The sequence below is a fragment of the Macaca nemestrina genome, chromosome 12 (genome assembly GCF_043159975.1).
Source record: "Macaca nemestrina isolate mMacNem1 chromosome 12, mMacNem.hap1, whole genome shotgun sequence".
Taxonomy (NCBI): domain Eukaryota; kingdom Metazoa; phylum Chordata; class Mammalia; order Primates; family Cercopithecidae; genus Macaca; species Macaca nemestrina.
In genome coordinates, this window is record NC_092136.1 from 21,019,118 (window position 1) to 21,152,416 (window position 133,299).

Here is a 133,299-nt window from a genome sequence, read left to right on the forward strand (position 1 = left end):
CTAGCTATTTTGAAATATACAATACATTATTGTTAACTATAGTCACCCTATTGTGCAAGAGAACGCTAGAACTTATTTCTCCTAACTGTAACTTTGTACCCATTGACCAATCTCTTCTCATTCATCCCTCCTCCCTACCCTCCCCAGCCTCTAATAACCACTATTCTACTCTACTTCTATAAGATCAACTTACTTAGAGTTCGCTTATGAGTGACAATCTCTCTTTCTTAATTCTGCTGCTTCACTGTAATGTGTATACTGGTGGATTTCCTTTTATTTTTAGTGCTTAAAAATTACGGAGTTTTCTGGGTCTAAGGTTGGATGTCTTTTGACAATTCTTGAAAACAGTCAGTTACCATCTCTCCAAATATTACCTCTTCCCCATACTTTCCCCCTTGTCTTTCTAGTATTCTGACTGAACATGTCAGATCTCTATCCTCCACATCTTTTACTTCTCTTTTCTACTTTCCAATTCTTTTTCGCTTTGGACTATATTCAGGATAATTTCTGCAGTTTCGTCTTATATTTTACTAATTCTGTCTTCACAGGTATGTACTCTTATTTGACCCATACTTTGAATTCTGCCATTTCAGTGACTATATTTCCCATTTCTAGAAGTTTCATTTGGCCGGGTGCAGGGGCTCACGCCTGTAATCCCAGCACTTTGGGAGGCCGAGACGGTGGATCACCTGTGGTCAGGATTTTGAGACCAGCCTGGCCAACATGGTGAAACCCCATCTCTACTAAAAATACAAACAAATTAGCCAAGCCTGGTGGCAGGCGCCTGTAATCTCAGCTACTCAGGAGGCTGAGGCTGGAGAATCGCTTGAGCCCTGGAGGCGGAAGTTGCGGTGAGCCAAGATGGTGCCATTGCACTCCAGCCTGGGCAGCAAAAGCAAAACTCCATCTAAAAAAAAAAAAAAATTTCATTTGATTAATTTCCAAATCCATTTTGTTGTGCAGACTCTGGTTACTTGTTCATATTTTCAAGCTTCTCTTATTTTTGAAACATCCTGTATTTTGCATCCAGTTTCAATGTCACTTGTCTTTTCTGGTCTGATTCTCCTGTCTGTTGTTTATACTGACTCTTGTTCGTGGTATTTTGTTTCTTTGTGTGTTTTATAATTTTTCTACTGAGGCCTCCTATTTCCTGGAACATTATCTGTAGGAGTCTTTACAATTACATCCCTCCAGAGAGAGTTTATATTTGAACCTGTGCATCACGTTTGAGCATTACGAACCTAGGGCCACATTAAACTGAAGTCTGTACTGGAAGTTTATTGATGCATATAGGTAGCACCAATTCAGGAGCAAAGGCACATCAGGGCTGGCTTATGCTTCTGCATTCTCATTGTAGACGTTTTTCCTCTTCCACATGATGTCATGCTTAAGATGGATACATTTCCTTGCTTCCCGTCTGTGCAGTGGAGTTAGTTATTCTTTTTTATTTTTAAATGGAGTTTTGCTCTTGTCGCCCAGGCTGGAGTACAATAGCACGATCTCGACTCACTGCAACCTCCCTCCAGGGTTCAAGCAATTCTCCTGCCTCAGCTTCCCGAATAGCTGGGATTACAGGCACCCTCCCACCACACCCAGCCTTTTTTTTTTTTTTTTTGTATATTTAGTAGAGACGGGGTTTCACCTTGTTAATCAGGCTGGTCTCGAACTCCTGACCTCAGGTGATCCACCCACCTCAGCCTCCCAAAGTGCTGGGATTACAGGTGTGAGCCACCACACCTGGCTGGAGTTATTTATTCTTTACCCTTACACTAAGAATTGAGTTCTGTAGGATCCCAACTTCATGAGAAGTTCTCTTATAGACCCTCCACTTTGAGCAAGCCACATAACACTTACTATTATTATTATGTGATTTTTGATGGTGGTGATGTGTGTAGGTGTGGGTTTTGTCAAGCACCTGGCAAGACTAATGTTCTGAGGGACACCCTTGAAGTGTTGGTTCAATGGCACCTGCTGGGGCAGCCTGGGTAATCGTCCATCAGTCAGACAGGGATCTCGGGCAGGGCAGATCACAGCAGACCCTGTTGCCTTCTGATCTCCCTGGAGGAATGGGAGGAAGGTTTTCCCCCTCCCAATGCCAAGCCAACCAACCTTCAGCATTCTGAATCTTGGGGCTCCAGATCCCAGGTGCCAGGGGATAGATGGCCTGGTTCTATTTCAAGGTTGTTCCTGAATAAAACCTCCATCCAGGTATTTATTTGGGAAGAAGAGAGAAGAGCCAGTGTTGGGAGTTGGGACTGAGCCTTTGGCCACACTGAGGAGGGAAAATCCCTGCAACCAAAGTGAGGAGAAGTGCTTAGAATTTCCATGGGCAGCAAGGTCCAAGGCCTACTCCCAAGTGGCCCTCCACACTGCGGGACGGCTGCAGTGATCCCAGGAAATGGGTGTTGACCTCGTAGCTTGACAGCATTGGTGAAAAGTCCTTGTCGTTCAGCTAACACTGACAGCAAAGGACCAGCCATTTAGCTTTGAAATGGACCTTGAGGAATTAGGAGTGAGCGCCCCGCAGGCAACCAAGGCGGACTGAAGGTCCCCTTGTAAGTGGGGCAGGGGTTTGCGGTGCATGGTCTCATTGAAGCCTCACACACGCACACTCACCCCCAGAGGCAGGTCCTATTATCATCCGAGATGAAGCGGAAGGAGATAAAGTCCCTTATCCAGGGTCACCCTGGTGGTGAGGGGAAGAGCCTCAGTGTGCACTGGGGTACGTCTGGTTCAGTCTCCAGGACTATAACTGCTGGAGCTGAGCAGCCTCCAGCTGGGGAAGCATCTGACCAGATCCCACCCACTGAGGAGCCTGGGTGGGGGAGGATCTTCACGTTGGTCCCAGGGCACAGCCCCTCCTCCACCCAGGATGTGTCATCCTCACAGGGGCAGCCAGGGGTGAAGGGTAAGCCGGCTGGGGGCGGGGTGGGACCAGGGAGGGTGACGTCACCGCTGGGCTTAGTAATGCTTTGGCAGAGCCTGAAGCACCCACCTTGGGAGGAAGGGGAAGGAGGAGGGGCAGCGCTGGAGCCAGCATCCAGGAGGCTGCCAAGTCGGCGATCAGAGATGGGCACCCTGCCAGGAGCACCCCAGACCAGGCCTCTTGGGCAGGGGGCCTCTGGGAGAGGAGAGACACTCTTGGTGTGCTGGGAGGGGACCCTGCAAAGCGGTGTCTGTATCGGAGTGAGTGCAGAGTGATCCTCGGACTGTCTGTCCATCTGTCTGGCAAGGCTGGCGGCCAGCCCTCCCCTGATCAATGCCCGACTGTCTGACCGCCTGACCGTTGAGTCCTGTCGCTGGCAGATGGATTGCCTGACTGATTTATGTGACTGACACTTGGAGAAGCCATGAGGGATGGGCCAAATCTCTGTCCACATCCATGAGACCCTGGGCTACCCTCAGAACCTGATGCCACCTCTTATGAACACCCAGGGTCAGGCGAAAGAAGAGAGAAAATGAACATCTCCTGAGGTTTAGCAAATACCCAGCCTTGGGCCAGATGCTGGAGGGACACACCCAAATCTGACAGGGCCCCGCCCTCAGGAGCCCACATTCTAGCAGGGGAGACAGAGTCACAGCCGTAATGACAGAAACCAGTGCATCAGATAAGCAGACTCAGGGGAAAGGGAAAACAACTTTATTCTTGTCACCCAACATTTTTTTTCCCACTTTTCACGGTTCCTTTGCAGGTGGAAGTTCGTCCCCCCGATTTCTGGATGAAAACTCAGGCAGCCCCACAAGTTTTCTGACCCCGGTTAGGCGATAAAAATTCTTAGGTCACTTTAAATTGCAAATACAGAGTCAGGTTGGCATTAAAAGTGTCTGGTCCGAGGTAGTAATCGCATCTTTGAACTTGGTTCAACGCTAACCCACCTTTCTGCCCTTGCTGCCCTCTGCCGGCAGCAAGCTGGAGAAGGGGCTTGGTTCTACTTTGCCCCTGCACATGCCCTTGCTCTGTGCCCCTCTTCCCCCATGTTGCTACAGACTGAGCATCCCTAATTTGAAAATTCAAAATCCGAAATGCTCCCAAATTCAAACCTTTTTGAGTACCCATGACATGACACTACGAGTGTAGAATATTCCACCTAACCTCTGTTTTCTGATGGTTCAATATGCACAAACTTTGTTTCACGTACAAAGTTATTTCAAATAGTCTAGAAATTACCTCCAGACTATGTGTAGAAGATGCATATGAAACACAAATAAATCTTGTGTTTAAGGCTTGGGTCCCATCCCCAAGATATCCCATCATGTATCTGTAAATATTCCCAAATCCAAAAATATCCCAAATCTTGGCCGGGCGCGGTGGCTCATGCCTGTAATTCCAGCACTTTGGGAGGCTGAGGCGGGTGGATCACTTGAGGCTAGGAGTTCAAGACCAGCCTGGCCAACATGGTGAAACCCCATCTTTACTAAAAAATACAAAAATTAGCCGAGCGTGGTGGCATATGCCTGTAATCCCAGCTCCTTGGGAGGCTGAGGCTGGAGAATCGCTTGAACCTGGGAGGTGGAGGTTGCAGTGAGTTGAGAACCTGCCACTGCACTCCAGTCTGGGCAACAATAGCGACACTCTGTATAAAAAAAAATGTCCCAAATCTAAAACACTTCTGGTCCAGACATTTGGGGTAAGGGACACTTACCCTGTATTTGCAGTTCCAGGGGCTGCCAGGGCATAGCCCGGAAGGGAGAGGAGTCGAGAAGGAAAGGTTTTGTCTCACTGGTTCTGTCGTGGGATGGCTTCTGTTCACAGGGCACGGCAGAGGGCAGGGCTGACTCTATGGGTTCTTCTGGATGCCTCCTTCCTGTCCCGGGAGCCTTTGGCTGCACTTCCCACACCGCAGGCCAAGGGCATCCTGCAGGTGGCTGCTGCCCGCTCTAACCCCGGCTTTCCACGTCCACCCCACACTCGTGCTGTGCTGTAACGCTTCCCAGATTTACTTATCCACATAATTCTGAAGAGGAGGAGGAGGAAGAGCTGTGTTTTGTGAAACTTCTTGGTAGACCAGGCCCATGTTTGGACCCCAGAAAATATTCCTGTTTTCTACCCTCTGGTGAACTCTGGGGAATCCCAGCCAGTCCCAACCTCAGATCCATCTCCTGCTTATCCCTAGCAGGCAGCAGCCTTTGCTGGCCGTTTTAGATTTTCCTGGTGGGAGCCAACTTTGTCTAGGCTTCTGCATCCCCAGCTCACTGGCGACACACGTTACCATCCTCTCACAATCCACTGGGAAGCTCTAACCAAGCCATAAGAGGGGCAGGCACTTCCAAAACAGCCCCTCATAGGGGCTAGAAATCTAAGCATCCCCAGATCTCCCTCCAAAGAAATCCTTTTGACAAAACATCTCCTTCTCTCTAGTCACTGGAGCTTTTATACCCCCAACAGTCAGGCCATTAGCCTGTTCTCGGCCCAAACGTCCAACATGGCTCTTATTCCATGATAGGACCCCGCATCTGTCCCCAGCTGCACTCCTTCCCCAGGGTCCCCAAGCCCAGGAAATAAGGCTTCAGCATACTCAGTTGCTCAAGCTGTATCTGTACCTTGCAGTCTAACTCCAGTGCGCCCTTTTGCTATGGACTTGCCCATCTCACACCTCTCAGCCCTGGCACCTGCTGTGTCTCCTGCATTCTCTCTCCTCCAGGGCCTGGCGAATATGGCTCACCTTTGGCTGTCCAGGGTCGCTCTCGGTCTCCTGCCTGCAAATCCTTCCTGTCTCTCAAAACAGCCTGAACTCTTAAGGTTGTGCAAGTGCTGCCGTCTCCGGAGCTCTGGGGAGGCTCCCTGGGTCCTACGGATCTGAGTTACATCTGACAACACATATGTGGACACGCTGGAACTCACCCATTCATTTGCTGAGCACCTACTGCATGCCAGGCACTGTGCTAGGCACTCGGGATACAGTGGTAAAGAATCAATAACATCCCTGTACACACTCAGGAGCCCCGCAGCATACATGTGGACACACGCACACATGCACACAGACATAAACAAACACCCCAGTTTACAACAGCTTTCCTGGGGTCTGGACTTCATGAGGCCTAAGTTCATAGTCAATATCTAACAATAAAATGTCCCTCTTGGCTGGGCACAGTGGCTCACGCCTGTAATCCTAGCACTTTGGGAGGCCGAGGCGGGCAGATCACCTGAGGTCGGGAGTTCAAGACCAGCTTGATCAACATGGAGAAACCTCGTCTCTACTAAAAATACAAAATTAGCTTGGCATGGTGGCGCACGCCTGTAATCTCAGCTACTCGGGATGCTGAGGCAGGAGAATTGCTTGAACTTGGGAAGCGGAGGTTGTGGTGAGCCGAGATGGCGCCATTGCACTGCAGCCTGGGCAACAAGAGCGAAACTCCGTTTCAAATAAATAAATAAATAAATAAATAAATTAATTAATTAATTAATGTCCCTCCGGCTGCCTTCTCTCCTCCCCACCTGTGCTGGGCTGAAAACAGACTAATGGCGTGCCTGTGCTCAGGAGGTGGGAAGCAGTGAGGTGGGCATTTCATGTTCCAAACGTCCTCACCAAGTTCTAGTCCTAATGCCTGCCAGTGACTTCAGACTGGCCACCCCTCCTCCGGACCATGACAGAAATGGGAGATGCTGCCGACCATCACCAATCCCTCTTTCTTCTCTTTTCCCCAGCCCTTCTAGGCTGGGGCAGCTCTCCTTCCAGAGCCTAGGGTGCCACCTCCAGGAAAGTCCCACTGGGCTAATCCCAGGCCTGAGGTTTTGTCCTGACTAGGCCTCCTTTAGAAAGTGCTGCCCCTGATTTCCTCCTAAGTGGAGTGGACACAGGACATCATGCTCAGGGCGTCCTTTCCCCCAGGGGCATCCTGATTCATAGGACCCTGGACTTGTCACACACTGGGACTGCAGCCACCTTCCTCCGACTTCTAGAGGTGGTCATTGTGAGGTTGAAGGCTGGTGCCCCATCCTTTTGGGTCACTGGTGGCAACACCCCTCCACCTTTCCTCTTCCTTCCCTGGAAGACTGGCACCCATCCTCAACACTGCCTCCATGCCTCCTCCTTCAGGAAGCCCACCAGGTCCCTCTCCCTCTGCCTTCTATCTCAGACAGGAGGAACCCCAGGCCCAACCCTCTGAGACACGTAAGCAGTATATTCACTTTTCTCCTCTCCAAGCTTTGCTCTAAGCCAGCATTTCTAAAACTGCCTGTGTATCTGAATCAACCGAGGTACTTTTAAAAGCCCAGATTTCCGGCCAGGTGTGGTGGGTTACGCCTGTAATCCCAGCACTTTGGGAGGCCAAGGTGGGTGGATCACCTGAGGTCAGGAGTTAGAGACCAGCCTGACCAATATGGAGAAACCCCGTCTCTACTAAAAAATACAAATTTAGTCTGGCGTGGTGGTGCATGCCTGTAATCCCAACTACTCAGGAGGCTGAGGCAGGAGAATCCCTTGAACCCGGGAGGCTGAGGTTGCAGTGAGCTGAGACGGCGCCATTGCACTCCAGCTTGGGCAAGAAGAGCGAAACTGTTTCAAACAAACAAACAAACAAACAAAACAAAACAAAACAAAAACCAGCCCCGATTTCCAGAGCCCCCTCCTACCCAAAGAACCAGAATCTCCAGGGGTGGGGCCCGAGAATCTGGATTTCTAGCAGAAGGTGCAGGTGATTATCAGGTCACACAAGTATAAGACCCCACTCTAAAAGAACTTATCATTGCCTGAGTTCTTTTCTGCATCACATTATTTCATTCTGCTACTGACAATGGGGCCCGTTGTATTCATTCATTCATTTATCCAACAAATATGCATTAAATGCTCATTATGTGCCAGGCACACGCTCCAAGCTGGGGACAGGGCAAGGAATGAACCAGAAGCCCTTGAGGAACTTAGGGTTCAGCGGAGAAGACACAGACTTCAATCAGCAATGATAACTATCAGGAGAGCGCCTTTGGGGGCGAAATGCCCATTGGGGCACAGCAAGCTTGCTCCACATCTGCAGAATTTCTTTCTTTTTTGTAATGACTCAAAAAGGCTTCTTTTTTTTTTCTTTAGCTTTCTGAACTAAACACACTGTGCTTGTGCCTTCAACACTTTCCCAACAATTTCCTGCTCCTCCATGAGGAAAGCACATTGCCTCCTTTCCCGGACACATTCAGCACGTGCGGGACCACCTTGGGCCTTGCTGATGTGTTTTCATTTTAGATAACCTCATAAGAACTGTGGGTTCTGCCTGGGCACACGCCACATGCAGATTTCGGTGCCTTTCGGACCGTCTTGGCATAAAAGTAAACAATTCTATTGCCAGGGACTCAGGACGCCGACTTTTGTTGGAGGCTGTATCATAGGAAAGCCTACAATGGTGTGTCACACTCTGGGCCATGCTGAGTGCCTAAACTCTAGACATCTTTAAAAACCTGACAGCTTTTCTAAGCCTGAACCTCTGCTAAATCACTTAGTCCTGGCAACAACCCTATGTGGTTGGGACCATTATTATGCTCATTTCCCAGAGGAGGGTCTAAAAGAGAGGGCAGAGTCTGGATTTGAACCTATGGGCCAGGCATTTGCACAGGGGAGGCCCTCCCCATAGAAAGGGTGGTGGAAGGGCAAGGCCACCTCTGTCACTGGGGCCATGCTCTGGGGAGTTCCCTGAAGGCGGATCTGAGGGAGGAGCAGGAGTTAGGTGGAAGAAATAAGGGAGATTGTTCCAGGAACCAAAGGAGCACAGCTCACTGATGATGGAGATATGGCAGAGGAGTTTAGGGCACTAGGAGACCCCAGCGGCCAGCAACTTCATCCAGGGCATCAAGCAAGCCAGTGTGGAGCATGACCTGACCTGCAGCTGGTGAATTGGGCAGGGTGTCTATACATTTGCAAGTACGACCCACCCTGAGAAGGGAGGCTGGTGGCCAGGAGGCTGAACCCCTGGGCTGGGAGTCAGGGTGACTGAGTCCAAACCTTTTGTGGCCACTCACTCACCCAGACCCTGGGCAAGTTACTTAACCTCACTAAGAATTGAGGTCTTAGGATTGTTGTGGGAATAGCTAAGATCATGTGTGCAAAGTGCTGAACACTTAATTCATGTTGCTGTCTGTGTGGTTATGTGGCTCTGAGAATATTTCTGTTCAGTTTCAAGATGAGGAGACGGAGGTCCAGAGAGGCAGGGTGATTGGTCTAAGGTTTCTCAGCCAGTCAAGGCCTCCAGGGCAGGGATATTTCCAGCACCCAAATTGCCCTAGGGGAAGGCAACTATGTGTGGTTGTGGGACAGTGGGTTGCCTCATTGCCTAGAAGACCCCCAGGCCTCTCAGCCTCTCACCTCTGTGTCCTCCTGTTCCCACACACTGGTGAAGGCTCCGTGCAGTTAGACTCTGGTCAGGACATCTGGGTGGGAGCCTGCTTCCAGTCTGAAGGAGGAACCCTGGGTCGGGGGTGGGCTCTGGGACCCTTGAGAGACCTGTGGCTAAGCCCCACCTCCAGGGAAGTGATGGCCCCGGGAGGAGAAGACAGCCTGGGCAGACTCTCCCTGAATTTCCCATTTGTAAACAGTGCAGCTGGGGAGGTGTAGGGCCCAGTGCCCAGTTTCTGGTGGTGGAAGATGGCAGCGGTCCAGCAGCTAAGCAGAGGGGCGGGTGGGGATGAGCGATGGCTGTGGCTGTCAGCTGCAGACACAAAGGAAGCAGGCTGGAGCCTGTGGCTATTTCTCCTCCCTCCAGGACATGTGACCTCCTGCTGTCCTCCTTGGCCAGCTCACAGCATTACCCAGAGCTTGAGCTTGAGCACCATGCCCAGCCCAGGAGCCAGCCACCTCTGAGAGTCAGTGGACATTTTCCAACAGCCTCACTAGCCTTTTTCCTCTCCACCTTCCAGCCCCTTACCTGCCATACACAGAACCCAGGGGAAGTTTCAAACTCCCTTTTTTAAAAAAGCCACAGCTGTGGTGATAAAGTAAGAAGAGACCCCGCCTGAATTCAGCCAAACCTGGAGTTGAATCTTGTTTTGGTCACTTACTAGTTAAGGGACCTCAAGGTGGCCACTTCGCCTCTCTGGAACCTCAGAGTTTTCTCAGCTGTAAAGTGGGACTAATCCCAACGACCCTCAAGTTGCCATAAAGGCTACATGGGCGGAGTAAGAGCATGCCATAGGGAGCCAGAAAATGTGTCATGAAAGAAAGAACACTCTGAAATAAGCACATAACAGGCCCTCTGTAAATATTTACTGATTAAATAGCAGGTGGAATCAAAGAGAAATAAATTATCCCATCATCTGTGTCTTTTGTCTTTCTCTCCAGAAGCCTATGGGAATTAGAAGCATTGACTAGGGGTGAGAGAAGAACAGGGTGAGACAGGGCATAATTCTTGGGGACGGAAGGCTGAGAACATTCTTAATGATGTCAGCTCCCGTGTGCAGAATACATTACACTCTCTCAAGTGATGCTGATTCTCTCTGACATTAAGGCTCTTCTGGAAGGGAGATTCAGACACCACACCCATGAAGACAGATTTTAGGTTCTCATCTGATCTCTGTCTCTTACTATTCAGCAGGCTTAGACCAGACTTATGTCTCCTCTGAGCCTCTGTTTTCTTATCTATAAAGTGTGCATCCTAATACCAACTCTCAGGGCTATTGTGAGGATTAAATGAGTCAGGGGACTCATGCAATGTATGTCAAGTGCTTAGTGCTGGGCCTGGTGTAAAACAGGCCTTCAGCAAATGGTAGCTGTCATTATGATTACCTATCCTATCAGTTAGCTATTGCTGTATAATAAACTACCCCCAAATTTAGGGCCCAAAACAACCACCATTTGTTTAGCTCATGATTCTGTGTGTCAGCCATTTAGGTTGGGCTCAGCTAGGTGGTTCATCTGGTCTTCTCCTGCGTCTGAAGTTGGCTGCAGGTAGGGTGGTGGTTCTGCTTCTGGGGGTAAGTTGGCTGTTGTCTGGGATGATGGAGTACTGACCCGGTTGCCTCTCATGCTCCAGCAGGCTAACTTGGGCTTCTTCATGAGGCAGTGGCAGGGTTTTGAGAGAGTGAGGCAATGAGACAGAAGAAGTGGAGACAAGTGTGCAAAATTCCTTGAGACTTAGAATTGACACACTATGTTTTCCCCCACATTCCATTAGCCAAAGGAAGTCACACAACCAGCCATCAGAGAGGTGCTAGCTGCATAGTCATGTTGCAGAGAGCATAGATACAGGAAGGGGAATAAGTGTGACTATTTTTGCAAACAATGACCACATGCAACTAATTAGGGAACATCTGAGACAGAACCACGTCCCCTCAACTCCCAGTGCCATGACTTCCACCCTAGCTGCTCACTCTGCCCTGTGACACTGGCAGGAAAGCCGGTTGCTCTCCCACGAGGCTTCCCCACTACATTCTCTATTCCCCAGTCCGAGCCAGACTGCCACCGTCACATTCCTTTTCCGAAGGAGATGGAAACCAGACTCCATATGGGACCAGGCACAGGTATCCTACACATGGAGTCATGGGGGTCTGATGACCTGCGTCCCCCATAGACTGATGCAGGATGGAGTCCCTGCCCTGCTCAGTCCTCAGAGGAAGGAAATACACACAGCCCACCTGGACAACCCCTCCGCCCAGCTGTCTGCTAAATAAACTCATTAAGCAATTCCTGACGAGGCATTTTAGATCATCACAAGCTACAGATAGTTTCTGTTGACCTCTTGGAAAAGGTTTTCCTGACCACATAGACAGGAGGCGCAGATTAGTTCCCCTTGTGGGTAGGGGGTGCCTGGTTCTCATTTGTATTCACACTGTGATTGGTTCCCATGTATCCCCTTGAACTCTGGGCCAGTCAGCCCATGGGACTGGATTCATTCCTCCATGTCCTGGTGGAGTAGCAACCTCCACAATGCCCCGGGCAATGAGGACATCGAGGGACAACCACCAGCCTGGGGACCAGCTTGTCTTACCTTGTGCACTTCCTGGCAGGTAGAGACAGAGCCTTGATCACCTTTGCTGCCCTCTCTGTCCCTGACATGGGGCGCTTTTTCTGCTGTTTGTGTTTTTTCCCTGTGCCTCCCCTACAACTGGACTGTCAGCTCCACAAGCTTGTTTACCTTGGTGACCCCTGATTCCTTTCACAATGCCTGGCATAGAGTGGGTGCCTGATAAATTCTTATTGGATAGATTGATGGAGGAAAAGTTGGGTTTAATGGACTTGTACCTCCTTAGAAAAGGCCCACTCCTCTTCGCTTTTTATGAACCAGGGATCTTCATTCCCACTGGCCTTGAGAACTATTGGAAAGGATACGGAGTCACAGGCCCCAGGGGCCAACCCCAGTTTCTTCAGTCACTGTGACTCTGGATCTGAAGATAGATTTGTGAATCCAATGTGAATGACTCCTGGATTGTGTAGTGGGTCAGGGCTATGGCAAACAGCTTAGCTTTTCCAAGTTACGGTTTCCACACTCTAAAAGGGTGGGGGGAGCAAGTGTGGCTACACTGTTGGGGTGACAGGGTTAAAGCTTAACACTAAATCCATGGTGGCTGCTGTGACGATGATGATTATTTGGAAGGAGATAGGGTCCCATGGCTGCTGGGGTCCACCATGCCCTCTGCAGTGGCTGCCTGCACTCTCCTCTTGCTGCCCTGCTGCCTCTTTGCCTGCTGCGAGTCCCACCTCACCCCAAAGGGTCAGCCCTGCTCATCTTCCTAGCTCCCCCAGCTGGGGTCCTGCTTATAGCATTGTTCTCACTCCCACTCTCTGTTCCTCCCCTTTGTGGGCTCCCTTGGGTTTAGAGCCTGCCCCTCTGGGGAAGGCCTTGATATGGTTTGGCTCTGTGTCCCCACCCAAATTTCATCTCGAATTGTACTCCCATAACTCCCATGTGTTGTGGGAGGGACCCAGTGCGAGACAAGTGAATCATAGGGCGGTTTCTCCCACACTATTCTCGTGGTAGTGAATATGTCTCAGGAGATCTGACGGTTTTATGAGGGGTAACCCCTTTTGCTTGGCTCTCCTTCTGTCTTCTCTCGTCTACCACCATGTGAGATGTGCCTTCTGCCTTCCTCCACGATTATGAGGCCTCTCCAGCTACGTGGAACTCCATTAAAACTCTTTCTTTTGTAAATTGCCCAGTCTTGGGTATGTCTTTATCAGCAGCACGAAAATGGACTAATACAGGCCTCTCTCCTTCCATTTAAGCAGACCCCCACCTACCCACTAAGTGGGTTCCCCGACAGCTTCCCCATGGAAAAAACTCAGACACCACCCCAAGTGCCTGAGTCCTCTATGAACCAGGACCAAGAGGATTGGGTGCTGGGATCACAGGGCCCCGTCACCCTGGAAGCCCCAAGCTGGGCTCACCCAGGTGTGTCATGCAAGGCAGGGCAGAGGATGGACCCCTCCACTCCTATCAGCTGCCATCAGCATCCCCTCCCACCCACACAGTCCTCCAAGAGGCTGCTGGGGACTCTCCAGCTCTCTCCTTCCACTCCCCACCTCCGCACAGCCCCTCTGCACTCCCAGCTGTTCCTGCTGGCCACCCCTCCGCCCCCAGCATCCTGCAGGAAGCCCACTCCTGTCCCAGGGGCTACTGCTTAAGGCATCTGAGGTCACTTGGGGAGAGGCACTTGGCTCTGGGCCTGACATTCCCCTTGCTCAGAAGGCAGGTGCTGGGGAAATGATGTCATAGGGGGCAGCTGGGGGCCGGGGTGCTCACAGCTCAAACGTCCCCTAATGGCCCTCCTACCTGCTCACCCTCCCACTAGGCAAGAGGCTGAGTACAGGTTCTTACCTGCCCCAGCCCCAGCCCCTTGGGCCAATCAACCATCCCTGCCCTGGAGGCACCAAGTCCTCAAGTCCTCCTGTGGGCCTCATTCCTGCTTAGAGAAGGTATCCCCAGGGGATGGGAAACCTCCCCTTGAAGGTGGTGCCAGTCCTGGAATGGGCGGCTTGGGGAACAAGCTCACTGTGTACGTGATAGCATTTGGCTCCCACAGTAGCACTGGGAATGAGGAATAAGAGTCCCCATTTTCCAGATAAGACTAAGAGAGGTGAAGTCGCACAGCCCATCACATCCAGTGGCAGCTGCTCTGATTCTATTTGATTTCAGTTAGGAAGGGGATTGCCAGGGCAATGGCTGATTCCTGTACTGTGGCTGGAGGGGCCGGGGCTGAGTGGTGAACACTTCCTCCCACTTTCCTGTTTGTTCAGCGCACTGTTCACTCTACTTCCTTCCACAGGATGGGGCCTTGGATGGGCCCCAGGGATACCACAGCAACACTCGGCTTAGACTGTGCCGTCAGCAGTCGGCAGTGTGTGCTGGTATGTACCTGAGTACGTGTGGGAGGGTGTACTGTGTGCATGCATGTGCTGTGTGTGCACGTGTGTCCTGGTGCATCAGTCTCTACACTCATCAGAATGCAGGTGCCATGTGGGCAGGGGTTTGTGTGTGTTCACTGCTGTGTTCCTAAGATCCTAGAACTGTGCTTCACAAATAGTCTGTGCCATTAAGTATTCATGGGATGAATGAATGAATAAATGGATAAACCTTAGCCTACAGCCCTAAAGACCCCAGAGAACAGCCAGACATTTGCCCCGAGGCAGCGTGGCAACTTGGGTCTCTGTCCCTCTGCAGAGGAGAAAGGCGATGGGAGCGCTGGCCCAGGAGATGCCTGGTGGCTAGATGCTCCAGCGTCACCAGTGTGCCCCTACATACGGCTCCTCTTAGCCTGCGGGACCTGCTCACCTGGAAGACCCGGGGCAGAGGCTGGAGGCAGCTCTGCTAGGAGACAGGATGGTGGTCAGTGGCAGAGGGGGCTCTGCAGTGTAGGCCCGGGAAGGCCAGGCAGGAAGACACTTGGGTCTCCCTGTTCACTACGGGCCACCCACAGCTTAGTCTCAGGGGAGAAGAGCTGGGGACCGAGCCCTCAGGGGTCTTCAGGGCCTTGAGTGTGTGCGTGTGAGAGACAGAGCGCATGCATGTATGTGCACATGTACCAGGCTGCCATTCAGCAGTACTCACCCAGTCAGCCATGCCAGTTATTATGAATAAAATGGTGAAATATTTCCATGCCAGTTGAAAATCCCCCCACCAGTCCAACCTCTCAGAGCTCCAGCACCTCCTGCCAATCCACATATAAAGATCCTATTCCAGCTCAGGCCTGGCTTCCATTCGCATTGGTCAGTGGCCATGCCAATCAGTGCTCCCCAAAGTCCAGCTTCCTGGACACATCCTAGGCACTGTCTCTAACACCCTTTGCCCCAGCCATTCTTCCTGCCTGCCCCAGGGAGCTGTGGGTGGGCACTGCCAAGGAGCACCCTTGTACCCTCCTCCACACAGTACCCATGTACCAGTCCTCTGGGCCTGGCAGGGCCCTTGGCAGGACAGATGGCAGCCCACAGAGGGCCCAGGGAGGGCAGCTGGAAGGTATTGAAGCCCCAGATGGGCGTGGGTGGATTAGCGGCTGCAGGGACGATTCCAGGTGTTAGATAGACATGGGTCTACGTTCCCTCTCTCCCAAAACCTCGCAGGTCAGAGGTAAGTGGGGTGCTAAAACTGGGTGCTCCCCAGGAGGTTGAAATGAGGAACCTAGCAGGCTCAGAGCTCACAGTGACCAGATTTCACAAAAGTGAGGGTCAGGGCCTCACAACACCACATGTCCTGAGGCTGTTCTGCGACATGAGAGGGCAGGAGCCAGTGGAGCCAGGAGGATGGTCTTTGAAGTCAGATACATGGGGTTCAAATCCTGGCTCCGGCCCCTTCCAGCTGTGAGCTCTGGGCAGGATGGACATGACAGAGGAAGCTTCGCTAACCTCTGACGTTTTCTCAGTCCTCTATTTTGTAAACAGCTTTGAGCCCACCCTCAGCCTGCCAGGCCCTGGGTCGCACAGGAAGATGGAGATGGAGCTGGACTCAAATTCAGGTCCCCTTGCTCCCAGTGAGAAAGCATTTATGAAAAGACACCCAATAGCTCTCTGCTACCCTTCCTGAGGGTGGAGGCTGTGGGGGGCCAGGGAAGTCAGGCCAGGTGGAACCATCAACATTTCCCTCTCCTCCCCCATCCCAGAGGGAGGCGGCCAAGGCTACAGGCGACCCCACTGCTGACACCTCCTCAGCTGCCACATGCTCTGGGAGGTCAGCACGTGGCTTGGGACAGACATTACTCCAGGTCTGAGAATCTTCCGGAATCACCGTGAAGGGGTGCAAATAGGCAGATTCCTTGTCGCCATCCCAGATCTGCAGTGCCAGAATCCTTGAGCCTTGGAATCTGCATTTTCACAAATGCTTCCACTGGAGTGGGATGCCGGCAGGCCCGGGTTTGGTGAGACTGGGAGTAACCACGGAACCTTTGGGCTCTGCCGGGCTCCTAGGCTGAGGCTGCAGCGCCGCCTGGTGGTCCCCGCTGAGACACCACTCTAGCCGCTGCCCCGCCCGGCCCCACTGCAGGGAGACAAGAGTTCTGCTGCCGGCCGGCTCCTCCAGAAATGAGAGGAGAAGGCGGGGCAACTGCCCTCTGGGCTTCATGACGCTGGGCAAAGGGCATGCTGGGGCTCAGTCGTCAGAGCCGTGCACAAGTAAGAACTAGCTTCTTTTTTCTTTTTTCTTTTCTCTCTCTGTCTGTTGTTTCTTTCTTTTTCTTCCTTTCTTTCTTTTTTTGACAGATTCTCGCTCTGTTGCCCAGGCTGAAGTGCAGTGGCACAATCTTGGCTCACTGCAACCTCCATCCCCCGGGTTCAAGCAGTTCTCCTTCCTGAGCCTCCTGAGTAGCTGGGATTACAGGCGTGCACCACCATACTCGGCTAATTTCTGTATTTTTTTGGAGAGATGGGGTTTCACCATGTTGGCCAGGATTGGACTCGAACTCCTGACCTTAAGTGATCCACCTGCCTCAACCTCCCAAAGTCTCACATTTCATCTTAAAAAGTCCCCTGAATTCTGCACATCTTACTCTAACACATTTCTTTAGTATGAAAATGCTTCCTTCCACAAATCTTTGCAAAAATGATGCTCTAGAAAGCGAGACCAAGTTTATCCTGTGGCCCCTGTCCCCCATCACCAGCCCACATTTTGTGTACCTTCTGGGGGCATCCATACCCTAGTTTCAGAAGCGGGAATGGAGAGATACAATCTATACCTCTCTTAGCACCAAATCAAACTCCAGGCACCCCACCGTGCAGGCAGGCCCATCAGAGCCTGGCCCATCACCGTCCTAAGATTCAGGCTGCAGAGGCAGATGCCTGCGGGGAGGGCAGAGCCGTGAAGGGCCCAGCAGTCTCCAGCAGACCCAGCCACTCTGCTCACACCCTCTGCCCTGGGTCCTCCCCTGCCCCAGGAAGCAGCATCCCTACCATTCCAGACTAGACTGTTATAAATCTTCTTTAATAGTCTTAGAATCTTGAGTGTGTTTTACAGAATGGTGCACACAGAGCCCCCTCCCGTCTCCCCCCTACAAGGCACAGCCTCACCCACCCCACTCCCCAGGGGCCAGAGGACAGCTTGCCAAGAAAGGCCAGCCCACCTTCTCCCAGGAGAAGCCATCCTCCTCCTCCCTGTCCCTGGACAGCTCAGGACCCTGGAAAACACAGGGCCAGCTCTGTGCCATGCCCCCAAGGACTCACCTGTCCCTAAGCAGCTCAGGGCCAAGCCAGATCTCGTTACCCAGGCAGACCCCCTCCGACCCAGCTCCCCTAAGCCCTGTCCCCAGGGCATGGCCCAGGCTAATCTGAGCTCTCTAGATGGACCTGCATCAGGCCTGGGGAAGGGGTGCTACCCCTTAATATCAGGTAAAACCCACCCTCTCCCACTGCCTTCAATATAACTGTGAAAAAACAAAGATATAAATGTCATAGTGGAAATAAGTTGACCCGCCCAGTAGGCAGTCTCCTGACAGCCCAGGGTGCCTTATCTAACGCCCCCCCTCCCAATTTTTAATACAGTTGCCCCCTATACAATATACACACACCCTTGAGGGCAGGTAGAAGTCCAGCCCACCTGCGCCAGGGACACTGCGGGGAGCGTTTTTCTCTGAGTTGCTAAGAGAACCCTGATGAGCGGTGAGCAGAGGAACCATAGAACAGCCAGGGCTCAAGGCTGACAGCGGATAGGCCAGGAGAGATTGCCAGGCCCCAGAAAGCCCCCTACTTTCAGTCAGGGTGGGCAAGGGGGTCTTTGCAGTGAGGTGGGAGGCGGGCCTGGAGGAGGGAGCCAGGGAGACCCCTGGGAGCCCTGAGGTCAGGGGCCGGGCAGGGAGATGTGGACAGCAGCTGCCTCAGTACTTGGGGACCTTGCTGTAGTCTTCGGAATGGACGTGCCGGCACAAGCAGATGGACAGGACCATCCCCAGGAGCTGTGGGGAGAGGCGGAGAGTCAGAGGGAGGCTGGGCTGTCCTGGTCTCAGATGCCCCAGCCCCGCCATCCAGGTTTAGATGGGGATTAAGTGGATCCTCAACTTGAGCCTCACAACCACCCTGTGATGCAGGCAGTAGAGGGAGGCCCAGAGAGGTGCAGTGCCTTGTCTGAGGTCACACAGCCAGACAGTGCTCAGGCCAGAGGGCCTCTGGAAGCTGATGGGGTGCTGGGGCCCTTGGCCACCACCTCCCCGAGGAGAAAAGCAGAGCAGAGACAACCCAGGAGGACCAGGGATGGAGAAGGGCTGGGGGAGGGGGCTCAGACCTCAATGACAGCCACGCCCACGCCCACGCCGAGGATGATGCCCAGGTTCTCCTGCAGCCACGCCTGCACCTTCTCCATGCAGCCCTGCAAGGGGAGAACACGGTCACACCACCCCACCCTGCACCATCCCGCCCCACCATGCAGAACCACCGAGAGCCCCCCAGTCCCAGTCTGGAAGGGTTCTGCCTGTTCCTTGAATGAATTACATTAACAAAGAAGTAGATGAAGGTACAAATGACAGGTGAATCAAGGGAAGGAACTAAATGGAGGAAGGAAGAGCTGAGCAGTAGCCCAGACGGCCCCCAACACCCTCAGATCCCAGCCCCCAATCCGCAGCCCCCCGCCCACCGCACACCTCCTGGTACACAGGCCAGTCCTCAGGTTTGTTGCCACTCCGGGTCCTGTTGCCCGCAGTCTCGCAGAAGCCCTTCCTCATGGAAAGGCTGTTGTCCTCTTCCCCTTTTTCGCAGGAACAGGGGTAGGTGACCTCAGAGCGACTCATGAGCTCAGTGTTGTCCGTCCAGTTGTAGAAGCTGGCCCAGCCGCAGCACTTCACCTGGGCGAGGCAGGGGACACACTGCTTATGCTCACTGCCCACCGCAGGCAGGCTGCCCTCCTGGCAGAGGCGGGGCCTCCCCAGGACAGAGACTCAGATATGCCACTTCCAAGCCCCTGGTCCCAGCTGAACCATCACAAACTACAAGTACAGCAGAAAAATCAAAACCAGGATCAGCAGAAATACAAAGCAGAGTAGGAAGGAAGTTCAAGTTGAAGGAGCGCAGCTGTGCAGTGCACAAGGAGAATGGACGGCAGACCGTTCACAGTGCAGGGTTTAAAGTCAGGCTACTGGGTTATAATCCCCGCCCTGCCACCTACCAGCTGAGCAACCTCCGTCAAGGAAATAGCCTCAGTTTCCTCATCTGTAAATGGGGATAATTAAAATTCCCAACTCGCAGGGCTATCACAAGGACTAAATGGGATGAGTCAGGCAAAGTGTGGGGAGGTGTGGGGAGCACAATAAGCTTAGGAACGGCTGTTTGACTTTAGAGCAGGAGTTGAGATTTGCCTCTGAGCTTCCTGGTGAAAAGGAGAAAAAGTGAAAAGTGAAAAAGGATACAACGTCAATTCTGCTTTTTTTTTTTTTTTTTTTTCTTTTTTCTGAGGCAGAGTCTTGCTCTGTCACCCAGGCTGGAGTGCAGCGGCGTGATCTTGGCTCACTGCAACCTCCACCTCCCGGGTTCAAATGATTCTCCTGCTTCAGCCTCCTGAGTAGCTGGGATTACAGGCACTCACCATCCCGCCCGGTTAATGTTTGTATTTTTAGTAGAGATGGGGTTTCACCATGTTGGCCAGGCTGGTCTTGAACTCCTGACCTCAAGTGATCTGCCCGCCTTGGCCTCCCAAAGTGCTGGGATTACAGGTGTGAGCCAGCTCGCCCGACCGGTCAATTCTGCCACTTTAAAGGAGAAAATGCTCTAGTTCTAGAGAGAAGAAAGCCTTTCTGGGCTCTGTGTGCTAAAGGAGGTCTCGGTGTGCAAATCCCCGCAATGCTGGGGGTTCCTGGGAGGATTCAGTGGGATAGCATTGGTCACAGCAGGGGTCAGTTCCTGGACCGCTTCCTTCCTATCTCCCGATGTTGCCCGACCAATAGCCAGTGGACAGCAGGGGGCGTACCAGGCACACCCAGAAATGCTCAGCTCCAGGCCATTTCTAATCCAGCTTTTACAGGCGCTTGTTCCAGCAGGCTGGCTGCCTCCTCTCTCGAACAAAAGGCTGGCACCTCTGAGGGGTGCACAGGTCTGCAAGCTGGGGCCACCCACAGGTCATCCTGCACCAGAGCAAAATAAGGCAGGTCTCCTTGGCCCGTCTATGGCAGAGCCTCCTTCCAAGCAACGCTTTGCCCTGACCCCGGCTGTACCTGTTCCCCAGCAGCACATGCCATCTCCGCCTGTGTCTCCACGGATGTGCATGGTGACTAAAACATCACCACCAACTTAGCACATAATAAATGCTGCCTAAGTGCTGGAGGCTTTAACAATGTATCTCACACGGCATGGGTCAGTAGCCCCATTGCATAAACAAGGAGGCAGGCTCAGCAAAAGTCTAGCGGCTGTGGCAGTGTTAGCACTCCAGGCCTTGGGAGTCTCACTTACTGCCAGCCCAAGCAGCATCTGACAGCATCGAAATCATCTAGAACCAGCCAATGACTTTCCAGGGTAGGATGCTCACCACCTCCCAAGGGACCCACTTCTCCTCCCAGGTCCCTTGTCAGGTGGCGCTGGTTTATGTCATTGGTGACATCAAGACTTTGCTAAAATTAGCAAAATCTCAGCAATTGTGGGTCAAACTACATAGGCGACCAAAACATTTCCCTGTGTGAACCAAGCCTTCCAGCTGCCACGACCCCCACACCTGATCTCCTATGTCAGGGCCAGAGAACATCGCTCTCCCCTTCCTCCGCTCAGAAGATGGCCAAGTCCATGTCGCCCAGATGGAGTGTCCTATCTGCAAACTCTCCTGGTGCCCCAGAGTCAGGCTTTCTCCTGCTGCCCATGCCCCTTATACCCCACAGCCCTCCCCTGAGGCCCTACGTGATCACTGTGTCCTGCGCCCTCACAGGATTGCAGACCAGAGACGGCAGGTTCCAGCCAAGGGCACACACAGCATCCGGGACCACAAGAAAGGAGAGCCAGGTGGTCACTGGATCACTGTGGAGACAGGCTGGGAACCTGGTCAGTCTATCTGTTGGTCAGTCGGGCAGTCCATCCATCCGTCCACCCACCCATCCACCCATCCATCCATCTCTCTCACTGTAACGGAGGTCTAATACACGTGAACTAATGGGCACACCTTCAGCTTGGTGCATTTTTACGTATGTGCACATACTGGTGAAACCAGTATCAAGATTTGGCTAGAATACTCCTTTCACCCTAGAAGGTTCCCTCAACACCTCCCCAGCTAGTGCCCCTCCCGGAGGCAGCCTCCACTGGGACTTCTCACTGCTACTTGGCATCCAGTTTCCTAAAACCCAGGGTGGAGCTCCCAACGCTTCCCAGTGTGGCTTGAGATAAGAGGGCTGACAACTGCCCCCGTGCTCTCTGCCACAAATGGGAGCACCGAGTTATGAAACTGTCTCTGAGTCTCTGGGCCCCCGAGCAGGGAGCTGCGGTGCTAACTGGGGTGCCCTGCCCCCATAGAAGCACACTCTCCTACAAACTGTCAGGCACACACGAGTACTGCAGATGCCAGTCCCAGACACGCGGGTGCACAGAGCCCCAAATTCAGGGCCACCCAGGCGAAAGAGCCTCCCATAGCCACGCCCCACCTCACCTGAGCTTGCACGTAGTCCCAGGCGTCCTGCAGGCTGTCCTCGCGACTGCTGTTGTAGTCTCGAATGAGCTCCATCACGATGCCGCCCATCTCCTGCTTCAGCTGCAGGACAAAGGTCAGGGTCAGATTTCCTGAAACCCGTGCCCACCTGTGGTCACCGCTACTTAAACTGCCTCCCCCCTGTTCCCTTCAGCAACCCTGTGACATGCTCATGGCTCCAACCACTTTCCTGGTGCTCCCAGGGTGCCCGATGCAGGCAGTGCCAACCACTCCTGCCCCACTGTCTCTTCTGCGCTCGGCAGCAGCCTGGCCCTGTAAACATCAATATTCTCATGTCACTGCTGAGAACCCTGTAGGGGCCTCCCACCACCAAGGCAGTTCCCATCATCAGTGTCCTCGTAACAGCCTAGGAGGCCCTATGCCACTTGTCTGTCCTCCCTGGACCTTGTGTCCTCTGTTCTTGCTCCCTCTGCTTCAACTGTGTGGATTTCCAAGCTGTCTTTGTGCCAGGCACACTCCTGCCTCAGGGCCTTTGCACCTGCTGTTCCCACCGCCTGGAATGCTCTTCCCCCAGACATTAACATGGCTCACCCTCTGCTTCCTTCAGGGCTCTGCTCCAATGTCACCTCCTCAGAAAGGCCTTACTAGACCACTCTACAAAATATCAGCCCTTCCCCATTCCCCCTCCCCCCACCAATCAACCCCCCCTCCCCTGGCCTCCCTTATCCCACAAGGGAAAGCATGCTGTATTTTTCTTTAGAGCACTGACGTTACATGCTTGTTAGTTTTCAGGGCTTATCATCTCTCTCCACTAGCACATCAGCTCCATAGGGGCAGGGACCACATCTGGCACGCTCACTACAGGGTCCCCCATGGCCAGCGCCAAGCCTGGCACAGAATAGGTGTGCGGGGTACGTGAATGCTGAATGCACACCTAACCACTGCGGTCTGCCAGGCACCAGAGCCAGACCCATGCAACTTTTTGGTGAATCCTCATGCCTCCCACAGGGCAGCTGCAGGGAGAAGGAGGGACAGGGAGGAGAGCCCAGCTCAGCTTCCTTCTTCCAAGGACCAGAGTGCAGCCTCTCCAAACAGGGTCCCCAAGGGTAGATGCCTGGAGGGGGCCCCAAGACTAGAGGACCTGGGACTTCGGCATCAACTATGTGATCAAAAGATCCTCCCTCTATGCAGGCATGGTGGCGGGTGCCCGTAGTCCCAGCTACTCAGGAGGCCGAGGCAGGAGAATCGCTTGAACCCAGGAGGTGGAGGTTGCAGAGTCTAGATCGCACCACTGCACTCCAGCCTGGGTGACAGAGTAAGAGTCCATCTCAAAACAAAACAAAACAGAAAAGATCCTCCCTCACCCCTTCCCAAGCCCTAAGCCAGCAGCGCCAGCCAGCCGGAGTGTGAGGTCAGTTGCTTTTCTGGCACCTGGCTGCTTGCCCCAGAGCTCCAAAAAAATCTCTTTTTTTTTTTTTTTTTTTAAAGACAGGGTCTCCCTGTCACCCAGGCTGGAGGGCAGTGGCAGGATCTCAGCTCACTGCAACTTCTACCTCCTGGAGTTAAGCAATCCTCTCACTTCAGCCTCCCAGGTAGCTGGAGCTACAGGCGCGTGTCACCACGCCTGGCTCATTTTTGTATTTTTAGTGGAGACAGGGTCTTCCCACGTTGCCCCGGCTGGCCTCGAACTCCTGACCTCAAGTGATCCACCCGCCTCGGCCTCCCAATGTGTTGGGATTACAGGCCTGAGACCCCACGCCTGGCCCAAATCTACATCTTGCCTACACTGATCCTCACCCTGCTCAGGAATTGAGGGTCACTCTCCTTGTGGTGGAGAGCAGCACCTGCTCTCGGCTAACCCCACAGAGAAAACCCTCATGTACAAAGCAGGCAGAAGGGGGGTTTTGAAATAAGTCAGTTGTGCAAAGGGAGGCAAACCCAGAGCCAGCTGAGGGCAGGGCCTCCCTCCGCAATAAGCAGACCTGGGTGGGAGGGGGGCCTCCGAGAGCCAGCCCCTGCCTGGCTCCACCTCGCCTCTCAAACGGACCTTGCCCAGAGGCCTTCCAGGGCACATGCATGGATGGGCTGGTCATGGCAGTGGGAAGCCCCAGGGTGAGGGACTCTAGAAGGCAGGGATGCAAAGGAGAAGGCCACACACCTTCCCACCTTGGTTCCTGAGAAGGAAGAATTGGGAGAAACGGGATAGGTACTTCTAGATGGGGTTTTAGAGCCTGACTCCCAGAGAACCCTGTGGGTGGGGCTTCCTGCAGGTCCCCACAGGCAGCCCTCGAATGAACAGAAAACTCATATCCTGCAGATGGACCTGCAGCCCTGGCTCCTCACTCTTGGCTAAATTAATGCTGGGGCCGGGCATGGTGGCTCATGTCTGTAATCCCAGCACTTTGGGAGGCCGAGGTGGGTGGATCACGAGGTCAGAAGATCGAGACCATCCTGGCTAACATGGTGAAACCCCATCTCTACTAAAAAAAATTACAAAAAATTAGCTGGGCTTGATGGCAAGTGCCTGTAGTCCCAGCTACTTGGGAGGCTGAGACAGAAGAATGGCTTGAACCCGGGAGGTGGAGCTTGCACTGAGCTGAGATTGCACCACTGCACTCCAGCCTGGGTGACAGAGTGAAACTCTATCTCAAAAAAAAAAAAAAAAGAATGCTGAGAAACCAGCCTCCGATGATGCTCCCTGCCCTTCTCTCAATAAAGCTCTCAGCATGATACTTTAAAAAAAAAAAAAAATACCTTATACAGAGTTCTGCAATTTACAAAGCTTTCTTGTCAGTAATTAATCACAACACTAATAGTAGTTAACTTTTATCAAATGTTTGTTACGTACCTGGTGCTGTGGTAAGCACTTTAAATGTATTATCTCAACTGAATCTTCACAGCAGACCTATGGCCTAGGTATTCACCCCATTCCCTCATTATAGAGACATAGAAAACAAACCCAGAGAGGTTAATTAACTTGCCCAAGGTCACACAGCCAACACGTGGAAGAAGTGACGTTTGTACCCAGGCTTGGCTGATTTCAGAACCCAGGTTTTTACCTATTAAGCTTTATTGGCATTTAAACCACATGGCCATACCCAGTTTTAACCAGGGCCCAGAAAAGCTAAGTGGTTTGCCTGCGTCACATAGCCTGGGCTGTCTGCCAGCCAATCTGACATCTCAGGTCCACCTCTCAACCCCAATGGGTGGGTGATCCCCATGGTGTGGAAAGGATGGGTTCTCCAGAAGCATCTGTGCAGAAAGCTGCCTCGCCCACATCCTCCCCACCCACCCAGCTTCCTCACAACATGTTGCACTGAGGCTCTGTTTAAACCCCAGCGTGGCTGTCACAGCAGCCTGGACTTCCCTGTTTCTCCCCCAGGCCCCCTGAAACGAGAAGGTGATGGAAGCTGGGTGGTTTCCACCTAGACAGGTGGTTTCCATGGAAACACCACAACATCTTTCAGTCCAGAATGTGGTTGAGGGACACACCTGGGCCACGAGGACCATGGCCACAGGGGCTGGTTCAGCTTGGAGCTGATGCCCTGGGACCCCAACGCTCAGGAGGCCTGTGCTGGGAGTACAGGGAGGTCACCCTGGCAACCAGGTAGCTACTGAGACCAAAAGGACATGGAGGTAGCAGGAGCAGACATTCATGATCTCCCTCCATCCACCCAGGGACCGCTCCACTGTTTCTGCCTGCCCTGCAGAAACCCACTGCTTGGGTGTAACCACCCTTCTATTTCTCCATGGAGCTGGGGAGGCCCCACTCCCTCAATGCCAGAGGCAGGCAAAAGACCTGGGCTGCCACTCAGTGCCATCCACATCGCAGGCACGGTGAGTGGTTCAGAGATGGGCTTGAGATCCACACTCACACACCTAATCCTCTTTCCATCCATGTGGTAGGATGAGGACCTGGGCTACCCTCAGGCTCCACGGGGGACAGCCTGCCCAAGAAGGGAGCCAACAGAGGAGGGCAGGGCTGAAGGGTGGAGAGGGACAGCAGCAGCCTTTGGGAACCTGGATACAGCTGAGCCTTCTGCTGGCTCTAGCCACTTTCAGTTGAGTCACTGTCACATGCCATAAAGAGTCCTGCCCAGGGTCAGCTGCATAATTTACACCTAGTGCAAAGTGAAAATGGAGAGCCCCTCGTTTAAAAATTATTAAGAATTTCAGCCGGGCGTGGTGGCTCACACCTGTAATCCCAACACTTTGGGACGTTGAGATGAGCAGATCACTTGAGGTCAGGAGTTTGAGACCAGCCTGGCCAACATGGTGAAACTGCATCTCTACTAAAAACACAAAAATTAGCTGGGCATGGTGGTACGTGCCTGTAGTCCCAGCTACTCGGGAGGCTGAAGCAGGAGGATCACCTGAGCCCAGAAAGTGAAGGTTGCAGTGGGCTAAGAACTCCAGCCTGGGCAACAGAGCGAGACTCTATCTCAAAAAGAAAAAAAAAAAAAGAATTTCAATACAGCAACAGCAGAGCATCCTGTGCGATTGCATAGGTTGAATGCCGAGGAAGCCAGCCTTGTCTTCCCTGTCTCCCTCCTCCCCATTTCTCAGAAGAGAAAAGTGAGGCTCAGAATTGGAGCAACTTCCCAAGATCACACAGATAGAAAGCAGCGGAGACATGACCAGATCTTGATCTGTGCAGCTCCAGGGCCCCAGGATCTTAGCCTCGGCAAGCTGCCCGCCGCCTCCCCGTGACCCTGCTGTCCTCTGCGTGGCTCTACTCACGTCCCACCCAAATGCTGCGCTTTGACCTCCCCTTTTAGTGTGAATTTTCACAGTCAGAATTAGGAGAGACCTTTGAATCCAGAAAATCATCCAAATGTAAGAGTCACGCTTTTCTAGGCTCTGCTTAAATGCTCCCTGTGATGGGGAACTCAGTAACTCACACGAGAGCATGTTGCGGAGTTGGGAGGCTCTTGATACAATTTAAGTTCTGCTCAAATGACTTCTACCCACCTGTATTAGTTCACATCCTCCTCCTCTCCCAGCTACCTAAGTCCCAGCTGGGACCACAGGAATAAATCAAATCCCTCTCTTGAAGGACACATCTCATCGAGATACTTGAGACCAGACTACGTCTCCAGGGTAACTTTTCAGGCTTCTGTGCCCACCTGTTGGGGTGCTGTGCAGACCTCTCACCATGCTCTTTAAGGTGTGAAATCACCCCTTATAATGAGGTACCAATGCATGAATTGGACCCACATCTTCCTGTCCTCTCCAGGTTTCCCACAGGAGATGCTGGCAAATGCTTTGCTAGAATACAGATACACCAGCTCAGAGGCTGCATCCCAGTACCCTGATAGGAAATGAGGGCCCTTGGCCATAAAGGGGGTGGTGGGAGCATTTAGTCTTTGTGACCACCTGTATCTTTCCTGCAAGTCCAGCTGCAAGCCCCATAACTAGCTACCCCAGAATTCGGAGCCAGTGACCAGCATGTGCTTCAGAGATTCTAGCCCAAGTGTCTTTCCATAATCCTTTTCCAGAGGAACGGCCTGGACTCCTCCATTCCCTTCTCAACAGGGAAGAGAAAGGTCACCTCTCCCTGTCCCCAGCTCCAGCTGCCCTTCCTCCCTCTGCCCCATCACAAGAGAACCCCAAGCCTGAGAATCAGGAAGTTCTAATTCAGCAAGCAGACAGCTCACAGAGAACCACACTGTCCCCTAGGAACCTGTCTCGCCACCTGCGTCTCACACATGAGAGTATATGCGCACCAGCAATTTGGAGCTTTCAGGGTGAGAGCGAGGAGGACGAGAAGGAAATCACAGTTCCCCTGACCAACATCTCTGGGGAGCTGTCTGACCAGCCACTGCCACTGTCACAGCCCCCACCTCTGGCTCCCAGCCAGGCCAAGTGAGCCCCTTCCCCTCCAATGTCTTCTCCTTAAGCCTGATAGCTCTCAGAGCCTCAGGGGCCTCCCTGGCACAGGTAGGGCCAGCCAAGTGCATCCAGCTCAGCTCCCGCACACCACAGGAAAGGGCAAACTGCATCTGCTTCCTTCTCACCCCTCCCACCCCCACTGTCTAGAGAGAACAAGTCAGAATCCCTGATTGCCTGCACTGGGCATGGCCCAAGAGCTCGCCTGTGGATCAGAGGGGCTGGGTAACTTTTCCAAAGCCACACAGCAATCAGCGGCAGAGCCCACACTAAAACACAGGGCCCCTGAATCCCAGAGCTGGGCTCTGCTCACCAGAGGCTGGATAAACAAGCAGATGAGGATCTTAGTGCCACGCCCAAATCCTGGTTCCCACAGCCCTTGCTCTGCTGACAACGAGGGCAGCAGGAACAGCTGCCACCTATTGAGCCCTTACCAGGCCCTCATGAAGTGAATAATGGCAGCAATAATAATAAACACTGGCAACGATGCCAGCAACATCGGCCTCCGGCTGGGCGCCGCACGACACCCTTCTCGTATGTTAGGGCTCTTCATCTCTCAAGTGCTGCGAGGCAGCCCCTGGGGGCTCCGGCTCCAGACAGGATCAGGTTTTAGAAAGGGCCTGGGGGGACAGATCACACCCGCCAGTGGGGGCTGGGGTAGCAGCCTGCAATGACTCCCATTTCTATTTCCCCAGGGATGCCCTAATGGGGCAGGCAAAGCCCATACACAGCCTTGCTTCTGTTCAGGTTCAATTTTGCCATCAAATCAGTTGCAAATGCTACTTTTGGTTTTTTTCTTTTTTTTTTTTTTTTTGAGACGGAGTCTTGCTCTGTCTCCCAGGCTGGAGTGCAGTGGCGCGATCTCGGCTCACTGCAAGCTCCGCCTCCCGGGTTCACGCCATTCTCCTGCCTCAGCCTCCTGAGTAGCTGGGACTACAGGTGCCCACCACCGTGTCCGGCTAATTTTTTGTATTTTTAGTAGAGACGGGGTTTCACCGTGTTAGCCAGGATGGTCTTGATCTCTTGACCTCGTGATCCGCCCGCCTCGGTCTCCCAAAGTGCTGGGATTACAGGTGTGAGCCACCGCTCCCAGCCTACTTTTGGTTTTCAAAGTGCTTTTCTGGATTTCAGAATTGCAGAGAAGGGACTGTGAGCGGGCCTATATTGTTACTAGTTTGACAAATGAGGAAACTGAGGCACAGGGAGGCTGAGTAGCATGCCCAGAATGTCAGAGCAGTGGTTCCATAGTTGAGACCCTTGGACACCACTCTGCATGTTCATAGAAGTATCACAGTCTGTGTTCACTCCAGCCTGGGTGCTAGGGCAGGGAGAGGCAGGTTTATTCTCGATTTATAGAAGCAGAACCCAAGGCTCCAGAGGTGACATGCCATGCCAAGGTCCCCCACCTCCCCATCGCTGCCCTGAGAACAGTGGCTGCGGGTGGCAGGGGCAGGAAGGAGAAAGGGCAGCCCTGGAGACCACAGCAGGGTCGCTCCCACCCACCTGCACAGGAGCCCTATCTCCTTTCAAAAGGCCTTTCTTCCTTAGGTTCAGGCAAGTCCCACCCCCATGCCGAGCCTTGTCTGCCAGAATAAACACCATCAAAAGTATGTTTAGTCTTCCACTGAGATTTACGACGCGTTGGGAAAGAAGAAAGAAATCGTTCATTCCAACTTGGGCAATACAGTGGCATCAGAACTTCTTCAGCAAAGCCAGAAAATGTCCCCCTGCCTTCCAGAAAAGGTGGTGGTGGACGAAGGTGAGGCAGACTGCGACTAGGGGGTGTGGACTCTGGAGGGGAAGATGGGGGCGGTCGTGCAATGCACAGAGCCTGGCTGGGGTTGGGAAACCCAAATCTCCAAACAAGTCCTGTTCTGGGACTGACAGGACACCTGTGAGTCTAAGCTCATCATCATCAGCCAAGCAGAGTTAACAGCCCACGGGAGGGCAGCACGGTGTACAGGGAGGCATGGGCCTCGGACTCCGAGGGAGCAGGATGGAAATCCCCACTCTGATGCACCAAAGCTGCGTGTGTCAGTGGCCGAAAGTCACTTTGCTTTCCTGGGTCTCAGTTTCTTCAAATGGAAAATGTTTGTAAATTTGAAACGTGTATTTCAGCTCACTTTTCTAGCTCAGCTCCTGGCATGTGGTTGGTGCCAACCCGGTGGGTGCCATCTTTATTACTGAGAGATGGTGAATCACACAGACTGCACGAGATCCCTGTAGAGGCGACCAGCTTCTGAGTCATAGAAGCTGGCTCACTGGGGCCTGATTCTAATCCACCCTGTTTATATCACTAACTGGGTACTAAAGAAGCTCCAGTGCCATAGGGCAAAAATGAAGACCTGACCCCACAACCATTTTTCTGGGAAAGGAATTTCCCTCCCTTAACTGCTGGCTTCCTGTCTCATAGCCAAACAAGCTGCTTTTCATCTACACAATCCACTATTTTCCACTTTTGCCTTGACTGCCAGGAAGCTCAGTGCCCAAGTTAGCCCTTAGTTACCAACAGTATCTTGTCTTGTTGAAGTTCTATTAAGTTCTAAGTTCTATTAAGTGTTCGTTGCTGATGTTGATGTTGGTATAGTGTTTTCTCAGTTACCTTCCAAGAGGGATCTCAGGCAACTTGACCTTCAAGTGGTGACGTGCAGGAGCCCAACTGGCTGCCAGCTCTGCCACCCTCACTGGTGGACAAGAACTGGTGGCACTGGAAGCAGGGACCCCAAGGGTCTGCTAGGCCACAGGCCACGTGCAGCAGGGTCTGGGGACAAGTGAACTCAGGAATCGGAGTCAGGGAGCCTAGGCTGACCTTACTTCTTCATCTGCAGGACGTAGATTCTCCCATGACCTTGAGAGGGTCTAGTGAGGATCAGCAAGAGGACTGTCACGTGGTCAACACTGTACTTGGTATATACTGTGCATGAACTCAACTGGAGGGATGGTGGGGGTTAGAGCCACTGTTATCAATGTTGTTATTGCTCTTCATCTCAGAGCATCTGCTTCTCCATCTGTCAACATAAGACCCTGCAGAGCCATTGTGAGGACAAGATGATGTATGGAAAGCTTCTAGAAGATGCCACGTGCACACAGTAGGTGCTTCTTACACAATAACTGTGACTCACAATTAACTGGCTCACCCAACAGCCATTCTTGGCTCCTTTCTCTCTTGTGCCTCTGTCTTTAGAGTCTGAAAGTTTGATACTCACATTCTCAGCCTCCTTTACAACCAGGGGTGACTTTGTAACCCAGTCTGGGGAAGTCTGTTGGAGGGTTTTGTTTTGTTTTTCAGACAGGGTCTCACTCTGTTGCCCCAGGCTCTGTTTCATGGCTCACTGTAGCCTCAACCTCCTGGCCTCAAGTAGCGGGGACCACATGTGCACACCACCATGCCTAGCATTTTAAAACATTTGTTTGTAGAGATGGGGTCTCACCATGTTGCCCAGGCTGGTCTCAAAGCAATCCTCCCACCTCTGCCTCCCTAAGTGTTGGGATTATAGTCATGAGCCATTGCGCCCAACCAGGGCTTGCTTTTCTGATAAAAGGGATGGCAATGTCTGGCACTGCCCACTTCCCCATCTTCCAGCCACAGCAGCACAGACGCCGCCGTGCCTGGTGCTGTGGCAGCCATCTTGGAACGACGAGGTAAGTGTCATAATGCAGGAAAGCCATCCCAGTGAGGATGCTGAACAGCCAGAACCACGGCCTCTGAGCTTCGAAGCCAGACTTCCGGGCAAGTCAACCACAGATGTCCTTCAAGTTTAAGCCACCGTAAGTCTGATATTCTGTTTCTGAAAGCTGAACATCTCCCCTCGGACACAAGACTGATGTTTTTATTAACAGTCTCCTTCTAAACTTCATTTGTGGGTGAGTGGCATGGATTGAATAGTTGCTAAAGTATCTTCATAATAACAAGAATGACATTTATTGAGTACTTATGGTGCCATGTGTTATGTGTTTCACTCAGATAATCTCGAATAATCTTTGTAACCACTCAGAGAGTTCAGTTTTCTTACTGTTTCCATTTTACAGATGGTGGAACAGGCACATAGACGCAAGCAGCTTGCCCAAGGCCACACAGCTAGAAAGCAGTGTGGTCAGGCTGAGATCCAGGCCTGGCAGGCACTGCCCACACCTGCTGCCTTCTCCTCTAACACTCCCCCATTTGATCACAAAGAATAGTGTCCAGAAGGCTGTCCCTGACACCTACTGAGTCTGTCTGTGACAACTGGGGGGGCTCCATGTCCATCCCCCACACTCAAGGTCAACCCCCCACATGGCTGGTCCAGCCCAGTGAGGGGGAAGGGAGAGAGGGGCTTACCTTGCCCATGTTGAAGTAGAAGAGGGCCCCGGCCGTCACCTGGGCAATGAGGATCAGGAGCAGGAAGGCAAAGTACTGGGGACACAGAGCAGGCACAAAGTCAGCTGTGGGTCCCCGACCAGGTGCACCCAGCCCGCATGCCTCGGGAGACGCTCTCCACCCGGCGTTACGGCCAGCGATGTGCTCAGGCTGCACTCGGCTGGATGAGAGGAAATGGGCATCAGCTGCGGAGGGATCCGTACTCACCAGCCCCAGCAGACAGCGGACCTCATTGACGGCACCAATGCAGCCCAGGAAGCCCATGAGCATGGTGACTGCCCCCACGCCAATGAAGATGTAGGCCCCCATCCTGAGCGAGCTGGAGGAGGTTTCTAGGGGGAAGAAGAAGCACACTCACTAAGTACAAAATCAGTGGGCCCAGCAGGTATGAACACCTGGCCTAACCGCCCAGGTCTGCTGCCCGATCCCCTCTTTGGAGCCAGGGTGTTGGGGTCAGCTGCATTCCCCTGCTGGCTTCTCACTGCCCAACAGGGAACCAGCTCACCCCCATTCCCACCTGTGTCCCTCCCCCAGTAAACTTGCAATCCGCACCCTCATCCAGCCTAAGCCCCTTCCCGGCTTTATTATTTTCTTGGTAACGCTTCTCAGGATTGAACAGACTACATTTCACTGATTCTTCTTGCTCATTGTCTGCTCTCCCCCTCCACCAAGGACCTGAGGTGCATGAGGGCAGAAGCTTCGCTGTATTCCCAGGAAACCCTCAGCTCGAACAGCGCCTCTGGCAGTGAGGTGCTGGGCACAGTGAGGATCTGCGGAATTGACAGACAAGGGGCTGGCTGCTTCTCCAGGGGCCACGGACGTTAAGATTGTAAGCTGATTTTTAACCCGCCTTCCTTCTTGTCCATATAATAACAAACACCAGGCTTTCTTGCCCACTCACTGCGCCTTAGGGGGTTTCTACACGCCGTCTCCAATTCTGACATCACCCTGCCTGGCAGGCACTAGCAGGGCCCTTTCACAGATGAGAAAACTGAGGCTCAGAAAGGCGCATAGGCAAGGGCCTGAGCTGGAATTTGAAAATATGCAAACCTCCAATGCCACACCCTTTCCGTTCATGCACAGGGCACATGTATTGCTACAGGTGTGATGCATGTTCATTCAGCCAACAAATGTTTACTGGGTGCCCACTTCATGCCAGGCACCGTGCCAGTTGCTGGGGATGCAGAAGAGTGACTAACAAGGTCTGACATTTGGGGGTGGGGAGTGGAGACAAAAAGTACACAATACAGGTTTTCTGGTTGTGTTGGTCGCCATGAAGATACCAAAGCTGACTCATTTCCGAGAACTGCCAGTCGGGGAGAGGGTCGGAATGGGTCGAGGAAGGCCAGCCTGAGCCAGTGACATTTGAGCCAAGACGTGAATGAAGAAGTCAGCCAAGCAAAGATCTGTGGGAAAAGCATTCCAGGAAGGGGGCACAGCAGGTGCAAAGGCCTGAGGAAGGAGGAGCTGGGTGTATTTGAAGATTGGAAAGAAGGCGAGAGAATGGACCAGTGAGAGCAAGAAAGGAGCCCGGGAGGAAATGACGCTTAGGAGGTGCAGGAATGGGCCTGATGGCTAAGACCTTCTTTAGAGTCACCTGTGGACAGGCCCATTCCGGGAGGCGGAGGTCAGGAATCCAGCAGGGGCACTTGGCCAACATTTCCTAAGACACCCAACCCATCACACGGGGTAAAGCTCATGTCATCTCTAGCTCACCAGCATGGGTACGCTGTACCCCCAGCAGAGGACACACCTGGAGGGTGAAGATGCTGGCATCTCCAGAAGGCTGGAGAGCAGTGTGGATCAGAGGAGCCTCTTAGGGATGCAGATGCTTGCGTCCGTTACAACCCGACCAAGATGCTCCCAGCAGAAGGCCAAGGACCTGCGTTTTCAACCTGCGCCCCTAAGCACTGAGGCACAGCCAGGACGAACCCCTTGACCATCAGCAGGGAGAATACAGGCCTGGGGCTGGCCATGACTCCCTGGGGATCCTGGAGAGGCTGAGGTCCCCACCTTGGTCCCCAACAGGCGTTATTGCCCTTAAGGAATAACGATCAAGCTGGAGGATGGGAGGGAGTCTGTGGGATTCAGCTCCGCTTCCTGATTACAGACAGAATGTTCTGGAGCTCAGGAAGAGCTCTGGCCAGCCCACCCTACTCTCAGGCTTCCTCCACCCATTTCCTCACAGGAGCCCCCCACCTTCCTCAGGGTGAGTGTGGGGACCTCCTGGCACTGAGCCCCAGCCACCAGCGTGCGCAGGGAGAGGCTGTCAATTCCACTTTTCCTAAACTTCCTGGGTTTGGCTTCCAACAATTTCTCCCAGTGACTACTCCCAGAAAAAAGAAACTGGCACTGCCCAGACAGCCACTGTGTGCCAGCCCCAAACAAGGCCCTTTATCCAAAGCATCCTGCCTAATTTCACCAACCGCCCTCTGAGGCTGTGCTCACATCCTGATTTGTCTGCAAGGACCCCGAGGCTCAGAGAGGCTAGCAGGCTGTAAGCTGCCTGGCAGGCAAGGCCCAGGGCTGAGACCCCAACTCAGATCCTTTCCCTGGGAGACCAGACAAACTGCGAGGTCTCCGTATCTCAGAACATTTCATTGATGCCTTTCCCTGTTCCCCCAGGATCCCAGGCCTACCCCACATCTGAGCAAGCTGACTTAGGAAGTAGGTGACGGTATGTTCTGGGGTAGGCCATCCACAGGGCATGGCAAAAACAAAACAAAACAAAACACCTTTTAGTCTTCCTGGGCCTAGAAGGGACCAGGAAGGTAGAAAGGAGGTGGCCCAAACAGAAAGGGACGAGGGATCAAGAAAAGTAGATTCTAATCCCAGCTCTGCTGCCAACACGCTCTGACCCTGGCAAGCCATTTTCTATTTCTTTCTCTGTAAAATGGGTCTAAAGCCTGCTACTTGAAGATGGCAAAAGGATTAAATTGTATTATAAAATGTAGCTAACCATCACGTATGTAGGGTTTTTCACTGGTGCCTGTCCTAAACTCTTTTCAGATAAAAACGAGAGGCTCATTTAATTTTCTCACAATAACCACAGAAAGTGCACTCTACTACGATCCTCATTTTATAGGTGAGGAGGCACAGAGAGGTGAAGCAATGTGCTGAGGGTCACACAGCTAGTGGACAGCACAGCCGCGAATCAAACCCCAGCAGTCAGGCTCGAGTCTGCTCTTCACTGCAGAGTGCTTCCTCTTACTAAGGTACTAACCAGTGGCATGTGGCTGCAGAGCCATGTGGTCCAGGGGTTCAAGGCACGGGCCCGGAAGCTAGGCTACCTCATCTGCAGCCAGCTCCCCTACCTGCTTGCTGTGTGCAAGTTACGACGCCTCTCTGTGCTTCAGTTTCCTCCTCTGTAAAATGAGGATAGGAACGCCCAGCCCCATGAACTCAGAGCAGGGATTCAACTCGGCAGGGAAAGAGCTATCCCCAGTTCTGCCCCTCAGCTGCTCCATGACTCTTAGCAAGTCATTTTCCCCACCTCTGGCCTCAGTTTACACCAGTGCCTAGTGACCCGGCTAGAGGATCAGTGTTTCTGAACCCTGGCTGCCTGGGGAATCCACCTGGGGAACTTTTTAGAGAACACCAGCGCTCAGGCTCCCACGCACACTGACCGTCAGGTCCCTCGGGGCAGGTGGGGCTCGGGCTGAAGCATTTGTAAAATGCACCCTCTACTGCAGACAGTAGACCTTTAAGATCTGGCCAGCTTGAGATTGTCAGACCCGAACAGGGAGGAGGCCAGAGCTGCAGCAGGAAGCTCTCCCCACCCAGCAAGCTCACCCCCACTGCACCAGCCGTGGGGCAGGGCGCAGAGGGCAGAAATGTGGGTGGGCAGGCTGGGCCTCTAGACTTTGCCCTGGGGTGCAGAGCCTGCTGGGTTGGGCCATGACTCAGGAAGTAGAGAGTTGGCCTCATGGGGCCAAGGAGGGTGTGTCACACAGGCCAGGAGAGTGTGGGGGGCATGGGTCGCCCACCCACCTTAACCCCAGAATGGAGGGCGAAAGGGGGTAAGACTGAGAGCCCCGGGGTGCATCAGATGTGGCTAGAGTGTGGATCATCCTTGCTTTCCATCTCCTGGAGAGGAGGCCTAGCCCCTGGGGCTGGGGGGACAGATGTGGCCTCTCCATCATCACATCCTAGCCAGGTTCCGCTTTATGTAAATCAAGCAGCTGTCACGGGCCACATTCCAAACCAGCTGCCTTGGGCAGCTGCTGGGAGAAGTGAGCCAAGGCCGCACTCAGCGAGGGGAGTGGCACGGCTGTCCCCTGGGGGCTTCTGCTGTACCTCCCTTCCACCACAGGGAGCCCCTGAGAGGTCAGCGCCAGCAGGCCCTGACGGCTTCCTGGAGGAGGCTGAGCAGGCACGGAAGGGCTCTTATTCCTGTAGAAGTGCCTTGGGCCTCTTTTCTTCTGCCTCTAAAGAGTGAGAGAAGGGGTTTCCACACTGTGGCTCACCCTGCCCTGTGCTGCATTTAGGACCAAAGCTCTTGGAGTTCGAGTCCCACACCCACCATTTAGAAGCTGTGTGAACTTCAGCAAGGGACTTAACCTCTCTGAGCCTCTGTTTCTTCATTGGTAAGGTGGGAATAGAAACGTATCTACCTCACAGGGCTGTGGTGGGATTAAGACAGTGTATCGGTACAAACTGCTTGGCACATGAGGAGCATGATAATTGGTGACTGTGCCTGGAACCTTCCTCATCCGTGCACACACCTGACCCACCGAGCTGCTGCCGGGCTCATAGCGAAGCACCACTCACAGCAGGTGCTTCATCAGCCCCCGACTATCTTTCTTACATCTCTATGAAATGGGAGGGACTGTTGTCTACATTCTGCTGGATGGGCAAGTGAAGGAACAGAGAATATAAGAGGCTTTCCTAAGGTCAGGGCCAAGGAAAGGGGCCAGGAAGAGAAAACAAGCCTCCCTCATCTCCAGTGTTCCCCCAGACAACAGCAGCTTTGTTTGGGGAAGAAGAGAAAATTCCTTTTGGAAACCCTTGCAGAGAAGAGCCATGGGCAGTGGTCGGCAGCAGGACTTGGCTACATCCCTGAGGTCAGCGGGAAAAGCAACAGGCATTGAAGCCGAAGCACTGATGGGAACAGCTGTGCCTGCGCCCTGGCCCTCCCTTCTCCAGTGAGCCTGGTTCTGGGGAAGCTGAGGGGTTCTTACGCAGGACAGAGATGAAACTGCTCTTGTCGGCCAGGATCCACACCCCGAAGCCCAGAATCACTGCGCCCAGGATCTGGAAGGAGAATGGAGCTGTTAATGGGGAGCCAAGCCAAGATGGGGTGAGAGCCCTCCCCCGCCAGCTGTCCCTGCAACCCAAGTCAGAGTGGGCAGGGCAGGGGGCCACAGAGGGTACCACCTCTACCCTTCTCCAGCCCAGGGATGTCCAGATGGCCTCAGGTCCCACACCGCAGCAAGCCAGACACCAGGACCCTGGGCAGGGAATCCCTCCTACCTCCCATCTTGCCCCGCTCCACCATGTGTGATTCAGCCGAGCCTCCTGGTGCAGCCTCCTGCCAGGGGCGCCCTTCCTGCCGCATCTCCTGGCCCTTTTCTCAGCTCATCCCCCCCACTCCACCCAGTTCAGGGCCTAGGAGCTTCCCAAAAAAGAAAAGCTCTAAGGAAGACCCTCCGTGGACTTGAACATCAAAGCCCAACTCATCCCCAGGTCTGAACAATGGGGCCACCTGCCACAGGAGCCTTCTCTGACCCCCTCAGGCAAACTCAAGTGCCCCCATTCTGCTGCAACCACTGTCCGGCCCTTCTTAGTCATTCCCACTGGGTCTAACTGCTGTGTTAGTTTATCTGGTTAGACTGAGAGCTCCCTGAGGGCAGGGCTGGTTGGAGACAGCTCTGTATCCTCAGCAGCTCTATAGCACTGGGTGCTAAGCAGCTGGGGGAATGAACGAGCTCATGAACCAAACTGCAAATGCAGGACTAGAAAGGAAAATGAAGGTCAGGCGTGGTGGCTCACGCCTGTAATCCCAACACTTTGTGAGGCCCAGGCAGGAGGATCACTTGAGCCCAGGAGTTTGAGACCAGCCTGGGTAACACAATGAGACCTCGACTCTACAAAAAATTTTAAAAATTAGCCAATGTGGTGGTGCACGCCTGTAGTCCCAGCTACTGGGGAAGCTGAGGAGAGAGGATCACTTGACCCTAGGGAAGTCAAGGCTGCAGTGAACTGTGTTCATGACACGGCACTCCAGCCTGGGTGACAGGGCAAGACCCCCTCCTTCTGCCCCCCCATAAAAGAAAAAATGAATGAGGGGTTACAAAAAAGGATCCCAAGCCCAGGGATTCCCTGTCTCTCTCCCATCTACCAGGGCTGAGCTCATGTCCCCAGGTGGAGTCCCAGCCAAGATCCACCATCCCACAAAGCTGGCGAAGACTGGGCAAGTGCCTGCCATCTGGGCAAAGGTGCAGGTTCCCTTTGGAGGTGGGGGTGGCCCTGTGTCAGTCCACAAGGCTGGCCATTAATGGGGGCCTGGACGGGACCCACCTGGTGGATGACCCATCTTGAAACTCCCACCTGTATCACCAGCCCTGGGTTCCCACCTCAGCCATCATCCCATAATCTCAGGTCTGAGGCCAGCAGCTGCCTTAGAGCCCTGAGCCTGGGGCTGGCCTGGGTGCAGGGTCTCTATCAGTCTCATTCTATCATTATGAAAGACCAGAGCCAGGACCGGCCCAAGGCACAAGGCACCTGCCTCAGGTATAACACATGAGGGAGCATCAAAAACTCAGGAATCAAGAGAAATAATATTTTGCAGCAATCCTTTATTTATTTATTTATTTATTGAGATGGAGTTTCGCTCTTTTTGCCCAGGCTGGAGTGCAATGGCGCGATCTCAGCTCACTGCAACCTCCGCCTCCCGGGTTCAAGCGATTCTCCTGCCTCAGCCTCTTGAGTAGCTGGGATTACAGGCATGCACCAGCATGCCTGGTTAATTTTTGTATTTTTAGTAGAGACGGGGTTTCTCCATGTTGGTCAGGCTGGTCTTGAACTCTCGACCTCAGGTGATCCACCTGCCTCGGCCTCCCAAAGTTCTGGGATTACAGGCGTGAGCCACCACGCCCGGCCATGCAGCAATACTTTAAAAAGAAAATTAAGGGCCAGGTGAGGTGACTCAACCGTAATCCCAGCACGTTGGGAGGCCGAGGCAGGTGGATCACCTGAGGTCAGGAGTTCAAGACCAACCTGGCCAACATGGTGAAACCCCGTCTCTACTAAAAATAAAACAAATTAGCGGGGTGTGGTGGTGGGCGCCTGTAATCCCAGCTACTCAGGAGGCTGAGGCAGGAGAATCACTTGAACTCAGGAAGCGGAGGTTGCAGTGAGCCGAGGTCACCCCATTGCACTCCAGCCTGGGCAACAAGAGTGAGACTCTATCTCACAAAAAAAAAAAAAAAGGCCAAAAATCCATGATTAATGAACTATTAAACTTTTAAATAAAATGTTGACAGTATCAGTATTATTGATGTTTCCTTTTGCCCCAGGGCCCAGGTGGCTCAGTAGGGGTTTGCCTCTCTCCTGTTACCCTTGTACTTGCTGCCTTAAAGACCACTGTGGCTGATGACTACAACCACAAAGGGATAGTGATGACCCCATGTCTGCCCCCCAGTGTCTCCCACCAGAATCATCACTGAGGTATTATATGTCCTCTCCTCTCTCCCAGTGAGACGGGCCTTGTAATTGTCCTCATTTTATACACAGGGAATTTTATATGAGGCCTTGATTTTATCCATCAGGTACTGGAAACCAGATGGTGACAGGTGAGCTGTAGGGATATTTTGGATCCATCCTCGGCCTTCACCCAGAAAGCCAGTCTCGGGACCGAAAAGCCCCTGAGACACTGGGGAGGAGAAGGGTCTGCTGGAAGGTGGGTCCACCTTAATTTGCATAGCTGGGGGAAATGGGGGCTTTCCAGGACCTGGGAGTTTGGTTCCCCAAGACTCCTGCAACCCTACTCAGCCCACCACCACCCCACAGCACAGCGAGGCAGGGGCCAGTGCTCAGGCCCACGTCTGCTCCCTCTGCACCTCAGACCCATGTGGGCAGAGCCCCTGCCCCGTTCCCTCCCGCATTCACAGGGTGGGACAGGAGGGAGGACAGCCCCCACCAAAAGGGAATGGGAGGCAGGACAGAAAATCCCCTCTGGGCACACATAATCCCAGGTAGATCAAAACCCCACACTACTCAGCTGGCTCCTCAGCTTGCCAAGAGGAACCCAGAGAGCAAAGTCCCCAGGGCTACCCGTTCAGTCCCTCTGCAGGTCTGATGACCTCAGCCTGATGGGCAGGTGTGGCTGGATCAGCCACGGGGCTGTGGCAGAGCCAGAGCCTGGCTGGACAGCCTACCAGAATGGGCAAGGCACCATGGCACCCGCTTTTTCTCTGTGAACCAAGACTGGGGCTGTGGGGCAGGCCCCATGTTAATCACTCCCCAGACCTTCTCCAGTCCCCAGATGGGACCCAGCCAGGAGGCAGGACCCTCAGAGCAGAGAGCTTCCTTCCCCAGCATGGCCGCAGCACCAGCGCCTCTGCATTCCCTTGGACCTGAGAAAAGTGGCAATGTGCTGGGGAGTCTGGAGTCTAGAGGAGTGTAGGCAAAGACATATAGGTGCACATGCGCGCAGGCGCGAGCACACATAGCAGCCACGGGGATTTTTCCAAACCACAAATCCAACCACTTAACCCCTCCTGATGTGCATAAAACAAAGAGGCAGGCTGACCCAGTCTGTGCCTGGGGAGGCGCACTCTGCCTTCACTGGCTGCCCCCGCTGCCAGGATCCGCCTCTCCAAAGCCACACCCAGAACCCCAGAAAGCCTTTGCTGACCTCCATGACCAGGCCAAGAGCCTCATCTGCTTTCCAAAGAGCCTATCTGTTCCCAGTACCCCCAACAACTGCAATTTTTCATGCATTTGAGTAGTTATTTGATGGAAGCCCACTGCTCCCTAGGACACAGTCTCCGGAAGTATAGCAATCAGGGCTCTTCCGCCCTGAACATCTGAAGATACTGAGGTGTCACATACACATTTGTTGAGGAGTAAACAAGCCCGTTGTGCCTCCTCCAGCTTTCCTTTTTCACTCTCACCCTCCTGTTATACAAGCTCCTCCTCTCCCCCTCCAGCCTCCTGATGGATCACCCTGGGCCCCAGTACACAGACAGTTAACACCTGACTCCTGCCAGCCCCCTGGAAGAGCCAAAAGGCCACACCCTGGCCAGAGAGCAGCTTTTCCAGTCCCTGGTTCCATAGGGCAGCCTGAGAGCAGGACAGAAAGGGACGCCCTGGCCGAAACCACCAACCTCACTCCGTTTCTCTACTGGGGTCTCCCCAACCCCCACTGCATGAAGGAAAGTTTCTCTATCCCTGAAACCCAAGCTCCGTGACCTAGTACTAGGCCAGAGCCCAGACCCATCTCTCTAGTCCCTAAAGCCCCCAGGAATAGAGCGACAGCGCTCCCCCTCTCCCCGACCCTCCAGTCCTGGCCTATTGGCCTTTATGCTGGGTCTCAGCCCAGACACCAAGTGCTTGCCAGGAAAAGCTTGGCTTTGCCTGCATGGGCAGCTGCTTCCCAAAGTCCTAGGGCAGCCAGGAGGGACCTGACCGCCAAGCTGGGGAAGCCCAAGCCTGGCTTGGGGTGGGTTCCAGGCCCGGCTGCCATGAGCAGAGGGCCAGAGCCACAGTGGGGCCTCACAGGGTCCTCTAGGAGGGAGCTGGGGCCAGGGCCAGGGTGGACAAACAGCAAGGCAGGCAGTACCAGGGCTTCCTGTGTGTGTGCATGCATGTGTGCACACTTGTGTGCAGGTGCCAGGAACACACGTGTACATGTCTGTGCATTGGGTTAAAGTCATGAAGGGGAATTTTTTAATTTTTTTTTTTTTTTTTGTAGAAAAACAGGGTCTTGCTACGTTGCCCAAGCTGATCTAGAACTCCTGGCCTCAAACAATCCTCCTGCCTCAGTCTCCCAAAGCACTGAGATTACAGGCAAGACCTACCATGTCTGGCCTGAAGGGGAATTTAGAATGATTCTTGTTTATTTCCCAAACTTCCCATGAACCATGTAACTTGTAATGTACCCCTCCCCCTAACAAGCAATTCATATCTACCGTAGAAAACTGGGAAAATACAGAGATGCATAAAGAATAAAATAAAAATTCCCAAGAATTCCAACATTAACATTCAGAGGTATTTTCTTCTCCTCTCAAAAATACTCACTTTTTTATGAATATGTACATTTAAAATTTTGGATCATAAGAAACATCCTACTGTACAACCTGATTTTTTTTTTTTAACACTATCGGGTAGACCATCAACATGGAGAAGCCAGCGCCCCCAATGCTACTCCTAGGCTATGAAGTTCTCTCTAGGGCACTGCCCCCTCACGACACACTCTCACACTCACACACACCCCACCATCCCGGCAACTCCAAGGCGAGAAGCGGTCCGTGCCAGGCCAGAGAGGAAAACCGAGGCCCTGGGAAAATCAGCGGTCAATGTCCACAGAGCTGACCTCTGGACGGCCCATCTGCTGGGGTAGGTCTGGGGAAGAAGGTACGTGCCCTTCGCTAGCCCAAAGCCTGGCGTCCTGTTGGTCACTCTATGAGAGCTCAGGGACATACCTTCCCACAACAGGGATGGGGGTGTGATGGGGCAACTGGGGCCTCGAACTGTAACAGGTCAGTTCTTCACATGGGCAGGGTGGGGTCCAGGGCAGGACTAGAGAGATGCTAAGAGGCTTCTTCTAGCAGCTCCTGCTGTTGAGTTAGGGGGATGCCCAGGGGCTCTCCTCTCCCTCCCCATACCCACCTCCAGCCCTGGCCAGCCCAGGCTTTGGGTGCTCTAGGAGAGGGGAAGGCCGGGTCAGGAATCTAGTGCTTTGTCAAAGGACCAGCTGGGAATGCCGGGGAATCTCCTTGCTACCCCCAGCAGGTTCCATTGGAGATAGTTCGTCCTCAGTCCCCACCCACCAAATCCCCCCAGTCCCCGGCCCAGTCGGCTCTGGAAGGAGTCAGGCTGGGATGCCCCTGGGAGGAGAATCTTTTCGGAGGTGGTCAGGGCGGCATGGGACATACTTACAAAGAAGATCAAGTTGAAGAGGAAGAGAAAGTATTTGGTGACTTTGATACAGGCTGAGCCCATCCTGCCAGTCCTGGAGCTTCCTGGGGGAAGAGAGAAGGCAGGCAGGCCAGTGAGGGGATAAGCTCGGTCTGCCCTTGCAGCAACCCCAGGAGATGGGTACTAACTCTGTCCCTGTCTTACAGGATGCAGAGGCCCAGAGAGGTTAGACAACTAGCCCAAAGCCACACAGCTAGGAAATGGGGTCCCACGAGTAGTCTCATGTGCCAGGCACCTGATGCTTGGCAGTTAGGATCTGGGTCAGCCACTGCACTGGGGTTGGGGCTGGTGGGAGCAAAATGACAGAGGGAGACCCTCACCCCTCACCTCCATGACCCAGGCTCTGAAACTTGCACAGATAGACTCTGTTGGAAGACAGGGGGCTAGGAAGTTAGTGATCCATTGACACATACCCTGAGGTGAGACCTGTGCTTGTTCCACAGACTCCCTCTGGGACTAGGGGCTGGGAGTTGTGGGGTCTGCCAAGGTGAGAAGGGGAATTCTGGCTTCTCAGAAAATGGGTGAGTGTCCCGGCTTCTTACTACAAAGGGAATAAACATGCATTGTAGAACACCCAACAAATACAGAAAAAACAGAAATCAAGCAAAATGTATCTCACCCCAGAGATTAAAAACTGGCATCATTTTAACAGCTATAATTCGTGTGTGTGTGTGTGTGTGTGTGTGTGTGTATAACAAATGGTTCTAAACAAAATTGGGCTCATTCTGTATAGTGTTTTGTAGCCTGTTTTTTTCATTCTATGATCTTCACTCTCTGTATGTTGATAAAATGCTCTTCATAGTTTCATATGCTGCATAGGCTTCCATCCTATTAGTACTTATTAACATTTGGGGGCTCACAGAGTCCCCCCAAAAATTCATGTGTAGTTAGCATTTTGTGATGCTAATAATTTCTGGGAGCTCATGGACCTCAGGAAACCCATTCAGGAACCCCAGTGGCCCCAGGTTAAAGTCCCAGATGTGGCCATCCCGTAAAGCATTTAACTGATACTCTAAGATCGGACACACAGGTTGTTTCCAAGTTTTCACAGTCTCCCCGATGACACAAGCTGTGCTTCTGAAATGACACAAACCATGCGTTGGCATGCTGTGCCCCCTCCACTCCAAAAGACCCCAGGCGAGGGGAGGGCCCCGGGAGGAAGAGGGAAGCTAGAAGCTGACTGTCCTCACCCTAACTCAGAGGCCAGAAAACCCAGGAGTGCCAACCGCCAGCCTTCAGACCCTGTGGGGCAAAGGGAGCCAGGACCGCCGGGCAGCTGGGGCCTGGACAGCTGGCCTGGGACAGCTGCATGGGCAAAGCTGGGCTCGGGGGGTGGAGGGGAAGGCACCAGGCCCACTTGTGTTTCCCTGCCTTATGGAGGGGGAAGGGCAGGCCACAGAGCAAAGGGAAAGGAAAGCCAGAGCCTGGGCTTCACTCCTTCTTCCTCCGGCACCGCTTGAAAGTCTTCAATTTCCCCAGCTACACACAGGTTCCCTATTCTTTTCTGGACATGCTAACCATCAACAATCCTCCATCCTCCTTGTCAAGTGGGAGCTCAGCTTCCACTTCACACATCTCCGGTGATGGGGAAGGTGGCTAATGAGGAGGGCTCATGACCTCCCAAGGGGTCCAGTCCAGTTTTCTTTCCTCTAACAGCTTTGTTAGAGGACGGTTTCTTTAAGTGCCTTTCTAAAGGGCAGATTTGGGAGGTATCACCTGAAGCAAAGCTGCCCAAGTTAGGAAAAAGCTGCCTAGGTGGTAGTGAGCTTCCCATCACAAGCGGCATGGAAGCAAGTCTAAAAAAATACTCATGGGGGATTTAAGTGCTACATAGGGAGATTAGACTAAATGGCTCTTCCAGTCTAGGGGGCTCCAAGGCCTGGATCTGAGAATTGCAGAGATGGCAGTGACTCAGGAGCCAGGGCAGTGCAGCCTGGGCAGCTCCCCAGACCTAGAGAGGAGAAAACATGACTGTCCTGTGCCCAGAAAGCCAGCGATCTTCGATGCCCAAACCCCGTCCTGGTCTAGGAAGGCCTCCTGGGGCTCTGCACTACGTCAAGGATAGCTATTGTTTTTCCTCTCTCTCACCTCCCAGCACAGAGCCTGACATACCGCAGGCACTTCACAAACTTCAGGAACAAGACAGCAAGAGAAGAGAGATTCTTTCCCAAAGCCAGGCGGCATCTGTTTTTCTTTCCTACCATGGATCTGCTGTGTTTCAGCCTGACCAGGTCTCCTTCTAGTAAACAACATGGGGCATGCCCTGAGAGACCAACCCAGGTTCAGTGCCCAAGCAGCAGTAGCTAAGCCACCCCTTCACCACAAGAACATCCACTAACTGCAGTCCAGCAACTAACTATGCGTCTCGGCAACGGGGCCATTGGCATCCTTGTGAAATTGGAGAAGTGTGGAAACCGTTCTTTGGCAACCCTGAGTCAGATCCATGGTGTTGCAGTTTCAGAAAGTCCGGGAAAGGGGTTTCTACACTTTCCAGCTCACACGTCCTCTGCTCAGCCCCGCGGGGGGGCATTCAGCAAAGGGCAGCTTTTAGAAAAAGAGTAAGTATAGGCTGGGCACGGTGGCTCACGCCTGTAATCCCAGCACTTTGGGAGGCCAAGGCTGGCAGAACACCTGAGGTCAGGAGTTCGAGACCAGCCTGACCAACATGGTGAAACCCCATCTCTACTAAAAACACAAAATTAGTCGGGCGTCGTGGCGAGTGCCTGTAATCCCAGCTACTTAGGAGGCTGAGGCACAAGAATTGCTTGAACCCAGGAGGCGGAGGTTGCAGTGAGCCAAGATTGCGCCACCGTACTCCAGCCTAGGCAACAGAGCGAGACTGTCTCAAAAACAAAAACAAAAACGAACAAAAATAAGAGTAACTATGACGTCTGTAAGGAGAAGGAGTGGCCGCCAGGGATTAGCAACCACTACAAGTGGCCATTTTCAGACATCATCCCCCATCATCCTCACAACCAGCCCAGGAAGTGAGTATTTCTATCCCTGGCAGACCAGAGGCTCAGACAGGTTCAGTAACTTGTGCAAGTCACACAGCTCATAAGTGGCAGTGGTTTTCAGAGCCCAAGATCTTTCTTCTGTGAAGTGGTCCCTTCTGGGCAGTAGCTGGGATTATAAAGGGATCTCTAGGGATGGCTGGGTTTCCTTTGTCCAGTTAGGTGTAAGGATGAAAGGGCTGCTCAGAGGAGCTCTGCTCGGAGGGCAAGGAGGAAGCTGGGAAACCTCGTCACCAAGGCTGACGTGGCTGGGCTGGTATTCCCATGATATTCCAGATCCCAGGCAAGCTTGGCTGGTCCCTTGGTCACGCACACAAATTGTATCAGGCACTGGGCTAAGCTCTTCAGAACCTCTACGTGCAAATGGAGGCACAGAGGAGAGAAGGAGCCGCCCAAGGTCACAAGTAGGAGGACCGGCAAGGACAGGGCCCAGGCCGCCTGGCCCCTTACACCACCCATGGGCTCCATCCCACACAGGAGGCAGCTGGGTGGGTCTGAATGCTGAAATGAGAGCCAGGCAGCCCAGTCAAGTGGGACAGACCCAGAGGTACCTGGACATCACCCGAGGGAGGAGAAGGTGCTGATAACTGGAACCTGGGATGGGCGGCTCCCAGGCACACTGGCCAAGATCCAGAAGACAAAGTCTTCCTGCCCTGCAAGTGCAGATGCTTCTGCCTTCAAAGTGACAGGGAGCAGAGGGTGAAGAACAGTCTCCACACTCAGCAGGAGATGGGCAATCCCACACAGACAAGGGAGTCAGCTCAGCCCGAGGACTGAGCGGGGACACACCCAGCTCACCCATGATGGGCTGTGGCATCAACTTCAAGGAATCCACAACCACCCCCAAGGTTCAAGGAGCTCCCAAGGTTGAATTCAGAAGGTCAGGGGTTATGCCTGGATCTGCCCTCCCATACTGAGAGCGGAGTCTCAGTTTGCCATCCATGAGACAGAAATAAGGATTGGTGTGGAGCCAGGGTTGGTAAACTGCAGCCTGCAGACCAAATCCAGCCCCACTGCCTGTTTTTTATACAGCTTCTAAGCTAAGAACAGATTTCTCTCTTTTTTTTTTTTTTTGAGACAGTCTTGCTCTGTTGCCCAGGCTGGAGTGCAGTGGCACGATCTCGGCTCACTGCAAGCTCCGCCTCCTTGGTTTATGCCATTCTCCTGCCTCAGCCTCCCGAGTAGCTGGGACTACAGGCACCCACCACCACACTCAGCTAATTTTGTTTTTGCATTTTTAGTAGAGACGGGGTTTCACTGTGTTAGCCAGGATGGTCTTGATCTCCTGACCTTGTGATCCGCCTGCCTTGGCCTCCCAAAGTGCTGGCATTACAGGCATGAGCCACTGTGCCTGGCCCAGATTTCATATTTTTAAACAGTTAAAAGAAAAATAAAAAGATTCTTTAATGCATGAAAATTACATAGAATCTAAATTTCTGCACACAGCCATGCCTACTGGTCTGTCTGGCCCTTTACAGAAAAAGCCTGCCGGCCCCTGGTGTAGGGGATCAAATGGTGCACCCGAAAGTCTCTGTAAGAGGCAGCAAGGGTCGCCGGGCGCGGTGGCTCACTCCTGTAATGCCAGCACTTTGGGAGGCTGAGGTGGGCGGATCACGAGGTCAGGAGATCGAGACCATCTTGGCTAACACGGTGAAACCCCGTCTCTACAAAAATATAAAAATTAGCCGGGCGTGGTGACGGGCGCCTGTAGTCCCAGCTACTCAGGCGGCTGAGGCAGGAGAATGGTGTAAACCCAGGAGGTGGAGCTTGCAGTGAGCCGAGATTGCACCACTACACTTCAGCCTGGGCGACAGTCTCAAAAAAAAAAAAAAAGAGGCAGCAAGGGTCAGGACCACCCTTGGCATGGGAACTTTGGAGAAAGAAAACAGTGGGGTGGCAGGAATTGATTGTGACTTAGAGAGAGAAGACACAGGATCCTTGAACAAGGGTTCAAATCCTGACTCTGCCAATGTGTGGCCACAGAGGAGGGACTTCCTGGGCCTCATTCATCTCCTAGGGGAGTGGAACTCCCAACTGGACTCCCGTCCTGAAGAGGGAGTGAGGTCAGCGCCTGGTACAGTCAGGACTCGGTGACCCGGAGCTGGGGCTGACGTCTGTATCATCATCAGTTGGCTCAGTACTTGCAGGAGAAGCGAGGGATGAAGATTTAATTTACAGATGATCTTAAACCAAAAGAATGTCCTCCAATGTTATGCTTTCTTGTGTATACTTTTGGTAAACACTGCAGAGTCTGCTCAAGCTTTCCTGTGTTAAAAACACCGACAATTCAAGGGAATGAGATGCAAGCACATCTTATGGAAACTTCCAGAACAGTCACAGAGAACCGTGAGCAGCAGGATGTAGGTACTGATCTTTGTTATGGTGGTGGTTGTTGTTTTGAGGCACTCTCGCTCTTGCTCTGTCACCCAGGCTGGAGTGCAGTGGCACAATCTTGGCTCATGGCAATCTCTGTCTCCTAGGGTCAAGTGATTCTCCTGCTTCAGCCTCCAGAGTAGCTGGGATTACAGGTGTGTGCCATCATACCCGGCTAACTTTTGTGTATTTAGCAGAGACGGTTTTGCCGTGTTGGCCAGGCTGGTCTTGAACTCTTGACCTCAGGTGATACACCTGCCTAGGCCTCCCAAAGTGCTGGGATTATAGGTGTGAGCCACTGTGCCTGGTGAGGTGCTGATCTTATGTTATACTTGACACCAGGTAAATTGACCATTTCTGAGCAACTACAATTTTAATTGACCAAATATATCATTTTATGCCAGATCAGTTTGTATAATAAAATTATTATATTCATATTTTGCCAACTTCTACTCATCGTTTAACACTCATCTCCGAAATCACCACCTCCAGGAAACTTCCTACTCCAGCCAGCTTTGTCATCACTACCACTGCCAACCCCTGACCCCCAAGACACATGCTGGTTAGACGCACTCCCTCTCTCCTTCCTTCCAGTGGCACTGGAGACCAGAGCAGCTCCATGAACAGGCTCTGGCATCAGGCTGCCTTGGATTTGAATGCAGTTCTAATGCCTCCTAGCTGTGTGACCATGGACAAGTGACTTAACCTCTCTGAGCCTCACTTTACTCATCTGTGAAGTGACAAAGATAAAACCTATTTTGCAGCCTGGGTGTGGTGGCTGAAGTCTGTCACCCCAGCACTTTGGGAGGTCGTGGCAGGCGGATCACGAGGTCAGGAGTTCGAGACCAGCCTGGCCAACATGGTGAAACCCCTGTTCACTAAAAATACAAAAATTAGCTGGGCATGGTGGCGGGTGCCTGCAGTCCCAGCTACTCGGGAGGCTGAGGCAGAGGAATCGCTTGAACCCAGGAGGTGGAGGTTGCAGTGAGCCGAGATCGCACCACTGCACTCCAGCCTGGGTGACAGAGCAAGACTCCATCGCAAAAAACAACAACAACAACAAAAAACCCAAACCCTACTTTGAAGATTTGTCCAGACGTTAGATTAGATCATATGGGCAAAATGCCTGCCACACGGTCGGCTGTGGATAAACGGCAGTTCCTATAATGAAGTGCTGCACAGTCACTTTCTACCTGCCTGTCCATTTCCCCTGAGGACTGTGATACCTTGAAGGGGAGACTATGTTATTTATGAGAACAAGGCAGACTTCCAACAAACGTTGCCGAATGAAAGACTGGGTGGATGCAGGGATGGATGGGTAGGTAAGTGGACGAACGGATGGACAGACAGATGGAGAGACTGCCACAAAGAACACCAAGGCCTTCAAGTTCTCGGCCACTTGAAGGTAGTCTAAGATCCACTGCCCCTGAGTCTGCAGGGACTGTTCTCAGGCCTCTTCTGTCCTTGCCCACAGGGCAGGTTGGGGGTGTGTGAGGTGCTCAACCCTGGGATAGCTCTGAATGCCAGGACCTGCTGCCGAGCCTCCCCAGGGACCAGCACTCCAGGACTCTAAATGCTGTAGGAGTCAGAGAGGGGGAAGAAATGGTCCCTCCGTCCACCAGGTGGCTCACACTGAACACCTGAGGGCCACGCTCGGTCTCCGCCTTCCTTGCCCCACAGCCCAAGCGTGTCCCCTCCAACCCACCACTCCTCTCGGCCCAGGACTTACCTTCCACGAAACCAGTGCAGCTGGTCACAGGACCCACGTCTGCCCGTGCCCACGTGTCGTCCACACAGCAGCAGGGAGGACTCTGAAAAACACGGCCCAGATCTTGTCACTCCTGTCTGTGACTCTCCAAAGGTAATGTGGCTGAAGACATATTCACTATAAATCCAGGCTCCCTGTGTGGCCGGTGGGGCCCCGCCAGGGTTGCCACTCCTCTGTCCTCTTCCCCCTACAGGCTCACGTGGCCTCTTTCCTGTTGTCCTGGTATATCAGGCCCTTATGCCCACCTGAGGGCCTTTACAAAAGGGTTTCTCTGCCAGAATTACTCTTTTCCCATATTTCCCCACAGGCCTTGGCTCGGAAGGCTGACATCCCTCCTCCCAAAGGCCCCCCTAAACACCCAATCTATTCAGAAGGCCTCAACTCCAGCTGCTCATTACAATCAACATAGGCCATGCCCAGGCCCCCTGCCCCAACCAAGTCATCAGGATCTCTAGGGGTAGGGCTGGGCTCCCCAGGAGACCCAAAGGAGCAGCCCGGGTTGACATCTGGGTTGTTACACGGCACCCTCACTGCAGTAGCCTATTTGTTCACTAGTGATTTCTGCATCCGCCACTAGAATATGGGCTCAAGGGGAGGGGCTGCCCCTGTCCCACTCACCCTGTGTCCCGGAGCCCAGAACAGTGCCTTGTGTATAAGAAGCTCTCAGTGTGTGTTTTTAGGAAGCAGGAGAAAAAAGGGAGGTCTAGAGAGATCGGGAAAGATTTCTTAGACCAGAATTGATCCTGCAGCTGGAGGTTTCTGATCCTTAGAATGATATCGCTGGATTGGGGTAGAGATGGGTTGCTTCCCCCTAAGATAGGAATTTTTTTTTTTTTAGATGGAGTCTCGCTCTGTCGCCCAGGCTGGAGTGCAGTGGCGCCATCTTGGCTCACTGCAAGCTCTGCCTCCCGGGTTCATGCCATTTTCCTGCCTCAGCCTCCCGAGTAGCTGGGACTACAGGCGCCCACCACCATGCCTGGTTAATTTTTTGTATTTTTAGTAGACGGGGTTTTACTGTGTTAGCCAGGATGGTCTCAATCTCCTGACCTCGTGATCCACCCGCCTCGGCCTCCCAAAGTGTTGGGATTACAGGCGTTAGCCACTGCACCCAGCCAGGATTTTTAAATATATATGTATTTGTTGAGACAGGACCTCACTCTGCTCTGTTGCCAAGGCTGGAGTGCAATGGTGTAAACACAGCTCACTGCAGCCTAAACCTCCTGGGCTTAAGTGATCCTCCTGCCTCAGCCTCCCATAGAGTTGGGACCACAGGTACACTCCACCATGCCTGGCTGATTATTTTGTAGAAATGGGGTCTCACTTTATTGCCCAGACTTGTCTCAAATGCCCGGGGTCAAGCAAGTATTTTAATCTCCTTTGGGTCAGAAAAGCTGACGGAAGCTGTGAACTCTCCCTAGAAAGATGCACACAGACGGGCAGGCACACGCTTCCTTCCAATTTCAGGAGGTCACAGACCCTGGAAAGCCCACCTGAGGCCAAGGTTTTCTCTGCCCCCATCTCCTAAATGCCCTAGAGTGGTGGTCCCCAGCCTTGGCTGCACACAGCAATTGCCCCGGGAGTTCTGAAAGTGATTGATGCCCGGCCCCCACTGCCAGAGACCCTGATGAGTTGTTCTGGGCTGCAGCCTGGGCATCAGGGTTTCTTCAGTTCTCCAGGGGGTTCCAGTATATTGGGACCCACTGCCGTGGCTCCATTCCTTACACAGGCCAGCCCCTCTGCTCCTCAGTGGGGTGCAGGCAGGCCTGGGGTTTCTGGTGCAGCAGCGCCTGGCCAGAGAGAATCTGCCTGGCACTCTGGCATCTGAAAAACAGTGTCACATGAAGCTCCCTGCACCATCTTCCAACCTGGGCTGCCTCAAGGCTCCTTCCACTCCAGTCTGTTACCCCAGAGCAATATTACTGTGCATGAGAAGACCTTTGAGATCACTGCACTTTTCAGAGGAGCCAGAGAGAGCAAGAGATGGCAGGTGGCACAGCAAGCTTGAGCTAAACATGAAGTAGAGAACTGAAGATTCCCAGTCCAGAGCTCCTTTCTCTACCTGCGGCCCTGTCCCTGCACACTGGGGCTCCCACATGGGAGGGATAAGAAACACTGGACTCAGAATCACAGAGATGGCCCTCGGCTCCACCCCTGGCTCTGCCGGGTATCTGCCACATGACCTTGGGAAACACTGCAGAGCTGCTCCCTTATCCACAGATGGGGATGCCAACCCAGCCCACCCACTGCAGGCGTGAAGGTGAATCACCATCAGGCTAGTGCATAGTAGGGCGCAATCTATGCTGGTGCCTGGCCCTCTCCTCCCACTCTCCCTGCCTGAAGATGCCACATCTGCCACACCTTGCCAGCTGTGTAGCCTTGGGTGATCACCTTACCACTGTGTCTCAGCTTTCCCACCTGTAAAATGAACTTAATAATGGGTTGTGGTCAGGCTTAAAGAGTTTGTATCTATAAAGTGCCTGGCACCCAGTAAGTGTCACATAAATGTTACCAACTATGGTGATGATGATGATCTGGAAAAGTTGTTGTTTTCCTGACCAACAGTCTGAAGCCCTCTGAGGCCTGATCTAGTCTCTAGCCATGTGCCCACCCTGGAGAGGCTATGTGCCGGAAGATGACCACTGCTGCTCCTGGGTGAGGGGCTGGCAGACAAGCAGGACCAGGCTGGGCCACCTAAGGAAGGAGGAGCCTCTGCCCCTAGCCTCCAGGCTGTGCCACTGGGAACTGCCTGAGACCCAGAGGTCCAGCCAGTTTGGTGAGTTGGGCATCCGATCCCGTGGGAGCTCAGTCTGCCCAGTCGAGCAGAAAGGGGAGTGAGAAAGCCTGGCTGGGCTATTATGCCCTGGATGCCAGCCCATCCACAGGCACTCCACCTGCAAGCTGGTTCTTGGCCACCAGCTCTCTGGTCCTCTAGACTTTGTCCTGATCGCTCATGGGAAGAGACTAGGCACAGACGGCTGTGTTTGTTTTCATGTTGGACAGGTGATGTTTCCTGAAACCCCCGCTGACACCAGTGCCTGGCTTTTTGACCTCTCACTATCTTATTTTTCAATCTCTGGTCTTACTCTTATTGTTGATATTAACCCCCACCCACCAGAAAAAAAAAATAGCTGCTACTCTGGGCAACAGAAGAGTGAGCATAAGCAGGATGAGGGCCTCAGGTTTCCTTTAAGATCTAGGGTTCAGCCCAGCCACAGTGGCTCATACCTGTAATCCCAGCATTTTGGGAGGCCGAGGCGGGCAGATCACCTAAAGTCAGGAGTTCGAGACCAGCCTGGCCAACATGGTGAAACTCCATCTCTACTAAAAATACAAAAAATTAGCTGGGCATGGTGGCAGTTGCCTGTAATCTCAGCTACTCAGGAGGCTGAGGCAGGAGAACTGCTTGAACCCAGGAGGCAGAGGTTGCAGTGAGCTGAGATCGTGCCACTGCACTCCAGCCTAGGCAACGAGAGCAAAACTCTGTCTCAAAACAAAAACAAAAACAAAATCCTAGGCTTCAATCCCAGCTCTGCCTCCTCCTAGATGTGTGAGCTTGAGCAAGAGAGTTATTAAACCCCTCTGAGTCCCAACATTCCCACCTCTAACCCCAAGATGCTGGTGGGATCCCCATCTCATGGGATTGTTGGAGGAGTAGGAAACGACACGGAAGGAGCTTTGGGGTCACTGTCAGCTCCTCACCACACAGTGAGGAGATCCTGCCACTACTACCACCACCAAGGTTGGAAGAAACACATCCAAATCAGACCTTCCCAGGAATCACAGGATTTCAGAGCCCAAAGAGCCTCCCTGTTTGTCTTAGAGATTAAGGAAGGGACCCTGTCACAGGATCCCATGAACCAGTGAGACAGGCTCCGTCTCTCCTGAGAGAGCTGGGATTGACAGCTGACATTTGGGAAAAGGAGGCCGGGGTACAAGAGCAACACAGGCCAGCAGGCACCCCTGTATATTATGCCATTACTCACCGCATCCATGCAATCTCCATAAAACCCTCACCTGCTGCCCAAATGAACAAGGTAAATGGCGCAGCCCACCGTCCCACCCTTCCATACCTCTGCTGCCTACTGCCTGATCCCCCAACCCTACCCCAGATCCCTGAGGCCTGACTCTCAGCTTCCTTTCAGGAAGGAAAAGAGCAGCTCCACCAATCCTGACCGGGACATTCCTTCAGTTTGGCTGATGAGGCTGACAGATGTGGCCCTTCTCGGGAGGTTTTGCTTTGAAACCCTAGCAATGAGACTGGAGGGCCTTTAGGTAAAGAAGGGGGCCACTCTGACAGGAGAGTGCAGAGTGGGAACCAGCAGATACCTTGAGCCCACCAGCATTCCTGCCTGGACCCCATGCAGCCAAAGAATCAAGCTGAGGCTGAGCCATAGCCTCTGACCTCTTGCTTTCCACAGCCCCCTTGCTTGACTGTTTTTGGCTTCTTAGCCAGCTGCTTGGGCCCCAGACAGCCCCCACTCTCTCCCAATGCTAGGTGCCAAGACTCATGCACTCAGATTCACAGTGCCAGAATGGCCTTTGACATCACTAGCTCAGCCCACACTCCTCAGATGAAGAGACTGATGCCCAGAGAAGAAAACGAACCCCTACCCCCAACCCTTCTGGGGAATGCGCATGTTCAGTGTGTATGTTGGGGAATAGGGAGGGGACTGTGTAGGGCAGTCAGTGTGTCCCAGCCTGTTTGGCATCATGATACACATTGAGAAGTATACCTATTTGTTCAGCTCACTGGGACGGACAGATAGAACTACATCTGGCTTGAGGTTACTAGCCTAGGGCTCTGTTCTCAAGGGCTCCAGAGATAACCATCTCGACAGCTCATTGATCGGAAAGCTCTAACCTAAAGGGATATTTAGGGGCTAAAGAGAGCCTGCAAGAAGCCTCAGATTCCAGAGGACCTGACAACAGGATTCCCAGGTGGGCTCTCAGGGGCCAGCCACCTTTTGAGGCCCTCTCCCCAGTGCCATAACTGGGGGCAGTTAAATAATGGGCCCTGAGAGAGACCTAAATTCCAAATCTCATTTCTCAGTATCCACATGACCTCTGGCAAGCTGCCTGCCTGCATTGAGCCTCAGCATTCTCATCTGTAAAATAGGCTATCTAGAACCCTCCAAGAGGAAACCAGAATCAGCGTGCCAAACCCAAGGTTGTCAGCATGACAGAGACAGAGGATTCTGGGAAGAGGTCCTGTTAGGTCCCACAGCAAGGAAGTTGCATAAAGATTGTCCCTTAAGGCATGGGATGGAGACAGGGTTCCTGCAGACTGCTCCAGGGAGGTCACCACCACCAAGAACTTGAAATGAGGTTGGGCAGAGGGAAGACCTAGGGGCAAAAGGAACATTCATGAAAGCATCCACTATGGGAGTGTTGCTTCACTGATCTTATCTCATTCAGCCCCCAAACCCCAGGCAGGATTCAGGAGGGTGGCAGCACTGGCCCCGGTCACACAGGGGACAGTGGTGCAGCTGAGCTCTGCCCTCCAGACTCTCTGACTCTGGAGTTCAATACCCTACTGACTTTGTAACATTGCTTCCCACCACCAAGGTAATCGCAAGGCAGGCAGCGGGGGTCACTGCAGCCAGGTATTAAAGGGGCAAAGCCTTGGTCCCAGGACTGTAAAATCAGAGCATCCAGAGGTGAGGCCAGGCACCTGCAGGTTTAGCAAACACACAGCATTTCAGAATTCTCTCCCTCCACCAGCCAGCCATGAAGGAGGTGGACACAGAGGGCCGAGCTGAAACAGCAGGACATGAAACCAGTCCTAGCCCTCAGAGGGGACCTCATAGGGCACACTGTCCTCTCAGAATACACAGCTCATGATCCAGAGGGCCTAAGGGGCTGCCCTCCCAGGGGCCTCCCAAGTGGCCCTTCTGTGCTCAGTTTCTCTCCTGAGCCACCATGCACTGCAGTTCACCAAATCCCCACTCCAGGTTGGCCCGGAGCTGGAGTGAAACAGGAAACAGATGACTCCAACTCATCCCTGCCCTCAGGGAGCACCCAGTCCAGACAGGCACAGACATGAACGTGAGCAATTATACAAAGCAGCCTGCTGACTCCATCTCCCTCCGAAGGACAAAAGGGGCTCTCTAGAACACAGACTCAAGTGTTTAACAATGACAAATGCGAACATGTTTGCATGATTACTAGCTAGACATTGTGCCAAGCCCTTCACGTGGCTCAGTTTATCCCTACAATGATCCTATGAGATAAGTACTGTTCATCACCCCTCTATACAGTTGCAGAAACTGAGACTCAGGGTGGTCAAGGGCCTTGCCCAAGGTCACCTTGCTGGTAGGGCAGAGAATTGAACCCCAACAGTCTGACCCTCCCAGAGCCCCTGAGCTTTGTTGTCACACCATGCTGCCTGCAGAAACAAAGTTGTAAATGACAGGTAATGAAAATTACCCCACCAAGGCCCAGCCTAGATTAATTGAGCTTTATGGCCCAGCTTCCAAACCCAACCAACTGAAGACACTCTGGGGCGACACTAGGCACCAGTGACCAGCTTGCACACTGATCCCAGAGCCTAGCCAGCTAGAGTAGGTGGCTAACAAAAGGGTGGGGGCCCTGAGTAAGGTGATTAGAGAGAGGGATGGGGACTCTAATCAGGGACCCCACATGGCAGCAGGCAAGCCCTTTGTCACATCGTACCCTCCCCAGGCACTGAGCTCAGGAAGGTAGAAACAGGGCTGCTGAAATGCTACCTCCTCGAGGCAGCCTTTCCAAAACATTCTCCAGCACAGACTTTCAGGCATCACCATATGGCAGCCCTAATTATCTCATCATGAGAATTTAGGATAGACATCAGACAGGCATAGGTTCAAACTCTGGTTCTATTTATTTACCCTTTTTATTGAGACAGAGTCTCACTCTATCGCCGAGGCTGGAGTGCAGTGGCATGACCTCGGCTCACTGCAACCTCTGCCTCCCGGGTTCAAGAGATTCTCCTGCCTCAGCCTCCCATGTAGGCAGGATTACAGGCACACACCACCACATCTGGCTAATTTTTGTATTTTTAGTAGAGACAGGTTTCACCACGTAGACCAGGCTGGTCTTGAACTCCTGATCTCAAGCGATCCACCCATCTCAGTCTCCCAAAGTGCTGGGTGGGATTATGGCATGAGCCACTGTGCCTGGCCTGTCTACCCTTTCCCAACTGTCATTTAACTTTTCCGAGCTTCAATTCCTTCATCGGTCCAATGGGCTGATCCTTCCTGCCTCCCAAGGCTTAGTTCTCAGTACTCTGCAGGCCTTTAGGAGTATTTGATGGGCAGAGAGAAGAGTAAGTGAGACACAGTGAAGGCAAAGTGATGCACATAGGTACGGGGACTCTGTCTCTACAGATGCTTGGGTAAAAGCACAGAGAGATGGGCCAGGGGTAGAGGGTAGGGGTAGGGGTAACTCCAAGAACTTGGGGGTAGGGGGTCTTCTTGGCTGAGAGCTAGCTGAAGGCAGCTCGTCTTTCTCAGCCTCGGCCTCCCCGAGGTGAGGAGAGGACAGGGCAGGGCTCTGTGGGGCCTCAGCCCTCTCTGAAGTTCTTCTCCCTCACCTGTCTCTTCCCTTCTGTGGGGGTCCCTATCTCCATCTGTGGCTCCCTGGAGCCATCCCCTCTTCCTTGTCACTTGCTGTTTCTGTCATCATCTAAGTCTCTCCCTTTAACATCCCGAGAGCCTTGGAATACCCAGTGTCCAGGGCAACCTCATCCAGCCCACAGGCCCCAATCTCTAGCCTACTGAGCCCTCCCCATGACAGGAGCCCAGCTCCTGCAAGGGGTGGCCCTGAGAGACCCACTTCCACAGTCTACTGCAGAGATCTGGGCCCGCCGAGGCGGGAATAAAGGGGTTGTGCTTCCCACAGAGGGCCCCTGGTTCCCAGGCAGAGAAGCAGCCATTTAAGCAGCCCAGACACTTGGCAGCTCCAGCAGGAACGCTGGTAACAAAAGGAAACCGGCATGGGCCTGTCAGGCCTCCCTCCCCAGGGCTCCCTGGGCCTCTCCTCTGGGTTTGCTGAGGGGCTTGGGCAGAGCAAGGTACAGAGGGGAGAGTGAGAGAGGCAGGGACAGAGAGACTAAAAAGAAAGACACAGACAGACTCGAGGGTGAAGGGAGCCTCTGGTCCCCCGGAGCACCAACCTGCAGACCCTGAGGCCCTGTCAGGTCTCACCAGGAAGTCTAGGGGAGCCTGCGGTGAGGCCGGCCTGGGAGCGCAGGCCCTGCTGACCCAGGAGGACCCCACACCCACCCCTGGAGCCAGGCCAGCTCCCAGCTCCTGCTCTGGGGCCACCCCAGAGACTGCCCTGCACGTTCCGTCTCCCCCTGTTTTGTAGCCAAGAGTCCTGTTTCCTCTGTGCCTCCCAAGGAATGGGCCCACCCTCTAGCCTCCCCTACCCTGCCCTCTCCCTACCTCCCATTCACAAAGACCCTTCCCCAGCACGTCTTTCTCAGCCTCGGCCTCCCCGAGATTCTAAGAGCGGCAGTACTGTGCCCTGGGAAAAAACCCAGTCCCCCACCAAATGTGGTTCCTGAGCGGGCTGCTGGCCAGGCCTTTACGATGAGAAGGGCACGGCAGTGCTCTGAGCCAGCCACTCTGAGCCCCCTAAGGAAGCTGAGGCAGACAGAAGGGACCTGACCTCAGCCCACAGCAGCTAACACAAAATGAACATCTGGGTCCCAAACAGCCCCATCCAATCCCTTCCACTAGAGCAACTCAGGGCCATGGGGAGGAAGAGAGAAGGGGAACGAGCCCAGCCAGCTTTAGGCTGTAATCAATCACTCCCCTTCCCCAAACCTCAGCTTACCTGTCTGTGCAGTGGGGACAGTCCCTATGCCAGCTCCTAATGCAGGGTGGAAATCTGGGACCCCATCCCCGCTGGCCCAGTCCTGAACCTAGCCCTCTGCCAGCCTCTCCTCTTCCCAGGGCCAACCAACTTTCCATTGCTGATGGACTTAGCCAAGAATTTGGCATCCAGTGAGAGCTGGGGCAGGCAGAGAGGGTAGTGAGTCCGGCTGTGGGCTTGGGCGAGTTCCCCTCTCTGGGTAGTAATGGTTCATTCCTGTCCTAGAAGGAGGCGTGTGGTTTGGGGAGTAAAACGCTCTAGCACAATAAAGGGAAGTGTGGTGATCATTATCACCATGAGACGGTCCTGGGCCACAAGGAGCTAGAAAGGGGGTGTATAGATGTTCAGACAGGTGAGAAGGAAAGGTGCTAGGTGCTATTGGAAGTGGTCTGTCCCCAGGGGCCAGGCATGGGACATGTGGCAACACCATCGTGGTCTCAGATAGAACCAGGCAGGGCCTCACACCTGGGCTGGCTCCCTGGCTCTCTTCCCACAGGAAGATAGGGGCTCAGAGAGGGGCTGCCTCCTTCCCTGGGCGACCCAGTAAACCAGGCACTACACCAAGAGCATATGGGCCTGGAGAGCCTCCAGGTGTCCAGAGGAAAAGGGGACTATTTGTTCCCCAGTAGGAAAATTGATATGTAAATAAGCAGCCACTGGCCTGACCCAAGCCTCCTGGGAGGCCGCCCTCAGGTCGCCTGGGCCCCATCCTCTGGTCTCCTGTTTGCCGATCATGTGTGATCCTGAGAACACAGGACACAGAGTTATCTCTTTCTACAGATCTGGAAATTGAGGCTCAGGGGGGTTAGTAACGTGCCCGGGGAGGGTCACAACTTGGAACTGGCAGAGTCTGATTAAATCAGCCTGATTCTGTCCCTGTGCCCAATCCTTGGCCCATTATCCACCGAGGACACCCCCTACCTAGAGCAGATATAGTTCAGGCCTTAGGCCAAGCCCAACCAGGCCCCCCACTAAAGGGGGTCGGGGTGGGTGGCGGCAGAACGTAGCCTGAGCCCACTGCAGGGAAGATGAGGGACTGGCATTTCCTGAGTGCCGTGAACCCCCAGGCGCCAGTGCTAGATGTTTTGCACTTTATCTCCTGCAAGTATCAGAAGTTATCAACAAGGAAAGTAGCTTTCTTACTTTCCGACGAAGGAAACCAGGGTTCAGAGAAGGTAAGTGACTTGCTGAAAGTCACAAGCCTGAGAGTTCCAGGTCTGAGGCTAACCTTTCCCTAGCATGCACAGACTCAGCTGCACGCCCTGCCAGACCCTGCAGGGGCTTGGACCCACACCAGCCACGGGCCCTGCTCTCATGCCTCACTGGGGAGTTAACCAACCCGGTCAGCCAGTTCGCCCACTGCACAGAACCCGAGAGAGTTGAGTTGGCTTGGCCAGAGGAGCAAGGCTTCCCCGAGGGAAGAAAGTGGCTGGAGCCAGGTGTGGAAGAATGAGGAAGACTTAGGAGGAAGTGATGGCATTCAGGTGAAACTGCAGGGCCCAGGCACCCACGTGTGAGAGACTGGAAAATTCTGCATGACGTATTTTAGAAGGAAAGCACAGTTCCCAGGAGAAGCAAGCAGCTGAGCTGGGAGGAAAACCTGGGCTGAACCCCTCCTTCCCCTCAGCACCAAGGACCTCATGTGCAAGGCCTGGGCAGGAGTCAGAAACAGAGACAGCCTGGACCACCCTGTCTTGCCTCCCCATGGGTTCTTGGCCAACAGCAAAGATTCCGGGCCAGCCCTTTCTGGGATCCTGGGCCCCTTGCACCCGGGACCCACCAGCCCAACTAAAAGCCCTGGGATCCTTCATCCTAAGGCTGAGAAGAGAGAGAAAGAGTTCTCCCGTCTTCAGGGCTGGGCCCAAGATGGGCTGCAAAGACAACCCAGGTTCCAGTCTTAGCTCTTGCACCATCCCTCAACTGCCCACGGGATTCTGGGCAACTCACTGCTCTGTCATCCTCATCCTCTGTGAACATGGGCTTAGTAATAATGCCCGCCCTATTTCACAGGGTGCTGGAAGGCTTGAGGGATCGGGAATAAGTACATGAGAAAATGTCCACTGCCAAGAGCTATAAAGCATAAGGGATCATTATGAGAAAGGAGGACTCAGATGTCCCAAGCCGGGAAGTGACTTGCCCCCAGGCCACACAGCTAGGCAGTAGCAGAGCAGGATTTGAAAGGGGTCTCCTGCTGACCAGCCAGTGCCCTCCCACTGCAAGACCCTGAATCCCAAGAGAGCTTTGACCCTCGGGCTGACCCTCTCTGCGTGGATGGCGGGTGGGGCGGAGGCTGCTTACTCCACATTCTGGCTCCCTCCAGAACAGGACCTGTTGCCGTCCCAGACCAGACCCCAGCCTTGAGTTCGAAATCAAAAGCCCAGCTCTGCCCCTTTCAGTTCTGTGACCTTGGGTAAGTTATTTCACCTCCTGGACCCTCGGTTTCCTCATCTATACAATGGGACCTGGTGTTAACCCCTACCTGGGGTGGCTGACCTGACATCATGGCTGCAAAGTGCCCAGGATAGGGCCTGGCACACATTAGATGCTCAACAACTGAGGCTTCTCTCTTCTCCCTCTGTTGTGCCTTCCAGGTGAAGCCCAGGTTTGACAGGAGAAAGTTCCTGGCTTCCTGGAAAAGCTGCCCAGAACACTAACTGGGAACATAAACTGCTGGAGAACACTAGACCTTGGAAGAAGATCACGTTACTGAAGAGTTAGTCGGGGGATAAGAAGTGGAGCAAGGTGCTCGCTTTGGCAGCACATATACTAAAATTGGAACGATACAGAGAAGATTAGCATGGCCCCTGCGCAAGGATGACACGCAAATTCGTGAAGCGTTCCATATTTTTATACCCAAAGGATTATAAATTATGCTGCTATAAAGACACATGCACACGTATGTTTATTGCAGCACTATTCACAATAGCAAAGACTTGGAATCAACCCAAATGTCCATCAGTGACAGACTGGATTAAGAAAATGTGGCACATATACACCATGGAATACTATGCAGCCATAAAAAAGGATGAGTTTGAGTCCTTTGTAGGGACTTGGATGCAGCTGGAATCCATCATTCTTAGCAAACTATCACAAGAACAGAAAACCAAACACCGCATGTTCTCACTCATAGGTGGGAACTGAACAATGAGATCACTCGGACTCAGGAAGGGGAACATCACACACCGGGGCCTATCATGGGGAGGGGGGAGGGGGGAAGGATTGCATTGGGAGTTATACCTGATGTAAATGACGAGTTGATGGGTGCAGCACAGCAACATGGCACAAGTATACATATGTAACAAACCTGCACGTTATGCACATGTACCCTACAACTTAAAGTATAATAATAATAAATAAATTAAAAAAAAAAAAAAGAAGTGGAGCAAGATCCCAGCGCAGAGATGGTGTGGAGGAACCTGCCTCCCCAGGCCCCTCACTTGGGGCCAGCACAGTGGTCAGGGAAGGCCTCTCTGCTTCCACACCAGACCTGCACTGGAGAAGTTGAGGTGGGGAGCATGAGAGGGCCAGGGTTCCAGTACTAGCCCTCCTACTTTCAACATCCTCAGACACAGCAGGTCACCTGTCAGAGACTCAATTTTCCTTTCTGTAAAATGGAGATGCGGATAATCCTCTTGTCCTCCTGCACAGAAAGTTCCCAAAGGACACATGGGAGAAGGGGTGGGGGCAGGAGGGGAAGTGAGTTCAGGCCTCACAAGATGAGCCTTTATTAAACAGGACAAGGTTCCTACTGTCAGCAGCACCAGGAGCTGAAACTCACCACAGAACCCCACCCCGCCCCATCCCACTACTTTACTGGTACCCAAAGTATGGTCCAGGGCCAGCAGCTGCAGTGTTCCCTGGGAACGTGTTAGCAATGCACATTCTCAGGTGGTACCCCAGACCCACAGAATCAGAAACCTGGGGGTGGGGCCAAGCAATCTGTGCTTTCACAAGCTGTCCAAGGGACTGATGCATATCAGAGTTTGAGAACTACCGCAACACCCACCACCCACTCTGGAGAAACTTTCCCTCACTGACTCATCTTCCCACCTCCTCCTTTCCAGGAGACTGTTGGGGAGGAAGGAGTCACCTCGGGGAGAGGTCATTAAATAGTAAAGAGAGTCCATGATTAGTTAATGACACCACAGGCTCCCAGAGAGGAGAGGGTCAAAAGTCAGACTGTAATTGAAGAGAAAACACTCCCCTATATCTATCTGCCTTTCTCCATCTCCTTCTCTTTCACAGATACACATACCCTAAAAGCCTGCTCCTCCTCCTCCTGTGGGTGGGCCAACTAGAACCAGGGACAGAGAGAACGCTCCCCCACCAGTAGGGCTGAAGCGAAATTGGGAGACTGGTTAGGGTGGGAGATTCTGGTCCTCTGGCCTTGAGTTTAAAAACCATCTGACTTGGAAAGCCACTTCTAGGAATTCATTCCATGGAGCTCATTAGAGTTGAGTACAAAATATACATAGGGACAAGGCGATCATTATAGCAAGGGGAATACTAATGAAAAATTCAAAGGGCCTAAATGTGCAACGGCTGGGGAATGCTTAACCAGGTCACAGCAGATTCCTATGGTGCAATACTACGGAGCTGGGAAACTTGCTGGAGAATGCTCAATCACATGGGAAAACCCTCCCTATACAGTATTCAGTCAAAAGTGGCAGTGCAGGAAGTGGTTTGTGTGGTACAATCCCAATCTGGTATGTGTGTGCTTTTTTTTAAGGCCAAAACACCAAACTGTTCACAGCAGTTATCTCTGAGCAATTATTTCCTCCTGCAGGTCTGTTCTTTACCGCCTGAATTTTTCCACAAAAAAAAAAAAAAACCCTCTTTCTTCAATAATCAGAAAGTTTGGGGGGTTTCAGAAAGTTTGGGGGGTTTCTTGGGGTAGCCATTTGGTTTAGATAAAGTTTTTAAAAGAAAATATCTCCTTCCTATGTCAGAATCGCTGGCCTGGGGTCTTCTGCTACAAGATTTGGTTCCACCAGGGAGTTTCCACATTGTGTGTAATTCCAACAAGCAAGATCAGGATCAACATGGGGAAGCCAAGGGTGGGTGGGTTTGCTCAGATTCCATCCCCTATTTTCTAAGAGTCAGTTCTTTCCAGAAATAAAAAATCATGAGCTCTCCAAGACTTGAGGTGCGTGAGCAAACGCTGGATGTGGTCCATGGGATCAGACTGGGCAGGTAGGTTGACTGCATGGAGCACAGAGCTGCTCACACCACTAAGACCCTGTGACTCTAGACATAAGCCCTCAATTTTGCCCTCAACTCTATGCCAAGAGCACCCAGGTCAAGGCTGGGCTCAGATAGTCTGGGTACCAAGACTGCAGAGACCTAAGGCCTCTGCTGACCCCCCACCAGAGCTCCACACAACCCTGGAAAGCTCCTTCACTCCAGACTGGGGACCTCAGCCTTCAGAGAGGAAGACTCCCTGTCATTTCCCCCGAAGTAATGACAGGAACAGCCTTTGTTCATCATCACCACCCTTATCCTCTGGTTTCATTGAGGGTGCACTCTTCCCTGGGTCTGCCACGAAGCATTTTACCAGCATTATCTCATTTAATCCTCATAAAAACCAAGGCTCTGAGAGGCCAAGAAACTTGCCCAGAGGTGAGCAGATACTGTGCCCATAGCTAGGTCTGGCTGACACCAATGCCTAAGAAGCTAGAAGAACCCCAAGCTGTAGGCACAGCCCCAGTGGTTCCCTGACTGCAACTTGCAGGGATCGTTAGGGATTCCTATATGCACAAATTTTGAGAACCATAATGCCATGCTATACCATCTCCTGGCAAACAAGGAGACTTGCTCAACCCTGCCAGGAGAGGGTGTGGGGCAGAGAAAGTGGATAAGAGGGGCTTTCAGATGGAAAACAAGTGACTAGTTCAGAGTAGAGGACACATCCTCCCTGCCTCAGTTACCCCACTGCTGTGTGTTCAGAAAGGCCAGGGTCAGGGAGGTGGGCTAACTACATGTCCAAGGGTGACTCAAGGCCTAGACACTCACTTGCTCCATGACCTCAGATAAATCAAACCTCCCCTGCCGGTTTCTATTTCCTCTATATACGATGATGTCTCATAGGTCCCATTGCAAAAGCATTCTAATATTCCACTTTTTAAGACAGTGAGTGGGAGATGGTTTTCCAACTGTACTAGTAGAATTTACCAATTGTTATTATTACCAGCAACAACAAACATTTATTGAGTGTTTACTTCATACCAGGTATCATTCAAAACGGTTTATGTGTACACGTGGGAACACAGACTCCCCTCTCTATTTGTTTCCCAATGGAGGGACCTCTGCCAGGGAAACACCTCAGGCCTTGCTCCGCTGCCAGCCCCCGGCCCCCCACCCCACCCCCCCCACCACCACCACCCCCCCACCGCCCTCTGGCTTCACGCCATGCCCCAGGTGGCTTATGATTGGTTCGTCTTAGAGACACATAGGGCAGGCTCAGTAGGGCCCTGCCCCTCGAAGAGCCAAGTTGCCCGCAGGGAGAGTTCTGTCTGGGCTGTTGTCTGCTCCTGCTGCCTGGTCCTGCAGGAGGCTGGTTCCTGTCCAGCACTTCCTGTGGCAGGACGGGTAACTCTGCCAGGTCCAGGACAGGCCAGTCAGCAAGCCCTCTGGGCCCCAGATCTAAAGCCACGTTCTTCCGTCGGCTTCCATTTGGGGCTCTGTCTTCAATGTGTGTTTAGCTCATTTAACCCTCACAGTAGCCCATCCCTATTTCACAGATGAGGAAACTGAGACTCAGAATGGTCATTAAGGCACTTGATCTCAACTACTGTTCAAAAGCTTTCTAAACACCACCCAACACTCAGGGCGTGTCCACCGCAGGGGAAGGCAGATTACACTTCTATTCTATTACACTCCTCTAACTCTTGTCTCCCAGCCTGGGTCGTTGAGGGCCACAGACACGACCACAGGCACTCCCTCCAAGTCTTCTGAGGCTTGACAAATTGATATTCACTTCAAACCAACATCCCATCCCTCCTTCGAAAAAATATGATTTATTCACAAAAAGAACTTCAATGTAATCCCAAGTTCGTATAATACATTTTTTGTTCAAATATGTATGGTATGTTTTTTATAGCTTCATTGTAGGAATGGGTTTTTTCTTGAGCATAAAAAAATATGGGCTCACTGTAGATTTGGAAAATAGGGGAAAGTAAAAAGATAATAAAGGTCTATAATCTAATCTATATAATTGCATTTCATAACGGGTGCATTACATGTAGTTGTCTACATTTTGGCCTGATTGAGTAGAGTTGTAAGGGAGCAGCTCTGCCATTCAGTCTCTGCAATGGTTTAGGGCAGCAGCTGGGACCTGCCCACCTACAGCCTTCCTTCCTTCCTAGGCTGCAGGAGAATAAGCCAGGCCCCCAGGAGTCCTTCCCCTGAATAAAACCCTGCAGCCGTCCACTGTGGCATCACATTGTGCCTCACTTACAAAATCCAAGTGCAGCAAATGCAAGATAATATAGTTTTGTAGCCCAAGAAGGGCTATAACTTACCCAAGGTAACACAGCAAGTAAAAGATGAGCTGGGAACAGAGCCCAGGTCCCCTGATCTCCACACTCAAGCTCTTCAAAGACTTACAACCTGCTTCCTATTAATAGCACTACCAAAAACACCGAGCACAGTAGCTCATGCCTGTAATTCCTTTGGGAGGCCAAGGCTGGAGGATCACTTGAGGCTGGGAGTTTGAGACCAGCCTGACCAACATCGTGAAATCCTATCTCTACTAAAAATACAAAAATTAGCCTGGCGTGGTGGTGCATGCCTGTAATTCCAGCTACTCAGGAGGCTGAGACACGAGAATCACTTGAACCCAGGAGGTGGAGGTTGCAGTAAGCCAAGATTGCACCACTGCACTCCAGCCTGAGCAATACAGTGAGACTCTGTCTCAAAAATAAATAAATAAAAATAAACGCTACCAAAAACAGCAGGAACGTACATAGTGCTAACTATGTGCCAGGCACTGTTTTAAATGCTTCATGTGCATTAGCTCGTATGTCATTCTCAAACAACCCTATGAGATGAGTACTATTGTTGTCTCCATTTTACAGATGCTGAAACTGATGCACAGAGGGGTAAGACACAAAGTCACGCCCAGCTGGTAAGTAGCAGAGGCAGGAATCATCCTTAGGCAGTTTGATTCCAGAGTCTGTGATCTTGCCTAGGCTTTCTTCCCCACTCCCCTGGGCCCAAGCCCAGCTGGGACTCAGGAAGGCTTCTGGAGCACTTGCTGCCTAAAAGGAAGAAAACCAGCCTAGAAGTCACCTCTTTTGGCCAAGGTCACGCTGTAGTTCCATGGCAGAGCCAGGATTTGAACCCGGGCTTCCTAATGCCCAGCCCTCAGGGCATTGTTCACTTCTATACATTGACCCTGAGATCCAAGGCCCAGAACTCTGAACAGCTCCCACACCAGATCACCCGTCCACAAGGCAGGGAAAGTCAAGGGGGAGAGAGAAGGGGCAAAAGCCTCCCCTGCAGGGTAGGAGGCCAGAGGGGAGAGTAGGGCTTCCTAGAGCTGCCCACCTGGGGGTCTGCATGGATGATGTCCAGGATGGGCTTCCTGGAGGCCACCATCCCATTTCTCCAGGCCCCAGCTTGAGTCCCCATAGGATAGCAGCACCTTCTACAAACAACTGTGGACTCCAAGATGCTCTTTCTGGCTGAGTCAGAGTTCACTAAAGGCCAGAGTGGCCCCTCACTGGGTTGGGGCTGAAGGAAGTCATGCTGCTCCCCTCTCAGGAGGGTAAAGGCCAGGCATCAGCAGAGAAGCAGAAGCTCTGCCGAAAGCAATCCCAGGACAGACAGCGCGTTCCCATCTCCCTGGATCCAGGTTGCAGAAGTGGGGCCCGCGGACCTGAAGCGCCGGGCAGCGGCATCCAGGTCCTGCTTCCTGGCTCTGCCTTTGCCAAGGAGTCACCTGGTATCTGGCACCAAGCTGGGTCCTGCTGATACCCCCGACCCCACCCAAGAGAACCACTTACCTATTCATTCAGTCATCGATCCCCAAGTGCCTGCTGTGTGCCAGGAATCAGAGATACAGACAGCACAGGGCAGTGCCTGTCCAGGAGAGCTCGTGGAAACACGTCACACACCACAAAGCGACAGTGTAAACAAGCACAGAGGAGAAGGTGAAGGGCAAGGAGGGGCTTGGGAAAAGCAGCCAGCAATGTTCAGACCTACTGCCCCTCAGGAAGCTGAGCGTCACAGTGAGGAGACCCAGCCGCCCCCAGGAAGAGCCAGAGAACCCCACATAGCCAGACATGACCGCCGTCTTGGGGCACACACGTATTGGAGAGGCGCAGAGGCCCTGTGCAGAAGGAAGGTGTTCTGGGAATGTCCCTGGGGGCCTGAGAAGGAGCCTGGCACCAGCCTTGAAAGACCAACTAGACGCAGCAAACAACAACGGCTCTCCTTTATCGAGCATTTACTATGTGCTAGGGATAACAATTCTAAGCATTTCATGTGTACTTTTTTGTCCTCTGCTCATGCCCTATGAAGCCATGACCATCATTATCCCCATTTGCAGGTTCAAAAACTGAGGCTCAGAAAGGGTTGCATAGCTAGAAATTGGCAGGGCCGAGATCTCAACTCTAAAGTCCAGTGCTTTACTGCCATGCCACACCATCATCTCTCTAATCTGTGAACAGGCAGAAGGTAGGTAAAGGTGCTTCAGGTGGGGGAAACAAGGTAAGAACAGGGAGGCAGGATCAAGTGCTCTGTCTGAGGGGAGCTGCCCAGCTCCACTGTGTTGGGGTTGTTTGTGTGTGTGTGTGCACGCCTGAGTATGGGTGGGTGTTCACAGATACGCCCTATTTTGCAAAGGATAGATCCCAGGTCCCAGAACTCCCTGGGAGCCAAGGAAAGAATGGGGCATCCGCAAGTCAGGGAAGGAATCCCAGAGAGGAGACGAAACTTATCTAAAGTCACACAACACACAAACAGCAGAGCAGGAGCCAACTCCAAGGACCAGAACATGGGTCTCTTTCCTCTATCAGCTGCCTCTCCTTGTCAGCACAGTGAATCAGCTGCTGACAGGAAAACCACAGTGGAGGGGAAGCCCGGGGGTGAGTCAGGAGCCAGCCAGCCTCTGAGAGACAGCAGCTGGGCCTGTTGCAGAGGCCCCAGGTCTGTGGTTGTCTGCCTCTTCTCAGGGCAGCGTCAGGGGCGAGGGGAGCAACACGTCCCACACCACTCGCTCCATGTTTACCTCTGGGCTTCCCCTCCCAGCTCCTCAGACCCCGGCTTAGTGGAGGGGAAGCGGGTGGGTAGGGCAGTTCCTGCTAAGATTAAACGGGTCCTGTCCCACGGAGAGGCCGAGGCCAAACAGTCCAGGCTCTTCCCTCCCTTCCCACCTCTCACAGAGCCAGCTTCTGGCCGTTTGATCTTCTTGATTAAGTCATAACCGCCCCCCGTGAGCTTCCCGTGGGGCGGAGGAAGTGGGTATAACGGTTTGGAGCAGAAGGCCAAGGCCAAACCAGAAGCAGGGGTGCCAGCTGGCCCCAGATGCTCCAAATCCAAAAGAACACTCAAGACTTGGGGCTGCTCAGCTATGGGTTGAGTGGGAACTGTCTGGTCCTTGGGGGAACCCCAGGGTAGAAGGGGATAGGTGATGGGAGATTCCAGGCTGTGACTCTAAAGTGTGAGGCCTCAAGACAGAGGGGGCCACCCCCACATAGCAGAAACTTCAGAGGAGCCCAGGGAAGCCAAAATCCTGCCCCAGTCCCCCTACTGTGGGAAACTTGTACCTTGACTGCTCACCCACTGCCAGAGATAGCACATGGTGACCTCTCACCCCTACCCTCCCTGGGCTGGGATGGGAAGGAGGGACCAGCAGGCACTTCTTCCAACCACCCCGCCCCCACTCCCAAACTTACTGCTGGCTGGCACAGGCTCCCACTTTTTGGCCCAGATGCCTCCCCTTCATGGGCAACCCCCCCCCTTGTAGCATTCATCACCCTCCCAGTGCCCCCACCACTCACCCAATCCAGCCACCTTCCTGAGCCCCTGGTATGTACCAGACAGGATGGGGAGGAGAAAGAAGTGCAAAGGTGCTGGAACAGTCCCCTTCCACCCCTCCAGTGGCGCCTTCGCTATCCCCATGACTGGTGTCTCTTCCTTCACTCCCAATTGCAGACATCCCCAAAGCCACCCAGACCCCTTCTTCCCTGTCACTACAGCCATTGGTTCATTATTCCTTGACTGCTGGATCCTCCACCCCAGCACATCTGGCACAGACTGACTTTCCTAAAGTGCTGCTCTGTTGTGTCACTCCTCTCCTCAGAAACCTTCAGTGGCTCCCACTTTCTGCAAATCAGATCCAAAGTTCTTACCCTGGCATTCAAGGCCCTCTGTAAGCTGATTCCACCTACTGGTCCCACTGTGTATCCCCACACAGTCCCAAACTTCAGCCAGAATGAGCAACCTAGCAGTTTCTTGAGACTTCTCAGGACAGGTTGACCTCCCTGCCTCTGCCTAGGCATTTTCCTCTCCCCAAGACACCATCTTCATTCTGGGTGCCGAAATCTTCCCAGTCTGTAAGGCTCTGAAGATCCCTCTAATCCTTTTTTCATTTATCTTGCATCAGAGTCACTGGTATTCTTGTGTAAGCCCCTTCCTGGATGGTAAGCAACCTGAGGGCGCAAGCCTTATGTGGTTGCTTGTCATTCATCCAGTGGGAAGGGGAGGTGGTGATGGCGAGGGCTTTCTTTTAAGGCTCACTAGGTAGGCTCTGTTGAAATGAACGTCTCCTCCTCCCCACCTCAGGCACCACCTACCAGACCCTCTCCCTCCCCACCATACCAAACTCCAGTTTATGCCACTTCAGTGCTTGGAGAGACTGTGGTCCCATGTTGATCCAAGCCAAACCAGGACCAGGAGCCCAGGCAGAAAGTCCTATTCAAGTCTCACCCCCTCCAGGAAGCCTCCTTACCCCCACCCCCTGCCCTGGCTTCTCAAGTGTCTCACTCTTCTGAACACCTCCCCCTGCCCTACATACACACACGGTCTCCTGCACACAGCGCAGCCGCCAATCCATCTCTGTCCCACAGCACTTTCCAGTTTGTTCCATACTGTACAGCTGATCTCCCAGAAGATGCAGGGAGCCAACATAATGCAGCACCTTCAGTGTCCTTCGGTGCCCAACCCTGCTTACATATCAGGTGCCCACATTGCCCCTCGCCTCCATCCCAAGCCAAGTGTGCAATGGTATAGCTGGATTCCAGCCACTAGGGCAGCACAGACCCATGAAATCTCATCTGGTCATAAGCCCTGGGTGTGACTGATCCTCTCTACAGGGACATGGTAGGGATGGGGGAGCCCTCATTGTCAGCAAGTCAGGTCTGGCTAGTTCACCTCTGTACCTCTAGCTCTCTCTAGCATATAGTAGGTGCTCAGTAAACATTTTTAGACGTATTTAACTCAACACTCACCAACCTCAAGCAACATTACAGAAAACTCAGCCACTCTTTGTTCCAGATGACACAGTCCTCATCCCTTAAATAGAGTGATGTTGGTAGCAGGTGGCAATTTCTGGCTCTCACAAGGTCAGGAGGGGCTGTAGCCAACCCCATCTCTCCAAAAAAAAAAAAAAAAAAAAAAAAAAAGGGCTTATTCCGCATAGGAAGCAAGCCCATCGCCTGCCCATCCGCATCAAAGCAGCTGTCACGGACGGACGGAGGTCTCACTGGTTTCCTGGCGCCTTGCTAAGTAGTGTATACACAGTATTCTATTTAGTGCTTGCTCCTGCCATTGGATGTTGCCATTATCCCTGTTTTACAGGTGAGGAAACTGAAGTTTGGAGGGGGAATGGAATCCAAATCAGTTTGATCCCAAAGCCCAGGCCCTTGACCACAGAACTAGGCTGCCCCACTACTGGGGCCCAGCACAGAGCACCCACGGCCACCAGGAACAGAACCTGTCAGCCAAGAAATTAACCCTGGGTATGCTGCAAGAGCCACTGGGGCCCTGGGCTTGACCCTGGGCGCAAGGATTGGTGGCGTTTTCTCTTCTCTTCCCCAGTCACCAGTGTAAGAACTGTTCCCGTTTCCAACCCCCTGCTCAGGCCAGCTCACCTGGAAAAGCCCCACTGCGTTTCCAACTTGAAGTCTTAGGGGGTCCGACTCAGCTGAACTGTCAGAAATTGTGGGAAGCAGGTGAGGCGGGAAATGGAACCTCCTTGCTTTGGCCTCCTGTTCCCCAGAGTTCATGGGTTACGAGCCCCAACCGAGCAACCAGTGCACTCTTTAAAGCAATTCGCTTCTCTTAGTCCCATTTTGCAGGGAGAGAAACTGCAGAGGGCAACTGCAGAGGGAACACCTGTGGCGACCTGCAGCCTGCGCTCACCTGCCAGCTCTCACCTTCCGGCGTTTTAAGTGAGAAAGGGCAACGGCCGCGTAGAATTAATCTGGTTCACTTCCTCCTGCTGGAACCTGGGAGGTCCAGAGCCGGGTGGAGGGACGGACCCAGGATCACGCAGCTGGTGCAAGCCCGAGTGTGAGAACTGGGGGTTCAGGACTGGGGGCTAAAGCTCCTTTTCACCCACCAGCTGCCCCGACCTGTCACTAGTTCCGAGGAAAGCTGTCCGAGACGGACCGCAGAAGCGGGGGTCAAAACTAACTTTGCCTCTGGTTGTCGGGCAGGCTCCCCCGGCCTGCTGCCCCCTTGCTCACCTGCTGGTTCTGCTTTCTGCTCCGCGCTGCAGGCCCAGCGTCGCCCGCTTGTGCCCCAGTCAGTGTCGGACTGCGCAGCCCTGGGCTCAGTCACTCCTCGGCCCCCTCCTGGCTGCAGCCGGGGAACGCCGCGGACTCGGCAGGCCCCGCCCCCCGGGGACACGCCCCCTCGGCGCCCCTCCGCCGACCCCGCCCCCGAGCCCTTTGAGAAGGCGGTGCGCTCCCGCCGGCCAGGCCCCGCCCGCTATGGCCCTACACCGACCAGCCCCGCCGCCGGGCCCTGCTGGAGTTGAGGCCCCGCCCCTCTCCCCGCCCCGCTACGGCTTCTCTCTTCTATCCCGGCAGCCCCGCCCCCAGGTTACACAGGGGATGAAGCCAGCGCCGCTCCAGCCCTGCCCACTCACGGCGCTGCCTAACGGTCCCGCCCAGCTCCCGCCTACCTCGTCCTTCCCGGTCTCCCGGGCCCTCCCAGCGCCCCTGCCTCCTTCACTTTCTCTTTCGTGCCCACCCCATCCCTCGGCCTTAGTAGGGTGAGGCCACGCCCCAGCCCCGGCTCAGCGCCTTCCTAATCCTGGCCTGCCCTGCCCCTCTCAGCTCCGGGCGGGTAGCCCTGGGGCCCCCACGCTGGCATTCCAGGGCGGGTGTATCCGGGTGCAGCCGGGGAACGGCGTGGGAGCGGTTTGTGTTCCAAGTCGGGGCCTCTATCAGGAGGCGGCCTGGGCCCAGGCACTTTTTGAAAATACTGACTACCATTGATTGAATCCTTGCCAGGGGCCAGGCTCTATGCCAAGCGCTGTATAAAGTTCTAGTCCTTGAATTCCCACAACTCATGGGTACTCTCGTTGCGCCTATTTTACTAATGTGCAGTTTAAGGCTCACAGAAGGGAAGTCACGGCCTCTGAATATCATGGAGGCGGGCGTGAGCGGGATTCAGCCTCAGGTCCTGAGTCACAGGCTTGAGCTGCCCCAGCTTGCCTGGACTGGCCCCTGGGGAAGTAGCCCAGGCCAGCCAGTGCTGGGGCAGTGCCCAGCAGCTGCCTGAGGTGAGGGAGGAGGTGTGGGTTGAGAAGAGTGGCAGGAAGGACTGCGGGCCTAAGCCCTCAAAGCTGGCTTTCTCCCTGAAAAAAAAGTGACCCAGAATTGAGGTGCGCTGCAAGAATTCTCTAGATGGCTGCGGTGCCCACCCTGTGTCCCAGCCTTCTGCGCCCCCCCAGCCTCCGGGGGACTAGCTTCAGGCAGATTAACTGGTTAATGACCAGGGGCATTCATCTGGGCAGCTGACGAAGCTCTTTCACTTCCATTATCACATTGGCATCTCACAACACACCATTGTGGGAGGGTATGATTATGAGCGCTTTGTCTGGGTGGAGTAGGGGCGGGAGCTGGATCCCAGCCCAGCAGTGTAGTTCTCACAGCGTGGTCCTTGAACTAGGAGCAACATCATCTGGGAACTTGTTAGGAATGTGGATTTTGAAGCCCCATCCCAACCTACTGAATGGAAAACTGTGGGACAATTGGTTTGAATACGGCCTCCAGGTGATTCTGAATCACATTCAAGCATGAACCACTGTTGAGAAATTGTAAAGAAGTTAGAGTGGTCTGAGAATCACACAGACCTAGGTAGCTTCCTGGTTGCTTTATAACCCCAGGACAAGGCAAGATACTTAACCTCTCTGGGATGAGCCCTTAAACAGGGAATAATAATAAAAAGAGCCATAACAATCATGCCGATCTTGACGGTGGCTGTTGAAGATTACATGTGACAGCATTCATGAAGTATTTGGCCCACCATCTGAATGCCGTACATGCACAGAAAATGTTCTCTTTTTCAGCAAAAAGTCTCCATAGAATTCCCACACCAAGTCAGAGGAGTGAGGCTGGGGAATCCTTTAAACCCAGCAGCGTGTCCTACCCGCAGAGAGACACCCTCTATCCTGCTAGTGGTTCAGATCCTAACAAGCTCCTAGGTGATGTGGATGCTGGTCCGGGGACCACACTCTGAGAACCACTGTGCCATTCTGTCTTGGGCTGGGTTTCAGATTCCCTACCCTACCCAGCCCATGCAAAATGGGCATAAAATATCCTCCTATTCCACCCTACTCCACACCCCGTCCCTCCGAGGTGGGGGTGTTTGTGATGGTGTATGACAGATGCTCCTGACAGTGATAACTTGACTTAAGCATACCCTGAGAATGGTCCTGTATGGCAGATGCACCCAAATGTGTGTTTGGACTTTTGAGCTAAGGAACTCGGGAGTGACCAACCTGGAGATTCATTCCTTATCTGTGAGGAACATTTGAACCCTGGCCCATCCTGTGGAATGCAGGCTGTACAGGGGTTCAAGGTTCTTTGGGGCCAAATGAAAGTTATCAGGTGGAGGTTGTTAGGGGGAGGGTGCTAAGTGAGAATGATGTATAAACTGTATCCTTTTTGTAAGCGGTTGTGGCTCTCTTGCCCAGCCTGCCATGGGACTGTACAGTTCTCCTTTCCAGCCCACTGCCACCTGCCATTCCTGTGTGTAAGCTTCCCAATAAACCCCCATGTCCCAGTTGCTGGCTCTGGTCTCTCCTTCAGCCTCTTGAACCTAGTGCCATCCCTGCTGAAGTTAATAGGGCTCCAGCACGACAGATGGGACTGGCCATTGGCAAAACAGCTGGATCCCCTCACTGTCCCCTTCTCCCATGAAGACATTCCCTCATATTAGTCCCATCTGCTATCCCTTGCTGCCCTGCCACTCCTGGTTAGAGATAGAGGCAGCTGTGGTGACACTGAGAGCAGTCTTCAGGCAGCTTCTGGAATCTCTGCCATACTCCCTGTCATTGTCTGAGCCCCACAGAAGAGTGTCTCCCTGTAGGAGTGCAGGGCCTGGGGCACTGGTCCTGTTATGCTGACCTACCCAAACACGGAAAGCCCAAGAGTGCAAATCAAGGACCAGATACCTTGTATCCAAACATTTAACAGACTGTGAAATAAAATGTGTATTATCCTGCCTTGACAAATGTTCTTTCTAATGACCAGGAAGACCATGTTCAAATTTAGAATTATTGGACTCTTTAGAATTGTATGCAAGAACATGGCAGTGCGGGAGGATAGCCTGGCCCTAGCCCTCAGCCCACCCACTCCACTTCTTTTCCCACCCCATCTCTGTCCTATGTCACAAGTGGCCTAGGACTCAGGCATGTGGACACTCCAGCCCACATACCCAAACTCTGCCCACACGCCTTGCCTAGAGCCACCTCTTGGTTACCTCTCTATGGGTGCACGCTCCAGGGACAGGATGTATCCTCAGGAGGATGGACCTGGGCAGGCAGCTTTGTAAACTTTAAACTGACTGGGGGGCTGGGCACAGTGGCTCACACCTGAAATCCCAGCCCTTTGGGAGGCTGAGGCAGGAGGATTGAAGAGCTCAGGGGCCAAGACCAGCCTGGGCAACAGGATGAAACCTTGTCTCTACAAAAACTACAAAAATTAGCTAGGCGTGGTGGCAGACGCCTGTGGTCCCAGTTACTCAGGAGGCTGGGGTGGGAGGATCGCTTGAGCCAGGGAGGTGAAGTTTGCAGTAAGCTGAGATTGCACCACTGCACTCCAGCTGGGCAACAGAGCAAGACCTTGTCTCAACAAAACAAAACAAAAAAACCAGCTTGGGCGGATTAGGTGGTCTAGGTTTTTAAACACCCAAAGCATGATCAAGGTCAGGTGTGGGCTCTGGGTGACCACAGGTGCCCTCTTGTCCAGGTCTATGGTGACACTGCCATTTGGCCTTGTCTCCCCAGCTTCTAGCACATGTCCAGAAGCTTAAGGGACAGTTGTTGAGTAGATGTGCATCTGAGTCTAACTTAGTCCATTTTCTGTTGCTATACTACAATACCATAGGCTGGGTAATTGATAAAAGAATTTTATTTCATGTAGTTCTGGAGCCCGGGAAGTCCAAGGTCGAGAGGCTACATCTGGTGAAAGCCTTCTTACTGCCTCATCACATGGTGAGAGGGCAAGAGCATGCCACCTCAGGTCTCTCTTCCTCCTATTATAAAGCCACCAGTCCTCATCATGAGGGCCCTATCCTGATGACCTTATCTAATCCTCCCAAAGGCCCTACCCCCAAATACCATCAACATATGAATATGGGGATTCAGTTTCCAGTACATTCAAACCATAGCAGAGTCATTCACTGAAATATCACATGGGGTTGGCTCCCTCAGCATTGTTGCTATCTCCTCTCTTCCAGCAGAAGGCAGGCTTTGTCATGACTCACCTTGGACATTTTGCCAGGCAGAGAGCACAGACACTTCTAGTGAGAGACTCCACCTCTGGAAATTCTTTAGCCCATTCTAGAGGTGGAGCCAGGAGTTCTGGAGGTGGGAAAAGGGTTTAGAAGAACCACCCTAGAAAGCCTTGAGAGAAGATATCTATGGCCAACTTGGAGGTGGGGAAGATGGTGGCATGGCAAGACCTCAGAGAGGTATGGCTGTAGGATTCCCAGACTCTCAGAAGATTCCCTCACCCCAAAGGTGGAAGAGGAACAGCTGAGCAGGAGACTTCGAAGAAGTTGTAGGCAAGAACATGGGGGCCAGTTCCCTGTTGGTGTCTGGGCCTAGGTTAAGGCCCCAAGACTTTTGCACAACTCTGGTGGAGGAAGGTAAAGAGAATAAGTGGGAGTATCTGTTTCCTACTGTTATGTAACAAACCATCCCACTCATTTATTTTGCCCATAAACCTGCAGTTTGGGGTGGGCTGAGCAGCAAAGGCTTATCTCTGCTCTATGCAATGTCAGCTGGTTCAATTGGAGGTTAGAGATCCATTTTCAAGATGGTGCACTCACACACCTAGCAAGTTGGCACTAGCTGCCAGCTGGGAGGTCAGCCAGAGCTGTGGACTTGAGCTTCCTCATAATTAGGCTGCTGGTTTTCTAGGACAAACAAAGACCCACTTAGAAGTGCATGGCATTTTGTGACCTAGCCTTAGAAGTCACCTAGGATCACTTCCTTTGCATCCTATTAGTAGAAGCAGTTACCAAGGCTTACCTGATTCAAGAGCAGGGTACATAGTCTCTTTCTTAACCAGGGGGTAACGAAATTCTAGAAGAATTTTCAAGAAAGGAGATATTGTCGCAGCCATCTGTGAAAAATACTATCTGCCCCAAGCGAGTCCTCAGAATGACTGGAGGAGAGTTTCCCTGATGGGAGCTTGGGAGCCGAGAGTTCAAACTCAACTGATTGTTTTGAAAAACGGTATGCAATATGTATCACACAAGCATTTGTGCACAAATGAATAAGAAGTTCAGCAGTGGACAATTAGTCTTGAGTACTTGGATTTTTTTTTTTTTTTTTTTTTTTTTTTTTTTGCGATGGAGTTGCATTCTGTTGCTCAGGCTGGAGTGCAGTGGCGTGGTCTCGGCTCACTGCAACCTCCACCTCCCAGGTTCAAGTGTTTCTCCTGCCTCAGCCTCCTGAGCAGCTGGGACTACAGGTGCATGCCACCACACCTGGCTAATTTTTTTGTGAGACGGGGTTTCACCATGTTAGCCAGGATGATCTCGATCTCGTGACCTCGTCATCCGCTTGCCTTGGCCTCCCAAAGTGCTGGGATTACAGGCGTGAGCCACCACGCCTGGCCTAGTAATTGGATGTCTTAAGATCTTTCTTCAAGAGTCCTCAGAATAGAGTTAGCACCTCCCTCCCTCAACCTGCACAGTTTCCTTAAAGTTATAGACTTAAAAGTTGCACTTATTTAATCCTGATAGCAACAACCCAATGAGGCACATACCATTATGAGGCCCATTCCCAAGATGTGGAAATGGAGCACTCAGATGCTAAAGTCATACAACTAACCAGTGATGGCGGAAAGTGAAGTTGCAGCTTATATATAGCTAACCCAATTTTTAGTTCCTGAAATTGAGCCCTAGGGGAAAGGCCCAAGTTGGGACCCAGTGAGCGCCCAACACTGAATCGCAAACCTCGCACTGGGTCAAGGAGGTTCCCCAGGGCCTTGAAGGGACCTTGCTTCCTGCTTACAGAAAGAAGGCTGGCCCCAGAAAGCTGGGCTCCAATGCTTGCCTGGCATAACTCCGTCCCATCCTCTGTCCTCTTGCTGAGTCTCAGGTCAGGAAGTGGTTAATAGCACTTTCTAAATGCAGTCATTCCTGCATTTGAATGGGCTCAGCAGGACCACCGGCCTTTATTTTTTCTCCAAACCACTTAAACCGGCTCGGAACCCTAAGCCCATTATAACTGGGTTGTAGCTGGGGACAGGGGCTGAGTTCCCACAGAAGAGACTGAGCCATTGATTTGTTCCTGTCTCAATCATTTCAAAAAGATCAGTGAGGCCCCTACTCAAATCCTGCCCTGCCACCTACTACATCTGAAGGTCCAGGGGTTACTCCCAGCCAGCCCTGGCCTCAGGGGGCTTTTGGCCCCTGCACATTGCCATCTTGCCATAGCAACTACGACACTAATAATGGCAGCCATCTTTTTAAAAGTAAGCTGTAAAATGACTAATTTAAATATATTTAACTAATTTGATAACTAGGATTTGTGTAGCACTTTACATATTCTAAAGCTTATTTATATTTATCTTACAACTGTGGCACTTGGGTAAGTCTTTGAAACTATTAAATCATGTCCCCTCCTCCCCATCCACAATTCCCTGTTCCACCTGTTTATTTTTCTTTTTAGGCATCAGCTTAATCCCATGGTAGGGGTTGGGTACCCCAAATATATGTTGGGCCTACATCCCAATATATGTCATTTATTTATAGTAGATATGTATGTACTATTTTATTAGCCGTTTTACATATTATGAACAATGTGCAAAGACAAATATTTTATTTTATTTACTATTATTATTATTATTTGAGACAGAGTCTCACTCTGTCGCCCAGGCTGGAGTGCAGTGGTGCAGTCTTGGCTCACTGCAACCTCTGCTTCCTGGATTGGAGCAATTCTCCTGCTTCAGCCTCCCAAGTAACTGGAATTACAGGTGTGTGCCACCACACCCAGCTAATTTTTTTGTATTTTTAGTAGAGACGGGGTTTCACCATGTTGGCCAGGCTGGTCTTGAATTCCTGACCTCAGGTAATCCACCCACCTCGGCCTCCCATAATGCTGGGATTACAGGTGTGAGCCACCGCGCCCAGCCAAAAAACAAAAATTTTAAAAGATAATTATTTAAAATATTATATATATATCTAAAAAATAAACAGAAAGCAGTCCTATTATTTTCTCCTTGAACCCCAGCAGATCACATTGGAGACCATCAGCCATGCCCTTAGGGAGGGATTGTTGGAATAGCAAAGCAGAAGAAAGGGGACTTCTCTGGGCAGTGCTTCTTCAGAGTGTCCAGATAGAAGCACACCTTGGAGCTGTTGCAGGTTCCTTTCCAGACCACCACGCTAAAGTGAATTATTGCAATAAAGTGAGACACAATTTGCATTGGTTTCCCAATGCATGTAAAAGTTATGTTTACACTCCACCATAGCCTATTAAGTATTCAATAGCATGTCTAAAAAATGTGCATACCTTATTTTTAAAATGTTGATCCTGGCCAGGCACGGTGGCTCATGCCTGTGATCCCAGCACTTTGGGAAGCTGAGGTGGATGGATCACCTGAGGTGTGGAATACGAGACTACCCTGGCCAACATGATGAAACCCTGTCTCTACTAAAAATACAAAAATTAGCTGGGCGTGGTGGTGGGCGCCTGTAATCCCAGTTACTCAGGAGGCTGAGGCACGAGAATTGGTTGAACCCAGGAGGTAGAGGTTGCAGTGAACCGAGAGTACACCACTGCATTCTGGGAAACAGGGCGAGAGATTCAGTCTCAAAAAAAAAAAAAAACGGTTGATCCAAAATTCTGACACAAAGTGAGTGCATACTGTTGGAAAAATGGCACTGATAAACTTGCTCAGTTCAGTTGCCACAAACCTTCAGTTTGTAAAAAAACACAGTATCCGCAAAGTGTAATAAAAAGCAATGTACGCCTGCACTCATAAGCCCCTGAGACGGATGAGGAGGTGCTGCGGGAAGGTGAACTCTCATACCTGTTCTTCGGTGGAGTTGCACAAAATCAGTCGGGAGATCTTTCCCTGAATCTAGGCCTGAGATCTAAAAGAACACACTTGTGGCCCGAGAAGCTGATGGTGTAGACATTCATTCTCTCCCTTATACAGTTGAGAAGGCCAAGGCTTAGTGAGTTGAGTTGAAAAAGTTTTGGATTTGTGGCCAGCATTTAAAAATTGGGGAATTTTATGTTGATTTTTAGATGTATAGGGATAGGGGGACATCTGAGCCTCCTGCTGTGCCTTCTGATGGGGCCCACAGCAGATGGACCTGAGTTGTGGCTGACCTCTTCAGTTGTGACATACACCCTCCAGCTGGCTACAGTCCCCACTGCGCCTGTGGCTCATCTAGCCTGCTTCCCTCATTTCTGTGACCTGCCTGGTTCCCATGGGCAACTGAGTTTGCAATCCGGGGAGCAATACTGGCTGAATTCACGTTCATATTGAGAGCATTCTGAGTAGCTGGCAGGGCCACACAGACCTTAGCAGGAAGACAGGGACACCACGCTGTTTTCTTCCTTTCTTTCCAGGATGATCCCTGTGAAAGCTGCCATGTTTGCACTGTCCTCCTCTGTGAGACATGGTTTAGCTCAAGTCCTGGCTCTGATAACTTTCAAGCATGTGGCTTTGGGCACATGTGACTTTCACCTGTCTGGGTTTGTTTCCTCACTGCTTAGGCTGCAGGCAATGCACAGACAATATTTGCTACTTTAGGGCTATAAGATGAACTAGTTAGTTGTGTCCGAGTCATTCCTTTTACCAACAGAAATGAAGAGAAAGAGGAGAAAAAAATAAAATAAAACCAAAAAAAACACCTCATCTTCTCTCCAAAATGAGCGTTTATCGCCCTCTGGTGTCCACCACAGCGCTCAGTGTGGTCAATTAAGAGTGGTTTGAAGGCCGGGCGCGATGGCTCATGCCTGTAATCCCAGCACTTTGGGAGGCTGAGGCAGGCGGATCACCTGAGGTCCGGAGTTCAAGAACAGTCTGGCCAACATGGTGAAACCCTGTCTCTACTAAAAATACAAAAATTAGCCGGGTGTGGTGGCATGAGCCTGTAATCTTAGCTACTCGGGAGACTGAGGCAGGAGAATTGCTTGAACCCGGGAGGCAGAGGCTGCAGTGAGCCGAGATCACTCCCACTGCGCTCCAGCCCAAGAAACAGAGTGAAACTCCATCTCAAAAAAAAAAAAAAAAAAAATTCAGCTGGCATGGTGCCTCACGCCTGTAATCATAATCCCAGAGCTTCGAGAGGCCGAGGAAGGCAGATCTTCTGAGGTCAGGAGTTCAAGACCAATCTGGCTAACATGGCAAAACCTCATCTCTACTAAAAATGCAAATATTAAGCCAAGTGCGGTGGCTCACACCTGTAATCCCAGCACTTTGGGAGGTCGAGGTGGGTGGATCGTAAGGTCAGGAGATCAAGACTATCCTGGCTAACACAGTGAAACCCCATCTCTACTAAAAATACAAAAAATTAGCCGGGCATGGTGGCAGGTGCCTGTAGTCCCAGCTACTCGGGAGGCTGAGGCAGGAGAATGGCATGAACCCGGGAGGCGGAACTTGCAGTGAGCCGAGACCACACCACTGCACTCCAGCCTGGGTAGCAGAGTGAGTGAGACTCTATCTCAAAAAAAAAAAAAAAAAAAAAAAAAAAAAAAAAAAAAAAAGAAATACAGCAATGGGCTCACGCTCATGGAATTCACTGGTTTTACCCTGTTCCCTATTATCTTGAAGCAGCTGGATTGATAGAATGGTGGAGTGGACTTTTGAAGTCACAATTACAGCACCAACTAGGTGACAGTACTTTGCAGGGCTGGGGCAAAGTTCTCCAGAAGGCCATGTATGCTCTGAATCAGCACCCAATATATGGTACTGTTTTTCCCATAGCCAGGATTAATGGGTCCAGGAATCAAGGGGTGGAACTAGAAATGGCACCATTTACCATCACCCCTAGTGATCCCACTAGCAAAACTTTTGCTTCCTGTTTCCACAACATTACATTCTGCTGGCCTAGAGGTCTTAGTTCCAGAGGGAGGAATGCTGTCACCAAGAGACACAACAACGATTTCATTAAACTGGAAGTTAAGATTGCCACCTGGACACTTTGGGCTCCTCCTACCTTTAAGTCAACAGGTTAAGAAGGAAGTTACAGTGTTGGCTGGGGTGATTGACCCAGAAAATCAAGATGAAATCAGTCTACTACTCCACACCAGAGGTAAGGAAGAGTATGCATGGAACACAGGAGATCCATTAGGGCGTCTCTTAGTATTACCAAGCACTGTGATTAAGGTCAATGGGAAACTACAACAGTCCAATCCAGATAGGACTACAAATGACCCAGGCCCTTCAGGAATGAAGGTTTGGGTCACTCCACCAGGAAAAAAAAAAAAAACACACACACACACACACACAACCTGCTGAGGTGCTTGCTGAAGGCAAAGGGAATACAGAATGGGTAGTAGAAGAAGGTAGTCATCAATACCAGCTACGACCACATGACCAACTGCAGAAACGAGGACTGTAATTGTCATGAGTATTTCCTCCTTCTTTTGTTAAAAACATGTTTGTGCATGTATACACTTGTACTAAGAAAATATCTTCATTTTATTTCCTTTTCCTTCATCATGTGACATAAGATTTATTGACTTATTCATATCAGCATTGAAGTATTGTTAACTTTATGTAATCGTATTTGGGTTGAGGATTGGTGCATTTCCTGTTGTATGAAGGATAGTTGTATTATGTTAGACATAATTATGACATCGCTATTGTCTTTATTTGAAGATTATGTATGATGTGTGATGTTTTGTGTATGATCTCAGGAGATGTGTACGGGTTCCAGTTGACAAGGGGTGGACTTGTGACGGTTAATACTGAGTATCAACTTGATTGGATTGAAGGATGCGATACTGATCCTGGGTTTGTCTGTGAGTGTGTTGCCAAAGGAGATTAACATTCAAGTCAGTGGAGTGTTGAAGGCAGACCCACACTTAATCAGGTGGGCACCATCTAATCAGCCTCCATAGAATATAAAGCAGGTGGAAAAACATGAAGCAACGACACTGGCCTAGCCTCCCAGCCTGAATCTTTCTCCCATGCTGGATGCTTCCTGCCCTTTAAAATTGGACTCCAGGTTCTTCAGTTTTGGGACTTGGACTGGCTCTACTCGCTCCTCAGCTTGCAGGTGGCCTATTGTGTGACCTTGTGATTGTTTAAGTTAATACCTAATAAACCCCCCTTTATATATATATATAATATATATATACACACACATATATATACACACATATATGTATATATATCCTATTAGTTCTGTCCCTCTAAGAGAACCCTGACTAATATATAACCTATGCATATTCCCCCATATACTTCAAATAATCTGTAGATTACTTATAATATCTAATACAATGACTATACAGCACTTCATTCACGTGGGTTGAAGGTAGTACTCAGCACTTGGAAAATTCAAGTTTTGCTTTTTGGGATCTTGTGGAATTTTTTTTTTTTTTTTTTTTTTTGACAGGGTCTCGCTCTGTCATCCAGGCTGGAGTTCAGTGGTGCGATATTGGCTCACTGCAACCTCCACCTCCCAGGTTCAAGCAATTCTCCCACTTCAGCCTTCCGAGTAGCTGGGACTACAGGCACATGCCACTATGCCCAGCTAATTTTTGTAGTTTTTGGTAGAGACAGGGTTTCACCATGTTTTCCAGGTTGATCTCGAACTCCTGACCTAAAGTGATCTGCCCACCTTGGCCTCCCAAAGTGCTGGGCCACTGCGCCCAGCCAATTTTGTGGAATTTGTGTCGCCAAATATTTTTATTGTGTGGTTGGTTGAAGCCATGAATGCAGAACCCACAGATATGGATGGAGGGCTGACTGCCAGCAACAATAACAGTAGTAGTAACAGCAACAGTAATAATAGCAGTGGTGGTGGTTAGAACTGTAGCAGGAGCAGCAGCAACAGTATTTCTTAGTGGGTATCATTTCTTTTTGGGATGCTGACCTGACAGTCCGTGGACTGAGTCATTCCATGGGTGGGAATAGTGATGGCAAAGCTGCTGTTGATGGTAATGAAGATGCTGATAATGATTGTGATGACGATGATGAAGATGGCAGTGATGATGCTGATGATGTCATTCATGATGACTTTGGTTGGTGCAGTGATGATGGGGATGATGATGATGGTGATGATGACAAACATGATAGAGATGGTCGTGGTGATTGTGAAGGTGCTGATAGTGGATTGTAATGGTAATGGTGAGAATGTTGATGGTGTTGGTGGTGACACTGATGACATTGATGATGGTGACAATGGTGGTAGTGGTGGTGGTTATAGTGATGATGCTGCCAAAGTTAACTTCTGTCTTATGTTAATATTCAGTTTGGTGGACAGCAGCTGAGAATGCAGTTGAAATCTTGTCTCCTGTCTTTGTTGCTCGGTCTCCTCAATATTTGGTGCTACCTTGAGGTCTAATATGGCTGCTTCAACTCTAGCCATCACATCTCCATTCTAGCCAGTGGGAATTCAGGGAAGACAGGGAGGGGGGAAGCAAAAGGCAGCCTCTTGTCCTTTTTTTTTTTTTTTTTCATTCTAGCTATATTTTCATGGGTTTTGTGTGGGTTTTTAAAAAATGTTTTATTTCCATAGGTTTTGGGGGGAGCAAGTGGTATTTGGTTACAGTAAGTTATTTAGTGGTGACTTATAAGAGTTTGATGAACCCATCGCCTGAACCTCTCGTCCTTTTAAGGGCATAACCTGGAAATTTTTGAAATAGAACTCAGATAAAACATTATTTTAAATACTGCTGTCATGGCCCAGTGACCTGATACCTAAAGACCCCAGCAAGCAAATTCCTCTTAGATCCAGGATAAAGGTGATCTCTCCTGGTGAAGTAGAAGGTTTTCTTTTTTCTAGCTCTTTCTTCATTTCTTCTTTCTTCACTTCCAGCAAAGTGCTTGGGCTCCAGAGACAGCCTGCAGGCTTCCTGGCTGGGCTGGTGATAAAAGGGCCACACTGGGATCTGGGACTGACACCATAGACTTGGGCCCTAATAAGGCTTCTAGCAGAATGGAAGGGAGAGATCTTGGCAGATAACATATGTTGCTTCTGCTTCTTAAAACATGTTCCTAGTGGGCCAATACTAACATGTGATGTCACTGTTTGAAATACTAGTGCTATGGTTTGGATGTGCAGCCCCTGTAAGATTCATATTGAAACTTAATCCCCACCTTGGTGGTAGTAAGAGGTAGTAATCACTTCTTTTTGAAAAGTGACTAAATCATGAGGGCTCCAACCTCATGAATGGATTTGTACCTTATAAAAGGACTGGAGGGAACCAGCTTAGCCCTTCTTGCCCTTCCATCCCTTCTGCCATGTGAGGGCATCTAAATGGTGCCATCTATGAGAAGCAGGCCTTGCCAGACACTGCATCCACCAGGGATTGGTTTTGGACTTCCCAGCCTCTAGAACCGTGAGAAATCAATTTATATTATTTAGAAATTATGCAGTCCCAGTTATTTTGCTATAGCAGTACAAGTGGACTAAGTCACCTCGTTAAGACAATGGAACAAGGAATCACAAAGACATTTTCTAACTTTGGCTCCAGCATAAACTGTTTTACAACCTTAGGTAATCCTCTGATTCTGACTTTTCTCTTTTTTCCTCACATGGTGGAGAGAGAGAAAGAGCTCCAGTGTCTTTTCTTATGAACACACTAATCCTATCAGATCAGGTCCCCATCTTTACCCCTTAGAGGCTGTTTCCAAAAACAGCCACACTAAAGGTTAGAGCTTTAATATGTGAATATCAGAAGGGACATAATCATTTAGGACATAATACTAACCTATCCAAAAATCCCAATCGATTTATCCAATATCATACAAACATGCACAGTATTACAATCCTCTGAGGACTTCTGCATAATAGAGAGCATCTGAAACACCAATCGCCTAATTACCAACCCTAAATGGAGTCATTGGTGGGTTTGTGTGTCTGCCAGCTTAGGGACTCTTTGGTAGATGATGGTTTTTGGTCTACCACTTAATCTGTTTTTCTAGGTTTTTAGAAAACACCTGTTGTGCTCAGGAAATGTGGTGGTGTATTCCAGAACCAACAACACTTTTATAATCATTCTTTACTTTCTTATTCATGAAAAAAATATGCACAGTATGCAGAGTCACACACGGCCAAATGGAGGCTCACCGGTGCATTTCTTTCATTGCCAAATATTTCTATGAGTGCTTAAATTTCCCAGGTCTCCTGGCTCATCTGCTTCCTCCACAGCCTCTTCCTCTTTCTTAGGCAACAGTTACACCTAATAATGAGAATGAGCCTATAGTAGGCCAGGCACAGTGACTCAAGCTTGTAATCCCAGCATTTTGGAAGGCCAAGGCAAGTGAATCACTTGAGGTCAGGAGTTCGAGACCAGCCTGGCCAACATGGTGAAACCCCGTATCTACTAAAAATACAAAAATTAGCCGGGTATGGTGGCCGGGACCTGTAATCCCAGCTACTCAGGAGGCTGAGGCAGGACAATAGCTTGAACCCAGGTGGTGGAGGTTGCAGTGAGCCGAGATTATGCCATTGCACTCTAGCCTGGGTGACAAAGTGAGACTCTGTCTCAAAAACAAAAGAGAGAGAGAGAGAAAAGAGAATGAGCCTATAGTGGTGGTTACACATTACACTGTGAACATTGGATGTAGACCTCCTGGAAGAACTACTGAGATACAACTCACACTCATGTGTCTTCTTGCAGTAGCCACCCACAACCCAAATGGTCTAGCCTCCATTTTTGTGTGAAATCATTACAGTAGGCTTTTTGTTCATGAGTCAGTGCTATGGTCTGAATGTTTGTGTCCCCTGAAATTCATATGTTGAAACCTACTCCCCGATGCAATGGTACTAAGAGATAGGGCCTCTGGGAGGTACTGGTCATGAAGGTTTCACCTTCGTGCATGTGAGCAGCACCCTTTTAAAAGAGGCCCAAGGGAGCTTGTTAGCCCTTTCAGTCATGTGAAGATGTAGCTAGAAGGTGCCATCTGGGAAACAAAGAGTGGGCCCTCACCAGATGCCAATCTGCTGGTACCTCAGTCTTGGACTTCCCACCCTCCGGAACCACGAGAAATAATTTCTACTGTGAATAAATTACCCAGTCTAAAGTATTTTGTTATAGCTACTTGAACAGACTAAGAGTAAATTTGGGGTAAATATTTTTTCAAATCATGATGGCAAATATGTACATATTTTTACTTACATATAAATTATATGTAATATGTATCCAGATATATATTCAAGAGGGCAAAGGCATTGACTGCTATATCCTCAGTGCTAGAATGTCACCCAGGACACAGGAGGCACTCAATAAATAATTTGTGAAATGCAGAAATGAAATATAGTCAAATGAGAGCTACTATGAAGCATGATTTGTGGCATTCAGTGGCTTTGTAACTGATGTACATGGTAGCTGTGCTCCCCAGAATCCAGCTATCAGTGCTAGAGGGACTGGTACGGGTTTTCCTTTTCTCCAACGAGTCCCTTCCCATTCCTGTAAGATTAGACAGCCCCGTCCATTGTCATGTGACTGGTGACAACTCCCTCTGGGAGGACACTTCTCTGTCGATGATATGGAACTCAGCCTCGTGACTTGCCTTAACCAATGCCATGTGGGCAGAATGACAGATACCACATCCAAGCAGGAGCTTTGAGAGCCACCATGTGGCTTGACCACTGCTTTTTCTTTCCTCTCCCATGAGAAGACCCTCAATAGAGACGGATTTTCCATCTTGGATCTGGGAATAACAAGGATACACGAAACAGAGTCTCACGTGACCCCCAGCAATCTTTAGCAGTCATGTAACATAAGTGGGGAATAGGGCCTTTGTTGATATAAATCAATGCGATTTGGGGAGTTCTTTGTTACTGCAGTATAACCTCACAGAAGCTGTGACTCTCCAGTCAACCCCAACTCCATGCTCAAAAATTCGGGAGGCTTTGCAAGAGCCTTTAAATAAAATTTTTCTGCACAAACAACTAGATTTCACTTGCCATGCTTATAACTAATACCTACTGTGGTTAATGTTATTTCATCATGATTATTAAATGCTGTGACTTTAGGCCAGTTATCATTGGCTTGTAAATCCCATGCCTCAAGTGTCCTTATCTGAGCCGGGTGGGTGTCTGCAGTTGAAACTTGGTGTAGAGACCTAATTCCATGTTCCCCCTCGCCTGACCCTGCAGCCAGGGGGATTAAACTGAGACCATGAGGAATGGGGCAGGCCCTATTCCCCTGGCCCCAAGTCTTTCATCTCCAAGCCCCCCACCTTTTTTTTTTTTTTTTTTTTTTTGAGACAGAGTCTTACTCTGTCGCCCAGGCTGGAGTGCAGTGGTGTGACCTCGGCTCACTGTAACATCTGTCTCCAAAGTTCAAGCGATTCTCCTGCCTCAGCCTCCCAAGTAACTGGGATTACAGGCACCTACCACCACGCCAAGCTGATTTTTGTATTTTCACTGAGGATGGGGTTTCACCACGTTGGCCAGGCTGGTCTGAAACTCCCGACCTCAGGTGATCTGCCCACCTCGGCCTCCCAAAGTGCTAGGATTACAGGCGTGAGCCACCACACTTGGCTTAATTTTTGCATTTTTAGTAGAAATGAGGTTTTGCCATGTTAGCAAAAGCCTGCTGTACTTCTTCAGCCATAAAGTGATTGCCTTGGTCAGAGGCAATGCTGTATGGAATACCATGATGGTGGATAAGGCATTCTGTGAGTCCATGGATGGTAGTCTTGGCAGAAGCACTGCCTGCAGGATAGGCAAACCCATATCTAGAGTAAGTGTCTATTCCAGTGAGGACAAACCTCTGCCCTTTCCGTGATGGAAGAGGTCCAATATAGTCAACCTGCCACGAGGTAGCTGGCTGATCACCCCAAGGAATGCTGCCATATCGAGGGCTCAGTGTTGGTCTCTGCTGCTGGCAAATTGGACACTCAGCAGTGGCCATAGCCAGGCAGGTCAGCCTTGGTAAGTGGAAGTCCATGTTGCTGAGCCCATGCATAACCTCCATCCCTGCCACCATGGCCATTTTGTTCATGGACCCTTTGGGCGATGACGGGGGTGGCTGGGGAAAGAGGTTGAGTGGTATCCACAGAATGGGTCATTCTATCCACTTGATTATTAAAATCCTCTTCCACTGAAGTCACTTGTTGGTGAGCATGTACATGGGATACAAATATCTTCACAGTTTTTGACCACTCAGAGAGGTCCATCTGCATACCTCTTCCTCAAATTTCTTTGTCATCAATTTTCCAATCATGCTTCTTCCAAGTCCCTGACCATCCAGCCAAACCATTGGCTACAGCCCATGAATTAGTACATAATCACACATCTGGCCATTTCTCCTTCCATGCAAAGTGTACAACCAGGTGTGCTGCTCAAAGTTCTGCCCACTGGGAAGATTTCCCTTCACTGCTGCCCTTCAGGGATGTCCTAGAAAATGGCTGTAGTGCTGCAGCTGTCCACTTTCTGGTGATGTCTGCATATCGTGCAGAACCATCTGTGAATCAGACCCTAGTCTCCACTCCTCTGTCAACTGACCATAGGGAACTCCCCACGAGGCCATCAGTTCAGCCTTGGGGAGAGAAGGCAGGGTGACAGGAGTGGAGACCATGGGCATTTAAGTGACTTCCTCATGTAACTTACTTGTGTCTTCAGGACCTACTCGAGCCAGATCACGTATACACCACCTCCATTTGATGATGGAATGCTGCTTTATAGCCTGATGGGTCAGAAAGCACCCAATTCATGATACGCAGCTCAGGTCACATGCTGCTTTGATGACCCATAGTCAAACGTTCAGTTTCCATCAAAGCCCAGTAACAAGCCAAGAGTTATTTCTCAAAAGGAGAGTAGTTATCTTAGAAGATAGCAGGGCCTTGCTCTAAAATCCTAGAGGCATCCACTGCGATTCACCTATGTGAGCCTGCCAAAGGCTCCAAATGGCATCCCTATCTGCCACTGACAGCTCAAGCACCATTGGATCTGCTGGGTCATATGGCCCAAGTGTCAGAGCAGCTTGCACCACAGCCTGGACCTGTTGCAGAGCCTTCTCCTGGTCTGGACTCCACTCAAAATTGGTAGCCTTTCGGCTCACTTGACAAAGGGCCAGAGTAACACACCCAAATGAGGAATGTGTTGCCACCAAAATCGAAATAGGCCTACTAGGCATTGTGCCTCTTTCTTGGTTGTAGGAGGGGCCAAATGCAGCAACTTATCCTTTACCTTAGAAGGAATATCTCGACAGGCCTCACACCACTGGAACCATAGAAATTTTACTGAGGTAGAAGGTCCCTGAATTTTAGTCGGATTTATTTCCCATCCTCTGGCACGCAAATGTCTCACCAATAAGTCCAGTGTGTTTGCTACTTCTCGCTCACTGGATCCAATCAGCCTAATGTCATTAATGTAATGGACCAGTGTGATATCTTGCAGAAGTGAAAAGTGATCAAGGTCTCTGCGAATAAGATTATGACACAAAGCCAAAGAGCTGATATACCCCTGAGATACGACAGTAAAGGTATATTACTGGCCTTGCCAGTTGAAGGCAAACTGCTTCTGGTGAGCCTATGGACAGGAATGGGGAAAAAGGCATTTGCCAAGTCAATGGCTGCATCTCAGGTACCAGGTGATTGTTAATTTGCTCAAGCAATGAAACCGCATCTGGTATGGCAGCTGCAATTGGAGTCACCACTTGGTTAAGTTTACGAAAATCCACTGTCGTTCTCCAAGATCCGTCTGTCTTCTGCACAGGCCAAATGGGAGAGTTGAATGGGGATGTGGTGGGAATCACCACCCCTGGATCTTTCAAGTTCTTGATGGTGGCACTAATCTCCACAATCCCTCCAGGGATGTGATATTGTTTTTTATTTACTATTTTTCTAGGTAGAGGCAGCTCTAATGGCTTCTATTTGGCTTTTCCCACCATAATAGCCCTTACCCTACCAGTCAGGGAGCCAATGTGGGGGTACTGTCAGCTGCTAAGTGTGTCTACACTAATTATGCAGTCTGGCACTGGGGAAATGACCACAGGATGAGTCCGGGGACCCACCGGACCCACCGTAAGTCAGACGTGAGCTAAAACTCCATGAATTACCTGACCTCCATAAGCCCCTACTTTAACTGGAGGACCATAATGACATTTTCAGTTCCACAGAATCAATGTCAGCTCAGAGCCAGTGTCCAGTAGTCCCCAAAATGTCTGATCATTTCCCTTTCCCCAGTGTACAGTTACCCTGGTAAAAGGCCGGAGGTCTCCTTGGGAAAGGATGGGAGAAAGAGTCACTGAATAAATTGTGGATAATGTAGTGGGGTCCTTCCTCAAGGGGACCTGGCCTCCCCTTCATTCAAGGGGTTCTGGGTCTATAAACCGGCTGGGTCTGTAAATCAAGTTGGGAAATTGATTGAAGGACCATGATTCTCTGTTTTTATAATTCAAATTAGCCTTTTGTCCGTTCGACCTAGAAGTTTTCTTCTTGCATAATTTAAGTGGAAATGCAGTAGGCTTCCTATCAATTTTACTTCTAGGAACACCATGATTAATTAGCCTATGCCAGAGCTCTACATGAGTCAGACTATTCTGATTGCCGTTTTGCCTCTGCTGTGGTAGGTACACCCACCTTGCCTTTGAAAGTTGAGTGCTGCCACTTGGCCCCTGCCACCTCAGGATCCAGTTATTCCCATTGTATTTAAATTTTGTAGTTGAGTGACTGCAGTTCCCACTGTTAGATCTGACATACAGAGAAGAGCAATTACAGGGTTCTCCAAAGATGCAGGTGCTGCCCTTACAAATCTATTTCACAAGGCATTGGTCAAGGGTATATCTTCTGGACCCTCCCAGCTGGGATGAGTAGGTCTGAAGTGACTAATCCTCTCCACCATCCCCATATCCCCAAGCCTTTGGATCCCTTCCTCTACATTAAGCCAAGGGAGATAGGCATCTCCAGCTAACTCACAGTGGGCCATCTTTTAATCCATAGTTCAGCTAACCAAGCAAACAGAACCTCTTTGAGCTTCTCAAGCTGCAATATTAAATTCAGAGTCCCTACTTAGTGGGCTCAAGTCAATAAATTCAGCCTGATCCAACTCTATGTTCCTTCCACCATTACCCATACCCTTAATATCCACTCCCATGGATGTTCTCCAGATTGCTGTTTATATAAACTGGAGAACACAAACAGTTCTTTTTGAGTGTAGTGCACCTCCTCATGGGTCACACTCTCAACCTCATCTCTAGCGGCCCACCAGGACTTCAGTCTAGTTACAGGTCTAGAAGCAAACAGAGGTGTTGGGGGTGGCTTCTGAGGAGAAACAACATTACCTTGCCTGGCAACTGCCTCAGGTGAGGCCATCACTGTTGCCTCAGGCAGTGCAGGGTTAATCTCCTCAGACAAAGGTGTAAAGGCTGATGGCAGCACGGGTCAGGGAGGGGATGTTGCCACTACAGGGGATGGGAAAGCTGTTCCTTCTGGCAAAAAAGGTTCATTAGAGTTCACAAACTCAGTGTTCCCAGCTTCATCAGGTTCCTCCCAACTGTCACCATTCCAAGTTGCAGGGTCCCATTCTTTTCCAATCAAGAGTAACACCTTTAAAGGAGATAAAGGAGATGGAGAGATGGAGAGAGACCTTCTCTTCCCTTTACTCCATTTCCATTGCTTGGAAAGCAGACCCAACAGACAAACTGGTCATCTTTCTTTAACTGCATGAAACTGCATGTTGGGGATGATGGAGAAACATGATAGAATGTCTGGGTCCTTGCCAACATTAAGCAGCCATGCCAGAGAGAGAGATTTCCATTTTGCTGAAGCCACTGAACTTGGGGTCTTTTGTTAACAGCAGACTAATCTATATCCTTGCAGTTTCTCTTGGTTTCATTTGCTTTACATGGATTCAGAGAGTGACCTTTTTCCTAAACTCATCTTCAAAGTTTAGGGATCCTTGACTCTAATCCTCATTGCCCAAATGAAAACCTCCATGTTTTACTCCATGGCTATTTCTCAACAAGGTACCTCCTCCTCTTTGAGGCCCCCCTCAACCTGTAAAGTAGGAAAAGTGAACTCAGCAACAGTGAAGAACAGTGCAGATGAGTGAGGTCACAGATCAAGGGCTTTCAGCTTTACAGAAAGAATAACATTTAATAACAGATGATGAGGAGGATGACGGTGATAGAAATGATAATGCAAGGGTAGCTGTAATCGAGATACAGGTCTGCAGTTTCTGATGGTGATGGAGTTGGTGATGGAGGAAGTGGTGATAAATGGTTGTAAGAGTTGTGATGAGAATGAAAATTGTGGCGTTACTAGTAACACTGATGGTGGGAGAGGTGGTGATAACATTGATAGCAATGATAACAATGCTGATGATGGTATCTGATTAGAATGATGTGGTTGCTATGGTGATGATGATGGAGATGGTTGCTATGGTGATGACAATCGAGATGGTGGTTGCTATGGTGATGGTGATGCAGATGCTGGTTGCTACAGTGATGATGGGAGTGATGACTGTAGTGATGAGAAGAATGGTGAAGTGTGATGGTGAGGTAATGAGAGGTCATTATGGTGATGATAATGATCATGGTGCTGGTGATAGTGATGATTGTATTGCTGACGATGGTGGTGATCCTGATGACAACAATGGTAATACAAGAATGGCATTGACATTGGTAGTGTTAATAGCGATATCAATGGAAGCTCTTTTTATTGCTGGATATAGAATTGTGAATAACTTCTCTCTGGTCATGGATCACCTTTTCTTCATGAGATGACAGCCAGATTTATAATTCCAGATCTGATCTGTTCAACAGTTCCTGGACTCACATATGCATTTTTACGTCTCATCTCTTCTCATGCAATCACATGTGGAACACTTGTTCCCCTTAGCATCTGCCCCACACCTGTTCTTCCTGTCATCCTCATCTAAGTAAGTCACAGCACCATACATCCACAGTGCAAATTCTAGGACATACCCTTGGTTCCTTCCTTTGACATATCTTCCCCATCCACCTGGATTTCCAGCCCTTCAGTAAGCCCAGCCACCTCTACCTTCCATTGCTTTTGATCTGCATCCTTCCACCCTCTTGTTCCAAGTCACCATCATCTCCCTCCTGGCTTAATGCAATCATCTCCTAACTGGACAACTCAGCTCCCTGGTTTCAGTCTTTTTTATTTTTGTTTTTTATTTTTGGAGATAAGGTCTCACTCTGTTGTCTGGGCAGGAGTGCAGTGGTGTGATCACAGCTTACCGCAGCCAGCCTCCAACTCCTGGACTCAAGTGATCTTCCCACCTCAGCCTCCTGAGTAGCTGGAACTACAAATGCGCCACCACACTCAGCTAATTTTTAATTTTTTTTTTTAAGAGACAGGGTCTTGCTATGTTGCCCAGGATGGTCTCAAACTCCTGGCCTCGAGTGATCCTCTCACCTGGGTCTACCAAAATGTTGGGATTATGAGCGTGAGCCACCACACTTGGCCTGGCTTTCACTCTTGCCACCCTACAATCCTTCTCCTCTCAGCAGTCAGAGTTATACGTTACAAATGCAAATTAGACCCCTCCACCACCAAACAGCTGACCCAGGCCCTCCACTACCAAACAAACAGCTGACCCAGGCCCTCCACCACCAAACAAACAGCTGACCCAGGCCCTCCACCACCAAACAGCTGTCCCAGGCCCTCCACCACCAAACAGCTACTCAGCTCCTTAAGCTGACCCACAAATACAGACCAGAGACAAAGCAAGAGAAGAAGCAGAGGCTGTTGGCCCAGGCTGAGAAGAAAGCTGACAGCAAAGGGGACATCCTCACTAAGAGACCACCTGTCCTTCAAGCAGGAGTCAACACCGTCACCACCTTGGTGGAGAACAAGAAGGCTCAGCCGGTGATAACTTCTTGTGAACAGACGTTTGGTTGCCAGCCTGCTGCCTCCCGCAGAGAAGAGTGTGCATGCTAGGCCAGTCACCTCTCAGTGGGTAGCTTGGAGACAATGGGCCTAACCATTTTGAGTAGCACTTGACTACTCATTGAGCTTGTTGTCTTCCTGCCTGCCCTGCATTGTAAAATGGGGGTCTCTGATTGCATTATCAAGGGGAAGGCACGACTGGGACGTCCAGTCCACAGGAAGACCTGCACCACTGTTGTCTTCACACAAGTTAACTCAAAAGACAAAGGAGCTTTGACTAAGCTGGTGGAAGCTATCAGGACTAATTACAATGACAGAAATGATGAGATCCGTCATCACTGGGGAAGAAACGTACTGGTTCCCAAATCTGCGGCTTGCATTACCAAGTTGGAAAAGGCAAAAGTTAAAGAACTTGCCACTTAACTGGGTTAAATGTACACTTTTGTTTTCTGTACATAAAATTTATCAAAATGATACAAATTCTCCTTCAAAAAGAATTTGCCCTCTTCCCTGCTTAAGACCTATCAATGTCATGTATGCATGGATTTCCACGCTGGGGTCAGCAGCTTTTGATGGTTCCTTAGGAATCCAGAGGAGGTGGAGGATGGGCAGAGCAAGTGTGGTTCCTAACTTCACATCCCCCCAACCCCTACTGCCAGAGAAGCCTCACTTGTACCAGGTGTACAGAGAGGCAGTATAACCTTGAGATGAAGGACAAGGTTTCAAAGTCAGTCGGCCTGCATTCAAAACCTGACTCTGCATCTCAAGCTGTGTGACCCTGGCCAGGTTACTCGTCTTCTCTGATCATTAGTCTCCTTATCTGTAAAGTGAAGCTAATGTTGTACCTGCTTCCTAAGGGTTGCTGGGAGGAATAAATGAGTTCATTTGGATAAGGCACTTAGGACCACGCCTAGCACATAGTAAGTACTCACTAAGTGTTGGCTATTATTGTCAATTACTTTTTTTCATTTTGCTTTTGGTTTTCTTGGTGACAAGGTCTCACTCTGTCACCCAGGCTGGAGTGCAGTGGCACAATCTCAGCTCACTGCAGCTTTGACCTCCAAGGCTCAAGCAATCCTCCCACCTCAGCCTCTGGAGTAGCTGGGACTATAAGAGCATGCCACCACATCCTGCTAATTTTTGCATTTTTGGTAGAGATGCAGTTTTGCCATTTTGCCCAGGCTGGTCTCGAACTCCTGAGCTTCGGCAATCCTCCTGCCTTGGCCTCCCAAAGTGTTGGGATTACAGGTGTGAGCCACTGCACCTAGCCTGTTAACTACATTTTCACACAGGAATTTATTTCCACTGATTAAAAGGGAGGAAAAAAGTGAAAACCATTAGTTTTCATACTTTACATTGCAATTATTGCTACGCACCTTCTATATTTGGCTGGAAATTTCTTGTGGGGGAAAGACCAGGTTTCATTCAGTGTCTCTGACACCTCAGAGTCGCTGCATCTAGCAGGCCTTCAATAAATACGCACCAAGGGAGGAAGGAAGCCAGGCAGTGCATGTGTCCCCGGCCTTCCCCGGGTGACACGCCACAGCATGTCATGCTCATGTGTCTCCAGCAGGTGTTGTCCTTGTCTCTGAAACGGCTGTCTGGGCCCTGCTCACTGCAGTCCAGGCCCGGGGAGGGTCAGATGAGACCTGAGGCATATGCTGTGGACCCAGCAGATCTGGGTTGTTCTGTGTCGGGTAGGAAAGAGGCCCTGGGAGAGGTGCGAAAAACCTCACCAGAGTAGGTCACAGGCTGCTTGGCGCTTCCAGGCTTGGGTTCTAGTCCCAGCGGGGGACACCAGGAGCACCCGTTTCCTCTCTGAGCCTTGGTTTCCTCCCCTCCAAAGAAGGGGCAATCCTGCAACGGGACATCGGGATGTTGTCAGGCCCCACCTGACAGACGAGAGGCGTTGGATTTGCGGTTTTGTTTCTTTTTTCCTTTTTTCTTTTCTGTTTTTAAGTTGCACCTCCCAGGGAAATCCAGAGGCATCTCCAGACCTCCCCAGCACATGGATTCTGCCTCTCTGAGAGACAGCAAAATGAAAAGCTCAGCAGCCTGGAATTCTGAGGAGGGAGAAACCAGGGGTGAAGAACATATGGAGCTGCGTAGGTTCCTACGGAAGATGCCAGGAGAGCCAGTGGTCCAGGCGGACTACACCTTGGACACACTCTTCTGCGCTGGCGTGAGCACATTTGGGTAGGCTGCGGGTCTCTTTTCCTCAGAGGCAGACGCGCTGGAGTTACACGGATAGGGAGGTGGAGGTGGCGCTCCTCTGTTGCCGCGGTCCCCTCAGCCTCCTTGGCTGTGGCTCAAGCAACCCCTTCCCCTCTCTGGGCCTTTCTCTCTGTGAAATGGGGCTGGCCTGGGTCAGGTATTTTCAGGCTTAGCAGTAGAGGCCTGACTCTGCAACACCCAGTGTGGAAGACAGATATGGAGGTAGACAAAGAAAGCTGTTGGAGCCTAGGATGACGGGACAAGGACCCCACTCCCCTGGCCACCCTTTCACTGCAGTGATCCTAAGTGACTCAAACCACGGGCTAGCTCTCCAAGGCTCTTTCTTTTTTTCCCTTTTTTTTTTTTTTTTTTTTGAGAAGGAGTCTCACTCGGTCGCTCAGGCTGGAGCGCAGTAGTGTGATCTTGGCTCACTGCAACCTCCGCCTCCTAGGTTCAAGCGATTCTCCTGCCTCAGCCTCCCAAGTAGCTGGGACTACAGGCATGCGCCACCATGCTCAGCTAATTTTTGTATTTTTAGTAGAGACGGGGTTTCATCATGTTGATCAGGCTGGTCTTGAACTCCTGACCTGGTGATCTGCCTGCCTTGGCCTCCCAAAGTGCTGGGATTACAGGCATGAGCCACCCAGCCCTAAAAGGCTCTTTCTAAGTGCAAGTCTTCATGACGCTGCAGTCCTCTCCCCGGCTCACCTCAGCTGTCCTCCCACAGGCCTCGCCCTGCGTCCCCGGCCTCCAGGGATGTCCCATCTCCCTGACCCCTCCCCACACTCACAGGCCCAGGGAATGTGAGGTTTGGAAGGGGGCCCATGGAGGGGGCTGCCGGATTCATCTATCACTGGGATAGATGGGGAAACTGGTCCAAGGTCCCATAACTCCCAGGGCAGAGCTAGGTCCTCCCCGCCAATCTGCACCCCACCTCTGACCCTCAGACCGAGCCTCTCTCCAGGCCTGCATGAGAGCGGGCCAGATGTTCGTGGGTGCTGGGCCTGGTGTCAGGGCCAGCGGGATGTCGGCCCACCCCCGCAAGGTCGCTGCCCTTGCACTTCCCCTCCCAGCAGCAAATTAGCTCCAGGCCAGGCTCACCAGAGCTCCCAGGATGCTCCTGAGCTGGGACCTCACCCAGCCTGCTGAGGTCACGGCCCCTCCTGCTCGCCCTTGCTTTTCCTCAGGCCCGTCTCTCACCCCTCAGACACCCTCCTCCTTAGCTCCCCTTTCATTCCACAGAAGAGGGGTAAGAAGCTCCGAGTGGAGATCACACAGCAAAGCAGAGGCAGAGCCCGGAGGAGACCTGCCCCGATTCTCAGCCCAGCACGCCCACTCTTCCCACCTGCGGAGGGCAACCTGGAGGGTGGGTGAAGGTTCTACTCCTGTCTCCACCACCTCCCAGCTGCGTGACCTTGAGAAAATTACTTCCCTTCCGTGACCCTCAGTCTCTTCATCCCTAACAGGGATAATAACAGTTGTTGATGATAGGAATAAATCATCAACAATATTAAATGTCCCGAACATGTGAATATTAAATGAGATAAAATGCATAAGCACCCAGCACCTTATATATTGCTAGATCGTTTCTCTCTCTCTCTTTTTTTTGAGATGGAGTCTTGCTCTTGTTGCCCAGGCTGGAGTGCAGTGGCATGACCTCAGTTCACTGCAACTTCTGCCTCCCAGGCTCAAGCAATTCTCCTGCCTCAGCCTCCTGAGTAGCTGGGACTGTAGGTACCCGCTAATTAGCCGTGCCTGGCTAATTTTTTGCATTTTTAGTAGAGACAGGGTTTCACCATGTTGACCAGGCTGGTTTCGAACTCCTGACCTCAAGTGATCCGCCCAGCTTGGTCTCCCAAAGTGCTGGGATTACAGGTCATCCTGGAACTTTCCTGAGTCCCCGTGCACTGCCCCTCCTCCCCCTTCTGCATCACAACATTCTCTGGCTGAGCTTTTCCTGCAGGCCTCATCACTTGCTCCCTGTGTCCAGCTCAGGGGCAGGTACAGGTGGTGGCCATCTCCTACTCCCATCTCTGCCCGTCCTCACCACGTCATGTCCCTCCTGAAGCAAACTCCTTCTCCAACTCAATGGCCAAGGAAAATAATAATAATGACCACAACAGTATTTATCATGAAAGCTAACATGTATTGAGGACTGACAGTGTAGGCCCTGTTCTAAGTACTTTTTTGTATTAACTCATTTAATCTGTCCCAATTTTACAGATGGGGAAACTGAGGTACAAAGAGTTTCTTTTGTTTTTTGTTTTTTAAAGCAGTTGGCCGAAGGTCATACAGTGGCGACATAGTAAAGCCAGCCTTCAGCCCTAGCCCAGGCTAGGTCCAGTGTCTGGCCTTTTAGGAAGCCCTTTTGCTATAGGCAGAGGTCGACGTTAGACACAGCTTAGCTCCCCCTTCCTGGCCAGCACCACCAGGCAACCCAAAACTCAGGACCTCAGGCAAGGCTGAGCATTGCACAGCCCCAGCAGGTACCATTTCATAGAAGGCAACACAAGGAGCGCCCCCAGGAATTGTACCACCCATTGGCCTAGCCCGGGGTGAGCGTTGAGGGTCCGCCTGCCCTGCCCAGACTTCTGCCGGCTTCTCCTGTCCTCACTGGAATTCTGCCATCTCACAGCCGCCTTGGGAATTAGCTGTGCCCAATCGGCTTGCAGGTTATTTAGTTACCATCTTATATACCCACCAGGCTGGCCTCTGAACGGGACAACAAGGTTTCAGTATGACTAAAATCCAGCCCCGCCCTCAAGGCGCCCAGACCCTCCAGTCATCCATCCACAGGAGCAGAAGCAGGTCCATTCCAAACTTCTATCAACCCTCCCTCCAACTGGATGCCTGATCAGACTCTCCCTCTGTCCCATCTGCACCAGACTCCAGCCCCCACCAGGGACCATCTCACCTGGCTGGGGCAGGAAGCAAGGGAAGACAAAGTGCAGATGTATGGGATGAAGAGGGGGAGGTAAGGGAAAAGGGTCCCTCTAGGGTATTTACAGACCACTTAGATCACTTCTTGAGCTGCTTTGGATGCCTGTGTGTTCAGCTTGGAAACAGAGCAAGAAAGAAACCTAGAGACCCCCAAAGTGTGCTCCAGGGAAGGTCAATATTCACATTCTGGAGTTCCCCAGGCTGATTTCAGAGAGCTGTAAAGACCCGGCACTACTTAGCACAGAGTCACCCAGCCAGAGAGTTGACACTTTACTCTTTCCCTTTCTTCTGATTAAACCAATGAGGAAGTTTCTATTTGCTGCCCCTCCGACCTGAACCCTTCTCAAGGCTCTAAACCTTCCCTGCTAACAGCAGTCTCCCTGGCAATGGGGGGCACCAGACAACTAAAGTTTCCTTTTAAATAGAAACAGAGCAGAGGGATGGTCATTTTAATGAACACCTACTATGCATCAGGCACACAGCAACTTTATTCTACAGGCCCAGAGAAGTTAAGTTACTTGCCCAAGGTCACATGGCTAAGGAAAGAGGTCCAGGTTCCTAAATGGGCTTATCAGACTCCCAGTTCATCTTTATCTTGTTAATCTTCCTCCCTCACCTCAGTCCCTGTTAGCTCTTTGATCTCAGATCCTGTTCATTCCTCACATCTGCTGGCACTCCTGCCTCAGGGCCTTTGCACTCACTGTTTTCTCCACCTGGAAGGCTGTTTTCAGATGCCCACATGTCTCACTCCCTTGCATCCTTTCTCAATTTACTCAAACTCACATCCAGTCCATCCCTGACCATCCTGGGTAAGGTACTGACCCTCCCCTGCTCGCTTTTCTTGGTCAGTGCTTCTATTACATGTTATTTTACTTATTTTCTCTCTGCCTCCACTAATGTGTGAGCTCCACAAAGGCAGTGACTTTGTCTCTTTCTTGTTAACTGCATTATCTCCAGCACCAGCACAGCACCTGGCTCATGGGAGGAGTTCAGTGAAGGCTTGTTAGGTGAATGAATTGGAAGAGAGAGCAGGGCATGGGATCCTGGGCTCTGGCACAGTGTAGTTTCCAGTAAAGCCAATAACATTGTTTTGTTTTCATCATACTTCTTTTTCTGGTTACTTTTTCTTTTGAGACGGAGTCTCGCTCTGTCGCCCAGGCTAGAGTGCAGTGGCATGATCTTGGCTCACTGCAAGCTCTGCCTCCTGGGTTCACACCATTTTCCTGCCTCAGCCTCCCGAGTAGCTGGGACTACAGGCACCCGCCACTACGCCCGGCTAATTTTTTGTATTTTTAGTAGAGACGGGGTTTCACCGTGTTAGCCAGGATGGTCTTGATCTCCTGACCTCGTGATCCGCCCACCTCGGCCTCCCAAAGTGCTGGGATTACAGGCGTGAGCCAACATGCCCAGCCACCTTTAATTTCTTATGGCAAATGATACTGATTATTGTTTTCATTTGTAGGAGTGATATAATTTTTTTTTTTGAGATAGGGTCTCACTTTGTCCCCCAGGCTGGAGTGCAGGGGTTCGATCACTGGTCAGTACAGCCTGAACCTTCCTGGGATCACATGATCCTCCCACCTCAGCCTCCCAAGTAGCTGGAACTGCAGGTGAGCACCCTATGCCCAGCTAATTTGTGTGTGTGTGTGTGTGGGTGTTTTGTTTTGTTTTGTTTTTTTGTTGTTTTTTTTTAGAGGCAGGATCTCACCATGTTGCCCAAGCCGGTCTTGAACTCCTGGGCTCAAGAAATCTGCCCACCTCAGCATCTCAAGGTGCTGGGATTACAGGCATGAGCCACGGTGCCCAGCAATATAAATTTACCTTTTAAAATAAATGTATTTAATTGGAAAAGGTACATTTATCTAAAGAACAATCTTTAATAAAGAGAGTTACAGGTGGGCATGGCAACGCTTGGGAAGCTGGGACAGGAATAACCATGGCTGTATGATTGCTGGAGCCAAGGTCTTCTGTTCGTCAGATGGGGAAACAGAGGCCAGAGGGCGCATGATTTGTTCAAGGTCACACAGCACGCTAATGGCAAGTGAGCATTTGCATGCTGGTCTTGTGGTTCCAGATGTGGCTTTTCTATTTTCCTTGTCAATCCTCTGTTCCATCCATCCGTGGACACTTGGGGGAGGAGACTGCCTAGGGGACAGCCTGTGTTGAAGACAGTAGGACTGAGGATATAGTTTGTTTGTTTTTTTTTTTTTTTTTGAATGGCTTTGTCTCCATCACCAGAGCAATGCCTGGCACGAGATAGGAGATCCAGAAACCCTTATTAGGTGCAGGAATAGAAGAGAGAACAGAAGACTTGGAACCCCAAATCCCACCCTGAGGAGCCCCCAGTGAGCTGAGGAGTCAAGACCAGGACTGTGGCAATAAAGTCAGGCTATGGAGGTCATATCTCCAATCTCCCTCTCATATCCAATCCAGGGAGTGGGTGCCCCAGTGCAGAGGAGCAGGGGACATGGTGGGTGCTGGAAATAGGGAGGTGCACACACCTTTTAGGACCTGGGGAGAGGCATGGGCCTCATGCGGCTGACTGGGTTACAGAAAACAGCCAAGAGGAAATGGTGGAGGGTTCATTCTTTCTGGGGACTCCCATGGCCTTGGGTGGCACAGAGCAGTAGTGAAGACTCAGGCCTCCAAATCTGACAGCTCTGACTTTGAGCCCAGCCTCTGCCACTCACCAACATCATCTTCTTTATCTTCCTCATCATCTTCCTCTCTCTCCGAAGGGCTGATGTCAGGACTAAATGAGAACGTCTCCATGGACCACTTACTGCACCATCTGGTTGGAAGACAGAGCTAGGAAAATGCTAATGGCTGGTATTTTAGGGTAGGGGTCAGGTTCAAGGATGGGTTAAGGGCACTGAGATGTCTGCTTTGCACATTTCTTGACAACCGCTCTCTAAGGGTGTCCATTTCCATTTTCAAGAAGAGTCAGTGACATTCAGAAGCCCTATATACTCCTTTGGAGTTGGGACTGGGGAGGTGGGAGGCTGGGAGGCTGAATTGGGGCCTAGAGAGAGCCCAGGAGTAAAGGGGTGGTGGAAACAGAGGCTCCAAGGGGTCAACCCTGCAGCCATGACTACACAACTGATTAGGGGCAGAGCTGGGACTGGAGGCCAAGCATGTGGGTCCCCTGCCCCACGCTCTGTCCATAGCTCCTAGCTGCTTCCAGACTCGAGAATTAGAAATTCACGTGAATTGGTCGGGCCTTTGAGACATGACGGCTCCTCCTGGCATTGTGGCTGAGTCGGCCCTGAATGACTCTGAACTTGAACCTGAGCCTTGGTATGCCCTTCTGCAGAAGGGGGAGAAAGGTACTGCCCAGCTCGTCTCACTCAGTGTCCTGAAAGTCAAATGATGAACTCATTCTCATTTCCTTTTTCTTCTTCTTTGAATTATCCTGACTATTCTGATTGCTTAGTTCAGCCTCTGAAGGTCCAGGGGACACCTGAAGACAGAGCTGATGTCCTGCCCACCTGGAGACTTGGAAAATGGGGTCTTAGACGCCGGGTCTTGGGGCTCTGAAGAAGCATGAGGAGAGCTTTCCCAGGGCCCCGCCTGAGAAGGATTTATGGTTTGGCTTGCAACGTGGTGAACTGCTAAATATGCAGATTATGGCTACAAATCCGGGGGTGGCAGGAAAGGCAGCCAGGCAGGGTGGGGGGCGTGCTGGAGGTCTGGCTGCCCGACCATGTGTGTGGGTGGGGCTCGCTGTTCCAGATGGAGTAGCAGATGTGCCTGCTGCGAGGTTTGGGCAGGGCTGTAGCACGTGGCCTCTCCTCCACCTCCTCAGCCTCCTCCAGGCCTCCAGGCCAGGCTGGCTCTCCTCATCAGGGAGCAGCCACTGCAACCCACAATTCTGGTTCCTTTCAGTGTCTGGAGAGGTGGGTGGTGGAGATGAGGGATACCATCATTGTTCAGATGGGGAAACTGAGACACAAAGACACAAAGTTATGTATCCCTGGCCAATGGCAACTTAGAGGGCAGGCTTGAAACCAAAGGTTGATCTCTTGACCCTCTGCACTGGGCATGGCTGGGCAGGAGGTGGCTCAGGTTCTATTCCAAACAGCCCAGGGAACAAGGAGCGACCATTGTCATCAGAGACGCTAAGACGCACCTGCCCCAGGTGGCTGACTCCAATGTGGTGGGGTTGTCAGAGGTGTCTGAACCAGAGCTACTCCATCTTGAATAGGGGCTAGGTGAAATGAGGCTGAGACCTGCTGGGCTGCATTCCCAGGAGGTTCGACATTCTAAGTCACAGGATGAGACAGGACGTCAGCACAAGATACAGGTCACAAAGACTCCGCTATTACAATAAGATACAGTAAAGAAGCCAGCCAAAATCCACCAAAACCAAGATGGTAATGAAAGTGATCTCTGGGCATCCTCACTGCTCATTATATGCTAATTATAACATATTAGCATGCTAACAGTCACTGCCCCCCAGCACCATGACAGTTTACAGATGCCATGACAACGTCAGGAAGTTACCCTATATAGTCTAAATATAGTCTAAAAAGGGCAAGAGTCCTCAGTTCCGGGACATCTCTGCCCTTTTCCCAGAAAACGCACGAGTAATCCACGCTTTGTTTCGCATATAGTCAAGAACTATAAGTATACTCATTCAAGTAGCCCGTACTGCCGCTCTGCCTTTGGAGGAGCCATTCTTTCATTCCTCTACTTTATTAATAAACTTGCTTTCACTTTACCCTATGGACTCGCCTCAAATTCTTTCTTGTGAGAGATCAAGAACCCTCTCTTGGGGTCTGGATCGAGACCCCTTTCTGGTAACAGACTTGTGACTTGACCCCACATCTGAGCTTCTCCACGTGAACCCTGTTACCTTTGCAACAGCACTGGGAAGGGACGCCTTAGGGAAGAACAGATCTCCGCAATGAACACAGGAACACATGGGTGGGGATGCATTTCTCAGATTAGCTGGAAGTTTTACAGAAAACAAAGCCTGGTTGCCAGCGAGGAGAGGAATCAGGATGTTGTCGTATTTTAGAGGAAGGATGAGGACGATGGAGCGAGAGGGGAGGCTGAGGTTCCAAAGGGGCCTAAAGAGACAGAGCCTTCCTCTTTTTCAGGTAGAAGAAACAGGGCACAGAGAGGGGTAGCAATTCACACAGGGAGCTCAGCCGTTGAGAGCAAACAAACTCAGGATCTTGGTTCCTTCCTAGACTGCCTGGGGTGAAGGAAGTGGCGCTGAGCACTGAGACCTGAAGTCTTCTTATCCCTTTTTTTTTTTTTTTTAAATGGAGTCTCACTCTGTCGCCCAGGCGGGAGTGCAGTGGTGCAATCTCGGTTCACTGCAAGCTCCACCTCCCATGTTCAGTGATTCTCCTGCCTCAGCCTCCTGAGTAGCTGGGACTACAGGCACACACCACCATGCTCAGCTAATTTTTTTGTATTTTTAGTAGAGACAGAGTTTCACCATGTTGGCCAGCCTGGTCTTGAACTCCTGACCTCAGGTGATCCACCCACCTTGGCCTCCCAAAGTGCTGGGATTATAAGCGTGAGCCCGTGCACCTGACCTGAAGCCATCTTATCCTTAGCTAAAGTGCAGCTTTGGGTATGGTGTCTCCTTCCTGCCCCAGCCCAGGGCTCCTTCAAATAACCCCTCAACTGGTCCTGAGAATTATGCCAATCGGCAGTCACCCAGGCTCTCAGAGGGCCCATCCTTCCTCCTGATCCTGCTAGTCCCCATGCCCCCACCTACAACACAGAAAAATCCGCCAGTGAACGCAGCTCTCCCCAGCTTCCTGTTTCTGGGTCCTGGACCCCTCTTGCTGTTGGCCTAAGGGGGACCAAAATGGCCTCTGAGAAGCGGGACTCAAAGTGGCACACGGTCAAGGTGTAAGGACAAATCCACCAAAAGAAACTAAAAAATAGAACCAGAAACACTGGGCCCTGGGAAACGAATTCCACTCAGGCATCTGTGTGTGAAAAAGATGTTTTCTCCTTAGAGGAAAATGGCCCTGCCCAGAGCATGACTGCTCCAGGTGAAGGCAGAGTCCCCACTGTGTTCAGCCAAGGTCACCGGAAGGAGGGCAAGAGTGGTAGGGCCTCAGCCCTGACCCTTCCCTCCTTCACAGCAGGGGCGGCTTATGGATTTCAGCAGTAGGGACTTCCTGTGCCCCACTCACCCATCAGGACCCACATTCCACCCTTCGAGATTCATTCCTTTGCCAAGGGTGAAGAAAACTAAGCATGAACTGGGAGTCTGGTAAGCCCGGGTAGGAACTTGGTCCTCTTTCATTAGCTGTGTGACCTTGGGCAAGTAACTTAACCTCTCTGAGTCTGTAGAATAGGGTTGCTGTGTGCCTGATGCACAGCAGGTATTCATTAAAATGACCATCCCTGTCCTTTGTTTCTACTTAAAAAGAAGCTTTTGCTGCCTGGTGCCATCCGTTGCCAAAATCCATGGGCTGCTTCTTTCCCCAGCAATGACAGACTTTAGGAAAGTGAACAAGTAGTATCAGTAGCCACCAGGCACTGTGCTGGGTGTTTCCATCACTGCAGAGGAAACTGAGGCACAGAGACAGATGAAGTCACTTGCTCAACATCACACAGCAACTAAGAGACCAAGGAGACTCAAGTCTAGATCTGTGCAATTCCAAGACCTTGGTCTCTGCAGTCCACCCTGCCATCTGCCTCTTCTTATGATTCCCAGACTTCAGACTCTAAGATCAGAGGCATTCTGACAGGACAGTAAGAAAGTGGCAGTGGCGGGGAAGAGGCTTTGGGGCCTCAGGAATGAGGGCTCAGGCTGGTGAGGCCTGGTGGAGCAGAGGAGGGGAACTCACGGTGGAGGGGGCACCAAGGTCAAAGTATGTCTCCTCATGGCTTTGCAGGGGGAGGGTCTGCACCACGCTCCCAGGTGACTCACATGAAGTGAGTTACTGGGGGAGGATCAGGGTGGGGCTGGTAGGGAGCTGAGCTGTCCCGGAGGAGCCAGGAATGGACCCACACCACGGACATTCACCTGCCTGGCCCTTTGCTCCCTGGAGGGCAGGGATTTCTCCTTTGCCTTCGGGGGAAACTGGGCACCAACCGTCAAGCTGTGTCTTCTCCCAGCCTCAGAAAGCTTGGTTCCCCACCCGCTCCAGGCTGATCACAAAAGGAGGGCTTCTATCCTGGGAAAGGACCCCTTCCCCCATCCCACTTGACTGAATTCAGCAGAGCCTTTTATTTCTAATTCAGGAAGTGTCCTGACAATAAAGACATCATCGATATATTAACTCACCTCTTCAAAATTTCAAGCACATTCTGGGGAGAGATTTTCCAAATGGAAAACAAAACTGCAATAAAATGAACAATGTGGTCCCGGCTGTCATTGCTTTTATGGTTGGGATTTGAGCGGAGGGCACCAGGGGAGATGAAAAAAAAATTCGCAAAACAACCCGGAAGGGTGAACTCCCACTGTCAAGACGTTCATTCCAAAATCGGCCTCCACGCCTGGGCATTGCTTCATTTCCATCTGCCTTTGCAAAGAAATTGCCAAGAAGCAACGGCTATTTGCTATTTGTTCACAGTGGCCGTGCTTTTAACCCTATTGACAACCTCGTGGAAAAGCATTCCAGTGCATTCTGGTATCTGTGAGGTTGCCGATATCTGTGAGGCCGTCTTTGTTGCATACAGGGGCTGTGCTAGGATTTATTTGTGGGACCTGGTTCAATTCAGGGCTCACAGTACACTGTGGAGGAGACAGGTCTCTCCCCACGATGTACGTGAGGAAAGCTAAGGTTTGAAGAGGGACTGGCTTGTCCAATGTCCACAGCTAGAAGGCAGCAGGGTCAGGATGAGGTCCCAAGGGCTCTGACCCGAACCGCCTTGCTGAGAGGAAGCCAGAGGGAGGCGATAACAAAGGAGCGAGGCCCCGAGGCTCTGGTTTTGGTGGAACTATCAGGGCCCCTCCAGTCCCACACCTTCCTTCACCTTCTGAGTCAAAGTGGAACCAATTTCTCCTTAGTGGGAATTCACGAATTCATACATTTCAACAGATATTTACAGAGAATCTTCTAGAAGCCAAGGCTTATGCTAGTGCAGGGATGGCATCATAAATAAAACAGCAAGTGTGGAAAGGTAGCAGGCAGGTCCCCAGCCTCACTGATTTTCAGGGCTCAGGCCCCTCCCACCTGTCGCCCCCAGGGCCCTCTTAGAGGATCTGCCTCAGGTTCTTCTCCATGCAGGAGGAGCAGCCCCCAGACAGGGGTGGGCCGAGGCTGCTGGGGAGCCTTTGCTGGCTCCCCTCATTGCTCCCCACATCCCACCAGACCTCTGCCCCAGATCCTTATGGTTTTATCACTGCCTGGGACAGGCCAGGGGCAAGGGAGCCCCCAGGGAGCCTGGGTCAGCTCGGATGAGGGGGCGGGGAGGAAAGCGGGGGCGAGCAGAGGTGTGTTTTGAAATCTGCTTCCTTTTGGCCACGCTTGAACTTCCAAGCGGCAGGGTTTGACTGACAGGCGGGGAGAGGGAGCGCCTGCTCCCCACGGAGCCGGGGCAGAGATGGAGGGGCTCTGCAGGGGCTCAGGCCCCAGGGGCTGCGTCCTCTGCCCTTCCTCCCCTACTCTCAGCAGGGCCTGGAGACGGGAGTGGGTCTGGGCTCCCTGAGCCCAAAAAAGGCCAGGGTTGGGGTTGAGGATCTTGGGGTCAGAGACAGAAAAATCTCAGAATCACAGCAGGTCTGAGCCCCTTGGAACGCGTCTGACCACAAAAACAAAAGCACCATCAACAAGGATGGGTATCATTTACTGAACTCCTGCTGCTCATTCGTCAAAAGCTCAGAACATTGCCCTGCGTGCCTCCTAAATGCTGTACGCATTTGTGAACCAGTAAAGAAGGGGAGCCCTGGAGCTACCATTTGTCCTTCCCTCTCAGACAGCGAACGGATGGATCATCTGCTTTCCCCTGGCCCTCCCCTGTGACTCGGGGCTGACTCCTGCCAACTCTACTGATATATTTCCCAGGCTCCTTTGCCTGCTGGCTTCCTGTTAGTCTTGGCCAATGGGAAGAACTGGATGGAGATCAGCCGGCGGGGGGAAGGGAGGAGCCAGTGTCTTCCTCCTTTTTTCTCTCTGCTTTAGGGGCAACTTGGGAAGTTGTCGGGTCACCGCCAGGGTTCCAGCTCCCATGGGCAGCCCCCTGCCTGACTGTGGTTCCGGTGTCCCACACCTAGTCCGGTTCCCAGGCTTTAGGTATGGACACTTCCTCCCACATCTCTGGAGTCCCAGGTTGTCACAGCTGCCTGCCGCTGCTTGTCCGTGGGTGGCTCACCATCCCGTTCAGGCCTTTCAGCTCCTCCAACCCCTTCCGAACTAGCTCCCTATATCACATGCCCTCTGTTGAAATACCTGACTTGAGTTCTGGTTTCCTGGCTGGATCTTGACTAAGAGAAGCTCCTGCTATGTGCAAGGCTCAGATCCCTGCCTTCAAGGAGCTTACAATCTAGTGGGGGAAAGGGACGTTTATCAAATCATCCCATCAATATGCATAAAAGCTCAGACAGCACCCAGTGCTGTGAAGGCCACTGCTAGTGAGGGAAGACCCTAGAGAGGAGGCTTGATCTCACTTGGGGCCTGGCAGGTGCCTCGAGGAAGGGATGTATCTGAGAAGCAGCATGTCTGATGCTCTGTGTACACCATTTCTCAACCTTGGGGCAATCCTCCAAAGTCAGGGTCACTGTCCCCGTTTTGTAGATGATGACATGGAGGCCCAGCGAGGAGCACCCTCTGTTGCAGCCTCAGGATCCCGGGGAGACGGGCTGTGACTGGGACTCGGGTCTACCCACTCTTTGCTGCCTACTCTCTGGAACTGACATTTTCAGAAGAGGGAATCAGCCTAGAGAAGCACAGTGACTCCTCCAGGGCCACCAAACCAGGGGAAGCCAGGTCACCTCATCACCTCGCGGAGATCCTGGGGGCTGCCTTTGCCCTGTGAGATTTCCCATGTCACTGCTCATTTGCACACTCAGCATTTCCTCCTCCTCCTCCTCCCAAGCTTCCCTCCAATTGGCGGCTGAGGCAGCATCAGAAACCACAGTGCTGGGCCCACTGCCAGAGCCTCCCCCTCAGTGACCCCCTTCCCACGTCCTGAGTTTCTGAGACTAGCACTGTCCGGGGGGAAGCTGTTGCAGCTCTCCCGAGCCCACATGCACTGGAGAGTATGTGTGAAAACGTGCACTTACCTGGAGCATGTGTTCCCTGTGCTGTGCAGCGAGGGGCAAATAGGGCCTTCTCTAAGATTAGCCCCCAACGCCCCCCTCCCCACTAATTTCCACAAGTACGGGCAGGACTTTCTGCTGAAGTCATCACAGATGGGTGGAGTTCGGGGGTGCTTGGTGTCCTGGGGGCTTTTCAGGGCAGCGTAGCCCCTGCACCAGGCGCTGCGTGCCTGGGGAGAGGCCAACAGCTTGCTGGCTAGGTGCGGGCCAGGCAGGGACAGAGAGCAGGCCCAGAGGGACCCGGGGAGGCAAGACTCCAGGACATCTGGGCTGGGGGAAGGTGGAAAGTGCAAAATATCCGTGCAGGAGGTGAAGGCCTGGATGTGCAAGGCCCTGAGGTCTCTGATGGGAAGTGAAAGCCTCAGGGAACAGGAAGCTTGGCTGGGAACAGGCTGTGAGAGGGAACCTCGGCCACATGGAGAAGCTGGCAGAGGCTTCCTTGAGCAGGTGGGGACACTGAGGCTGAGAGGCAACTGCTTTGCTCAAGGGACTGGGAGTCTTTTTTATTTTCCACCCCACCGTTCCTAGATTGAAGCCAGCTGAGAATATTGCTTCTGTGACAGCCTGATCACCTGGGCCTAAATTTTCCAGCGGGTGAGGGGAGGCAGCACTCTGCTAACATAGCCAGCCTTTTTTTTTTTTTTTTTTCCTTTTTTAGAGACAGGATCTTACTCTGTCACCCAGGCTGGTGTGCAGTGGCACAGTCAATGGCTCACTGCAGCCTTGAACTCCTGGTTTCAAGCAAATCTCCTACTTCAGCCTCCCGAGTAGTTGGGACCACAGGCACATGCCACCACACCTGGCTGATTTTCAAATTTTTTGTACAGACAGGATCTCATGTTATTTAGGCTTGTCTGGAACTCCTGGCCTCAAGCAATCCTCCTGCCTCGGTCTCCTGAAGTGCTGGGATTACAGGCATGAGCCACTGCAGCCAGCCACCAGCATTTGTTAGTCTCACCACGGATCAGGCTCTCATCTAAAAAACTTGAAGCTGTCATTCTATGCATCCTTATAGTAACCCCTCAAGGTAGGTGCCACCCTCATCTCCATTTTACAAATGAGAAAAATGAGGCTAACGGAAATTAAAGAGCTTGCCCAAGATCACATAGCCAGAATTTTAATCCAAGGATCTGCAGCCTCTTTTGCAGTGCCATCAAAGGCTTGCTGGCTCCCCCTGGTGTGCCCTCGAGGCAGCTGCCTGTGACTGTCCTATAGGGGAAGCTTTGCAGATAGGGGACTTTTGCAGGTCGTAGATACCCTGGGCTCTGCCGGTGCTGTGGTTCCTTTGCCTGAAATACTCTTCCTGCCTCTTTTTTTTCTCCTTCTCCTCCTTCTTCTTCTATACGGAGTCTTCTTCTGTTACCCAGGCTGGAGTGCAGTGGCTCAATCTCAGCTCACTGCAACCTCTGCCTCCTGGGTTCAAGTGATTCTCTCACCTCAGCTTCCTGAGTAGCTAGGACTACAGGCACGTGCCACTACACCTGGCTAGTTTTTGTTTTTGTTTTTGTATTTTTAGTAGAGATGGGGTTTCACCATATTGGCCAGGCTGGTCTCGAACTCCTGACCTTGTGATCTGCCTGCCTTGGACTCCCAGAGTGCTGGGATTACAGGCGTGAGCCACCGTGCCTGGACTTCCTGCCTCTTTTCTAGTGTCCTGGCCTGCTTTGGAGCTCAGGCTGAAGTTAGCTTCTGCTTTGGGGGTTACCTCCCCTGAACTCCAGGCTGGGCTGGGTTTCCCCGTTTTTCCTCCCGGAGCCCCTGTATTTCTTCTTTGTAACATTCATTCATTCATTCATGTTTCATTCAATAAGTATCTACTCAGCACACACGGTAGGTCAGGTGCTACAGACAGAGCACAAAGGGGTCACAACTCCCACCCTCGTGGTGTGCATTGTCTAGTGGGGAAGACAGGAAAACAAAGAAATGCACAACCTTGTACCAAATACTCACACTCCTACTTTTTGAAAAATCAGGAAAGGGGATGGAGATTGACAAGGTGGCATTTTAGACAGGGGGGTCCGGAAACGTCACCCAGAAGAGATGACATTTGAGCAGAGATGTGAGCAAAGTGATTTGTCACAGCATGCCTTAATTATTCTCTGAACTTCTGTCTCATGCCTGTCTTTTCTACTAGGCTATAGCTGAAGAAAAAATATTTGCCAGTCTTGTCATGAAGGTATTCCAATGCCTAGAACATTGTTCTTGCACACAGTAGGTGCTCAAGAAACAGGGCCTTGCACACAGTAGGTGAATGAGTAAATGAGTGCATGAATAAATGGATGAATGAATGAATGATGGAGTCAGAAAAATCTTTGCAGGCTCAAGTGCTGACTCTAGTCCTGTTCCCCACAACAACTGCAGACACGTCAATCTCCTCCTCAAAGCCTCCCTTTCCTCCTCAATAGGGAATAAATGGGGAGCTTGACCAATCCTTTGGGACAGGTGTTAAGAATCTCAACTGGTTAAACATCTGGACCCAAAACAGATGATTAAGAGACCCAGAAGGCAGTGGGGTTGTGAGGATGTGGAGGGCAAACAGCCATCCAGTTTGCATTGCTCCAATTCCTCCCCAGACAGCCTTGATGGACTGTCTGTCGTCCACAGATTTTTTTTTTTTTTTTTTTTTTTTTTTTTTTTTTTTTTTTTGAGACGGAGTCTCACTCTGTCACCCAGGCTGGAGTGCAGTGGCTCAATCTTGGCTCACTGCAACCTCCACCTCCTGGGTTCAAGCAATTCTTCTGCCTCAGCCTCCCGAGTAGCTGGCACTACAGGAGTGTGCCACCACACCCGGCTAATTTTTGTATTTTTAATAGAGACGGGGTTTCACCATATTGGCCAGGCTGGTCTCAAACTCCTGACCTCGTGATCCACCCACCTCAGCCTCCCAAAGAGCTGGAATTACAGGCATGAGCCACCACGCCCAGCTGTTGTCCACACTCTTATCTGAGGCAGAGTACCGGTCAGGGAGGCTGAGGTGGTGGGCGAAGGCTGCTTCCTAACAGCTGTGCCAACTCCAGAGCTGCAGGTTCAGGCAGGCAGGCACCTCAACCCCAGCACGGAGGGATGTAGAGGGGTAGGAGGCCAGGGTGACTTGGGAGCCAGGGGCTTTATCCCACCAAAGGGAAGGATCTCTCCTGGGGCGGGGTCAGTGGAATGGGTGTTAATGAGGGCCTGGGCTTTAGGGAGGCTCATGGATGACCCAGGATTTTCATGCCTGAAGGCCCCTGTGCCCCCCCAGTGAGAAGGATCAAAAGTCCACCTGCAGGGTCTCAGCATTCCCCAGGTCCACCCTCCAGAGCTGAGACCTAGCTGAGAGAGAGGAGGCGTGAGAAGAGCCGAGGGACCTTGGAAAGAGCGTGGGACATCCTGGAACCCTGGGTCAGACACCTACTGGCTGTGACCCTGGCAGGGCCTGTCCCTTCTTCGGACCTCAGTTTTTCCACTCTGTAAAATGGGTTTATCATGATAAGGCTGACCTCGCCAAATTGCTATAAGGATCAAATGGGAGGACATATGTGAAGTCCCATTACTGTGCATATGTGAAGTCATATCACTGAATCTATTGGGTGCTAGACTCCGAAAAACAGTAGCAAGGGAAAAAAGAGAAAACTTGTTCCATGTTTGCTGATTTTCCCCAAGGCTGGCGCTTCACAGACTTGTCAAGCACTTTTGTGTTTTGGAATCAGACCTTGGTTTGAATTCCAGCAAGTGATTCTCCAAGGCTCGGTTTTCCTGTCTATGAAATGAACGGATGAACACAGTCAGTAATAAAATACTGAAATGCTGAGCACAGCCTCTGGCTCATAGTAAGAGCTCAATAAATGGTTTAGTTAATACCACAGGTTAAAGATGAAGAATAAGGGGCTCCCTGCCTCGATGGACAAGGAGAAAGGCAGGGCCCTGATGAGGGAGCCCCACACTGACAGGATGGAGCAGGAATGTCAAATGAAGCCTTCCAACAGCGGTGGCACAGGCGCCAAGGCAGCAAGGAAGGGTGGGATCTCTGCAAGGCTCCGGGCACTCCAGGCAGAAGGACCTGCGTGGGGAAAAGCAAGGCAGCTGGAAAAAGCAAGCGGAGCTGCGAAGGCGCCAAGGTATAAACATAGACCAAGAGCCAAGGGTGGGGCCCGCACAGGGGGTCACTGGGAGATGCCAGCACCCTCCACCCAGACGTCCTCCGGGCCCAGCCGACCTAAGGAAGGAGGCCAGGCCTCACGCCCCTCTGTGCCTGACCCCTAGGCACCACTGCCCCGTGGGGCCCGGCCTCGTTTCCCCTCCACTGCTCAGGGCGGAAATCCAGCAGGGGCAGCCAGGCCGACATCCAACCCTCCCACCGCAAGCCTGGCCTCAGCCCCTCTCCGGGCCTTTAACGAAGCCATAAATCCCCCGCAGGGCCGTGGGAGGGGCGGCGGCCCTGCACATGTCCCGGCGGCCGGACAGAGGCCGGCATCTCTGGCTGGCGGTGACTGAGCGCCCCGACACCCCATCACTCATCCCCCGCGCCCAGCTGCCCCCGCCTCGGCAGCAGCCAATCCATCTCAGCCGGCGGCTTTCAAGTCCGGCCCCAGGCCCCTCTGCTTAGTGTTAAGATGAGCCCGGCTCACGCGGACTGTTCTTATTTATCTGGAGGTTCGTCCCACTGCGGCCATCACTCTGCGGGGCGGCCCCAGTTCCCGGGACAGGCCCCCAGAATGCGATCCTCCTCCGTTTCCTTTCCCACCCCCACCTGGTAACGCACAGAGAAGGCCTGCAGCCCGAGGGCGGATTTGTCTCAGTCGCAGGTCGCTGGGCGTTTTGACCTCTGCTGTTTCTTGGAAGGCTTTCAGCAGCCCTTTGAGGCATCAGTGTCTGTGCTCTGTAGCGGTGGAAACTGAGGCACAGAGAGGGAAGCTCAGAGTTCTCTTGGCTGTCTGACTCTGAAGCAGGATCAGTGGCCAATCTTTGGCCAAATCCTGCGAGGCCGCCTGGGGCCTTTGCATGGGTGCCTTGCAAGTTTGATCACATCAATTTGCGTCCACATTCTCTGCTACACTGCAAAGTCCTCCAGGGCAAGGATCCACTCACCGGGGCTTTGCTGGACTCAGTCATGGGAAGCGGGAGATTAGTGTTGGGAAATTGGGCATGTTATGCATTGAATGTTTGTGTTCCCCCCAAATTTACATATTGAAGCCCTAACCTCCAATGTGAAGGTTTTGGAGGTGGGGCCTTTGAGAGATAATTAGGTTGAGATGTCCTCATGAGGGTGGAACCCCTATCTTGGGATTCACATCGTTATAATAAAAGGCAGAAACGCCAGAGTTACACCTCTCTGTCTCTCTCCCTGCCACTTGAGAACACAGTGAGAAGGTAGCCATCTGCAAACCAGGAGGAGAGCCCTCACCAGGAACAGAATCTGCTGGCACCTTGATCTTGGACTTCCAGCCTCCAGAACTAGGAGTAATAAGTGTCTGTTGTTTAAGCCACCCACCCTGTGGTGTCTTGTTAAGACAGGCCAAGCTGACTATAGCAGAAGAGTCGTTCTGGAATCATATAGAACTCAAACCCTGACTCTGCCACCTCCCAGCTTGGGGGAAATCATTGACATCTTAGTCTCAGTTCCTCTTATGCAAAATGAGCACAAGTGCCAGAGCCCTCCAGATCACACGTGCAAACTTCCTGGAGCCATGTGGGGCTGTCAGGGAGCTCCATGAAGGACCACAGCTTCATTTTTGATCACCATCACCCTCTCAGGGGTGCTTGGCCTGGGGTCCTCAGAGGGCAGACGGCCTTCTGGGTTTAATCCTGTCATCCCAACAGTTCCGGGGCCCTCACAGACCAGACATATTTTGCCTGTGGTCAAGGAATCCAGGCTGGGCACAGTCTTCCATCTTGGAGGCGACTGAAATTCTGACAGCCAAGCATGGAAGCCACAGTCATCTCTCAGAGGATGACCACCTGCGTCTTTGAGGAATAAGAAGGGGGAACTAAATTAATTATTACTTTAAAACAAAGTTTGTTCAAGAGATAGAAATCTTTCAAAACACAGGATGACAAAAGCCACCTCCCTTGGGGAAAAATCCAGGAAGCTCTAACTTGGTCCTGCCCCAAGCCCCACACCCCTGTTGAGAGCCCTCTGAGGGGCGGTCTCCATTCTACAGGGGAAGATATTGAGTGTCAGAGGGGTAACCTGACTTGCCCTAGGTCACACCTTTAGAGGCCAGGCCAGGCCTCCACTCTGCAGAAGTAGGGGCCTCTTGCAGGAAGAACTGACCTGGCACAGGCTTCAGGCAGACCTGCATCCCAGCCTGGCTCTGTCCCCTGCTGCTGAGAGACTTTGAGCAAATCACATCTCCTCATCAACCAAAGTGGTGTGAAACCACTCGAGTGAGTTAAAGCACTGTTCTCTAGGTGACGAGGCTCTAGTGCACATTTTCAGAGATGGGGTCTGGTTCCTCCTGACACCCCAGGTTCTGGTGGCCATGGTCCCCAGTTCCCACAGCCTCCTTCTGCAGCCCCTGATGCCTGTTCTAGGGGCCGAGGGCTAGAGCTCTGGCTGCCAGGGTGAGGTGGTGCTTCCTAGAATAGGGTCCCTTGTCTTCTGCTGCTTCCCGGATATAGAGATCTCCTCCATCATGGAAAATGGGCTAAAGATACTTGTGTCTTTGAAGTTTTGGTTATAGTCCTTTTGGATCTTGGGGCATGGAAGACAAAAGAAGAACTGGCTTATTCATGGGGAGGCAGCACAGACATCCAGGCTGCTATTTTTGCACTTGGTAAATGGATGAGAGGGAGGTTGGTTAAAGGAGATGTTAGGAGCCTGCTTTCTGAGGGTTGGCTGCAGACCTCCCTGGTGCATCTCCTGCAGGAGGCAGGCTTCTCTGGGTCCCTCTCCACCCAGAGGGTGGCAGACCTCACAAAGCCCAAACCAAGAAAGATTCAAGTGACCAGCCCCTTAGACAAATCAGGATCAGAGAAGGAAAGTGGTTTACCCAAGACCACACAGGATATGCATGGAGAAGCCCAGGGAGCAACCCAGGTGTCCCAACCCTAGCCCAGGGCTCACCCGCTGCACCATGCCATGTGCGTTAAACAACCTGATTGTTGAATGAACGAACAAATGAAAGTTCATTTAGAAGCTCTAATCACCTCCCTCTCTCCTTCTCTCCCTCATTCCCTCCCTTCTTTTTTTCTTTATTCTTTCTTTTCTCCTTCCTCCTCTGCCTCCTCCATTCTCTTTACACACACACACACACGCACGCACGCACACACACCCCAAATGTCTGCTCTGGGCCAGGTCTCGTCCTAGCTACTGGAACACTAACTAGCTGACCACATGCCTGTCCTCTGGTGACTCTCAGACAAGTGGGCAAGACCCTCTCAGAAGCCCCCAGACCCTGCCAGGTGCCCGGGAGTCCCTGATCTCCCTGGAGCCCAGCCTGGGCTGCCTTCTCTCTCTCCTGCAGGTCACGCCCAGGGTGTGAAGGGGTTAAAAAGCACAGGGCAGGGCAGGCCCACGCTCACTCGTTTGGCCCAGCCAGCTATCCAGGCCGCTTCTGGGGGCTTGCAGTGTTTCTTTTTCTCTTCCTCCTCTCCTTTTTTTTTTCTAAAGAAACATATGTCACTCGCCATAATTCATGTGCTTATTATAATTATGACCATATGCTTAATGGGATGTAATAAAACCACTGCTAACCTGGGCCCTGCTCACAAATCTCCCCCATCACTCCCACTCCACTGGCCGATCTGCCGGTCCCTGGGCTACTTCAAAATGTTTTCATGGCAAGACTGACCTGAGGAAAGGGGAGAAAAAAGGGGGAGTGAGCTCAGTCATTCATTCTTTTGTTCATGTGTTCATTCATTCATCCATTTGCTATTTATTGAATACCTACTGTGTGCCAAGCTCTGAGAGGGCACCAGTGAATGGTACAGACCGAGCTGGTGGGAAAGGTAGATGTCTTATAAACAGGTAAGTGAACATTTCGTTAATTTCAGCTAGCCACAGAGGAGACTGTATTACAGGAAGGCCCACCAAGACTGAATTGTTGCTTCCAGAGCAGAACCACATCTGATGCATTAATATATACTGTCCCTAGTACATATTAGGACTTTTATATTAGTCCCTAGTAGGACTTTTATAAATATTTGTTCAATGAATAAATGAATGAATGAATGAGTGAGTTGTAGATCAGAAAAGGCTTTCCTGAAGAACAGAGATTGAGTTATAAAATAATGCCTCCTAAGAGGGGTGCCTACGACAATCCATGGGGTACATGAAGAAAATAGTAAAACTTGCATTTATTGTTATTTGTCAATCTTAAAAACGAGATACCAAAATTTTCTCTGATGTTTTATGTACAGATTGACGGAAAAGTATGTGGTATATGTATGTAAAATTTATAAATAGTTATACATACAGTTGGCGGAGGGTGTGCTCAATGTTTTTTGTTTTGTTTTGAGACGGAGTCTGATCCTGTTGCCAGGCTGGAGTGTAGTGGTGCAGTCATAGCTCACTGCAGACTAGGCCTGCTGGGTTTAAGTGATCCTCCTTCCTGAGCTTCTGAAGTAGCTGGGACCACAGGCACACACTATCACACCTGGCTAATTTTTTATTTTTTATTAGATAAAGGGTCTCCCTATGTTGCTCAGGTTGGTCTGAAACTCCTAGGCTCAAGTGATCCTCATGCCTTGGTCTCCCAAAGTGTTGGGATTACAAGTATGAACTACCATGCCCATCAATGTTTTTACAGTTGGAGAGGGATACATGATCAAAAGAGTTGGGAAACCTCTTGTCTTTGCCTGCTTGGGCAGTCACACAAAATATCTTAAGTATCTTAAAGAATACCTTAAACAATAGACATTTATTTCTCATAGTTCTGGAGGCTGGGAAGTTCAAGACCAAAGTGGTGGCTGATTTGGTTCCTGGTGAGGGCTCTCTTCCTGGCTTGCAGGCAGCCACATTCTTACTCTGTCCTCACATGACCTTTCCAGAGAGAAAGAGAGAGAGATCTTCCTCTTCTTATAACATCACCCATCCCATTGGATTAGGAATTCACCCTTATGACCTCATTTAACCTTAATTACTTCCTAAAAGCCCTGTCTCCAATTCATTCCCACTGGGGGTTAGGGCTTCAACATGCAAAGTTTAGGGCAACACATCTCTAAAGGAGGGAATAGTGAGGCTCTGGGTGAAGGTGCTCGGGGGAAGGAGAGTCCACATTCCAGAAGCAGTAGCTGCATCAAAGGCCCAATATGGGAATAACTTTGGGGTTAGAAAGAACGAAATTCTTTCATTTGCATCCTCTATTCTTGGAAAAGTATTACATCAAGTCGGACTTCATGCTGGTGTGAACTTAATACCCTTTCAGATGTCCAAAACAGTGTAGGAAGTAGAGACAGAGTAGGATATGCGGTTCCTGGACAGAGGGACAGCTGGAGGGAGGTAATGATAATATAAGAATGTAGCATAGATGGAATGTTACTGTGTGCGCCTCAGGCAAGCACCCAAGGCATAAAGCTCAGTTCTCCATTCTCCAGATGCCAAGAATCCCCACGCACTCCTCCCTCTCCAGTCTCTCCTTGCCTCAGCTGGGGACATTTCCTGAATTGTTCCCAGCATCCACTCAAGCTCTCCATGGTCTAAACCCTCAGAGCTTCCTGCCACACTCAGAATACATGCAGAGCCCTTCCCATGGCCCACAGGCCCTGCGTGAGTTGGCTTCTGGCCTCCTCTTCCATCTTCATTCTTACCCCACCCTTGGCTTGCCACATGGGCCTCCTTGCACGTGCTTGAACACATCCTGCTCACTCCCACTCCAGGGCCTCTGCACTCACTGTTATCTCTCCCTGGAGCACTCATGCCCCTCCACCTTTTATCCTCACAGCTCATTCCCTCACTTCACTCTGGTCTCTGCCTAAATGATACCTTCTAAGAGAGGCCTCCTCAGGCCACCCCATCTGAAATTTTTTTCTTTTTTTGAGAAAGGGTTTCACTCTGTTGCTCAGGCTAAAATGCAGTGGCATGATCTCTGCTCACTGCAACCTCCACCTCCCCAGCTCAAGCGATCTTTCCATCTCAGCCTCCTGAGTAGCTGGGACTACAGGTGTGCGCTACCACACCCCGCTAATTTTTGTATTTTTTTTATAGAGATGGGGTTTTGCCATGTTGCCCAGGCTGGTCTTGAACTCCTAGGCTCAAGTTCTCTGCTTACCTTGGACTCCCAAAGTGCTGGGATTACAGATGTGAGCCACTGTGCCTGGCCTGTAAAATTTTTTCAGAGATGGGGGCTCACCGTGTCAACCAGGCTGGCCTCAGACCCCTGGACTCCAGTGATCCTCCTGCCTCAGCCTCCTGGGTGGTTTGTATTACAGTCATGCCACACTGGGCCTGGCCTCTGGTTTCTTTTTCAATAGCACTTGTCACATTTGACATATTATACATGTATTTGTTCATTTAGGATATCGTCTCACTTTCACCAAAATGTGAACTTCTTAAGGCACGAATGTATGTCTGTTTGTTCCCTACTAACTTTATATGTACTGTCCCTAGTAGGCCTTTTATGAATACTTGTTCAGTGAATAAATGAATGAATCAATGAGTGAGTCGTGGATCAGAAAAGGCTTTCCTGAGGAACAGAGACATGGTTCCGCTCTGGAGGCAACAATTCAGTCTTGGTGGGCTTTCCTGTGAGGCAGCCTCCTCTGTGGCTAGCTGAAATTAACGAAGTGTTCAATTACCTGTTTATAAGACATGTACCTTTCCCACCAGCTCGGTCTGTACCATTCACTGCTGCCCCCTCAGAGCTTTTATAGGCCCCACTTGAGGGCCTATAAAAGTACCTGGCACCTAGTAGGTGCTCATTAAACTTGTGTTGAATAAATGAAAAATGTTTTTGCAACTTATTGAGCAAAGAGAGAGAGCTGTGCAAGATGAAATGGGAGAGGAAGGCATGGGCCAGGCCCCCAGGTAGGGAGTTTGGATTTTGTTCCCATTGTGATGGAGAGCTATTGAAGAGTTTAACATGATTGGGTATTTTATTTTATTTTATTTTGAGATGGAGTCTCGCTCTGTTGCCCAGGCTGGAGTGCAGTGGTGCGATCTCGGTTCACGCAAGCTCCGCCTCCCGGGTTGACGCCATTCTCCTGCCTCAGCCTCCCCAGCAGCTGGAACTACAGGCGCCCGCCACCATGCCTGGCTAATTTTTTGTATTTTTAGTAGAGATAGGGTTTCACTGTGTTAGCCAGGATGGTCTCTATCTGACCTCATGATCCGCCCACCTCGGCCTCCCAAGTGCTGGGATTACAGGCGTGAGTCACCGTGCCCGGTTGATTGGGTTTAGTTTTTAAAAAATAACTCCCCTTAGGTGTGCCAGGGAAGAATAATAGGATTTTAAAAACTATGGAATTGAGGAAAATTGGGGACAATCTCATAGGATTATGGGAAAACTAATAACTTCAACCTCAGTTTCCCCATCCATCCTCCCTCCTCACTCTCCCCCAGTGCCTGGGATCTCTCTCAGATCTCTTTTTGGTTAAAAAAAAAAAAAAATGAATAAATATGGGATGAGGGGGTGGTGGTGATAAAACATGGTCTTCTGTGTTTAGCCCTCTGTGAGTTTTAGATCTGTTCCCTGCATGTCTTTTCTGTTCCCGAGTGTGCAAGAAGAAAGCCCGGTCCTGATTTATGCTGCTGACAGAACATCTAATGAATTGAAGACATAAAAGCATAACAAGGTTCCCCCCAGGATAAATCCTTTCTGGATTCGGGCTTTTGTGAGGGGCACATGGCCGTGCTGACAGCCCAGTGTCCATGATGGATGTGGCCCTGGACGCTGAGCTAGAGGGCATCGGAGGAGCTCGTTGGGGGTGGTAAAGGGAGGAGTTTATGTAGACTTAGGAGGCTCTAAACATCTCCAACCTTGTAGCAAAAGGAGCTTAAGGCAAATCCAAAATGGAGATTCCAGCATGTGTGGCCTGCAGGGCCACTTCCATTGCATGGAGAGTGATGCATGGGGACGGTGTGACAGATGGTGGACCAGAGTGAGGACCTGGGGACCTCGGTCCCAGCCCCAACTTTCCCCCTAAATGCAAACTTGGACAAGCCCCTAGCGGGCATCTATGGCCACTTGTAAAATAAGATTTCAAACAGTTCAGGGACTGAAAATTTTAGTGCTTATAAGAGCCCAAGACAGATTTTGCCAAAAAGAGAAAGGTGAACGGGGTAGGAACTGCAGAAAAATGGAGAACCTTTATCCTGTTTATAAGAAACATCCACCACTCTGCTCCCACCAACGCGATTATTGTCAGAGCAGAATGTGGGCTGGGAAGGAAGGCAGGAGCAGCTCTTTTGCTGATAGAAGAGAAGTCAGAAAGTTGAATCCATTCCTATGTAGAATCTCTCCTTTAGAAAATGCTGACAGCTAGTTAAAATAACATCTTTAAATGATGCTGGCTGAATTCAGCCTTTGGGAAACCCATTTGAGACTTCTGAAATAGATGACCACTCAAGATCCCATTTCATTTTAATTCAGTTAATTCAACAACTTAACTGAACTTAATTCAGTTAAGTTCTTCTTATTGAGAACTCAATATGTGCCAGGTACTGGGGATAAAGACAGGACAAGCACAGGGCTCAACATTCAACAACTATTTACCAGACACAACCATGTGAATCAAGGCTCAGAGGCCTTAGCGTCAATGGCACATTTGGAGAACTGTCCAGAGGCGGCCAAGAGAGGACATGATTGGAGGTAGGCAGACAGTGGCAGATCTGAAGAGCCAGAAAGGCATGGTGGAGGATGGAGCCCTTGTCCCCCTGGTCACTGGGACCTGCAGACACTTAGAAGCTGGGGGTGAGGGGTCAGATTTCTATGTTAGAGAGGGTCCCCTCACAGCTGTGTGAACAATTATTAAAGGAGCAACTGTGGACATAGGGAGGGCCAGGTAGTGGCCGTTTTAATAATCCAGGGAGAGTTGCTGTGACCTTGAACTCAGGCAGAGACAGAGGGGGAAGGAAAAGATGGCACCTTTGAGGCACTGGTGATTCCCCTCATCTTTTGCTGGGATATTTTCCTGCTGGTTCACATCAACTACACAGAGCTCCTTGTAGCAGGCGACAGACACCAATGTGGCTCATTTAAGGAGACAGGGGTTGGAGAAGCAGGCTTGGAGGCTATGCAGTGAGGAAGAATGCCTTAATCCCTGGACAGAATGGATCCATTGGAGATGCTACCACCATCGCTGAACAAACCTCAAAGGTGCACAGCCAGCTGTGCTGCACCTGGACATCTAGGCTGGCTTTGGATGTCGAATTATCAAGAAAACGGGGAAAGTAGGATAATAACTCTCACTTCACTGGACTTACTTTGAAGATCAATGGCAATCACATTTTCAAGACATTAAGCACAGTACCCAGTGCCTGGCACATAATAACTACTCAGGAAACAGCAGCTATCACCATTGTCTTTGGCATGTCCATTATCATTACGATTACCTGCTTATTATTAGTTTCAGCAAGCCAGTTAGACTTGCCCTAAGGGCCATACCCTTATACCATTCTCCTTGTGCAACCAACAAAACTTTATACATTCTAGGGGCTCTACACCCCAAAGTCTCATCCAATGTCTGGCATAAACTGCCCGTTGAATAACAGAATGGATGGTGGAGGGCTGTGTGGTTGGAGAATTATAGACGTAGCAAGTTCAAGGTTTCAAATGTTTTCTCTTTGGTTGAAAGGCCAATACTTTTTTCCATTTACCTTGACCATATTCAAGACAAAGGGGGAACAGATATCCCCTTAGTCATACCAAGGATGCCCCATGGTTGGCAAGACACCATCTGTGGCTAGTTCCATATCTCCCACTAGGAAGGAGGGATTCCAAATGTCTGTGAGGTGCTGGATGTTCCACTGAGGAGTGGTGGGTGTGCAGGAGAGATGGTGGTCTCTGTATGTCAGCTGGAATGTGAGTGTGAGCAAAGGTGAGTGTCCAGGATGTGGCCCTGTTTTGGGGCACACACATAGAAGGTGCTCAATGCTGGTGAGTTACACCCATGCATGTAGAGGTTTCTCCAACCCAACATCATATCATGGAGGGTGAAAGAGACAGTTAGAACTCACCACATATTCCAAGGGCTTCTTCCACCTCCCAGACTCCCTTGCAGCTGGGTGGAGCCACGTGACTCCTTTGACTGGCAGAATGTGAATGGAAACTATACTTCCAGGCAGAGGCGGTCAGAGCCAAAGTGCCTTCCTCGTCATTCTCTCTCCTGCCTCAGGACCTGGAGGACACATGTTCCAGATGATGCAGCAGATTTTATGTGAGGGAGAAATATGTTGTTATTGTGCTAAGCCACCGAGATGTCAGGGTCCATCAGTTATATACTGCACAGCCTAGCACAGACTGACTAATAGTAACATTCACATCTAAATAGGTCTCCTACATTTTCCAGAGAGCATTTCATCAGTATGAGAGCTAATTGCAAGGATTCTCAAGATCTGCTAATTCAACCATCCTTTTTTTACAGAGAGGGAAACTGAGGCAGGCCAAGATAGTGGAAGCAACATGTTCAGTGTCACTCAGTGCAATAGGGACCCAGGTGAGCCCACAGCTGTGGTCCCCTGATCATGCCCACACTGATCAAATATAAGTTCCATTGAAAAATATCCTAGGCCCGGTGTGGTCGCTCACGCTTATAATCCCAGCACTTTGGGAGACCAAGGCAGGTGGATCATTTGAGGTCAGGAGTTCGAGACCAGCCTGACCACCATGGTGAAACTCCATCTCTGCTAAAAACACACAAAAAAATTAGCCGGGCGTGGTGGTGCACACCTGTAATCTCAGCTACTCGGGAGGCTGAGGCAGGAGAATTGCTCGAACCTGAGAGATGGTGGTTGCAGTGAGCCGAGATCATGCCACTGCATTCCAGCCTGGGTAACAGAGCAAGACTCTGTCTAAAAAATATATATATATATAAAATATATGTATAATATATAGTTTATATATATATAATATATATAATACATATATATATATTTACTATATATATATAGTAAAAGTTTGAGATTTCCTCCACAAACGAGGCCTAAAAAGACGCTTTTGTTTGTGGGTGGGGCTCCTGAGCTCCTGATGCCGCCTGCCTCTGTAACCACCCTGGCTTCCTTTAAATCCTGCTGAAAGCTTTCCTTTCCTCCTCCCCACCAGCCCCTGATCACCCCTCTCTCTCTTGCCTTCTGGAATTCCGCCTGCTGGAGGTCTCAAGTAAGATTTAATCCTGTTACTAAAACCGAGAGATGCACTCTGCCACATGTAGCTGAGAACCCAGCACTTCACGAAACTATTAGGGCCTCTTTCAGAAGCGTAAGACTTATTTTGCCATGAGTAGCCCATACAGATGCAGCCCCACCATTCACATGAGGTTTCTCCCCTCCCAGATGTTCAAAAGTCTCATTCTTCAGGATCAAGAGGCATCAGCTGGTGTAGGGCTGGGTGTGCAGCGATGCACAGAGAAGTTAAATGTATTCATTGAACCAACACTGATTGGACACCCATTCCTGAACACAATACATTCGCTACCCCAGGAAGCTGATGTTCTGACAGGAGAAGCCATTAAACAATTAGTTAATTGCAATGGTGACAAATGCTGCATGTGAGATGTACAGGGTGGTGTGGGAGCAAATGGCTGAGTCTAGGGTGGAAGTGGTAGGTCAGGGGAGGCTCTCTGAAATAGGACTTACTGGGGAGAAAGGAGGCAGGCGGAGCATTCCTGGCAGAGAGAAGTGCAGGTGCAAAGGCCCTGTGATAGGAGGGACCATGGAGTGTTTGATGACTTGAAAGAAGGCCAGTGTGGCCGGGTGCGGTGGCTCACGCTTGTAATCCCAGCACTTTGGGAGGCTGAGGCACGCGAATCGCTTGAGATCAAGAGTTCGAGACCAGCCTGGCCAACATGGCAAAACCCTGTCTCTATTAAAAATACAAAAACTAGCCAGGCCTGATGGCGCACATCTGTAATCCCAGCTACTTGGGAGGCTGAGGCACAAGAATCGCTTGAACCCAGGAGGTGGAGATTGCAGTAAGCCAAGATAGCGCTGCTGCCCTTCAGCCTGGGAGACAGAGGGAGACTCTATCTCAAAAAAAAAAGAGAAAGAAAGAAAGGAAGAGGACCAACGTGGCAGAAGGGAGAGAAGAGACAAAAAGCAGGGGATGGAGAACTGGAGACACTGCACGAGAGACAAAGCAGGGCTTGGTCATTGCAGGACCATATCATAGATTTAGGACTTCATTATTGTTATTCTGAAAGGCACTGAACAACTCGTGATGGACCCAGTGGCCTTCAGACTGGTGGCTGCTCTGTGCAGAGTTGATGTGAGGAAGCAGGAAGACCAATTTGTAGGCTATGGCAGAGGATCAGGGAACAGATGGGCTTTCCATGAGGGCAGTGGCAGGAGAGATAAAGAGAACAGACTTGTGATATATTTGGGGGGTTGAATGGGCAGGCCTTGGTAATATATTGGATGTGGTTCTTGCCGGGAGTGTAGAGAGTCATCAAATTCCTGTCTTGGGCAACTGACCAGACACTGTCACCAATTCCTGAGATAGGGAAGATTTGGTTTTAGGGGGTAAACGATGAGTCTATTGTTGGATGTGGATGTGAGTGGTGGATGAGGCAGGGGAGGCTCTGCATGAGAACTCTCTGCCTTGTAGGGAGCTGGCAGAGTAGCCAGTTGTCTACCCCATACCTATTCTCCTTTTCCTCCTGAGTAATATAACCCTTGATTCTTAGCTGGGCATGTAACCAACTGGAATAAAGAATATGCTTTCCAGCATTCCTGGTAACATGATGTAAGCAGAAATGGTGTGTTCAAATACTGGGCAGTGCCCTTAAAGGGAGAAAATCTGGCTTCCTTTTCTCCTTCTTCCTTCTGGATAATTGGAAAGTGGACTTGATGTCTGGAGCTCAAGCAGCCATCTTGGGTCATAAGGAATGAACCTCAGGCTGTGGCTGTGGAATAGCAACATGGAAGGAGCTGGGGATATGATGGTGTGGAATGTCACACCAGCCCCAAACTACTTACCTCTGTACTTTTTGGACATACACCTGACCTGGTCCTAATTAATACAAAGAAATCTGACCCCGCCTATCAGACCACCCTCCCCTCCTGCTCCTCTCTCTCTCTCTCACTTACTCCATGCAGGCTATAAGGACTTTTCTTTCTCCAACTCTCCAAACTTATTCCCACCTGGGGACTTTGCACTCACTGTTCCTTCTGCCAGGAATGCTCTTCCTCTACATCATCCCATTTGTTTCAGCTCAGAGATCCCCTTCAGAGAAGGTGCCCCTGACCGCCTTCCTAAGGCAGGCTCCTCCTCTAAGGGTCCCTCCATCATACCATCGTCTTTCCTTTATTGCACAGCATTGCTCACAGTCTGTAGTTATTTTGCCCTTTTCTGTGTTTTCTTTTGATTTGTCTGCCTCTCCCTCCTGGAATGAACGCTTTACAAGACCCTGCTCCTCACTCACCCACCATCTCCCAAGGCAACAACAGAAACCAGCATGTACTACTCATTTTCTAGATAATCATTGACTAATTAACAAAAGAAGCTAGAGCAAGTTCCTTGTTTTGCCAAGACTATTGAGCACAGGAAAACAAACTGACTGACTTGTCCAAGATTATCATTTGAGTTAAGGACAGTGCTGGGGTGAAGGTCCAGGTGTCCCAGCATTAGCCCAGAGTGTGGCCCCCTCCCTGTCTTTCAGTCAGACCTTTGGCAGAGCCACCAGCAGCTCCTCCTCTCTCTCTGCGTCACGGGTCAGAAATCTCTGCATCCATCACCTTCCTGTAAACTGGCTGGGCTTGCCTGGCTCCTGTGACCCAGGACCCAGTCCTCAAAGGCTGATTTAGGCTACTTGGATGTCCCACTCCTTCAGCTGGCCTGGCGTTGCCTTGAGTGGCCCATGTAGAAAGAAGGCAGGGAGAAAGGAGGCCCTGCTGGGGACTGGTTGGGGCGACATCTGGAATTAAGAGCCAAAAATACAGCTTGGTGTTGATAAGCCTTTATTGAAAGGACATGAAAGTCCCGATGACAGTAACTCTGCACACTCCAGTTCATGCTGCTTTATGAGGTGTGACTCACTCTGGTACCTTCGAGACAATCTCTCTCCCACTCCATCCACCCCGCCTCTTTCCTGCTTTCCTGCTCCTAGCCCACCTTCGGCCTGCACATCCACCCTTGGCTTGGGGGGGTGCGGTGGAAGCAACTGCCCCCACCCCAGAAAAGACCAAGGAACCCGGGGTCCAGGCCCCTGTCCCAGGCTGCTTGCTCCCACTTTGCCCCATGGAAATTGAAACCTGGGAGCTGTCTGGCCCAAAACTGGTAAAAAAAAAAAAAAAAAAAAAAAAAATTTCAGTGTCCCCTGCTCTGGACTGGAGTTAGAAGTCCAAGGAAGAAAAAGTGATTGGGAAGTGTATTAGTCAATTCTCACACTGCTATAAAAAAATAACTGAAACTGGGTCATTTATAAAGAAAAGAGGTTTAGTTGGCTCATGCTTCTGCAGGCTATAAAGAAAGCATGATGCTGGCATCTGCTCATCTTCTGAGGAGGTCTTAGGACACTTACAATCATGGCTGAAGGCAAAGGGAGAGCAGGCACTTCACAAGGCCAGAGCAGGAGGAAGTGTGGGGGGAGGTGCTACACACTTTCAAACAGCCAGATCTCACCATCGCAACAACAGCAGTAAGGAAGGAGGGTATTAAACCATGAGAAACCACTCTTGTGATCCAATCACCTCCCACCACACCACACCTCCAGCATCGGGGATTACATTTCAACATGAGATTTGGGTGGGGACACAGATCCAAACCATAGTAGGGAAAGAGGAGAGCAAGAGCAACGTGATAAAAATGGGTGGGGTAGGGGACCAGGAGAGCAAGAGCAATGTAATAAAATGGGTGGGGTAGGGGACCAGGAGAGCAAGAGCAATGTGATAAAATGGGTGGGGCGGGGGACAGCAGAAGAGAGGCCAGGAGGCAAAGGGAAAGTGCTGTGCTGAGGAAACAGACAGCATTGGACTCATTGCTGCTGTAACAGACTTGGTCACCAAAGACAATACAAATGTATCATCTTATGGTTTTGGAGGGCAGAAGTCCAAAATGGGTCTGGCTGAGCTAAAATCAAAGTGTCTGCAGGGATACATTCCTCCTGAAGGCTCCAGGGCAGAATCTACTCCTTCGTCTTTTGCAGCTTCTAGAAGACACCCACGTTCTGTGGCTCCTGGCTCCTTCCTCCATCTCCAAAGCCGGTGGCGTGGCATTTTCAAAACTCTCTCCAGCTCTGACTCTCACTGCCCTCTTTCACTGATAAGAACCACCAAGATAATCCAGGATAGTCTCCCCAGCTCAAGGTCAGCTGATTAACAACCCCAGTTCCTTCTATAATCTTGCTATGGATTGAATGTTTGTGTCCCTCCAAATTCATAGGTTGGAGTCCGAAGCTCCAATGCAATGGTATTAGGAACTGGGGCCTTCAGGAGGTGATTAGGTCATGAGGGTGGGGCCCCCATGATGGGATTAGTGTCATTATAAGAGGAAAAGGGCTAAGTAAGCCCCGTGTCTGGCCTCAGCCACGTGAGGACTTGGTGAAGAGGCCTGTCTACAAGCCAGGAAGCGAGCCCTAACCAGACCCCTATCCTCCTGGCCCCTTGACCATGGACTTCCCAGCCTCCAGAACCTTGAGAAATAAATGCCTGTTGTTTAAGCCACCCAGTCTATGGCATTTTGTTACAGCAGCTGAAGCAGACCAGGACAAACCTTACTTAATTCTCCCTTGTCATGGAACATAGCATATCACAGATTCTGGGGACTAAGGCTTGGGCATATATGGAGGGGGTGTTATTCTGCCTTTCACACAGGGTCAGAGAGAAATCCTCTTGGGCTTCAGAGTCTCCATGTGGAGGGTGTGTGTGCTGTATGTGTAGGGTGTGTGTACGGAGGGTGTGTGTGTGTGTAGAATGTGTGTGTGTGAAGAGCGTATGGAGGGTGTGTGTTTGTGTAGTGTATAGTGTGTGGAGCGGAGTGTATGGATGGTGTGTGTGGTGTATGTGTAGGGTGTGTGTACAGAGGGTGTGTGTATGTGTGTGTGTGAAGGGTGTGGAGAATGTGTGTATGTAGAATGTATGTGTGCATGGAAGGGGAAGGTGTGTGTGGTGTGTGTGTGGAGAATGTGTGTGGGTGAAGAGTGTATGGAGGGTGTGTGGTATGTGTGTGGAGACAGTGTGTGTGTGTGGAGAGTGTATGGAGAGTGTGTCGTGTGTGTGTGTGTAGAGTGTATGGAGAGGGTGGTGTGGTGTGTGTGTAGTGTATGGAGGGTGTGTGTGTTTGTGTGTGTAGAATTTATGGAGAGTGTGTGGTGTGCATGGAGGTTGTGTGACTGTGTGTGGAAGGGGTATATGTGTGTGGAAAGTATATGGAGGGTGTGTGGTGAGTGTGTGGAGATAGTGTGTGTGTAGAGTATATGGAAGGTGCGTGTGCAAAGGGTGTGTGTTTGTGTGTGTGTAGAATTTATGGAGGGTGTGTGGAAAGTGTATGGAGGGTGTGTGGTGAGTGTGTGGAGATAGTGTGTGTAGAGTATATGGAAGGTGCGTGTGTAAAGGGTGTGTGTTTGTGTGTGTGTAGAATTTATGGAGGGTGTGTGGTGTGCATGGAGGTTGTGTGTCTGTGTGTGAAAGGGGTGAGTGTGTGGAAAGTGTATGGAGGGTGTGCGGTGAGTATGTGAAGACAGGGTGTGTGTATGGAGAGCGTACGAAGAGTGTGGGGTGGTGTGTGTGTGGGAGTGGAGAGTGTATGGAGGGTATGTGTGCGTGTGTGGTGTGGGTGGGGAAGAAAGGTAGGGATGCACAGAACTGCACATCCTAGCAGGAAGCACTAGTGTGAGGCAGAATCCTAAGGCAGGTAACCCTTTGCAGGTGATAAACTTGGGTGTGTAAATCAATGTGACCTCTTTCTTTTTCTGGGATGAGCTGATTTCTCCCTGGGCCCTGTCTGTGCTGATGCTGTACTGCACGGCCACACCCTGCCATGAGTTTCCCAGGATTTTACTGGGCCCAAGTGGGAGGCAGGGCTTCCTCGGGTCTGGGCAGCTGACACCTTTTCATCCTCCAATGATGGTGACGATGGTGATGGCTGTTCTCAGCCGCCAGCCCCTCAGGTTAAAATGTGGGAGCAGCTAGGCCTCCTCTGGGCTCCTCACAGCTTGGGATTCTCCTCATCTCCTGGCCAGGTCCTGCTTTGGGCCATCATCTTCCTCTCCTTAGCAGTGGTGCGGTTTCCCTGGGCTCTGGGGGTTCTCCCGCCACACCCTGGGGAGACCGTGGGGACCCCGCACTCTACGCCTTTGCTCCAGGCCCTGCGCATTTGAGGATGTGGGTACAGCCCAACCCCACCCACTCCACCCTCATGCTGCCAGTGTGCACAAACACACTCAGGCTTGCTGGGCTTTCCCTGGGGAGGGACAGAAATGTCCCCCCACCTTCCAGTGTAAGGGGCTGTGATTCCCATCTTCTACCTCCAGATTCGGCCCAGGTGCCAGGCAGAGTCCCCATTCTGAGACAGTCTCCAGCTACCCCTTCCAACTTTGCCTTTCCAAGCTCATTGAAGAAATCCTCTTCCCAAATGGTTCAGCTTTTCCCCTAAGTGGAAGAGAATTAGAGTTGGCTTGTGGACTCTGTTCTTTCCCCACTGCTTGTGATATACATTGTCCCTGGGGACAATGGTGAAAGGCTCCTTGAAGCTAAAGACACATTATTTGCAGGTGAGAGGTGGGGAGTGTCAAAGGCTTAAGAAGTTGTAGAAAAACATGTTAATAAAGAGGTCACATCTTGGCCTGCCACACTCCCAGTGTGGCTGATGGCA

General features: G+C 51.2%; 1 protein-coding gene, 1 long non-coding RNA gene, 1 other non-coding gene and 1 pseudogene across 6 annotated transcripts; 3 read left to right on the forward strand and 1 right to left on the reverse strand.

Moving 5' to 3' along the window:
- Positions 1–17,367: 17,367 nt before the first annotated feature.
- On the reverse strand, positions 17,368–73,184 carry LOC105471620 (CD82 molecule). 4 transcript variants are annotated; one of them, XM_011724187.3, is made up of 11 exons: positions 73,033–73,184; positions 50,447–50,528; positions 43,744–43,871; positions 43,292–43,374; positions 37,369–37,441; positions 32,396–32,520; positions 32,150–32,224; positions 21,943–22,044; positions 18,968–19,168; positions 18,613–18,696; positions 17,368–18,286 (listed from the first exon to the last, which is right to left on the reverse strand). In XM_011724187.3, the coding sequence occupies exons 4-11, from the start codon at positions 43,352–43,354 to the stop codon at positions 18,209–18,211; spliced, it is 801 nt and encodes a 266-aa protein (XP_011722489.1). In that variant the 5' UTR covers positions 43,355–43,374; positions 43,744–43,871; positions 50,447–50,528; positions 73,033–73,184; the 3' UTR covers positions 17,368–18,208. The 4 variants fall into 4 exon arrangements, with proteins under 4 accessions (XP_011722489.1, XP_011722491.1, XP_011722488.1 ...); XM_011724186.3 differs by lacking the exon at positions 43,744–43,871 and having other exon boundaries at positions 17,369–18,286; XM_071074811.1 differs by lacking the exons at positions 43,744–43,871; positions 73,033–73,184 and adding an exon at positions 72,436–72,556 and having other exon boundaries at positions 17,369–18,286.
- LOC112424900 (uncharacterized) lies at positions 31,559–33,083 on the forward strand. Its single transcript, XR_003015850.2, has 3 exons — positions 31,559–31,695; positions 32,272–32,573; positions 32,861–33,083. It is a non-coding gene; the product is annotated as an uncharacterized lncRNA (long non-coding RNA).
- On the forward strand, positions 62,084–62,190 carry LOC112424921 (U6 spliceosomal RNA). The gene has a single exon (XR_003015886.2). It is a non-coding gene; the product is annotated as a U6 spliceosomal RNA (small nuclear RNA).
- Positions 73,185–85,286: 12,102 nt separating the features above from the next.
- On the forward strand, positions 85,287–96,459 carry LOC105471716 (large ribosomal subunit protein eL8-like; annotated as a pseudogene).
- Positions 96,460–133,299: the final 36,840 nt, after the last annotated feature.

Excerpts from the sequence above, each read along its gene's own strand:
- LOC105471620 (XM_011724187.3), bottom strand. The coding sequence starts at position 43,354 with ATGGGCTCAGCCTGTATCAAAGTCACCAAATACTTTCTCTTCCTCTTC. Across the intron at positions 22,045-32,149 it reads TCTACTTCAACATGGGCAAG|CTGAAGCAGGAGATGGGCGG; the intron begins GTAAGCCCCTCT and ends TTTGTCCTGCAG. Across the intron at positions 18,287-18,612 it reads TGGGCGTGGCTGTCATTGAG|CTCCTGGGGATGGTCCTGTC; the intron begins GTCTGAGCCCCC and ends CTCTCCCCACAG.